The 144179-nt window shown below is 40.5% G+C and overlaps 2 protein-coding genes across 6 annotated transcripts in view; one reads left to right on the forward strand and one right to left on the reverse strand.

Annotated features, from left to right (window-relative positions):
* The first annotated feature begins 16319 nt into the window (after nucleotides 1–16319).
* Nucleotides 16320–118272, forward strand: RBM33 (RNA binding motif protein 33). 5 transcript variants are annotated; one of them, XM_027727783.2, is made up of 19 exons: nucleotides 16321–16546; nucleotides 27240–27318; nucleotides 32741–32789; nucleotides 34222–34298; nucleotides 36365–36665; nucleotides 37792–37902; nucleotides 44215–44386; nucleotides 51178–51386; nucleotides 53096–53399; nucleotides 58246–58304; nucleotides 74335–74494; nucleotides 75403–75734; nucleotides 76325–76573; nucleotides 77378–77662; nucleotides 85105–85743; nucleotides 99716–99919; nucleotides 101321–101509; nucleotides 111185–111273; nucleotides 111472–118272. In XM_027727783.2, exons 1-19 carry the CDS (start codon nucleotides 16519–16521, stop codon nucleotides 111518–111520), a joined length of 3585 nt encoding a protein of 1194 aa, XP_027583584.1. In that variant the 5' UTR covers nucleotides 16321–16518; the 3' UTR covers nucleotides 111521–118272. The 5 variants fall into 5 exon arrangements, with proteins under 5 accessions (XP_039236576.1, XP_027583584.1, XP_039236573.1 ...); XM_039380639.1 differs by having other exon boundaries at nucleotides 99719–99919; XM_027727784.2 differs by having other exon boundaries at nucleotides 53243–53399.
* Nucleotides 118273–143031: 24759 nt separating this feature from the next.
* Nucleotides 143032–144179, reverse strand: part of SHH (sonic hedgehog signaling molecule) — a 9993-nt gene continuing 8845 nt past the window's right edge. The window contains exon 3 of the mRNA XM_027749906.2: nucleotides 143032–143848. Coding sequence (XP_027605707.1) covers nucleotides 143142–143848 — 707 coding nt within the window. The 3' untranslated portion in view covers nucleotides 143032–143141. The remainder of the gene's footprint in view (nucleotides 143849–144179) is intronic.

Consider the following 144179-nt stretch of genomic DNA (forward strand, 5'->3'; position numbering starts at 1 on the left):
CAAGACCTAACTTTTCAAAATTTCCCAGGTTTGGAAGTGTTGTAAAAATAGAAAAGAAAAAGAAATGCCATCAATCGAGTAATATTTTAAAATTTTGTTTTGGTTTATTATTATTATTATTATTATTATTATCATCATTCCCTGCACTATTTGTAATAACCAAAAAAGTTTTAAATAGTCACAGAATGGCAAGAAGAAAAGCAGAAAAGCAGACACAAAAAGGAAAAGAAAAAATCCTTAACAGCTCATTTTATTTCCAACAAGGTAAAAAAAGATGAAGCGAGTATTAAAATTATCTTAAGAACTGCAAATAAATAGTAAGAATGATTAGCAAAACTAAATGCTGCTTCGTTTCAAGTCTGCAAGAGAAAATCTGCTTTTTTAAAAAAAAATTAAATATGATTTAAATTAATTCAACTTATTCATGAGTTAACCTCTTTACTTTGGTCTAACCTCTCCGCATCAGAGCGCCGGATGAAGGGGACATGGAGGGAAAAGAAGAGGGGGCTTCCTGGAGTGCTTTGTGCTGAGCCTATTTTGGGTTGCATAGCAGCTGGTGGGCAACTGTGGGCAGCATCTATAAGCTATAGCAACGCTTGGGGTGAAGGCTGGCAGCCGTGCCAGCCTTTGGAACAGTCCCGAAACCCAGAAACGCAAAGATATTATGAAGCTGTTTTACTTCCTTGTCTTGTGCTGAGCCTCCTGGGAGGCACAAGACAAAACCTGGCACTGACGTTCTTCTTGATCTCTATCAGCCAGAGCTTCCACACCCAGAAACATCCACCACATACACATTCAGAGAATTGGACCAATGGGTTTCAGAGCTCATTCTTTTCTTACAGTCAGAACGATAACAAACCCTACATGTACGTCAGCTCTTGGAATAACTGCTGGAATAAGACCAAACTGGTAGGCAGGATGTTTAGCCCAACAAAGCCTGGCTTTCAAACTTAGAAATGTTTGATAATAGCATTCCCTTAATTTGCTGCAGAAGATCCCTTTTGCTAAATTTAGGCACTAAACAGCACCGCTGACCCGTTCTCTTTGCAGGAGGCCTGGCATGGTGCAAAAGAACTTTCTGGAATCATTTGTTTGACACAACTCCACAGCTGCTGTGCAAACAAGGATTCACCACGAGCTGGTACTTGTGCAATCACTGACTAAAACATTTGCTCTTGAGCTGATTCATATTGTCAATGCAAATATAAAGGTGAGCAGGTTCTGGGAGGTACATCGCAAAGTCAGCACCATTGGTACCAGAGCAGATAGTGTTTCCCCATGACAGGTAGTGAATGTGCATTTCAGCATAGCTCCTGCTGGAAAGAGAGGAATGTGGCCATCAGTCTCTGGCTTCTGAATAACTAATCACAGAATGCTTTCAAGGAAAAAAAACCCCTAAAATATTAATCTTTTTTTTTTTAATGGTTGCCAAACCTGACGTAGCCAAAACATCGAGTAGTTTTCCCTGCAAATCTCTGCTTGAGCAGGCTCTTCCCAGATTAACAGGAAGGTCAGCAGCTCCCATCAGAGCAGCCTTTGCTCTGCAGCTGCAGCCTGACACCTGTCAGCTTAATCAGCTGGATTTGAAACCTTCCCCAAACCCACAGGCTCCGTCGGGAAGTAGGCATCCCAACCTGAGTTCAGGCTGGACTCATTTGGAGCCCAAGGTGGATCAATAAGTGTCCTTCCTTCCATTGGCATCTGGCACCTACACTGAAGAGACACAGCACTTGCTGGTATGTCACAGGTCTGCTCCAAGGGCTCTCTGCTACTGCCACCACCCTGGGAGGTGACACCAGGGGCCTAAACGAATCGAGAAACAGGGAGCCTCAGCAGCAGAGCCTCCTGCCTTGCCTGGCTGGAGCTCCAGCCAGGTAGCACCACAGTGGGGCTGGAATTGGAGTTACCGTGGTGAATCACCTGGCATGAAATGACCTCATTGGACACTTCCTCAGTGCAGGATTTCTGGATGATGCAGTAAAGCTGATTGTAATGCTAATTGTCTTACAGGATTGCAGTGCTGCGCTTATGTCAGACCCGAGCATCGCTGTTTGCAGGATCGGTGCCCTCCCCCTCAGGGAATTTGAATCCTATTTTAAGTCATCAGTAAAAATAAGGTTTCGCTAATTCCCAGTTGATTGTGTCACAGGAGTATTGCACACACATACACACATACACACACACAGAGCAGCGTCTGCTCCAGAGAGATCCAGTGCAAGGATTTGGGGCCTATGAGGAGGTTTGGGCAGCAGCTTGTGATGGGTTCAGCCTTAGTGGTTGCAGTCAACTCTCCTATAATTCTTATAAATGCTCTTGTAGTAAACATAGTCCCCTCACCCCATGGCAGAGGTGAATGCTACTTCCAAAACAACCTTAAATGCAACCCAAATGGTTGAATGTGGCTGGGCTGCCTGAGCTTCTGCAGTACTTTATGCAACAGGATGATGTGCTCGCTAAAGCCTTTTGATTGACACTGGAAGGTTGAAAACACAAAGAGGAAATGGAAATCTAATGTTAAGTATTGAGTGCTTCATTTTTTCCCCCCTGCTTCGAAAGTCAAACTGAAGACTTCATCTCACCCACCTCGGCTTCCCATCAAAGCCAAGTCATAGCTGTGATTCTGAAATCAGACCACATGAACAGTCACCAAGCAAACAGCCACGCAGCCAGTTATGCTCTTGTCCCCGGGATTGTCCAGGGTTGCAGACCAGGGACACCTGCTCCCCAAGACCCCAGCTGCCACCAGTCTCCCTGGACAGCAGGGCATGAAGTCATCAGGCTGTACAGCAGGTGCTGCGTAGTATAGTCTCCATTCGATCTTCATATGGACCTTTTCTTCCAGAGCCTCTCAATTCATTCACTTTTCTTGTTTAAGCAATGAGAAAATGATTGATTTTGTTGTTTTTCTCTAAGATATAAAACTCAAGCTTGTTCCATATTGTTAAACGAATTTTTAACTATCTTGCAGCTATTGAAAAGAATTTTCACAGTATTTTGCAGTTTGAAGTTGAAAAAGGTTCATGTCTTGAAATATTTTGTCTAAGCTTAGTTTCTTTGTCTAACTAAATCAGTAAACTTCTGCGTGACCCAAACATAATGATTACACTTTTAGATCAGTAAAAACTTCAAAGGAGCATGTTCATTGCAAACTACAAAACAGTCCTAGAATATTCACTGAAATACTCTGCATCAGGAAACATATACATATTCATTAGCAGTTTTTATTTATCTTCAAAACACTACAGTTCTGAAAAAACAAATCAAACCGAAGGCTAAAAGCCTTGTATTCAGTCTAGACTACTCAGGAAATCATTAGTATTACTGCAGTTGTACTGAGTAGACAGGGTTATTAATTAAGACATACTGGTTTGCTTTGGTGTGCTCTATCCTCAGCAGAAGGTCTGTCAAGTTATTGTGGTTTGTACAAAAGTTTTCTCTGCATCCCATTTCTCATGTTTTCTAAAATAAAAACAACTCAAGGTCTTCATGCTTTTAAATTTCTCAGGGCTCTATTCACTGAAAATGATGGCAAAAATCCTACCCACTACAGTTTAATAGACTCAATATAGAAATATATTTGTTACAATTTGAAAGTATCTTGCTGTTTCCTCAGTTGATAACCCTATAACTTATTTTATGGGCCTTTGACTCTGGGAACAACTGCCAGCAGTCTGTGTTCTGTGCAACAACAGTCTTCTGGAGATTTGTGTTTGATTCGCCACAGAAATGAAATCTAACCTCCTCAGAGAGGAACAATGACCCAATAGTCCTGTATAAGGCTGAGAATTAGGGGAGAGGAAATCAGTTTTGCAATAACATCAAATTTCTGTGATCTTGGACAACATCCTTGTGAAGGTCTACACCGCTCTGCCTGGAAAGCAGCATGACTGTGATGAATTGCTGTATCTGGAGCTTCATGTCACTGGTCTATGTCTGGGTCCTGAGCCAGCTCCAAATGAGTCCCTGCCAGTATCTTTACACTGATCTGCATTGTAACACAGAGAATATATCCATCTGTAGTCACAGACCTAAGAAGACTGAAAAATGAGCCTACTTTGATTCCTGTGACATTAGGCTTCTAGCAATAGCTGAGGAGTACATATTTCTCTATAGACCCCTACTCCTCCCATATCATTTTATTCTTAGTTTTAAAATGAGAATGATAGTGGTGACTGGTGAGGAGAGTCTGGTCACCCTGTTCTGGGGATAATGAGTTCAGTGAGCTGAACCACTCATCCCCAGGACCAGAAAGTAAACTCTGATGTCTTCTCTTTACTGATACAGGTGTATACATTCTCTTCATTTGAGGACTCATTTGCTTTTAAAATAATGATCCTGTGGTAAATGGTGTGAAGTGAGATTGTGCTGGCTGAATGGGAATGTGAACCTACCTGTGAATGTATCATAATCTGAACACGTCCTGACAGCATTGATGCCTAACAGAAAGAAATCTGTATTTTCCCTAAACAAAAACTGCAAAGAAATACAAGCAAATTTTATCCAGACTTCAACAAAAGGCAGTACACAAGGTGGTACTTCTGTTTCTTGAGCTAATTTTGCCAGTAGCTCCTCAGAGTAGAACTGCATACTGATCCTTAATCTTCTTCAAGCTCTGACCAAAGTGATGCTCTTATGAGGTGTTTGTTTTATTCTCTTGTTGAGATTGGGATCTGCCTTCTGGCTTTCATGAGTGTCCCTACCTCAAAAAACTCACAAAGTAAGCACACAAAGAGAGACAACCAATATATTTAAAACACAGTCATGAGGATCATAAAGGAACAGAGGGGCAACTATGAGAAGTGAAATGGCCACTTGTCACAGCATGCCAACTCCACAGAAGGCGAGTTGTACGTTTTATGTCCTGAAGTAGGCACAGCCATTTCAGCATCGCTTGAAGGTGTTCTGCTGAGATAAGCACAGGTCACAGCAACTCTTCTGCCCCTCACACACTCAACACACAGTCCTTGGCATGTCTAAGGCTGCAGACTGCATTGGCACAAACTTCTTCCTGCAACTCCTATTAAAATTTGTCTTTCTTAAAAAGTATTCCACATGGAAATTTCACAGATAATACTTTGTCTGAAAAAAAGGGCATCAAATGCCTTTTGGAGGTAGGTTTTTTTTCAGTCTTCCCTCAAAGTTAAGAAGCACATTTCAGTCTCAATGGCAAATTTCAAAGTGTTTAATTGATCTTATCTTTTCTCTGTCAAGTAGACACTGCTGGATTCAGCCCAAATCCCTGTGTCCAGCAAGGCCTGAATTATTGTCAACAATCTGACATGACTATCTACGGTTTGAGTTCTGATGTGCTTAGCCAGAGATCCGTCGTCTTTTTACGGTTTTTAAAGTTCCTTACCTTTTTTATTTTTCAACTCTCCTTACTCTGCAACTCCTGTAACTCCTTTTCCTTCATTTAGGTTCTCTGTAAGAGATTTCTCATGCCCTGTACTGGGAAGACATACACAAAACTGTTACACTTTCAGCTCCTCTGAGTTTGCTTCTCAGCCTGGAAGTTCCCTCTGTAATACAGGTCATGTATGAATGTGAAAGCTTGAGCCTAGATGGATGCTAGCAAATACTCCATGGAAAATCCTATGACTATTCCAATTAAGATGAGTAGTCTTCATACACCATCTAGCAGATGGAGTAAAACTTGACCTTTGGCTTTAGTGAAAGGCTCTTTGCAAACATTAGGGGCTTGTCTGTGCCAAGGTAATGTAAAACTCTTCTACTTCAGTGGATTTAGGGTCAAGCTGTAAAAGCAAAGACATAACTACACTGATATGGAGCCTGATACAGAGATTCCTACAGTGAGCAGCCTGTTGGTTTCTTCAGGACTCCTCTGGATGATATATTGGTGATAAAGATTCGCACACACACAGAAAAAGATCATTGCTTTGAAATAATGAAAGAATTTAAAATTCAGTTGTATACCGAATGAAGAGTATACAAGACACACATGGAAGACAGGAAGGAAATGGAAGCAGAGGAAAGTGTCGTGTCTTGAGGAAGGTCATGGAAAAGGTTGGTAGTAAGACTCAGGACAGAAAGTAGATGTTCTGGCTGGAGCTTTTGTAAAATGAAAAGACTACTTCTCACAGGGACCCCTCATCTTAGCATAATGCTGCAGTAACTGCTGAGGGGACCATGCAAACCCAAGCATCAGCCCATCACCTTTTCCAGAGCAGAAACTCTGAGAAATTTTGGTGGGTATCAAACAATTTCTTCCCCAGAACATAGCACGAACATAAGGCTGTGACAGGGGCAACATCATGGCATTGTATCAGCAACGCCTGACAACGTCCTTTGAAAAAATCCCTTGCATTAGATGGCACATTCCAATGCACACAACTTCAAAAGTAATAATAACAAAGGTGTAGATCACCCCTGACAGACTGGCCATTTCCATCAGAACTATTTTACCCACAGACAGTGTTTTCTCTTCAGTTTTTGTTTAAAGACTAAAGGACTTTTCCTTCATTATTTTCTCACAGTCTACAAGGTATTCTAAGCGCCACTGGAAGCTGAATATAATGTTAACAATATGTAATTTAATAAATTTATGCCCATATTGACACCAAAAGAAAACCTGAGACTGCACCACTGTACTGTGTGTTTTTATTATACTGTAAGTACAGTTTCAAACATAATAGGGTTTATTCATAGTATATTTACTCCACTGAAGTGAGCATAAATATGTAAATATCTAAGGTTTAGACTGGGAATTGCCTACTGCTGCTTTCAAGTCATGCAGCACTCTCTGCACTCTAAATGCAGGCTGACAGCAAAAACGGCAGAACTGTACTTCCAAGGAAAGTATTACAGAAGGATCAACCTTACATATCATTACCCTACCCCTGACTTCTAATACAGAATGACAGTGGACACACAGTTGTAGCTTTCACACTACTTTAATGGAACAACTACAGAGAGAGAGCGAGAGCACACACATTGCTGATTGGGGCAGCTCCCACTGGAGTGTCATTTGAAGGAAGAAAAATCCTTTTTTAAAAGATAGCATTCAGATGTATGAAGTAAAATAATTTCATGTTGAAATACATGTAAGTGAAGGGTGTTGAATTTGTTCCCTAGTTTTCAGGGAAGAAGAGGACAGCAGAAGTGCCTGTGAGCAGCACTCAGGTGAAATCTTTCCCTGAGTGCTATAAACACAAAGCAAAATAAAAACAAAGTATGTGGTGGGTAAGTTATTCTGCTGAAGCCAGTGGATGCAGCTCCACTGGCTTCTCTAGAGTATGAGGCAGCAGAGACCTGTTTGAACGACTTCAAAGCATGAGAGGCTACACCAAGGTAAGAGAACTCTGTATGGGGTACATTAGAGTGAGGGACTGTGCTTATAGCTTTCTCTGAGGCAGAAAGCTCAATCAGTTTTCAAAGTTGCAAATAAACAAGAAAAAAGACACAGCAGAATTACTCAGGAGGCAATTACCAAAGGGTAGTTGGAGCAAGAGGGAATAATCCCAGCTTGACATCTGGGATTTCAGGTCTAAGCAAATATCTGAGTAATCGTCTTTAGCTGTGTACACATTTTAATTCACACCTTTCCACTCACTTATTGCTTCCACACCAGAGAGTTTTTTAAAAAGTGAATCAATTGCCTATAAAAGGTGTCAGATTGTCAACAATGGAAATGAAATCCCCTGGTTCCTGAACAAACAGGCTCAAAGCAGCACAACAAACTTCCACTCACCACCGAGGCAATTTGCCTCTCGTGTAACCTGGAGGGTATCTCTCATTAGAATTGCTACTCAGTCCTGGCTTGAATTGCTCCAAGCTCTTCTAACACAATCTGATCCCTTCAGACTCTGCTTTACTGCCCCATTCAAGCATGAAGAATTCAAGCTGGAACAGGTGCAGAGCAGGATGATTAACAATCTGGGGAACAGGGGGTCTTTCACAAGCAGAGCTGCCAACGCTATCAATTTATGTGGTAGACAACTGCTTTGGGCAATAATCTACTGGATTTCCAGTATGTGGCAGCTTAGGTTCTTGGATGTCTGGAAATTCAGGAGAATTTCACAGAGCATACACAAAGCTACTTGAGGTGGAACGAGCAGCAAGTCTGATGTCTCCCTGGTCCCAGAAGGGGCACAGACTCAATTGGTGGTTGTCACTCCTGGACCTGCAAGGACAAAATGGTCCAAGGGGGACTTGGTTTACGTACCGTAGTAAAGGCTGACTGATTTATGGGCTTAGATGGGGATGGAAAGGAAAAACACTGGGAAGGAAGAAATGTCACTTATGCTAAAAGATAGTATCAGCACTAAGAACAAACAAGTATGGAAAGGCCAGGGATACAGTCATACTGTAAACTGGAAGATCTCAGATAATTATTAGTATAAGGATGTTGCACAACAGGCTTCCTCTAAGGGAGGTGGAGGCAACAGCCCAGCTACTTCTAAAAAAGGCTTGAACCTTTATGAAAGACTCTATTAAAAAGTGTCTGTAACATTAGGGACTAAATCTGCTAAATCCAAAGATCCTGTCCTGTTTTCAACCATGCAGTGGCCTTTATGTGCCTTTCTCATAAAAAACATATGCTCTTCTCTCCTTTCTCTGGAATTTCCTCTGTGTTTTTCTCCACTGAGCATTAGCTTTGTGTTTTCCAGTGTGTTTATCTTATTCTGAGTGCCAGTTCTTTGCATTAGCCTTAATTTCTTTATATGTTTTCTGCTTATATAGACAAAGGATAGAAAATTAGGCATAATTTAGCTTAGTTGACAACACGGTCATTAAAAGAACTGTCTTGAAATTATCTTCATCCCTCATTTTCTTTTATTGTGCAATCCCAATTTTTTCTAAACTTTACAACATAATCACAATTATAACCCTCTGAAATCAGAGGTGAATTAATCTCTTTCATGACCATGGCATCATGAAGTCACTGGAAAATCTCCTGCGAATCAAAGGCTAAATTTCCACTTCAGCTGAGAGCTGGTGCATTGTGAATAAAAACTACATAAATCCTATTAATTTCACCCAGTGAAGGCCACTGGTAACATTCTTCTCTATTACAACCTCCCTTATAAAAGTCTATCTGAATCTTTAATACTAAGCCACGAAGAAAAGACAACAGCCTAGAACTTAAAAAATAAGGTCTTTTCAATTAAAGATTTAAAAACAGGAGAAGGCATCTTACGTACCTTTTTCTTATCTTTCAGATAAAGACCTCTTGGGTAAGCTTGGTAAATCCTTATCTGCTAGATAAAGGGCCACTATGATGGGCCTTATCGCTTAATTAAATCCTGGTACTATGTACAATGAAGTCAATAATTTGTTATACAAGATAGCACTTCAGCCCCTGCTGCATTGGATAATGCATCTCTATCCTGTACCTGAGCCCTCTGGAATGGGTCATGTTCCATCACGTGCTCCTGGGCTGCCAGGAACTCATTACAGGAAAGGTGCCCAGATTAACGCGGATGGGCTGTGATAAATGAATCTGTTGGATCAACTAGATAAACTAAGGTCCCCAAATGAAACTGATTTGATATGTAAGGCCTAATTCTGTCATTCTTCCTGGTAAAGAACTTAGCTGAATGTGAAAATTTCATGGATTTTGGCCCAAATAAAATACTGATGCTGTCAATCACTGCAATGGAAAAACAATATAACCAAAGTTAATGTTAGAAGATGTTGTGAAAACTGCGGAACAAACGTAGCTACTGAAAAAACCTCACATGATAAGGTCTAAATCCTGACCATCCTTGTGTTCATTAAGGTTCACATCACTCATTGCATTTACATCCACACATATGGGGTGAAAAAAGAAACTGATCAATAACAGCTATAGCAACTATCACCACATATCATACTCGCAAGGTCTTCCTGAATGCTAAACCCAGTTCAAATGATTCTCTCTTCCACACAAATATATTTGCATAAAGCAGCCTAATACTTGCAATGCTTCATTTCACTAATTGGCTTATTGGTAATGTGCTAGAGTGATCTGTTCCTGAGTCTGTTTGGCAACAGCACTTCTGTGCATATAAACCCATCAAATGAGGTGCATTATATCTCTGAGTCTCTGAAAGACCCCATTACCGCCTAAACCCACTACCCGTTAGGCCTAACAAACAGAAATTGTTTGATCCTGTAATATGTGCTGAAATTCTATCAGCCAGGAGTCTTTTCCTGGTAAGTATGGAAAATTTTAGACTCAAGATCTGCTACTGGCACTAATCTTTCCCAATACTATCAAAATAGCAACTCTATGCTTGAGATTTATTTCCCTTCACTTTGATCAAGATTTGCCTCCCAAAGCTAAGAGCTGCCATTCAGTCCATCTAATGTAACTGAATGAAGGAGGTTCACACAATGAGCTTAGCTTAGGCATCTGAGCTTCAGACAACTAAAGGTAAGGATCATTTATCCTTCCCTTAGAAAGAATCCCCAAGGAGTGTCTGAGCACACAGCTGCAGCAGTGTGACAGGGCAGATGTTGTTCATGAAGGATGGGGCATCAAAATTCTTGGGTGCCCAGTAAGACAAAGGTCCAGATGAGGACGTTCATATTGAAGATGTTGAGTGCTCTGAACTGTGTTATCTTTACTTATTCGTGCCAATGATGTGCTCAGATCTACACTCTCAATGTTCAGTAGAGACAACTCCTAGCCACTGGGATAAACAGGAGTAACCATAAACTGACTCCAGATTATGCCAACCAAAATCCTCCCTATTATGACTATTCTGTAAATTTAGCATCTCCACACATTTACAGCGTTTGTTACTATCACATTCATGCTTTCATAAAGCTGAAGGCATCTGGCTTCCAGGAACCACTGGTATTAATGCCAGGCTAAATACACTCTAAATTGCTCGGGTTGTGTGCGGGAGTTCCTGGATTTCACAGCTGGGTACTTCTAGCAAATTGTACTCCTTTCTGTGCATGGTCCCAAAGGATTTCCCCATAAATGCATAGACCTAGTTCTTGCATGTCTGGCAAACTCTTCTTGTATGCTTGCCAAGTTTTAAAGGGCAAAGAATCAACAGCTGATAATTTATGCCAGGAACCTACAATGATCCAAACTCGCCCCTCGTGTAATTCTGGTAAAGTCAGCAGAGTTCCAGGGGAGAAGTTGTTGGCTTAGCAAAGTAAATTTTCACTGGCATTTGAGGAATACACAGTATCAATTAAAGCAGAGCTAATTATTGCTACTATTATTTGTATTGCAGTAGTTCCCAGAGGCTTTTAACAGGATTATAGCCTTCTGGCACGAGGAGTTCTCAGGAACATAAACTCTGATCTGGAAGTTTCGTATGATAACTAACATTTGGCACCTCTGCACAACGTCTCTATGTTCAGTGGGGCTCCACCAAGCACGGGGCTTTGCTCACAGGTATGGGCCACAAGAACCTGAGCCGCAGGAGTTCCTTGTGATGCTCTGAGGTTTGCCTAGAGTCATCACATGTCCTTCTGCTCTTTTACAGCCTGGCCTGTGTCCAGACCAAGCAAGCCCTTCCCAAAGCTCAGCATTTGGGCAAGGCCAACAATGCTGTACATTGGCTCCTTGTCAGGAAATCTTGGGAAACACTCCCAAGACTTATTTATTCTGATATGTTTATCATGGGCTACCACTTCCTTTACCTAAGAATGGGGGATCTTAGACATTTTCTACTGCATTGAGTCATTCTTCCAAGGAAGGACTGACATTTGTCAGCTTCACCCCAATTTCCCTGCTGTCCTGACACCAGATGGGCTTCCCGGTGAAACGAAGCAAAGCTTAGTCATTAAGACTTCCAGTATCCAGACTGAAAAAAAAATTAGAAATAAACCACTGTAATATATTTAACACTTGGTGTTTCTTGATTTCTTTTCTCTAGATCCCTAAAATATATTGCAAACACTGGGGTCCAGAGCAATACCCAGGCTTCTGAGTGCTGCTCTCAGTTCAGAAGCCAAAAAGTAAAGCCCAAACCTCCCTGCAGGCAGTTGGAGCTGGTAATAATTTTTATATTTTACACTACAAGAAGATATGTGTTCTGTTGAGATTTTGATCTTTGGTGATTGATCAGTTTTCTAGGGACTCCACACGTGACACATTAATAACACATTTGACATATTGCTTGTTCAGCCCGTTTCTCAGCTCACAGGCTCTCCTGTTCTCCACCCTTGCAGCTGTTTCAGGGTCACATTGCTCTGAAGAAACTACAGTCGAAATAAGATGCATCAAGTGGATTGCAGACAACAAGGGAGATAAGCTGCAGTAAGGGGATAAATATGTAACAAGAATGCAGAAGGAAACAGAAAGAAAAATTACAGTGATATCAAAATTTGGTACACATGAAACTGCTCACAGCTCTGAAACTACAGATAGTCCTGGGGCTGAAACACACTTAGAATGTTTTCTGTTCAAAGTTTATTACACCAGCGTTTTCCATATACTTTGTATTAATCCTCATACTGTTCTCTTTTCTTAAGTAAGAAATTTATTATTTTTAAGTCTTTTCCACTTCCTAATCTACTTCTGCCTTTCAAGGGAATTTGCTCAAAGAGAAAGCATCTTTCACCTGTGGCTATCTTTCAAGAGGTACTGCTGCCTCCTACAATTGCTGCCACTGCCAACAGGTCATAGATCAGGTCCTACATGACACCTACAAGAGAGTGAATTTGCTCTTCACCCCTCATTTGTACATTTTAAATCCAGAATCTCCTGTCAAGTGTGACAGAACATTTGTTGCATCACAGGATGTTGCTGAAATAACCCAAGAGTTGTTTATTGTCTGGTTTGGAGGAATTCATCCAAAGACAAGTTTAACTTTGAATGGAAAACAGTGTCTCGGAGTTGAGTGTCACTTTGAGAAGTTCAACCCTCAACTGGACCACTGCTCTGGGCCAGCCTCTCATGCTATGAAAATGCAGTCCGGGTTTGCCAGACTAGAAAGAAAGCTCACAAAGAGGTAACTATGGTTAAAAGAATAAGTTCGAAGCACATTTTCTCCAGGGAATTAGGAACAATTTGCTGTGATAACACTGTTCTTAATGCCCTCGTATTAATTTTAAGTGTTTAAAGGAATTAAACTCAAAAGGCTGCTGTACTGGATTCCTGACTGGTGATTTTTAACCATTTGAGTGTATGTGCAAAAATAAATAATGATTTAAATATAAAAAAACATAAAAAAATGATTGTGCCTGCTCCAAAAATAAGCTACTAAGTATTTTGAAAACAAAAAAAAAGTTAACATTCAAACCCAGTTTAAATAAAAGTGATAATGACTATTGCTGTGGAAACAGCTTAATGTACAGAAGTTAGGACACAACAGTTTTTACTGAAAGGCTTAAAAGAAGAAGTTTAGCACTATTCTTATCAGCTTAGAGAGGGAAATCTGAGGCAGGAGATGCAAAGCAACCTGCCCCAGTAATGCAGCAAGTACAGAACCAGAATTACTGGATCTGGAATTCTCTGTTGTTCACTTAATCGCCTTGCAAGACAATCTGTTGCACTCCCGACTGCAAATGGATTTGCTTTGGAAGACTCACAGGCAAATATATTATTTATGCAGAACTTTCAAAAGTATTTAATAAAGTGATGATGACTAGTTCACATAAAGTAATTTTAATTCATGGATTCCAGAGGCTGCAAGTATGTTAACTTATTAAAAAGGTACGAGCACACTTGCATTTTATAGCACAGGGTATGTAGTACTGAGAAAAATTTGGAGTTTTTTATATAGAATCCAGAGCAACTATAGCTTCTGGAATTTGAAAACTCATAGAAAGTCCTGAGCGAAGGTAAGCAGAGTCACCATACCTGTCTCTGCCATTATTGTTTAGGTCCCTGTTCCATAGCTACTGAAGTTCAGATATCTGGGAATGGTCACTTTTTTTGTACCAGAGCTGTGCAAAATGGTTGAAGTTTCTGTATATTAACAAAATAATAGTTAAGTATTCTGTTATTCCTCTTTAACATTGGATTGGTGTGTTAAGCAAATGGTAAATTGAGTTCTATTTGGAGTGTCAGTCATAGCAATCAAATTAGATATTAAAATGAGCAAAAATATAGAGTATAAAAGACCCATAAAATACAGTCTTCTATGTATCTGAATGTCACAAAAGCTGCTCATTGTGAATACTGCTTATGTTTAACACTTAATTTCCCAGCCTTAAACAGAAGGGACACAGAGAATTATGATGAGAGAGCTGTGAATTTTAACAGGCTGCAGCTGCAACTGACTGAGTCTCGCCCCTCACGCTTCTTCTCCATCCTGCCTTTAGAGGGTCCAGGAAACTCCGTCCTTTGCCAGGAAACCCTTTTGTATTGCAAACCAGCTTCACTAAAAAAGACCAATACCAAAGAGCAACTGAAAATCCTGGCCCTGTTGAAATCATCATAGGTTTCTACCACTGACAGTTCTAGTATTCACTCATCACTCCCACATCAGGCAATCAGAGCTGGTCTGAAGGACTACATATTAAATTATCAGCAAGCATCACCTACCAATGGTCTATTTCCTAAATTAAAGACAGAATTCGGCTGTGAGAGCGTAGGAATACATATAGAATAAACCTCTAGCTTCTGTAGTTGTGAAGGAAACCTGAAAAATGAGATCAAACGCAATATAGAGACAAGTCTGCAGGGAGCACAGAACAAAGTGACATGAGAACTTCCCTATTCTCATAGCGAGGGTTTAATCAGATAACGCCGATAATTTAAATACTAACATTGTTAATTATTTCCATGAGGACTTGTCCAACTGGGAAAGTTTTGCCGTTTACTTGAACTCAAGTAGTATAGTAGGCTCCATTAAACTGTTTTAGATCAGATCTGGTTTCTTCACAAGTAGTGGCATAATTTTATATTGTGCTTAACCTGGTCTGTGCAGAATGCCACAAGTCCTAATTTCCCCTTTTAAAACTAGGAGAGGGTAGGAAGGAAACTCAAAAGGAAGATTTTTTTGGTAATTGATTTTCTGTGGGATCAGTGATCCAAACTGATACACTTGGCAGGCATGCGATCACCGGATCCTTTGGAAAGGAGAGAGGAGCAAGGAGCCAAGCAGCCAGCCAGGAGGGAAGTGCTTACAGCGACAGCAGAGAAGGACGCACAGCCTGCAGTGAACTAGACTGAGCATGTTGTAACACTGAACCTGTACAGTGTGTGCTTGGGTGACGTTTGAGTGGAGAAGCAAGAACCACACAGTCTGAACTGGTTTAGTTCAGTTTATACATGTTACTCCCCTGCACACTCAAGCTTTAAAAGATGGGGGACCACAGATCTACGTAACTCTCCCCAAATTATCCCTTTCGTGGTGTATTTTAATCCCACTAACTTATGTTTTTTTTCTCACCCAACAGGCAGCTGAACTTGGGGGTTCATGCTGGACCCGCAACCTAATGAAGCCTCCATGCAGCCCAATGCATCCAGTTCTGGTTCTTCAGTTAAGGAATGACATTGAGGTGCTGGAACATGTCCAGAGAAGGACAACAAAGCTGGTGAAGGGTCTGGGGCACAAGTCCTGTGAGAAGCAGCTGAGGGTGTTTAGGCTGTAGAAAAGGAGGCTCGGGGTGACCTCTCTCTCCACAACTCCCTGACAGGAGGTTGTAGCCAAGTGCAGGGTGGTCTCTTCTCCCAGGTAACCAGTGATAGGACAAGAGGACAGAGTCTTAAGCTGGGCCTAGGGGAGGTTCAATTTGACAACAGGGGAACTTCTTCACAGAAAGTGTGATTAGACATTGGAATGGGCTGCCCAGGGAGGTGGTGGAGTCACCGACTCTGGAGGTATTTAAGCAAAGATTGGATGTGGCACTCAGTGCCCTGGTCTGGTTGACACAGTGGGGCTGAGTAAAGGTTTGAACTCGATGATCTCAGGGGTCTTTTCCAACCTAACTGATTCCGTGACACTGTGATCCTACGCGAGCCGGCCATTCCAGAGCCGGTCCGAGCAGGCGCCCACGTCGGCAAGACACAGCTGCAAACCCTCGTCAGGGACGTGTGGGAGCCCCTCCCTCCCATTCCCACTGGCCACTGTTTATCCAGAGCAGGTGAAGCTCCTGCTTGTCCCCCTCCTCACGGAGCAGGGACAGATGATTCCTCTCCATTCCCTCCCTCCCTCCCTCCCTTCCTTCCCTTCCCCATCCCAGCAGCCATTCCGACCTCACTTCGCCCCCGCCCCCTCGCACGCGCTCCCCCCGCCCCGCCCACCGGCGGCGCACGCGCGCCACCCTCCCGCCCCGCGCACGCGCGGAGGGACACGGGGTGGGCGGGAGTGACCAACCAGCGGCGCGCGCAGCCCGCCCGCCCCGCCCCCCGGGGGGGAGGGCCCCGGTCCGCCGCCGTCCCATGGTGCACCGCGGCGGCGACAGCGGCGGCCGCCATGTTGTGTTAGTTTGTTGTTCTCTGGCGGCGGGAGCGGGACCCGCCGGGAGTCGCGTCCGAGCCCTTCCCCGCGTCCTTCCCCGGCACCTCCCTCGGCGTCACCGGGACCCGCCGCTCCGGCGGGTGGCGCCGGGGCGCTGCCGCGACCCGCCGCCGGCGCCGCCGCCTGGCCGGGGCGCAGAGCCATGGCTGCCGCGCTGGGAGGAGGCGCAGGTGGGTGCGCGGGGGCCTCACCCGGAGCGCGGGGCCGGCCCGGGGCGGAGCGCGGTGTGGGAACCGGGGGGTCCTGCGGGGCCTGGGGTGGGCGCGGAGGAAGGGCAGCGGGGCCGGCGTGGTCAGGGTCGGCGGGGCGGGATCGGGGGCAGCGGGAGGCCCCACGGGCGCCGCTCCTGTCCCTGGGAGCCGGCGGCGTCCAGCGATGGGTGCTGGTGTGGCCCCTTGGCCGAGGCAGGGCCGAGGGGAGAGCGGCCTCGCCACTCACGGGGCCTCCGGGGGGATGGGTGTGTTGTACTTAATGGCGTTCGCAGAATCAGCGAGGCTGGGAAAGAGCTCTGAGATCAGCGAGTCCAGCCCGTGACCCAGCACCACCGTGGCACTAAGTGTTCAGCCTTTCCTTAAAACACCTTCGGGGACGGTGGGTATTCGTTCCCATAGTTTTTGCAGGTGCAGTATATGATGTGTTTAAGTAACATATCTGTAATCTGGGGGGTGGTTATAATTCATTTTAGAGACTGTCCAGAAGTAGAAGGGTCTCACTTTAAAAGTGTAAAATGAAGTCAGTTCTGGGCCTCAGGATTCTCAGGTGTTTCACTGTGCTTTTTCTTGACTAAGACCACCTCTACACATAGCATTTTAAATGACAGCTCAAAACCCTCTGTGGTTCTGACTGGTATATAAAGCAAACTCTAAAATGAAAATATTTGGTTGGGTGATTAAAAGAAAGATTTGCCAGGCTCATACTTGGGTATGCAAGAGAGATACAGTTAAAAGAACATGTCTGTTTCTGCTGCTTTGGGCCTTGCTTTCACTAGGAATAGCAGGTTGGAAAAAGGCTGAGTTGTCTGTTGACCCACTTGTCCTTGTCTGTACAAAAGTTTGTGGTGATTTAGTCTCCGTATATTCTCAGCGAGAAGAGTCCTGGCTCATCCCCTACTCACTCACCTCAGTGTCAGACCCTGCTCCGCGATTACTCTGATGGGTAACAAAGTACAGAATTACAATTGCAATTCCTGTGGTAACTGTTACAAAGAAATTCCCAAATTTAGGAGGACGTTTTGGGAGGAAGGCCTGGAAGGACAGCACCGATTGGTAAAACAGCAAATATTAAAATATCTTGATCCTTGTTTTAATAGTATTAAATATACTGCAATATTGAAGTTATCTGACAGAAATATTTGTGCTAATTTTTGTGGTTCAGGTCAGTTATATGCAATCTGAAAGCAGATTTTGCATGCCTGTTCTATGTCAGGAAATTTTTGTGGTATTGCGAGGACAACAATTTAAAGAAAATGTCACTTTTGGGGCATTTTGGTTCTTGTGTTTAAAACTGCTGCAAGTTGAATGAGCCTGGTTTAATGGGCAGAGGTGCAATGCAGCAACAGACAACCTTCAACAAAGTGGTAAAACTGCAATTTCAATATTTTTTTTTTTGGTTGTAGAGTTCCGTTTGTGTCTATTCTTGAGTTGGGATTCCTTTGTGCTAAGTGGGCACAAGCAGTTGTTTGTTCAGCGTTAACATTGGGCTCATCCATAAATGGTGGCCAATTAAATGTGATCCTTGCCCCATATAAACAGTGTTTGTTTAGTCTTGGTGGTCACTGTGCAGCACTTGCTAAATTAAAAAAACCCGGAGGTGTCCCACGCCTGTGTCCATGTGACTAGTCAGGGAAAATTCCTGGTTGAGGTTGTTAAATACACTTTTAAAACCCAATAAAAAGAGTCTAGAACCTACAGAAGTGGAACGTGCAACCCTTTTTGGAAAGGGACTACTATCTAAAGTCAGTGGTGGTAGTATGGGAAAGAAGCTCAGAACTAAGTCGTTCTTTGGCTTAAGTGGTTTTGTCATTTAAAGTTTTAACTGTAGAAATTAATGTTTGGGATTTGGTTTTAGAATTTTTTGTGGGAGAGAAACGCTTTAAAATACGGAGATAACAGCACCCTAGTGTTTTCTTAAAAAAAAAAAGGCTAATGATTGGCAAATTAGTACAGATTAGGTCTTGGAAAAATTGATTGGGATGGTAATTTGCTGACATTGCAGGGTAACAGTTTACAAAATGAGATAGTTTTGGCTTTAAGGGTGCAGATTAAAGATTAATATATCCTCTGTAAGGATATATTATAGGGCTGAAAAATGAAATGGGAAATGTCTGTGGCTGAACATTTAAATATATTTGATGGAAGGAAGGTGATTTGTCTGTTGGACAGTGTGTAGACTCATTCATTGGTCATTTATAGTCTTTTAAGCTCTTGGGAGATAATAATGAAATATTCATATGTACTTTTGTGACCAGGTGTATTGTTGCAGCAAAGCTTTCTGAGGATGAAGGTAAAGGCTCTTTTGGTGACACATTTCACAAACAAACTAGAAAGTTTACAAGTGATGGTCTGTGAGGTCTCTGGGAATAATTCACAGTTTCATATTATTTCACAAATTCTTTTGCTAAGCAGCCTGGTTCAGCCTCCGAATTCTGGAATGCCTGTATGTTGAAACATAGAAATTCAGGGTAGGTGTGTTGGTGATGAGGAACCTTGAGGGCTCATAGTTGCTCATTAGTTTACTGATAAGGGTAAGACAGTGGTTCCCAAACTTTGATTCAAACTTTCATATAAATCAGAATCAGAGCAAACATGTTGAATCTTACTTAAAGGGTGGGTACAAAGAAGAGAGAGGCTCTCTTTTGACAAGGAACCATATGGAGAAGGCAAAGGGCAATGGCTACAAGTTACACCAGGAGAGGCTTCATTTGATTTAAGGAAGACTTTTTTTCTGCAGTGAGAACAGTCAGTCACTGGGAAAATATCCTTGGAGACATGATGGAGTCTCCATTACTGGAGGTTTTCAAGATATGATTGGACAGGGTGCTAGATAATTTATCTCATTTGGGCTCCCTTTCTCATGGGAGACCAGATGGTCTTTGAAGGTCTCATCCAATCTAGACTATTCTGTGATTTATCGATCATATGTTTATAGTGTAATGTAACAACTGTTTTCTATAGATGCTGAAATTTTTTCTTGGTATTTACTGCAATCAGTTTACAGCTGGATTTTAATCTCATTTAGGGAGGGATGGTTGCAGAGTAAGCAACAAACCATCACCAAAACAAAGCAAGAAGCACCTCCTCATTGTCTGCCATACTGAACTAAGGGAAAACTATTACGAATTTTCTTATTTTCAGATTAGTTCATTTCTGATGAACTTCAGTGGCCTAGAAGACTTTTGGGTGTAGATGTCCTTGGGGTGTGAATCATGGCACAGGCTGGGGTGGAGGAGGAGCTGAAGAGGGCCCCATCCACGTGTCTGCCTTCCTGCTGGAAGTCCTGTAGCAAGAGTAACAGAATGGGTGTTCCTCTAACCTCGAGCCTGTTACATTATTCCTCCAGCTTGAACTTAAGCTGTCATCAGTTTGATTTCATTTGAACGTAGTTGATGGCTGCTGTTGTGCTGTTAGCAATGTAATGGCTTTAAAAACCTCTTGTGAAGCCGTTGATAAAAATAGGAGAAAAGCTTATGCTGCTAGCACAGCATGCACCTTTCTCAGTGTTGTGGGCCACTGTCCAATTCAAAATCTCCAGTGTGACAAATTCAGTTGAACTTGTTGTGCTTCAGGCTATTCATCAGCAGCAGACAGAGACTGGAAATAGATTCTGCATTTGTGCCTGGATGAAAGTGGGTGGAGTGCTGCCTGTGTTTTGGTCTCTGTGGTTATTGCATCCTACTTTATTAGATGGACTGGTGCAGCTGGTCACAATATTTAAGAGTTATATTGGAACATGCACACATTAAAACTCCTCTAAGTGCTAAAGGCCTTTATGTAGAGTTTGCAGTTCATGAAGTACAAAGATGCTCATGGACTGTTGTACCAAGAACTAGTGCCATGGTATTACACTTAGTATTGTACTAAGAACTAGTGCCAAGAAACATTACTACTTCAGTGAGCTTGTGGCAGGGAGATTTCCTTTAAACACAGCAATTTTTAATCTCTTTATGCTTTTCTGGCAAGCTTTCACTGAAAGTCATATTCTTCTGAATGTTCTACCTTTTCAGGTCATCTGAATTAAACATAGCCTTAGTATCAGTTGTTTTTGCAAGAACCAAACCAGGCTTTATTGCATCAAATACTAAACCTCAGATTTTAGGTCACATAGAATTTGTTGTCCAGAATAATTTAAGATGGTGACTTGATCAAAAAACCTCCAGGTAAGTAGTAATTGGTCCTGTGTTAAGTTCTGCTGTAATGCAGCCTCAGTTTTAACTGTTGATGGCTGTGAAGGATGCTGGAGAGTTTCTGGGGAGTTGCAGTTTCTCATCAGTGTCCCAACCATTTGGGAACCAAGTTCATGTGGATTTCATTTTAAACTCTTGACCTTCCTTCACTGTTCAGTGTTTGTGAAACAAGAACTATGGTACTTTTGTTTTTCCAAGGAAAATGTTTTCTAGTTCAAGCAAACTTTGGAAGTAAGTTTTGGGGTTTCTTTTGTAGCTTGAATTCCAGGCAGCATATTATAATTAGTTCTGTTCTTGCTTATTGCTAGTGACTTGCTTTGTATCATGACAAACTCCCAAAAAAAGGTTGGTTTTGGGAAGGTAAAAAGAACTTCTTTCCTGTAGAAGTTAGTTTTTCTGCTTTATTTCTTAGAGGAAGTTAAGTTCTGTCTATAGGAGTAATTTGAAAAAAAACATGAAATACAGTAATTGAGGAACATGTTAGGCAATTGTTAGGTTGTTATAAATATTTAGTCACTAAATACTTAAGACTTCTATGAGTAATTGTTTACCAGTGTGAAGGCTACGTGATGTCTGTTCCTGACAGATAAACTAAACTGTTTGTGAATGAGGCGTATTTGTGTATAATGTGGTACTAAGACCAAATGTGATTTTTGTGATGGTCTTGATTTTCTGTAGTAAGTGGGACTGGATTCATAGTGGGCTTCATGCCCTGTTAGGTTGCCTGAGGAAGATCTGTGTCTGTAACACAGGTTGGCAGTGTGACTGTACTGCCAACACCAGTTGCATGAAAACTTTTGGTGACAAATTGTGACAGCATCAGGAAAAACCACAGGTCAGCAGGAACTGAACCTGAATCCGTGATGTTATTCTGTTGCATCACGTAGCAAGAGATACTAACATTCAGTTTGCTGTGGGGCAGTTTTTACATCGTGTGCTCAGGTGCTGAAAATAGAAGTTTTTGCAGCACTTATGTGTTGCGTAACCTTTTGCAATGAAATATAAAGAAAAATATTTGGTAGAAATAAACTATTACGTAAAGATAATCTGGTAAACTGTTTTTAATCCAGAGACTTGTGTTGGAATGCTGTCAAGTTGTCATGTTTGGTGTTTTAAGGGGATAGAGCAAGATGGACTTGTTCTGATCAGCATTATTTGAAAGACAGAGAAGTGCTTTTTCATGTGGTAAATGACTTTTTCCCTCTAGTTTTCTGTTTTGTTTTGTTTTAATTTTAACTAGCTCCCTTACCTGTCATAGAATCATATCGTGGGGTTTATTTTTATTTTGCCCTAAAGGAAAATAAGACTTAGTTACTTCATTAAAAGACCTGTTGGGCAAAGAGTAAGTAATTCTTTTTTATCCATTTAACTGTAGGATCATTGTGACATCTTCATCTTGTTTTGGATAAGGAGAAATCTTCAATGCTTTTTCAATGCCTAAAACTTATTGCATGTTTTATGTTCATGATAGTGTAATATTGAAATGAACCAAAACACAAAATTTGGAACTGCTAAGGTTTGAAGCAGAATGTGGTTGGTGTTCTGGGAAGCTTTCAGGTGGATTTCAGTGAAGACCAACAATGCAGTCATCAAATGTTTTCCCTCGTCTAGAAGTCTCGGTCATCTCATTGCAGTAAAATACTCCAATCTTAGCAACAGTTGCTATGTGGGACTACCTTTTTAGGCTATGTTAGTAACATTTTATGATGTTAAGAGCTCTGCAGTGTTCCTGCTGATTCACCTCCTACGCTTGTGAGACTGACTGTGTAGCTTAAGACTTCTATCTTACAAAGAAAAATTAGTGAAGGCTTTATTGAAAGGGTGTCCACAGAGTTAGAAACTGCCATCAGCATAGCCAAAGAGGAAATGAGGCTTGTATTTGGTGGATTTCTAGAGTGGATGATCTGTTCTTATTGAACAGGAAAAAAAGATACAAGTTCTAAGCATATATCATAAGCTGTGTAGAACAACTTGCAGCATTGCTGGTGCTACGCCAGGGTAAGTATAAAGAAAATAGGAACCTTTAATTTGGGGCCCAAGTGTGTTTGGCTGTCTTTGTACTTATTCTGGTTCACAGCTGGTCAGAGCCTTGCAAGGCAGGCTGGTCTAACAAAACAGCTTTAGTCCGTCTCTGCAGCATCCAGAAGCTTCTGTACCACTTTGATCATGGTGCTTTTCTTAGAACTGCAGTTGGAAGAGCCAAGTGGTGGATTATTTGGGGTTTTTTTCCTCTATAACTGGCCTGTTCTCCGTGCTTATTCAATTAATGCTTTTCTGGTATTTGATAGGTTGTGTTTGGTTGTTTTTTTTGTTGGTTTGGGTTTGTTTGTTTGTTTTAACTTTCTAGTTCTGCGTTAGAGAGGGGCTTCATGTGTTTAGTGATCACCTGTCAGGATCTTCCAGTTGGTACCCAGCTGATGCACAAGCATCATCTTGGTGAGCTTTGCCAGGAGAGCCAGAATTGGAGGGAGGAGCTGTAGCCAGTGCCTCACGTGTCTTAGCAACAGTTGCTGTGTATGGTGCACTGAGACCACTGGAAGAAATAGAGAACCTCCTCCAACTCCTCCAATAGACATTTTTATGCTTTAAAAGCTTATGTTCATGGATTCACACCCTCAACTTTTTTTTCTTCTCATCTCCCACGCAGTAGTACTGAGAATTTTAATAAAAAATTAATCTTTGGCTGTTGCTCTCAGTGGTTTTGTGCCCTGCTGATGCTGAGTGTTCTTGTTTGTGTACATGTTTTACAGGCACTTAACCACCCTTGGCACAAACATTGACTTACAAGTTTCTCAAGGAGAAACATCTATAGATGTTATGCTGATTGTTGTTTACTGGTGTTTTTCAATGTTATTGCCTAGACAGGTAGAAATAAAATGAAAGTCTGTGTGGTTTCAGAAATGGAGAAAAAAAATGATGCCTCAGGATGTCTATTAGGTATCACATTGCACTGCAGCTGCAAGGTCTGTGTCCAGTGCAGTGCTTATTGTCTCACAAGGGATGAAGCTGGCAAGGAATGCTATTTGCAGATGTGTGACTGTTGTCACCTCCTTTTCTAAAGGAAAGCTACAACCTGCCTTGTGCTCCTTAATGTCGAAATGGCATAATTTGTAACACTCATTGTCAGTGTCAGCTGTCACAGAACAAATGAGCATAAAAAAGAAAAGCTGTCTCCTTCTGTCCCGAAGATCTTTATATCACGTGTGTTGAGACAGGGAGAGGAGATGAGAACAGGGAGGCAGTGAGGACACATGTGGAGCAGTTCTTGCAAGCTGCAGTCACCACACACAGATTGACCAGTCATTCTTGAGGGGTTTTTATGCATCCTGCTGGAGGGGACTTGTGAAAAGGGCTTTGCTGGATGTAATTCAGCTTTGAATTTTGGTAGAAGCTGTTCATAAATAAGGGATAGGATGTGAGAAATCGGGAGTGATTAGAAGAGCAGGAGGTTCATGATGTTGCCTGAGTGGTGGGGGTTCAGGTCCACATTAGAAATTTGCCAGGAACTTGGACCCTCTTTTGACATTGTTTCTTCACTAGCAGTAATAACAGGTTGAAAGACTTCTATGGCTGTGAATTAGATATCTGCCCTGCAAAACTACTATGAATTGTACTGAAAAGTGTTTCTTTTTGCTGTGGAGAGATTTTAACAGAAGAAGGGTGTGGTGTGTAACTTCATGTTGTCTAGATTTAAACCTGGCTGATGTGAAGGTCTGTTTGAAAGAATTGTGTAGCAAGAGCTGAGATTGGTTTATAGCACAGCTCCCTAGTTCTAACATGGTGCCTGGCATGAAAAAATATGTCTTACAAGTAAGCAGGCATAGCTTAAAAGAAAGTTAGTCTTCCTAATTTGTCATTGTCTTGAGCTGTGTTAATCAATATGTGGACACTTGTAATTTGGGGTGCTGCCAAATCAGGTGCATTACCTCAAAAAATAATCATTGGCAGTGATTACATCAAGTCAGTGGATTACAGCAATCCAGCTGTAAGAACAGTGACAGAACAGGATATTTGTGCCCTTAAAATGTCAATGCACTAGAACAGTCACTGCAGCATGGTTTTGAATGACCATAAGGACAGCAAGGTGACTTTTTTTTTTTTTTCCCCTCCTCTCTTTTTTTTTTCCCAGAGACCATAAAATTGGATAATTTAGCATTCAAGAGAAAGATGGGAAATGCTGGTGTATTTGTCTGGCTCTCCCCTGTGGGTGAAATAGGAATTGGAATAGAAAGAGGTTGTAATATGTGGATGTTTAAGCAGACAAATGTAAAACAATTGATTCAATTGTGTTAACCCAGGTAAATTAGTTTAAATATAGAAAAGGAGTTAAAACCTAAACTTACCTGTCAATAGTAAAGGGGAGAACTTGATCAAGAGGAATTATTTCTTCCCTAGTTGGTTTCAAAGCAGAAGAGTTGCCACACTTGACTCATGTTACATGATAATGTACTGAGCAGTCTTACTTCCATAGCTATTTTTGATTGAAATTTCTGGTTTGAAAGTTCTTCATTTAGTGATGTTGCAAGATCTGAATTTTCTCTTTTTAATGTTCTACCTCCTTTCAAACTTCTGTATTTTGATAATATGAAGTGAAAAGTGAATAGGTTTATCATTGCATGTGGGGAATATTCACTAAAGGATACTGAGTTGAGTTTAAAGAGCTGAAGACAGATTTGGTTTTGAAGGTTTATTTAAGAAGCCAAACAAACACAGAAAACCCAGTCGAATGAAACAGTTGTTCCTTGGCATTGTACTTGGTCAGAGTTGAATGCAGAGTCAGGAGGATGAATGGCATCTTAGTGATCACCAGTTCAGACTGTCAGACTGCAGGGACAGGATTGCTCAACCTCTGTATTTTGCAGACTACTAAACTGCAGCAGCTTTCCCCCTGTGTTGAGCAAAACTTCTGTGTGCCTGTTTGTTTGAGTGTGTGAAAAGAGAGTGAATCCAGGTGTGCATTCCCTGTCAGGCTGTAGCCAGAGGGTGGGAGAGTGAGGGTTCAGTATTTCTGAGGGTATGTGCTTCCAGTTCACAGATGACAAGACATGATGTCTGTACAGAGCAGATGACCTTTGCATTTCCTCTGCAGATAAATGGAAGCTTTAATATTTTTAAGTAGCAAAATATTAATTTGTGAACTAAGCTATGGAAGATGATTTGGTAGGCTAAATTAAGGGTACTTGTTGAGAGAAATATGGAGTGCCATTTTTTTCTGGGAAGGCAGGTGCCTGCTTAGGTACACAGTGTAACCTACTTCAGTGACTTGTAGTGGTTTTACTGCCCCAGTTGAGATAATTGATTACACCTGACTGCCCTCTTCTGTTTTGGGCTGCTGGTACTGACCTACCTTGTGCTGACCTGAGGTTTACTCCCTTTGCAAGTTCAGTGTAGTGGATGAGCTTGTGGCCCACAAGGCAAGCGGAGATTTCATAGACACTGTTTCCTTCACCTCCATTGCATCTCAGTTATGTGCATTTCTGGGAAACTCCTGTCTATGGAATGACCTTCATTGGCAAAATTTTCCAGTGGTTTGTCTCATACTCTATCTTTTCCTTGGGTAATCTTCACCTCAAGAGTGAGAAGAGGGAAAGCTCTGTAGTATATTGTTTTTTTTATTCTTGAAACATGGGGATGTTGGTTGACAGTGGCTGAACATGAGCCAGGAGTGTGCCCAGGTGGCCAAGAAGGCCAGTGGCATCCTGGCTTGTGTGTGTAGCCAGCAGGACGAGGGCCATCGTCATCCCCCTGTACTCGGCACTGGTGAGGCCACATCTCAAGTCCTGTGTTCAGTTTTGGGCCCCTCATGGGAAGAAAGACATTAAAGTGCTGGAACAAATCCAGAGAAGGGCAGTGGAGCTGGTGAATGGTCTGGAGCACAAATCCTGTGAGGAGCATCTGAGTGAACAAGGGGTGTTTGGTCTGGAGAAAAGGAGGCTCAGGGGAGACCCTCTTGCTCTCTACAACTCCCTGAAAGGAGGTTTTAGCCAGGTGGTCAGTCCTTTCTCCCAGTTAACAAGGGACAGGACAAGGAAATGGCCTCAAGTTGTGCCAGGGAATGTTTGGATTAGGTATTAGGAAAAAAAAAATTCACAAAGGTTTGTAAATCTTTGGAACAGGCTGCCCATGAAAGTGGTGGATTCACCATCCCTGGAAGGGTTCGGATAACATGTAGATGTGACACTTGAGGATGTGATTTAATGGTGAACATGGTGGTGGTGCTGGGTTGACAGTTGGACTTGGTGATCTGAAAGGTCTTTTGCAACCTTAACGATTCTGTGATTCTGTGTTGGGTATTTGTCTGCTTTTACTTCATGTTAACTTGGAAGGTAGAAAAAGGTATTTTTGCATCTTCTGAACAACACACACCCCCCCACACCCACCCATAAAATCCCATCTGTGTGGTTGCTTTGGAAACCTCTCATTTCAGTAAGAATTATTTAACGTGATCACCTTCTTTACAGATGATGACTTTGATCAGTTTGATAAGCCTGGTGCAGAAAGGTCTTGGAGAAGAAGAGCAGGAGATGACGACTGGGACAGGTAGGTAGAATGTTTTCATGTTCAGTTTCTGTGTGCTGAATTGCATTGCTCTGTTTTCCCATTCTGGCATTTTGTGTTCTAACATTTCGAGCAGTGCACATTCAGATACTAATGAAGATGTTGGTTGTTTTGCATGTGTCAGCCGATGCTGGATCCTGCCAAACATGTACTTGCCTTGAGGAATGTAGAGCACTGTGAATAGATACCATTTAAAATTGGATAAATACAAAGTATTTGTGGTGTGCAATTTTGCAATTAATGTCTTGGTTTTCCTTTTAAATATGTAGTAGATCCTGGTGGTTTAAATAGAATTTGCTAGTACTTGAATTTGCTCAACTTAATTTTTAAATTTTTTTTAATTAGATGTTTAAATCCTTAACCTCAGAGTCCTACTTTCAGTTTTACATTGGAGAAGAGTACTAGAGCTTAGGTACAGGTTTGTTAAACAATGTGGCTTGTAAAGATTTAGAAGTGTGTGTGCACTTGCTTTTTTTGGTGGGAGAATAAGTGTGGGGTTTTAAGTGAAAGGAATCTGGCTGGGAAAGGAATCAAGCTGCTGGCTAGACTGGTCTATTCTTTCTGGGGGAACTTTTCACTTATTTGTGTTATTTTTCTATGTTGCCTTTTTAGTAATAAATTTGTTCAGACTTTGCCAGTGGTTTTCAGTGTAAAAGGCAAAAAAGAACAACCCATTCCAAATAGATTGTTATCTGCTGTAATAATCACTCAAACGATTGTAGTAAACAAGTTTTACTCTAAGTAGTTTTCCACTCAGCTGAGCCCTTGGAGTGAATCAGCTGCTCTACAATTATTGTCATTCCAGAGGGATTAGTTTCCTCTTCCATGCTTTTCTGCTGGGTTAAGTGGGTAGTTTTCATTGCTCCAGGAGGCAAGTGTGTGACGAAGGAATTTGGACAGTAGCTCCAGTTTACAGAGTGTTCTGCTGTTTGCTGGTGGGGAGTCTCTGCTCTCTGTCAAGCCAGTACAGCTGTTAGGGGGTTGGATGGTGAACTGCACCATGGAGCTGCTCTGGTTTGAGAATGGAATTAAAATAACTTGTTCAGGCTGGGTCACTGTACTGTGCTGCCTCCCAGTCCCAGGTCTGGGTATTCAGAAACCCTAAAATAAGTATTGAAAGCAAAATGTTTTGTATTAGAATGTTTTTTGAACTTTTTGCCTTTGCCGACTTTGTGGTGTGAATAGGTGGACTCTTTAGATGCTGACTGGTCACATTTGGGTTTAGCTGTCCTACTCATCACTGCAGAAAATTTGGATGAGTCAAGCAACCATTGCATCAGAAGTTATTCCCAGTGGTAAATTTCCTGCAGCAAAGCTGTTTTTAATAGGACTTGACAGAGGTTTTAGAGTATTTTCCCTAAGCTGAGACTCTGAAGCACACAAGGATTCAGTTTTAGGAAAAAGTTTTACTTTATGTATTTATTATTACCTGCATACAACTTAAGATAAATATCAAAAATGCGGTTCTGCAGCTTACTGAAATTGTAAGAGAAGTGGTTCCAGGTGCAGAGCAGAAGATTCCAGAGCTTCAAAATTTCGGAATTTTTTTTGTTACAACTATATCTAGTAGAATATTATTTGCATGTGTTGGAATATTGTTTTTAAAATATTATTATTCTTTTCAGATTGCCAAGCTGTATTTGGAAGTTTTAAGTTCTGTGAGTGTCTTGGCAATTACAAATGCTGTACGTAGATATGTTGTTGCCTAATGTAATTGCTTAAAGTTTTAACCTACTGGCCTAATTCAGTACAGGACAGTTTATTGAAGATGGAAAAAAGGCTGAATGAATGCAGTAGTCTTGGGGTGTTTTAATCCTTCATGCTTTGTTTTGCAACCTAAGTATTGTTTTGGGGGGAGCTGGAGTTCTGCTGTTAGTCACACATCGTGATCAACCATCAGCTCTTACTTTGTTGTTACTTGACTGAGTCACATCCCCCAGTTATTTAAATAATTTTGAATTTTCAGATATCTGTCCTTTCTCAAACACTGGAGGTGATAACTGATAGTTGGAAGGCCCCAGTAATTTGGGATACAAATGTAACATTGCTCTTGGAGAATTTTTCCCATTACATTTTTTCACAAGTTCTTTTCCTGAAACATTTATATCCTTGCTGCTGCTCATGTTTAATGAGGCATGTTCATGAAATTGGAGGCCAGAGAGTGTGGCAATGAACTTGCCATATACAGTATGGAAAAAGTCCTGTCAGAGATGGACTGGTGAGGAAAACAGCTCTAACCCTATGGAAACAGAAGTTTTTACTGTAGTTTAAACATGTTTCAACATGTCTGTGTATTTTCTGCAGTGTCACTGTGTCCCTCTCCCAGACACCCCCTGTGAAGCTATTGTCTCCCACACAAGGTGTCCTGGGAAGGTGTCCTGAAGTTTCTCATTGGTCCTTTGTTTACCCCTTCCTATTGGCTGTTGACCCCTTACCTGATGGTTTCTTTTGTGTGACCCTGAACTTGCGATTGGCCCCCGTTGACCTTCCTAAAAGCCTTATAAACCCCAACCCCACAATAAACTTCCTCTTTCGTCCATCCCTCCCAGGTGGTCTGTGTGTGCTCCTTGCGGGGTCACCGGGCCAGGTGCAGGGGTGGGGGGAAGGGCATTCACCTCGCAGGTAATGGGGCTGGAAGCATAAGGCCTGGAGGTCTCCCCCATCTCCCCAGTCCGCCGTAAGAGAGAGCCACTCTGACGTCTTTATCACAGGGTGTTCATTTGTATATGTATTTCTTTAGGTAACCCAAAGCTTGGGTTTGGAAAAAAACCTGCATTTCTGGTGCTTTCCTTCGAGATGACAGGAATGAGTTAGTAGTTGCCTTTTGCTTCTTCTGACCCTTCTGAGGTTGCTCATTTCTCTATGCTGGCAGAAAACTTTTCACTGGTTGTTGTCTGTCTTTTTTATTATTATTGTCCTTATTTGGTGAGCTGAATTTATTCAGTGACGGGAATGTTAGGTATTGGAAGTTGAGGCAATGTAAGGAAATGGGTCTGTTTCTTGTGAAACCAGTGGACTCTTATATTACCTTAACCCAAAATTTCCTAGTACTGTGGTTTGGAAACTTTTGTGTCTTGCTGATAGTGAGGCTGAAGTGACTGTGAAACTGTCACAGATGTGTACTTTTATTCCAGGTCAGATTATTTTATGTGGCTTAGTGTGGTAGCAAATTGCAACCATTCATTTTTGTCTGTGTTTGTCAGCTAGTCTGAGATCTTTTAGTATCTTTGTTTTGCCTGCTTTGTGTTTCTTAGTTTGTTTTGTTTTTTTTAATGGTGGGATTTAGTACTTCTGGTCCTCTTTCTGAGAGAGAACTTCAGATATGGCTGTTTTAGAAACCTTGAGATAGTACAGCTTTACCGTGCAGGCTTTTCACTGTTACTTTGTTTATTCAAAAAGTTATGGTCATTTTTCTTCTTTTAATTCATTAACGAAACTACTGAATAACATTGAATATTTTTAGAGGTTTTGGACGGCATCCTGTAAAGACTTTTGTTTCTGATATAAGCTTCATTTATATGCTAGTGCCAATTTTTTTGACTGCTAAGCAATAAGGCAAAGCTTCAAAAATCTAGAATATGTTTGCAGTTATTTCTGTTCATCAAATGTTAATCTTTTTCTAAAAAATCACATCGAGGATTTTTCCAGTAACATGTTTAATATCCCTAACTATGTTTAGAAAACTAATTTCATCTTTTACTTTCTTTTCTGTTCCTTTTCTTAATCTGAATGTCTTGTTTTTTGTCTTCGAGTGCTGCTGTAACACTCTTGCCATCCTTTGGAATTTCTCTAGTGCAGTTTTATTAAAAGCTGTCAGTGGTGGACCATAGTGCTGGGAAATATTTTCAAACCCTTTGGTGCATTTGTCAGGTTACTGGCAGTTGAAGAGATTAGTGATTTTTTAGAGACAAAATTGAAGTAGGAAATGCTTCTTGCAACCATTTCTGTTAGGTAGAGTTTCCTGTCTCTGAAATAAAGGGCTTAAATTCTAGTCAGTTTGCTCTTTGGAACGTGTCATATGTCTTATGTCCCAATTTTTGTTTAATATTACAAGTGAGCACAAAACAATTGCTATTTGTTAATGTTCAGTCATTCCTGGAAATATTTGAGATCAGTAACCACGGATAAATTCTGTGTACTGATAATAATGTCCTATTTAGGGCTGATTTGGTGTATCATCTGTTCTTTCCTAGCCCACAAGATTTTTATTCCCCCTTTCCACCCCCATGTTATCTGTACAATAATCAGCTCTGAAAGAGACCTCCATCTGCAAAAGCAACTCTTAGCAGTTATTTATGTCTTGGAAGTGCCTCCCCATTTTCAAGTATTTACCATATAGGCCTAAGAAACTCTTATAGAAATTCCTGTTCTGTTCCTATAGCACATTCTCACTTTGGAGAATTTTGTTCTTATGTAGTATCTAAGGCATAGTGGTTTTGTTGGTTTGGTTTGGGGTTTTTGTTTTTTAAGGTATACAGGTAGAAATAGTGTCTAATAGCAGCTCATATTTCAATGCACTGGCATCTCATTTAAGTATTGACATGCATATTCTACTACATACATTTGTCAATAACAACTGTTTATTATAGAACAGGGGAATCTGTTTATTCCTGCCACTAGATAATTTTTTCACTGAAGGAAGAAGAATGAGATTAATCAGTTGTTCTGAAGTTCAGCTAATCTGGAGGGTAGTTCTTTGTGTTGAATCTTATTTATGGGACAGTTGCTACGTGATGGCAGAAGTTTTGTAAGCCAGGTATTTATGTGCTTCCTGAATTCTTGGGCATGAGTATAAAAGTGGTGAAACATGCATTTGATTTTGTCACCCTGTAGGTGTCTGTTTGACCTTACCCTCAGCTTGACAAGGAGGCAGTAAAGTATTTAGGGAAAATCTAGGCCTAAGCCTGACCTTTAGGGAAGATCCAGGCTCCCAAGCCAGCTGGCCTCCCAGCCTTCTTGCTCAGGTCTGTCTTGGGCCACATGGTGACCTGTAGACTGAGTTTTGCCCACTCTCACTTGCTTCCTCCCTGGGGAACTGGAAATTAGCAGTTTGGACAAAATGGCCCTGAAATGTAGGATCTAGAATAATGGGGACCTGGCTGTCTGGGTTTTATCTGGCTGTGCCTGCATTTTGGCTGGGTTATTGTGCTCTGTTTGGTTGTGGAGATATGGAAGGGAGAGCATGTGGAAATGAAATGACTGTGCAACAGCAGAGGTAATATGTATGGTCTGTTGTTTCACTGAAAGTAGGTATCTGTTTTTCTTGAATGCTTTGCTAAAAGGAAGGGTTTGTGCAGGCTTTGTAGCAGTTCTCCTCAAGTCAGTTTTTTAAGGCATGTACCCTGTAAGGTGTTTGTTTCTGTTTTCTAAGGTTCAGCTTCTTAAATTTTGTACTGTTTTCCAGTGAACTTGATGATGACTTGCTTGGAGAGGACTTGCTAACTGGAAAGAAGGTAAGAAATGTGCTTTAAAGTGACCTCATGTATTTTACGGTCACCTCCCCAAAGCCTGACAGCCACAGATACCTGAGCTTTGCCCTATTGCCAGAGCTCTCTGCACCCAGGGTTGTTTCCTTTTGTGAAAAACCTCCAGGTGAGGCTTTTTAAAATGCAACTTTTAGAAAAACTACTCTTTTCTGAGATAGTATTTCTTCTCATAACACACAGTCCAAACAGGAGATGGTTCTCAAAATGAATTTCCCTGTAGCTCATATTGATTTAACAATTAAAAAAAAAAAAAAAAGGAAAAAAACACCAAAAAAAACCCCAACCCCCCCAAAAAACAAACAAAAAACCCAAAAAACAATGAGGCCTCCTGAGTGCTGATTAACATGCTGGAGAATTTAATGCAAGTGCCGATTTCCTGGCTATTAAAAATTACTTGTCAAAATACCAGCAGTATTTACCAGAGAGTAAATAAAAAAGGAATCAGTGATGTCTGTTAAAGATTACACTCAGTGTGCACAATCTGCTGTTGGGTTGTCTGATGAGTAGGTGGAGGATTTTCCCTTTTACAGTGAGGGGAAAAACATGGGAGCAGCTGAACTGGATAACACAAACAAGTTCTCACCATGTCTGCTATAGACTCGTCATGCTGATAACCATTTCCAATGCTGAACTCTGTGAAAAGAACTAAATGTATGTTTGGGTTTGCCAGATATCTGCAGGAGAAGACAGGATTCCTGTTTGGAAAATCAAATCTTTTCGGTTTGCAATGTTACAGGGCAGTATCTGTGGGTATGGACACATATGGTGGGGTAAAAATACATTTCTCAGAAAGTTTTCCCTGAACTATTTATGCTAAACTTCCTTCTACTTAATCTCATCCCAATACTTCTAGATAAATCTACCTTTGTATAACCTTTCTGCCTCTTACTTAAGGGGTTGGAAATGTTGGTTAGCAAATCTGCAGATATCTCTTCTGAGTGGGTAATAATTAAAAAAAAATAAATGAAACAACTTTATATCCTTTTCTCCAGTCTGTATCTTTGCTCTCTAGAATTTAAAAGTAACTTCATGTATTTTCTTGACTTGCCTAATGCATCAATGTCACAAGGCCATGAACTAGAGCTTTTTTCCTTCCTGGTCTTAAGCGAGTTGTCATCTTTGGCTGTATTTGAGAACGGAGCAGTGAAAAATGTGGACAGATAGGCAAATTTGAGTTCTGTAAATTTCCATTAGACTACCAAAGATGTATTTTAAAATTTGTTGTCTTGTGGTTTTTTTTCTTATCAAATTAGGTCATTTCCTTGAAGGTATGGTCTTAGTCTGAGATGTGTTTTTCATAAAAAAATACATAGTATTCAGAAATTTCAGTAGTTTCAGTATCTAGTTAGTTAAAAGTTTATATCTTTTATATTTATGATTGACTTTTTCTGAAACCTAGAATCAATCAGACTTGTCGGATGAGGAGCTGAATGACGATCTTCTGCAAAGTGACAACGAAGAGGAACAAGAATTTCGGTATTTCTTTCCTGAATCTTGTTTTGGATAACTCAAAGCTACTAATGGTTACTACTACTGATTACTGATAACTACTAAACTAAAGTTATTGTTACATGCTTAAAATGGTTTTGGTTTTTACTTAGCCAGTTACTTGGTGATGTATATCTAATGTACTCAGTAGCATTATTTGCATATCAATGACATTATTTTTGGTTATTTCAATCTCAGAAATTTCACTCAAATCTATAAAAAGCTTATGAGAAGAAATGGTGTCATCTCCCATGCATATAGAATTCATTATAAACACTTACAGAGCTTTGCTCTTTGCAGCCTCAGTATTGTTGTGAGCTTCCTTCTCCTGTGAAGTCCTTTTCTGCTGTCTTTCTTTTAAAAATATCTTGCCTTCTAAGACCCTGAGGAGGGGAATTGCACACTTGGCGAGGCTTGATTTGTGGCTTAATTGTTTGTGTACAATTACACAGCAGAAAATTTGTAAGAGTTTATAGGCTGGAGCAGGTACTTCCAGGGGAGTTCACTGAGGATCCTGCCCTGTGAATACTCTGTGGTGATACAGCTCCACAGCTGAGTTATGGGCATCACAACTCAAAATGAGTGTCTTGTCATTTTTACTTTTCGAGCTGGACTGATGCAGGGGGGAAGATGCTTGTGATGCCAAAGTGATGCAATACCACTGCTGCTTTTAATGGCCTGTGTGTTTTTCCAGCTTTTTCTTTACTTGTTGCATGCTGTGCAGGTCATGCCATCTGAAGGGGTATGAATGTATATATAACATGCATTGATATATTGATATCTCAGAGATCTCCTGTGTTTAGCCTTAAGTAGTATAAGGAGTCCTGTCATTGTATTGGACTGATGGTGGTGTGATAAAATGCTCCAACCATCCAGCTGTCCATTGGCTGCTGTTTTCCTTCCTGCAGTAGTGAGGGTTGGACTATTCCCTTTAAAAGAGGGAATCCCTGTTGGTCCTTGCTGTCACTTCACTGTGTATCCTCCCTGAGACCCCTGGGCAGCAGGAGTGGCTATGTAACCACATGAGTGATAAGAAAGTATCTGAAGTGTGATAGTATTGCTCAGAGGAAGCAGGTTTCTGTAGACAAGTTTTGCATTTTTAGCAGTTTTATTGGCAGAGAGTGAGAGCCTTTCCCTTTTCCTTCTATTTCCATTCAACCTCATCCTTCTGTAGTTGGGAGGATAATGATAATCCTGCATAATGTCTTCATTTTTGTGTTAAATCTTCCCTGTCTTATAGATGCAAATAGCTCAGAGCTGCCTGGATCTTTTTCTCCCAAATGTAGGAAAATGGTGAATAGTAGGACTGTTACTTAAAAAAAAATAAAAATATCTTTATTTTCATTATACCCTGAGCCCTGAAATCAAGAAGAGCTTCCCCCCTCTGCTTTTCTAACTTGTTTGCAGTTGGTTAGTTGCTTTTTTATGTGTTGATGGCACTAGCTGTTGTAAACAGTAAATTCTGAGCTTTGCTTTGCCTGCAGATTATAAATGTGTCAGTTTTTGTTTTGATTGTTTTTTTTCAGTGTCTGTGCCAGTGCTGTTACTAAGTTAAGAATGTCTCAGGCATTTAAATTACATTTATTGACTATGTATTTTATATTAAGTAGAACATTAAATCTGTCATAAAAATGTAACTTTGAATTCAAGATAATCAAGAATGAACAACATGAATACATTTAGTAAAAAATATTTTACTAGAATATTCTGAAAGATTGGGAAAACAGATGCAGTTATAGCAATTTTGTGTATTTTTTGTTAGTCTTGGAATTAAAATTGAATCCAGTCTGCTTTGGTGACAAAGCAGGACTTTTGCCAGTTTGACCTGCTAAACCATCTGGTTCGTTTGATTCCCCTGGTCAAATAGCCTGCAGCTGGTGATAAGCTGCAGTGCAGTATGCATTGTGAGAACATGGCATGCAGTCAAAAAGTGTATGGGGTATAATTCTGTCCACCAACTTAGAGAACTTATGTTTGTTGGCTTTGTTTTGCTAAATCTTTGCGGGTAGTTGACTGTTACACTCTAACCTCTGAATCCCCTCCCCATCCCACAGCTCTCCAGGTGTCACGGTGAGCCTCAATGCCACATCTGGCATGCTGGCATCATATGAAATCTCTGAGTCCATCAATGATCCATCACTAGAACATGAGTCTGAGTATGACCAAGGGGAAGATGAAATTGGTTATGACAAATCTGAAGCACCTGAAGAATATGCTTCAGAGTATGCAGAGGAAGGACATTATGAAGGCAATGATCCTGAACTGACAGAAGACCAAATAGAATATGGGGAAGAGCCTGGAGAAGAAGATGAAGTTCTAGACCTTGAAATCAATGAACCCCTCGATGAATTTCCAGTGAGTTTCTTTCTATTGTATCTTCAAAGATAACATTGCTTTGCGTGCATAGGGTTTTAGACTGATTTAAAATCTGTTTGCCTCCCTAGGGAGGAGGGGAAATTAGACCTATTATCACTGTCTGCCAGTTTCTTTATCTAGGCTGTGACAAAGTTTGTGTTGACAGCTTGTTTGGCGGTAGGTAATGCTCCTTTGTCATGCGGGAAGGCAGTTGAGAATCATGACCTTGAGGATTGTATCCTTAAGGAAGAAAACAGCTTTGTGTGGTGGAGATACACTGCCAATTGTTAGAAGTACTTAATGCAAAAGCTTTTATCCAGGCTTTAGACAAGATCTGATAAAGTCCTTCGAAGGTGAAAAGATTATTGACCTGCTAAAGACATCTTTAAGGTGCTAATATCCCAAAGTGATTGATGTCCTGCTCGTTCATCCTTTTTGTAACTGAGAACTGTCTAAACCTGAATAAAGAGATTGGAGGTTAGTTCAGAAAATGTCACCTGCATAATTCAATATAATTTAGGCAGCGTATTAGAGAACATGCACTGGCTTTAATTGCTAGTGAAGTGATTTAATCTTAATTAAAACTGTATGTGATCAGTGAGGTGTTTTAAAATACAAGCAAACTTACTTAGGAAAGCTTTTGCTCTTGTTTTATGTTCATAATTTTTCGGAGTTGAACCTGCTCATATGTAGGTGCTTTCAGAGTGTTTTAAGAATGTTTATATTCTTATGGGGTAAAATCTGATGTTAATGTATATGTGCATAGGTGCATGTTTTCTTTGGTAAGAAAGGACTGCAGTGTTTGCTTCATGAATTTGTAAATGGGGGATGTAGATGTATGGAAGAAGTTGGAGCAAACAGTATTAGATGGTATCTTTATTATAACAATGGTATCTGAGTGAAAACTGCTTTAGTTTTGATGATATTGAAATTATGGTCTAGTTAAAAGCCCTGCTAATTATACTGTATATATGTCATATCACTTATAATTGACAGTTCTGATGGAGACAATACTTTTCTTCAAGTCTGGAAGTCGTAACAATGTAGCCAGACCCCACCTCTCCATGGGTTTGCAATTCTGTACAGTTTGCCTGTGTCTTTTCACCTTCATGTGTTATTGCTTTAGGATGAAGATTACATGCAATCATATAATGAGCAAGCAATGGAAGAACAAGGAGAATATACAGCTGATGAGGAGCTGGAAGAATCCCAGACAATGGCAAATGAATCAGAAGAGGTATGTTGTCAATTTAATGGAAACTTAACTAGTTCTTTTAGAGATTGATTTCATAGAATTGTACCTATTACAGAGTAAGAACTGATGCACTTTGCCAGTGTTGAATTATTGGTCGTATTACTCTTTGTATAAGATGAATTGTAATAGCATCGATATTGTCAGATACATCAGATGCCCTCTCTCCCTTGGGATGAAAACCATAAGGAATAGGCCAAAATGTGCATATTTAGTCTTGGCTTCAACATTAGTAACTTCAGAGGCCTGTTCAGGTAGAATGACAGTAATACTGCATGCTGTGTGTTAAATCTCTAATAGCTGTGATGCCTCACTTTCCAGGTGGATCATTTGTGCCACTGGGAGTGTAAATACAGTTCTTGGGTATCCCCTTTTGAGGAGGAGTGTGAGCATGGAAAGTTCAGTATTTTAGAAGGGCAAGGGTTAGATTGTTGTTTCAAAAGGAGTTTTGTTGGGACTGCAGTTCCTGTGATGTTTATTTTACTTCTTTGCTTAGGAGAAAGAATGAGTTCCTTCGTTTGCAAGGAGAAAGCTTATGCCAAAGACTGCCACATATACAGTCACTGATTATAGCCCAGAACAGAGGTATCATACCTGTTTTTAATTTGCAGCAAGTTTTTGATGGGGGATTTTTTTTCTTTCCCCAGCAGGAATCTGCTTTAATATTACTTTTATTCCAGTTCTTAATTAAATAGGGTTGAATGGATTACCTGCTGAGAAGTGTAGTCAGAGTGTGTTTCCTCTTTGGAGCTTTAACTCATCAGGAAATTAATTCCTCAAAGACACAGCAGTGTTACTCTATGAAGTTCTTACAAGTGGGTGTGCTGTGATGGTCTAGTTGTATCAAACCTATTTTGGTAAAACAACATTCCTTGGTAGGCAGAGATCTGCACTGAAAGGGGCCACCTGCATTGTTCAGTCCTCCACTGTTGCAAGCATGACATCTTCTACCAAATAAACCTTAATGTAGTTATTTGCTACTTCACTAGTATTAAATCTACTCTTTGAAAGAATTGTGTAATGTCTAAACACGTTTTGTTCATTCACTGGATTATATACACTTTCTTTTTGGCATTTTGGAAGTGGTGTGATGCATTTGGGCTTTCTGCAGCTGCAGTCTGAGATGATGGACACAATGCACATCATGTAAAATTAAATACATAGCTGAGATTCACTGTCAAACTCATGACCTTAAAAAAGTACAGCTTCATTTTTAGAGTACAAACTAATGAGAATTCTGTAATAATGATGTTGTCTAAATTCATCCAATTCAGAATTAAATTCCTTTCATTCAAAAGGTACCATTAATGAAAGTTTTTATTGTTTTTCTTAATAGAGCTTTTACAGAATTTGTTCGTCGTATAATTTGAACATTTTGGCCACATCTTTATTTGCTTACTCTACATTCTGGCATTATTCTAATGGTTTGCAGATTGCCACAGGTTTTTCTTCCCAAAATAGTAGCATATTTTGTTCTGTTCTTATTTAATATGTAGCTTATTTACATTTGGCAGCAGGCTCATAACTGTACTCTCTAAATGAGAATACCACTAAGAGAGAGAACCTTTGTAGAGTATCCAGTTCTTTTTATTGCAAGGTTAGATGCCACCTCCAGCTCTGAAGAGTGTTCTTTATTTGAGTGTTATATAACAGTACTCTCCCTTAAATCTCAACATTTGTTACTTGTAAACAAGGCTGAAGTTGGCATTCTCCTGTAGAAAAATGCAACACAAGAATGGAGCTGTAATGGATGCAAAGAAATAGCATTATTATCTCCTGATTGAAATTTGGCATGTGAACAACTGAGAGAGAGCTGACAGAAAAGAGTGTTTGGTGTTGTATTTTATGCAGTTCCCACATTAAAACCAAATAAAACCTCTTATTAGATTGCATGAAGAAATTCTGTAAACCAAGAGAAAAGCTGACTGGATGAGGAGTTGGAAAATAATGGGAGGAAACAAGTGAATATGGGAAGTTAGACACCTGTTAGGAGTGGCACTCAAGGTGGGAGGTGTGAGGAAAAGGCAGGGTAAAGCTTGTGCTTGAAACAGTGCTTAGAACCTTGGATTTTAAAGAAATAACACTCTCTGTGGAGCTTCCTTGAAAAATGTAGCAGTGGTTCAGAAAATATTTTTGTGTTCCTAAGGTACAAAGCAAAACCACTCAATACCCAGAAATTTCAACAGCAAATAGGTGTGGTAGAACAGTCACATGAGGCATCATGTCCTAAATATTTTTAGAGGAAAAATATCACTAATTACTTCTGTGAAATGTGAATGTGAAAATGAAATAAAAATAAACCCTCCTGAAATTAGAATTCGTGATTTCTTTGTTTTATATCAGAACTAATCTGTGAAGTGTATGATAGGGGATTTGTCATTGCATAAATTTAAACCGTGTCTTGGGTTATACTAAGAAATGCAGAGGACTTTAATCAAGAAAACAGTTCATGAAAATGTCCTACATACTGCTTTTCTTTTGATAGAATACAGGCTTGGGGAAAAAAAGGCCAATGCATCTGTCTGAATTGTTCCATCTGTGTGTAGCCAAAACTTCTGCATTTTAGTACTTTTGTTCAAGTTCGAAGGCACTACTTGTCAACCTGGAGGAAAGTGATGAAGAGTGCAAATCAAAGCAGCCAATTTTAAAACATATTTAAAGGCACTTAGGTTTATTATTTTAGTCCCATTTTTCATCTGTGGAGTTGAGATGCCCTTGGAATAGGTGTAACATCTCCTTATCTGCCCTCTTATCTCTTGATCCTCCCCTAGGACTGAGCAATTGTTACTGCTTCAATGTTAGCCTCTAGTAGATGCCTCCACGGCCTATTTTCTGGCTACTTAATAAATCTTTGTTTCACCTTTGTAAAGTTTCTGGTTTAGCCTCTACAACATCTTATCAGTCTCTGCCACAAAGCTGTCCAGAACACTTGATAATCACGTGTTTGGGGGGATCATACTGAGCGGTGTTTTTTCCTACTTTCCTTGGGCTGCGTTTGCTACCACTGCTGCAGGTGCCTGGTGAGCTGTCTGGGCAGGAGCACTCACTCTTTCTCAGTAGTGGTTCATAGCCCAGCGTGAGGAGTTCTGGTCAGTGACTGGGATTTATGGCATAATTATTTAATGAGGATGGCAGGAACCTCTGACCTTGTGGTAGAAGAAAGGTCGTTCTTTTTCTTTGTAAGGGTCAGCAAAGCTCTTTGCTGGCTTTGTGCAAGGTGTCAAAATGGGAAATGTAAAGCTCCCTTTGAGGAGAGCTGCCAGAAGCCTTGGCTGGCAAGTCCAGTCAAGTGACCTGAAGTGGCCATTCAGGAGCTGTGTATGTACATGCAGAGATATTCATGATTAGCAAGTGTTAAAAGCAATCCTGTAAGTACTAGTACGTCTTAATTCTGTGTCTGCAGTTGTGTCTTTTTGAAACATAGAATCCCTTTATATACTATAGTGTTGGCAAAAGTGCTCATCTTGTTTGGCTGGAAATTGGAAAAGCTCATCTAGAAGTCTTGCATGCTCCAACTGTTGGACAAATTGCAGGGGAAGAGTGTGTGCTCCTACACAGCTCAGCTAACCTTTCCTGGAGCTGTATGGAGAGAACATATGGTTGGCTGTCAGACATGTTTGTGTCTCCATTGCAACTAATACAAATCCCTCAATAACACGTGTAATCAGACTTGGACATGGGTCAGTTAGCATCCTCCAGCACTGCCTTTCCTTGGTGCCTTCTTTTTCATCCACTCCTTTGATTTTTATTTTTCTTTTTTTTGTCTTTGATATTTAATGCTTGTAGGGCTGTTGTTTGTTAATAGCATGACGTTATGCTGATGAATAAAGGGAGTCAGACCCAGAAGGTTGCAGAATTGGTATAAGTGGCTAGAAACAGAATAGTGCTAGTCTAGAAAAATTTGAGAAATGTTTTTTATTGTTGTATAGGTAAGTAGTTGTCTTGTAGTCTCTTACAACTTGTATTCTTTTCTTTTTAGAATGGATTTTTTTTCCCCCAGAATAAGTAGTTGTCAAAAGGCAACAGTTTCCACAGGTATTTTCTGTAGCATTTCATTAAAACATAGCAGAACTTTTCAGGATAACACGGACTGCATAATCCTGATTCTTTCTAATCAGACTTTCTAGTCCTGATGCTGAAGTCTGAGCTACACATAGAGCCTTGCACAAGTAAGTTTTGCACTCACAGATGAGATTACGTGACTGAGACCAGCCTTTGGTTAATAAAAACTGTAATTCCAATAGAGCTTTTAATGGGCATGGACATAGAGAGTGGATATCTGGGGCTTATGCTTTAAAGTAAAACAGGAGGCTCAGTGTAGTGAGATCAATGTCTTGCAAAAGAGGTGCTCCAGTTCTGACTTCCAAATCCTGGTCCTGAAGGGAAAGTTTCTAAAAACAAGCATTGATACAGTAAAATTATGGGGTTTGTGATACTTAAAACCATAGATTTAATAGACATATTGCTACTCCTTTCTCTTCTGAGAGTCCCTCTTTTGAAAGTAAAATGCTAAGCCTGTCTTTCCCTCTTGTTTGTTTTTATTAAACCACCTTAGCATCTCTTTCCTTGCTAACATCCCTCCTCTGTTCCAGGAGTCTCAACGGCCTGTCCTCCAGAGGTGTTTTGATTATACATGGATATGTTAATCAGACCAATTGTACTCAATTTGGGTTTGCTTTTGAGGTTTATATCTCTTTCACTCTTGAAGTTTTGGGGCTTTTTGTCTGCTATTCTGTCTGGTTTTAGCTTTTTTTTTTTTTTTTTTTTTTTTTTTTTTTTTAATAAAATTGTTACATAAAAACAAATACATTTGTGAAGTATAAGGCTTTGGCTGCTTCCTTAGCTATATCTTAAAGCATTTTTGTGAGGTCAGAAAGTGTAGTGCTTGGATGTTTACCAGGAATGGTTAAAAAACATTTTGAGATGAGGGGATGATTAAATGAAAATAACTTGGGATCAGGAGTCCATTAAAGCCCAGGATTTAAGTACACAGATCATTTATTCACCAGACCAGAGTTATAGTAGCTTTGAGCTGGAGTTCATAAGGTGTACTGTCTTTTAAAGCAGAAAGTGTCTTGCCAGATCATCTGTTTCTGGTCTTGCTTCCCATGTTTTTTTTTTTTTTTTTGTTATGGATGAAGTTGGGCTGCTGGGTAAGGAAATTTGCAGTATCTTACACAACTAATTCCATTAATTCTTTTTCTTGATTTGTGAGTTGATATGTGTCTACCTGACTGTCACACTTGCTGTGCTTTTTTCATATAAATTTTGGCACTGATCTGGTTAATTTGAAGTTTAAACCATTTTTGCATGTTAGATTTCACTCATTTAGTAATTGGTCCTCAAGCAGCATAAAAGTTATAATGTATTTGGAGTCTTTGCATAGAGCCTACACATGCATTTTAATTCTAAGAAATGAGTAAATGGGCTTGTACAAGAAATAACCAAATACACAGTAACAGAAAAATTTTATGGAAAATCATGCTGTATTAGAACACTTCTAATTTTCAACTGCTGACATCAAATATAACTTGTGTAACATTCTGAAACATTATTTTCATCAGGCCAGCACAGGGCAATGAAATGGATTTTTTTTTCCTATTAATTTGAAGGAGAGGGATCTCTTTTCATTTGGGACATTATCTAAATAAATGTTCTCTGTTATAGAGAAAACGGGAAAGGGAGTAGCATTCCAGAATACAAATTTAGTATTTTCAAATTTTATTCAGTACTGTTCTCCATTCTCTTCATCAATTGCTGAATTAAAAGTAGGAAATATTCAAGGAATAGAAAAAGTAAGGACAAGCACAGTTATGCATACCTAGAGGAATGAGATTGAGATACATGGTTATCTGGTTTTTGTTGGTGTTTGTTAGGTTTTTTTAACAACAAGCTACTGATGTTTGTTAAAAAAATGAAGAAAAAAAAAGACCCTATTGGTACTTGAAACTGGCAGTATCCCAGGTTTGTATCTTAGTGAATTCAGTGCTAAAATGTGAAGAAGTAGCTGCTAATCAGTTGGAGGTTCTAACTGGAATTTCAATATTCCCTGAAATATTGCAGCAAAATGTGTTTTCTAAATAGATTTTACTTTATAATGTATTCTGTAGTTCATATATTTCTATTTAAAAAAAAATTCACCAAGCTCTTAAATGTTCACTGAATTATGCATGAGCACAAAGTGTAATGCCAGCAAAATTTGTTCAAAGGGGCCTTTAAATAAAGATTTGCCTTTTGACGCTGATCACGAGAAAATAGATTTTTCATGTTGCGTGTCCTCTGTATTTTGTGATTTAGGCAGCGATTGGATCTCTGGAACTTCAAGAAGAAACAAAAGAAGAATCTGATGAAGAGGAGGATGATGATGAAGAGTCCGGACGGTTACGTTTCAAAACGGAACGGAAAGAAGGAACAATAATTAGGCTCTCAGATGTGACAAGAGAAAGGAGAAACATTCCAGAAACTTTGGGTGAGGTTTTGTGGCAATGGACTGGTTTACAGAGCTGTAACGAATGAAAGTAAAAGACAGGCTTGCGAAAACTTTTCTAAAAGAGTTTAATGGCAAAAGGTAGAACAGTCACCTTCTGACTTAGACTGGCTTATATCCAAATTGTCCAAAGCCATATGTCGTGTCTTGTAGTGCGTGTGGTGTCTGTCTCCTTAGGAATAATGTTTAAACATATCATGTTTTGAAAATCATTGTTATATTTGTTCACTGGGACTTCTGTGGTGTCTTGAAAAGCTTTCCTGTCTTCAAGCAGCAGCTCTCTGATCTGTGCTTCACTGTGTATTGTGCTGGAATACATTTTAAGGAATTTCTTTGGGTGATTTTCAGCTGATAAAACAAATCTTACTTGTGTTCTGTTGTGAAATACCTACATGTTTGCTGTTTTCCCCCAGGAATATAAGCATGCTCTGAACCTGTTGTGTTCCTGCTCTTGGATTGGCCTAGAGAAAATGTAACTTGTTGGGGAGTGTGTTAGAAAACACGGAAACCCTTTTTTTCTGGATTCAGCTCTTCTAACGTGAAACAATCTGGATCTCTTTAAGCCCCTTAATCCTTTAGGCAGTGTCTAAAAGGGTATAATTTCTTCCTATTTGAGTAACAAAACATGAGTGTGTTTGTTTCTAGGAACACTACTTAATGTTTCTAATGAATTTGCCAGTGCTACTTCAAATCAGTAGATTTGGAGCTTTCTTGCAGTTGCTCTGTTTTAGTCTGTAGCTAAAATCACTTTGGTTTATGGCTTTGAGAGTTAACTAAAGATCTCTCATGTGCCCTGGATATTCAGGTATATAGTACTGGTGTTGTGCCCACCCTATTGGGGATAACCTCCTCATGTTGGACTTAGAGTGATGGCAATAATAATAAATAAGTAAAATTAAAATTAAGGTATTAGGAAGATGGGCAGAAATTAAGTTTTGCTTCCAGAAAGATGTACCATTCTCATAGTTTTGCTACTGAACCAAAATATCAATTCAAACTATGGAAAAAAAGCCCTGATCTTTTGAAGAGAATCAAGATACACAAGAGAGGTGAACTGGTAATGAAGGCAAATTGTCGGGTACTGTTGCCTAATTGTCAGATACAACTGGGAGAAGATGTGTGTTATGATACTTTCAAGTCTTGGCAGACTGTAGGGATGGATTCTTCACCCAGAATCCTTTAAGAGGGTGCCATGCAGACTGAACTTAGAAGCTGGGTGCTTTTGCTTTCTTTACAGATGAGTCAGTGTCTTTGCACAGCAGGGCATTTTGGAATTGCATTCCCAGAGCAGATACTAGAGTACTAGAACTCATCCTGATGAAATTTTCCTCTTACCTTAAAAACTTTACTTTGCAAAGGATGCTAGTTCTAAGCATTTTTCTCGTGAATTGTATAACCTACTAATTCTTTAATCTGAATGCAAGGGATTTGGGCTTTTACTATGCTTGCAAAAATTGAGAAGCCTTAATTCTGTAAAGAGGTGTTGTGGCTAAGAGGACTTGTTCATGAGCAGTAAGGAGGCTGAACTAGACTTTCACAGTGGTATTCTGTGTCATGCTGTGAGAGATGTCAGTGCTTGATTTTGAATCAAAGGTATTTCTCTCTGTTGTTCATATTTAGCAAATAGCTGCTTTTACTTGCAATGTCAGGCAAAGCATGTATTAGGGCCTTTATTCAGCATTGTTTTAACAATCAGGAATTGATTCTGATTAGAGTAAGACTGAAGGGAACTCTGTAGAGGCACAGAGTGATCTATTCGGGCAAGGGGTATTTTAGCTGAGGTAAGTTCCAAATGTGTTTACAACCATAAGACCGTGTGTTTACGTACCACATACAGACTACATCTTGTTTGTACAAAAGGTGTTGATGGCTTTACAAAACAGAGTATTGTAAAAGCAAGAGCGCTCTAGAATAACTAAATTTCTGCACATAATTGCAAGGTAAATGACAATTGCATGGGCATTTGTGTATCTGTGGATTTATTCTTCAGTTTAATCTAAAAATACCAGCCAGTGAGGAGAAAACAGTCAAGCTCCACTAAAGGTTAAAAGAAGAGTGGTTTGAATTAGACTTATTTTTAAATGTAATTTTAAGTGATTTGGGGTGTAGCTCTGAGATATAAGGAAGAGATGAAGCAAAGGTGGATGATTCTCTAAAGAGGTTTTTCTGAAACTAGTATTTGGCAAAAATACAATCTTGCTGTTGTGAAATGGTTTCTATTCATACTAGCTTTTCTTATTAATTTGTTGTTAAAGAGACCAGATGATTGACCATGTGGTAGAAAGTTAAACCACAAAAGATTCTTGTTTGCATATAAGTATCTACTTCCTTTTGAGATTATAGAGCAAATTTTTACAGATGCTGTAGTTTAAAAATGAAATTTTATTGCAGACCTACATCTCCTTACTCTAAAATATGAACATAGTTCAGAAAACACTTAAAGAGGAATTAACATTTCAGTTGAAGTTACAAACGTAATTTCCATCCTGTCACATTTTGGTGACCTTTTGTGACAGCTTGTCTCTATTGGAGGAGTGCATTCTTACTTACTGATTAAAGATGTCATTTGAAACCATTTTATTACCAGCGATAGTGAAATTAATCTTGACACTTAGAGACACCAGAAAAATAATTGCTGATTCACTGCATTAACTGTCTGTGTGAGAACTGTACAGTCAAGATGAGACTAAGTGTGTGCCAGTAAAACAGATGTAAAAATATAAAGTGTTCTCATGAATGTAGCTGAGATCTTTCCTAAACATTTCTTTGTCCAAGCTAATGTAAATAGTGGTTTTGTAAAGTCCAAAGGAGGGGTACTGTAGGACAACTATGCAGTTGATTTCTAGTGATACCAAGTTTGTCATCTTTGATAAGAAATATGTAACTTCTTTCAGTGCATGTAGTTGAAGTCTTCCCAGAGTGGAAATTGCCATTATTCTCTGGATTTAGTTACCTGTTAAGGAATGTAAAGAGAAAAAATGGCTTTGGTATCACCGAACTAAAGTATCCCCTCTGTATCTAATTTAAGAAAAAATCAAACCAAACCCTTACAGTTATTCAGAACCATTTGCAAAGTGCTAACAAAGGTTAATTGGACGTGGCAGTACTTTTTGTTATGCCCTGCTTAGTTGGCTTATGTTCACTCTGATGACTAGTGGCTGAGATTTCAGGCATGACTAGGAAATTAAACTGAGTGGTTTCACTCTTGTCCTGTGGCAGAAGCACAGTGTAGGCAATTTGGAGATCTGGGTGATAAGGAGAAAAAAGTTACAACATGCTGCATATATATGTAAATGAATATATATATTTATAGCTGTTCGAGAATGTGATTAGTGTTGAAAATCTCTGCCTTACCCAGGATAATACAGATTCTGGGATTTTCAGATCTGGGTTTGCAGTGCTGTTGTGCTCAGGGAGCAGTGGGAGGCAGAAGTAACTGCAGAGATGTGTGCTCAGGGTTGGTGCAGGCAGGAGCCAGAGCTACCCCAGCCTGTACATGCTGTGCAGGGAGCCTGGCACCATCCAGCTGGGCCCAGGGTGCTTTTGCCACATTTTACACAAGGTTTTAGCCAGGGAGAAGCCCTTTAGGGAAAGCCAATCTCTTCTTCCTCTGCTCATCACTTCATTTCTAGTTAGCAGTGTGATCTTGCTCTCAGGGAAGACAGGGACTCTTTTCTTTTCTTCCTCTGTGCAAAACCATCTTCCATGTTATCTCCTCTCCTTGATCTCTGTATTTGTGGCACAGTGTTCTCAAATACAACATGCAGCCCAGCTAATAATTGAACTGACTATATTTTGCTGTGTGGTGATTGTATATCTATATACAGCACTTGAGGTGTTCATGGCATGACTGTTGACTTTTGTGGTTCTGAACCTGCACTTTTGTGTCTAAGTGAAATTATAGGGCACTGCTGCCTTAATGGCATGCTATGAGGGAAGTATGTTTGATGTTGATGTAATCTCTTTTTTTAAAAAATCAGATGGTTATATTGTACTTCTGTGGTCATAGATGTGGTATGAATGCAATGATGTTTGCTGCAGTAAATTCCTGAGGGTTTTTATTTGGGTTGGGATGTTTTTTCCAAGGTTGGTGTTACACACATGTTCACTTTCTTGACTGAAAAACTGAACACATGGACCCTGCCTTTAAGGACATGGCCTTTAAACTTTGAGAAATTTTGTGTAAAGTGAGGAGGAAAACGATTTATTCATTTTAAAGAGAGTGAAAAGCACATCAAAGACCTTTGCATGGATACCGTCATCCCTTCCCTAAGGTTAATCAGCACAGTGCTCTGAAGTAATTTTGTTTAGAACAACCAATTCTTTCTTCTGAAGTTGTTTGTATTCAGTGTTCTTCAATACGTGCTCAAGAGGCTGAGAGACTTGGCCATAATGTTGCCTTTTAGGAAGTGTAGCTCTATTCCCAGGTTCATTAAAAACTGCTTTCCTCACATGTGACTTCTATATAATAGGAAGTTGCTTCTTATCATCTGTCATGACTGTCAGTGGTAGGTACTTGTGGAAGTGACTGAACTTTGTTTTCCGGACTACAGCCTTGCTGAGTTCAGGGTTCTAGTATGGAAGATGGCAGAGAAATTGTCCTACCTGTCCTATTCCTGGGGAAAAAACCCGACTGTCCAACTAGCAGCACATCCAGTATGCTCTGCAGAATTTAAAGGGAGGAGTGTTACTCCTTTGCAACATCGTGACACTATTTCCTCCCCTACCTATGTGGGAACTAGTGATCCATCTTTCTGGCAGACCGAGTCAAAGCCCGCATTTGCTCTTTCATGCTTGTAGACCTCTGAAGAAACAGAACTTGCTGCAGGTGTGGAGAGAAAGGAGGCTTGAAATTAGAGCTGTGTTTTTCCCACCAAACTGGCTTTTTTATCCCTGACAGCCAAAGATGGCTAAGGTGGTTGTCTTAGTTGCATCTGATGCTTTTGATTGCTTTAGACAAGAGTACATTTGTTTTAATTTTCGTCAGAAATCCATAGTGTGCACATATAATACCATACTAAGATTTGAGGGACTGTGGTTCCTTGCCTCTTTCTGAAGCATGTTGTGAGATGTTTCTGATAAAGCCTGATTGTCTTGGGCTCTGCTGATGTCTCCAGGCATGTGCCTTGAGGGCAGAGGTAGTGTTTCATAAGAGAATCTGCTAAGGCTTTATGCCATTTAATTGTGGTGTCAGAGAGGAGAGGAAAGGACAAAGAGAAACTTGTGTCATCACCAACACGCAAAAATGAAATAGGAAACTCTATGGCAGATCCTGAGCTTTTAGAAGTCTGTTGTGTTTGCTGTGTTCTTACAGGCCATCAGCAAGTTCTGAACTTTTCCTTTAAAAAGCCACTGCTTTGTGGAGGTGCTGAATACTTCTGAAAACTGGGACATGCAAATTTACAGTCTTTGCAGCTCAGTCATGCAGGTAGTTTTTGTAGCCAAGTAAGAACAACGGCCGCAGTGGGAATGCACAGCGCTCACCCTTCTCTGCCCTTCTGTCAATCCTCAACTTCAAAGACTAATGGAGATTACTTATGAAGATGTTTAAGAGGGTGGTTTAAGTAGCTTTGGCTTTTAGACTCGCAGGAAACTGTAAGAGTTTTCTAATTGCCTTAGCTATATGTTCTTGGTGTATATCTAGTGGAGATGCAGCACTAATGTCTCAGCTGCCACATACAAATTATTTTTATTCTGATACTCAAATATTGCAACCATTATGTGTAGTAGTGCCAAGTATATATTATATTAATTCAAAATATGTTTTTATTTGTCAGGAGTTTGTTTCTTTTAGAGTAGTTTAATTTTGTCTTGTTAGAGGGAGAAGTCAATATCAGAGGTAACAGGGGATCTGACTGGCAAATGGCAAAAGACTCAACTGCATGTTTGAGGTAAAGTTTATTATCCTGTTTAGGTGATTCAAGCCTGGTGAGAGGCACTTCTCATACTGCCATGGTGTGTTTCCTGAAGTCTGTCGTAGACTTTCTCTGCATTTTCAAGTAATTTCATTACCTGGGTCTGTTACTGAATACTTTTTCTCTTAATATTCTGTCAGCGTTGTCCAAGATTTCAAGGAAATTTGTCAGTTTTTGTTGAGTACCCTCTCTTCTCTGGTGTTTACCTGTGATGTGAGTTGGGTGGGTGTTATCAGCAGCCACGTGTTTGTCTTGAGCTGAGTACAGATTTTAATTTGTGCTCACTTGTGAAGTACAGCTGGGTCTTAAACCACATACAATAAAATAAATAGTAATTACTTACATACTGGAAACTCACTTCAGCCATCAGAAAGTGCTTCTTTGGAACAGGCCAATGTGCAGAAGAGTTTGGTGGATAAAATCTGTTTATATGTAAGACTCAACAGATCCTTTACGGTAAAGTTTACTGGAGGTTTCATTGTCCTACCTGACATTTTGGCAGATAAGTGAGATGTTTAAGGCAATAAAACTTTGAGAGAAGCCACAGCCACCTCTTACAGCAGAAGGCAAACTTCAATACCATCTTAAAAAACAAAACAACCAAACCTCTTTGTTCATGTTTGTTTCATTTATCTGCTGCTTTTTGCCTGTGCAAAAGACACTAATTAATATCTGTGCTTTTTCCTTTTAGAGATGTCTTTAATGAAATGTTAACATGCCACCTAAAGGAGATCAAAGTGCCTGCAAATTTTATCCTAGTGCAGGGATTCTTCTATAGTTCTAGCAATGTTCTTTTCATTGTATTTTCCTTCTTTTCAGTGCAAAGCTAAAATATTTTTCCCCTTTGTCTCTTAACAGAGCTTTCTGCAGAAGCCCAAGCAGCATTACGTGAGTTTGAAGAGAGGGAAAGGCAGCTTAAACAGGGACGATACGGCTCCAGGAGAGGAGGGCGAAGAGGAGGCTCCATTATGTGCCACGGAATGGGAGAACAAAGGAGAGACAATAATGATAGGGGAAGAATGAAGGATCACAGGCCTGCACTGCTGCCAAACCAGCCATCAGCAATGGTACCTTTTAATCCTTAGTGTTCTTTGAACGTTCAGGAAGTTATGGAGAAATGCATTCTAGACCGTGAATTTTTGCAAAGGTGGAATATGTGTTCCAGTGTAGACCTTTTGCTCTCTGTTAGGCAGGATGGCTTTGTGTAACTTGATGATTGTGAAGTATGTGCTTCCAAATGTAAAGTGCATTTTGACTCGTATGACACAGTCAGACTTAACCTGCTGATTTGCCTGAGAGCGGAGGAGTAACTTAATTCCTCTGAGAAGTCCTCTACCTGTGACATGGAAACATGTTCTGTAATAGTAATGTAGTTTAAAAAAGATTATTCTGTAAAATATTTCTTGGTTTTTGTGCAAGAAGTGTTTTTGGTGACACTTCTTAAAAAAAAAAATAAATCTATTTGCCTGTCAGCCATGGAGGTAAATAAAACCCTAGGAAGATAATCATTACTTCCCTAGTAGATAAATTATTATTTGGGGTTTCAGATGAAGTTAAACTTTGTTGCTGCTTTTCTTCCCCTGTGCGTTGTGTCACAATCTAAAAGACTTTTTCCATCCAAAAAAACCCCAACTCCAGCAAATGTGGGATCAAGAGGTAGCCCACACTTATTTTTGTTCACTTGCATAAAATGTACTGGTAACTGAGATTGTAGAACAAGGCCTGTATATGTCTTTGCAGGACAAGGTCGTCTGTATTAAACAGAGGTGATTTTTTCCAGCAGCAGTAACTAAGTGCTGGTCACTGGCAGGAGTCGGTGTTATCTCAGCGGTTGAGAGCCCTGCAGTAGAATGTTTCATGCTTTTAAAACAGTGAAGGTTGAATAATTTACTTTTCTGGTTTGCTGCAGTCTTTGCTAGCTATTTTGATTTTAAATGTTGTAAACATTTTTGTGCTTGTCACAGTATCTTCTTGTGTATACTATGTAGCTGTTTTGCTTTTTATGTATATGGCTGCTAAAAAAAATGTGTGACATCTTTGTTGCTAAAAGGTTGCCTCTTTGGGACTCTTCTTCACTACCCTTTGGAAGTTACTGGATAGTACTAATATCTGGTGTCAGTGAGTTCAGAGGCAGAAGAATGTCTCTGAAAAGAAACATATTTTTTTTTATTAGAACTGATTTTGGCCATTTGTTTATGAGTGTTGAGCAGCAAGAGACTTCCTTCCGTGCTAGGAAAGGTACCTTTGAAAGGTATCTTTAAAGTAGTTTTATCTTCAAGCAGTATGGATAGGTTTGCTGCACTGATAACTGAAGAATCTAGCTTAATTTGTATTTTGACTTTTTTTGCTAGTGCTAGGTCTGTTGTCTCATGCTCTTCTGTATGTGAGACAAAAGTTAGTGGATTTGTTCTGATACCTGGACTCAGATTTCCAGTGATCTTCACATGTACCTTATTGCAGTTGATGACAGTTTCCAGTAACATGCAGAATGCTACCATATGAAACTAGGCAGTTTCACTGATAAAAATAAGTGAGTCTGTCTGCATGCCCTCTGTGCTTCCTTGCTCTCTGCTCTCCTTCACATGAATGTCTTCGATTGCTCCTTTGCTTTCCCGTGCTGATAGTTCTAAACAGTTCCAGTTAATAAAGGGAAAGAAATTTTTCTGTTCATAATTGGCCTTAATTGCTCTCCAAAGGTGTCTTGGTTTTGTGCTCATTTATGTCAGGATATTTTAACTTTAAAGCCTGGTGACTTTGTTCTTTTGTCTGACTTTAGACTCATTCACAGAGGTTAATTCCAACACACCAGCAACCTGTTATGAGTCTGTTCCAGCAGCAACAACAGCAACAACAACAACAGCAACAGCAGCAGCAACAACAGCAGCAGCAGCAGCAACAGTTACAATCTCTGCTTCCTTTACAGCATCAGCATCATTCTTCTCCTCCTCCAGGGCTACATATGCCCCCTCCGATAGAAACGCCTCGAATCATGATGACTCCACCTCCAGTGACACCTCAGCAACCGAAGAACATACACATAAATCCACATTTCAAGGGGACAGTAGTGACGCCTGTACAAGGTGAGCTTTCTGAGCACCTTTCCAGTCATGCAAGAATGACTCATCTTATTCTTTGCCAGAGATGCAACAGTTTGTTTGTTTATCACTGCATGGAAATGTGCTTCAGGCTGCTGTTGTTTTCTTTAAGCTGGAAACAAATGTTTTGCCTGAAGTAAGACATAATGTTGTTGGACTGTCATCAACTAAAATAGCAAAGCCTTTTCAGCTGTTATGTTTGTTGCTCTAACGTAAAGCCTGTCAAGAGCAGTAAAAATGGAAGCTGGAAAGAGAATGTGCTTTTTAAAAATAATAGATGTCAGTTCTCAAAACTAGGTAAGTACTGCAGTTTGTAATTTCCCACTTCATTCCAGCTTCAGCCAAGCATTCACAGAATGACCACCCACCTGTTTCAGTGAGAGGGTACTGAGGCACTACTTGCACTGTAATTGCTCTGTGAAAGGTACCAGTCTGCTGTCCTTCCTTGACAAGATACATTCCTCAGTTCTCCTTTCAGGGCCAGATTGGTAATTATTTGATTCACAGCCTGCAAGTACATTTTTTTCTGTAAGTTAACACAAACACTCTGTGGGCTACACTTCTTAGGGTAGCTTTCAGCAAAGCTGGTAACGTTACTTCTTATTTAGGAAGTGTTTAATCCCTAAGAGGATAAAAAATGACTCCTGCATAGCTCTGATTTGTGATTTTGTTGGGATTAGATAAAGTAATCTAATGTATACATATTAGATATATACATATTTATACATATTTACCATTAGGTTTTCTGTATTTTTGCTCCTTCAAATCAGCAGAACTCCAAGCCAGTGCTATCTTTGCTTCGTTTATTTAACCAATGAAAAGTAGGAACTTGGCAGGGTAGGATATTGCCAGTATATGGGGATCTATTAGGCTTCTCACAGATGGCTGTGTAGTAGCTGTGTTGTAGAGCTTATTTTGCTTTTCCCTGTGGTGCTTTCCACAAAATTATGCATCAAGACAGATTATCTGGAATCACTCCAAAAGATCCTTTGCTCTTGGATTTATGCCTTCTGTGCATTTTCCTGACGTTCCCAAAGTAGAAGTTACTGTTTTGTGAGAAGCAAAAATTGCTTTTAGGCTATTCTTCTCTCTCCCTGTGAAACAGTCAACAAATCTTCTGTATCTAGCTGAGCAAGTGTCCTCCTAATGGTGGGAATGGCTGTTGAGGACTTGTGCTTTTGACTAATGTCAAAAGTATACCTGTGTATTTTCTTTCTTTTATCTGAGATTTTTTTTACATTACTGGGCAGCTTCAGGCGTGTCTCAGCCTTCCCACTATGTCTGTGGTACTGTGGCTGTTGCAGGTCTCTTGCTTTATCTTGAACATAGTCTCTTTTTCAGTCTTCACTTGCAGATCCTCGTTTCACTGTAGAAATTTAATCTTCTTGATTAGAGAGCGTGTATTGGAAGCTGAGTCTTCTGCAGTGACTGAGAGTAGTGGTCATCTTAGTCTCTTAGTCTGCAGCAGTACAGTTATACATTTGTATACATTTGCACACCTAAGGAAAATGTGTTTGAAATTAGGAGCCTTCTACAGGTAGATGAGGATAATTCTGAAATCTTCAATGTTATTTGCATATTAAAATGAACTTTTAAGCAGTCACTGCAGGCAAATGGTAGATAGAAATTCCAGTGTAGAGAATGCCACTCTAAACTTCCTCTTAAAAAGTGTTCCTCCATTTAATCCATCTGCTTGAAGCTCCAGTAGGCAGAGACTGATGGTTGACAACATAAGGATGTGTCTCACTTACAGCATCATTTATTTCAGGGTAACAGGAACTATGAAAGATCAGATTGACTTCATGTTCCTGATGATGGCCTACCTGTTCTTGACTGAACATATTTCCAGATACATGAAGGTTTTTACACATTGGAGGATACAGTCAGATAGGTGCAAAGTTTATTGGGATTCTGTTTTTGAGAACATTATGCCTGGAAGCTAAAAATGCCATGTCTGGAAGTGCATGATATGCACATTTAGGTTCTGGTAATTTTAATGGTGTGCTGTCATGTTTTAGTGTAGACTGGCATTTTTTCCTCTCTAATTTTATGGCAGGATTAAGCTAACATACTTCTAATTGTCAGCTCCAGGGACATTTTTCCCAGCTGCAGATCATAGAAATACACTTTTTCAACATCTTTTTGGTTTGAGTTAGTCTTGAAGCACGTCGAGTATATCAGTATTTTCTAAAATAGACTCAAACCTCCTGTAAATTGTTATGAAATTTTCATGTGAATAAAATACCATATATAACAGCTCTAGTAGACAGCTGCTTCAGCCTGAAAGGAAGTAGAAGCACTCTTGAAGAATCCTATCATTGGCTTATTCCTTTGATGTTTCAAAGGCATATCTCTTACTGTGGCCACCATCTCCCTGCCCAGCCTTGAATCTTGGTTCAAAAAAATAGTTACTTTCAAGTCAGTTTTGTTTCAAATGAATTTGTACTATTTTTAGTCTTTGAAGCTTCATAAATGATTAAGGACTCAGTCTATCAAGTCCCTAAAACATGAGCTTCTGCGAATACCTTCTGCAGGTACTGTGCAGTTAGTGCTCAGTTGTGCCTCCTGTGGCATTTGAATCCCATGTCTTTTAGTTGCTTGCTTGTCATATAACGAGTTTTCCCTTTTCTTTGTGTCCTATCCTGTAAGCTACTTTTGAGTTGTAAGTAGCAACTTTTGCTGAATGCATCTCCAGATTTCAGTATGATCAATTTACTAATGCTGGAGGGCTGTACATAGGTGGACTGTGAAATACTGATCCAGCCTGTGATAACAGCTACTGTGTTTTTTCCCCTTAAATGTTTATACCACAAGTATCTATTTCAAGGATGCTGTGGCACTGCCAAAATTGAGCAGTTTATGGCAGCTCAGCGTGCTGTTTACCTTTTGAAAACTGTTTGGTGTCTTGGGAAAAATCACATTATAAATCACATTATAATTCTCCTAAGTAATCAATATGGGAAGTGCTTCTTCATCATTTCAGGTATAGCATTGGAAGCTATAGCACATATACAGCAAGAGCCAAATTAATCTTCTTAAAATAGTGTCTTACAACATGCTGTGTATTATTTTTGAAACATACTTTTCAGACCTATGGAATATTTGACATCAAGAAAATGAGGGCTTATTTGAGGCTTCTTTGCTGCTGAAGCAAGTGTCCAAGGATTGAAAGGGCACAGAGTTTGAACTACTATCTTTCATGAGTAATAAATTAATTTGTTTAAAATATATAAATATATCTCTCTATATATGCTACTGCCAGAGGCAGGATACTGAAATAGGCTCAAGTGCTCTGTTCAGTTGACATTTCTCTACATTTCCCACTGTATGCTATTTTTCTCAGTGCCTCCCTGACCTGTAATACCTGAACTGTTTTAGGACTAGGTCTGTCAGGTGCAACCTGTCAGTATTTTCCAGGTGGCCATGGCTGTTTGATATGGACAGATGTTCATTAGAAGTCAAGATGAAACCGTTCAACTCATTTTCTCGTGTAACGTGATATGAAGCTTGCACGCAGTCCTCCCCTGCTGAAAGATGGCTGCAATTAGTTTACCCCATCACTCTCTGACCCAGCAAACCACAAGTACTTAGCAAAAGTGGATAGAAGCCAGACATGAACATGAACTAAAAACAGCCTCTACTGCATTAGTTCTTGTGCCTCAATTCCCAAGGAAAAATGGACTTTTGAGGCATATTAGCAAACTCCTGTGTTGAGAAATGCACCCAACTTCTCACTCAAATTAGCTGCATTTCTTAGCATCTTTCTTGCTCTGAAGTGTAACACAGTAGCTGTCTACAAGTCAGTGTTTCACTGTGGAAAACGTTTTCCTGTCACTTTCAGAAGTGCTAAAAACAAATTGAAGAAAGAACAACTGTACTGAAAGTTTTTAGTAAATGAGCAAACACATTCGGTGCTGTCTGAAGTGCTTTATTTAACTTTTCTAGGCCTTTTGTTTAACATGGGAACATTGGTGTTTTTAACCACTTAGACAACTCAGAGAGGAAATAAAAAGTGCACTGGAAAATGGGAAATCTGTCATTGTACTGAGGATTCAAATACAGATCGGTCCCCAGGGTGATTCAGCTGTAGCTCTTTTTGTGTTGTGAATGTTTTGGGACATACTTTTTTGTGACTGGTGTTTGAAATGCAGTTGTATGGGCAAGTCGTCCATGCTAATCCTCCTGAAATACTAGTTTTGGAGTTATTTTTCAGGAAAGGGTCTCCTAATTCTTCTCTTTGTTGAATAACAGTCTTTCATCTGAGATCTCCAGTTCTGTGATCACTTACATACAAGCACTGTGGTGGCAAGGCCAGGTTAAATAGTTTTTGTGTGCTGTTAGTTGCAGCTGCCTGCCTCATTGTAACCCTCAGGAGCAGTGATTTATACCAGTTAGTGTCTCATGTCCATGCTTCTTGTGGTAGCTTTGTGGTGAGACTGGGAGATACATAGGAAATATTTGTTGAGTGGCATGAAGTAGAGAAGGCAAATGAATCGTGTATCCTTCTACTTGAAACATGGAATTCTCTGTCAGCTTTGTCTAAGAGATGTCTTTGGCTGAAAAAACAATTCTAGTTTTTCTTTCTGCAACAAGGAGCAATTTAATTCTGGAAAATGCAGAACTAAATTATGTAAATTAACTAGGAGAATCCTAATTGCCCTGTTGCACGTTGCAGGGGAGGGAATGGCTGCTTAAAGTTAATTGTAGGAGCTGTGACATGTGAGGGTAAAAGTAGCAGATTTTAATCATGTCTTTTTATTGCAACTGCTTTTGGAAATAACAACAACTGTTAGGTAAAACAAATGGTGTTAAAAGGTGCTTCTTGTTTCAGTGCCCTTGCTGCCAGTTCCTGCCCAACCAAGACCCGCTGTAGGACCCCAGAGATTTCCTGTGAGTAGCAGCTGTTTCTTACTCTCTGATATGGATAAGCATACATTTGCAAGGAAATATTAATATAGCAAATAAAAGCTGTTCTAGTGAAATATAATTTTAAGGATTTGTAAATATTGACAATACACTCTGTAGTTGAAAATGTTTGTTAAAAGCTTAAGGTCAATGGATTTTTGAGAGTAGAATTAATTCTGTTTAACAGTAAAATTGTTGAACCAGTCTCTCCAGAGGGAGAGGCACGAATGCATCTTGTCTTAAGGAATATGGGCTTCATTTTATTACTTGACTCTTTCTGTATGAATAGAATCCTTATTTTATTTGATATAATAAAAGGCTATTTGAAATAATCCCTAAGCTTAAAAAGCAGTAATATATATTTATTGTAAAACTCAGCAATCATTTTTATCATTACTTCAGGCATATCAATGCCCTCACTTTTTAAATAAAAAATGGAACTGGCATTGCTTGACCTTGCTTTCTCTTACATTTCTAACTTGGAAAACGAACAAGACACTTAGCTGCTTCACTAGGCTAATTTCACTTCATATTTTTTCTAGCTCTGTGAATGGAAAGAGTCCATGCTTCTAGAACTTTTCTCATAATTTCGGTTTTGTTATCCCAGATTTCGAGTTGAAATGGTTTGAAAAGTATCAAAATAAGCAAAAGAAAACCTAGGTTGCAATATTGCCTTAAATATTTTCAAACAAAGACCTGTATACTATGCTTCCCAAATACATAAAACACATAAAAATTATCCTGTGTTGATGAGTGCAGTGTTGAAGGAGGAAAGTAGATGTCTGAACATCTGTGTAGTATCACACAGTAAATTACTGGACAGAGATCAGATGTGTTTGAAAGAAGCAGATTTCAGAAACCTGCTGTGACTTTTGATTGCCCTGTGGCAGACCTGGTTGGTTTTGGTGCAGAATACTTTTCATACAGGACATGTAGCTGAGGAATTGTGATGAACATATTTTGTACAGAAACTGAGTTTTTGAACTGCCATTTTTCTTCTGTGAAGTCTTAAAAGGTTAAGCAGTAAAACGGCAGTTTCATTAAGTCAATTCCTGTTATATTTTATCTTCAATAAAATATTTCTGGAGCTATTTTTCTGTTAAAGGTATTGTGGTTTTCAGAGGAAATTTTCTTCACCAGCCTTTAGTATTATGTAGAGACCTTATTTACATTTTAAAAGCAATTTTAATTGTTTTTTTATGAAAACAAGTGTCTTGCATTTGTTTTTCTTTGACACTAAGTTGATTTGCCAATAAACACAATTTGAGATGCAAAAGCAATTGGAGGATAAGGAATATCTGCAAAGGCATTGTAACTGGTATCTTTGAAGTGTGTTTACATCAGTGTAGAAAAATTGGAAATTAATTTTTTTTAAAATTGACTGTGAAATTAGATTTTAATTCTGTTCACTTTTGGTTTCATAAGTTAAGAAGTACTGCAGACCTAGGTAATCTGTATGCAACAGTTTTTAGAAGGAAATAAAATAAATGAAATATTTTTTGGAAGGACTCTTGCTCCTTTAGCCTGCAGGAAAAACTTCACTGCTTGCTGCCTTTTTATTTACATAAGCAGTGCACCAGAAAAGAGTCACTGTAATTAATTTTTCATGAGGGGGAGGAGGAGGGCTGTCTAACCTGAGAGGATCCAGCAGTGTCATTTGATGGTTGCCCTGACTGGTTTGGGTTTTTTCTGCTTCAGCTGGTAACATGCTGTATGACCCTGAGAAAGTTACTTCATCTTTCCATGACTCACTGAGTTACAAAGTGGGTATAAAATGGACTTCCCTTATGAAGTACTTTATAAATTTTGCATAGGTTATCAGTCATATTAGGATTAGGAATTAAGTGTCACTGTGTACATATCTCATGTTTGTTTTATTAAATGTAGTATGTTAGCTCTTGAGCTGAAGTCAAATTTACTTTCTGACTAAGGTTTTATCTTGCAGAACTACCTTTTTTGCTCTGTTACATGTCAGACGCCTTTGTGCCATTAGAATTCACTTGTTTATGTATAAACGTTCACTTACAGCAATACAGCAATGGTTAGACAACTTTGACAAGCCATTTGAAAAAGATCAAAGACTTGTTCCAAACTATAGTTCATTCATCCTTTTCTTCACTGTATAAAGAATCTCTGGATATGTAATGACTTGAATTTGCTCTTGTTTTTAGGATTGCATAATCAAAGGATAATAGTCAGCTGATTTTTCTGATGACTTTGTTTCTAAAAACCTGTGTGGTTAGAATTAAATATTTGCAGTCTGCTTTCCACTTTAACTTTAAACTGGATGGTTTCTTTTGATTGGATGTGGCAGAGGTGGAAACATGGGAAGTAATGAAGTTCTGGCAAGGAAAAGACCAGGAGTGGCTAGTGCCATAACTGAAGGAAAAATTTGCCTCTGAGTTCTCTTCTTACCTAGGAGAGAAACCTCTTAGCATAGAGAGCCTGTGTGTGCTCCCAGCATGGGAAGAGCTTCAATCAGAGCTAATCAATTGCCAGTCATAAATCTATTGGAAAACAGGTGTTACTAATTTAGGGCTGATGGAATGACTTGTAACCATGTAATGGTTAATTCTTACAACCCTCTGCAGAAGGATGTAATTGAAGGGTTGAACAAAGTTGTAATGAGCATGTTAACATATGGTGTGAGTTCTAAATTATGGGAAATAATGTAGTACTACATCAGGGTAGTGTTGATCAAGATTGAACCTTCTTAGAGTGGGAACTGATTAAATTCCCTTAACCTTGAATCTCAATTTTAATATTTCAGTGTAGAGTTCATTGTTCAATTATGCCTTTCTTAAAACTTAACCCATGAAATGTTTAGAGAGGAAGTGCTAGAAAAGATGCAAGGAAATTAATCTCTGTTCCCTGCTTAGAGTTATTTTAACATTTACACTAATCTTGAAGAAAGCAATGAAGTTATCTGTCTCTTACTCTATAAGAATTCAAAGTGACTTAGTGTGAATGATATTTCAGAGCTATATGCTGCTGATAAGGACTGAATGAATGATAGATCAGAGGTGTGTCACAGCTGAGAGATGTGGTGGACTTGTGGTAACTGGGAGTTAAAGACGTGAATTCTGCTTGTCTGAATTGCACAGTACTCTTCGGGTGGCTGTTGTTCATAGTAATCCAGTCTTCAAGCGTAGTTTGAATTAACCTGGAATTGTGCAAGTGCCAACTGCCTTTTTTCTTTAAACTGTTTAAAGAACAGACCTCTTTGGCAGAGTCCTCCTGAAGGTCTTGCTTTTGTCATCTGCCTTTGCTTTAAAGTGGTTAAAATGCCTTCTCCTAAGTTCTCAGCATCACAGTTGGTATTTCACAAATAACAGTCTAGTTTGGGAAATGATCCATTTAGAGTAAGGTGACAGAAGACTTTATTCACAGGCTAGTTGTATGTGTCTTCTGAACTTTTCATGTGTTGTCTGACCAATTTATTAATTCCCGTGGATGCCCTGGTGCAGATATGGAGCCTGTAGGTTTTTTGTCACACAAGAGTGACCACTGTGGTTCCTGTCCTCCATTCGGTGTTTATTGTGTGGGCTAGTTTCTCTTTCCACTCCTGTACTCTGTGAAGAAAATGGGGTAGAACAAGGGAAGAAGAAATTAAATAGAAAATGGAAGAGGTATTTCTAAATGTTTTATATGAAGGCTGCTGTTAACTGATTATTATAGAGGTCAGATCATTATAGAGTATGAAACTAGGAGCTATGCTGATGGTCCAGATCACACCAGCACATTCTGGTCTGAAATACTTCAGTGTTTGCCTGAAGAAAAGTTTGTAGAGGCTTTTGGCTTCAAACACCATTTATTTAACTTAATTAACACAATAATATTATGTAGCACATGCATACAATTTTTTTAAGGACATATAAAAGTGGAAGAAGTGTTGTCATGCCCACTTTGGGATAGAGTGTGGCAGAGGAGAGATGTCAGCATTCTTCAGCCAGAAATTGTGAGGTATCCCTACCATCCAAAATTGGGGTTGGACTGAGGAATTTGGAGAGATGAGAAAGTTGGGGATAACCTACTTCACCCTGTTAAAGGCAGAAAAGAGGAATTCCTCATGTCTGAGGCCATTTCCCCTCTCTCTGTGACCCAGATTCTCCTCTGAAACTGCTGCAGAGGGAGCAGAGCCTGTCAATGCAGCTGTATGCCTTTTGCCAGGAAAATTTTCAGGAAGTTGGAATATATTCTGATTTAGGCACTGTCCTTAACCTGTCACCCTGGGTGTGGTGTGAGCCGGGCAGATGTCCATCCCACAGACACATTTTATTAACTTTGGTCAACTTGAGTTTCAGAACTGGAGTCAGGAATGGTCTGAAGTGGCACAAAGCACAAGATGAAGTGACATGAGTGTCTAGTGACTAATTTGTGTGGCTTTTCTCTTTTAAGAGGACACCTTAGTGCACGGGGTTGGTGTCTTTCACATAACTGTTGGATTCAAGTATGAAAATACTGAATTGTATTGCATGATTTATGTTTTATTCAATATTTTTATGACTTTATTACAGTGACTTGTCCTCAGGCCCTTGTGAATATCCTACATCACATGTCTTTTTGGTTCCCAGTGTTGTTTTGATATGATTTGATTTTGGAACTTAGCACTCCTGTTTTAAAATAATCTTTAATCTCAAAGAATGCATGATTTTTTTTTTCCCCTTAAAAACCTTAGTAAACTTTTTTTATATTCTCATTGAAATGCTTCCACTTGATCTCCAGGACATGAGCTGGTGTCTTAAATGGTTACTGTGAAAGGCAGTTGATTAGTTTTGATTTATTTTTTTCACCATTTCTGGAAACTATTTTGAATTCTGAGCTTTTGAGTGTTGTTTGTGATTCAGACACTGTTTTTAAGTACTTTATGATTTAAGCTGTCAGAGGTTTTTAAACAAGTGACCAGTCATTGCTCAAAACAGATGTTGCTGTCCTTCATGGCCACTTGCTTGAAATTTTTCTTCTGAAAAAGGAATATATTACTATTTTACAAATTAATTCTAAAAAGTGCATTAGAAAACAGTTTACTTATTTTTCCTAGGTGGTCCTTGGACTGACATGGATCAGCCCACACCACCGTTTTAGCAACCTTGGGTTGGTTTAATGAGATTACCGTGGATCTGTGACTGTGGCTGTGCCACCTCTTGCAGGATATAGAGGCAGAAATTTGCAGTACTTTTGAAAACAAAACTCCTTGCAATAGTGTTTGCGGTTTGTTGTGGGAAATGCAAATAGGGAGTAAATTTTTTTCTTGTTTCAAATTCAACCATAAGTGAATTTGAAACATGTGAAGGTTTTCTATCAACTGTTGTTAAGATGGTAGCTCATATTCTGCAATACTCACAGTAAGGACAAATTCTAAACAGTCCTGTATCTGAGCACAAAGAGTCATTTTAGAGTGATACTTAGTAACTCGTACGTTTGCAACAGTACACATGTAGGAGACGAACTGGTAATGGAAATAAAAATTGCTACTTGTGAAATGATTCTCTTACTTCCTCACAATTATTCTGCTTTAGCTATGGCTTCACTATAATGAGTAACAGTAAATGGAATTTTCACTCTATCGCTGTGTAGCAGTGGCAGATCACAGGTAGTGTAGAAAGCATTTTGTTTTCATTTACAGGATACATGGTATCAGGTGGTGTTGATTGACATTTCTTGGATACTGCTTTATACAGCATTTCATGCAAATCATGTTTGAATGAGACTGCTGCATCAAATTACATTTCTTTCAGATTATAGCCCTTGCAGGTGTGAGACTGAGCTTGTTCAGCAGCCAGCTAAAAGCTTGCGTTTTTAACAGGTACTGTTTTCACAACTTGACTGCAAAGCCCTATAATTACAGCACTTAAGATAGTGAAGGAATGATGGGCACTTTCTCTTATCAGATCTATAAGTAGTAGCAAGCAGATGCAGCATGAGATCCCTCCAGCTGTCAAGTATTGTCAGGCTGACATAGAGGGAATGCAGTTTAAAATGCAGGTGACATAATACCCAACATCCTCCATTTGCTAGTGGGCTTCTGATTAATCACGATTACCATACATTATCATACCATCAAATTTAATCATATCAATGAATTCCCATCTGCAGGAGGAGCAGCAGCAGCTAAACATGATGGTAACAGCTATTAAATAAGAGAGAAATAGATGGTTTCTAAATGCAGTAACCCTTTAACTTGTCATGCTCGCTCCAGTGTGCACATGCTCTGTAGATATTAAAATTGAGCAGAAGACTTGTGCTTTTATATTTTTTAGTTGTTGTCACTTACCTTTCAGCTAAGTGATTGCTGTTTAGCGCTGCCAAGTTAAAAACAGAGTTGTAGATTTTTTTTTTCCTCTCTATTGATGATGCTGGATTTTCTTCAAGCTCTTTAGTACCTGCTAAATACAGAATCACAGAGTGGCTGAGGTTGATTAGGACCTCTGAAAGTCACCTGATCCAGCCCCCTGCTCAAGCAGGGCCACATAGAACCATTTAGCCAGACCCACGTCAGGATGGCTTTTGAGTATCTCCAAGGATGGAGACTCCACAAGCTGGCAACCTGTGCCAGTGCTCAAGAGTGAAAAAGATTTTATTTATATAGATAAAAATTGTACACTGTTTTTTTGTTGTATTTGTATGAATGAAATTTGAAGTTTTTAAAGAATTGTAAGCAAAGCACAAATTTTCATCGAGGCAAAGAGCAAAAGGTATCATGCATATGCTATTTTGCCATTAATTAGGCACTGTTAAAGTACTTTGAAGAAATCAAGACTTGTAAAGAAATCCAATTAAAATACAAAATTGCCTTCTGAGTACAATGCACTAAGAGTAATTTAGTGCTTAAACACTGAATAGAGAACTGAAATATATCTACTATAATATTAGGGAGTCGTAGATGATAGTATAGTTGTCTTTAGCTGTTTCACTGAGCTGAGAAAATGTCCTTTTAAAAAGGAATATAGTACATTTGTGTCATCACAATGCAAATAAAGTAAATCTATAAACTGGTATTTGTTCACCTTCTGCACCTTCATTTTTTGCCAATTCTTTAGGATGTGAAAGGAAAAAAGCTAAATTCATTATAGAACAGTAAGTCACTACTGTTTACAATAAAATAAACTAATTTAGAGGAATGTTCTGGGTTGTGACTGTAGGATTCTTTTCCCAAGAAGGAAAAAATGTTCAGGCCTTCTTACAGAACACGTAAGTAGTACCTGCAAGCACACAGGGAGCTCTGAGTATGTAAAATTTTCACATCAACGTATTTGTAAGGTCAGAGATGTGTAGAACACCTGAAAAATGAACTTTCCTTACACAATTAAAAATTGTGAATCAGGTAATTTGGATACTAAATAATCAGGTCTGAAATGTCCTTTGCTAATACAGGTGAAAGTCCAGGTTAGCAGCAATTCTAATTTTTGTTCTTCTATAAAGCTGGCTGCTTCTTGACTTTTTTTGTAGCAACCTGAGCATCTTCTGTTGAAAGGAGAAGCATCATCCCCAAGTCACATTAAGGTTCTCAATTGTTTTTAAATTAAGTATAACTGCACCTTCAAGCTTGGAGTATAATGTAGAAATCTTGAATTTAATATTCATGATCCAGTTTAGTTGTAACCACAAAGTTGTTTCTAATTGTCAGTGACTTGCAGGTCACCAAGATACACAAGGTCAATAAACACTGTGGTAATATTTCCATGGAGAAGTCTCTAAGTGCAATGGAAATATATGAATTTTGTTAAATTTTATCTCATTAGTTCTGAGAGCAGAGGAGGCCCAAAGGTTTTGGATCCCTAATTTTTTACACATCCCTAAAACTGTTATTTTTCAGGAAAAAAAAAAAAACGCAGAAGGATTTTGTCTTTAAATAAAACAATTATGAAATTCTCATCTTTCAAGGGAGGGGTCATCATTCTTAATGGCACTAGTGTCCCTTACACTCTGACTCCAATTCCTATTTGTATTGTCCTTAATCTTAAAAAGTTGGAGGGCACCAAACAAAAATGATCACACAGTCTTCTACACCCCACTCCTGAAGAGGAGGATTCCGTGCCTTTCTCTCCTTGCTTGTACTGGTTTTCCATGTTTTCTGAATTCTGCTTTGAGACCTTAAACAGTGAAAATGAGGCATTGGTGATTTCTCTTACAGATGATCTGGACTTGTGCCTAAACCTCCCAACACTCTTTCTTGTCTAGGGGAGTTGTGTAATATCAAAGAGAAGTTTGTCCAAGTTGGGTGGTACATTTTAATATTAAAAATTACGTTCAACTCTCTCAGACTCAGTCTGCCTGTAATGCCAGGGTCTGTGCAGTTCACATACTCAAACCAGCACTTGGCTATCTCCATGCATTTTCCCCTCAGGAAATGTATTCCAGAAGCTTTGAAAAGACTCACATATGGGTAACATAACAATTGTTGTCTTAGCTTTCATGGCCAATATGAACTTTAATTTTTGTCCTTGTTTGGCATGAGTTTAAGGCATGAATTTTTATATCAAGTGATCTTATACTAAATTCATTGGGAGAACCATGGTGCTTGCTAGGTTTCTGTTCCCCTTGATGGACTTATGTGATTGTCATAGACATCAGAGGAACACTACTGAGTTATTTAAACTGTATTTGAAGAAATATCAAAATAAATTTTATAATAAAAAATTCTATGAGTGATTCTCTTTCTGTATGCTGTGCACAGTAAGCGAAAATACTGTGAAACTTAAACATGAGGATCCACACTTTGTGGAATATATAGATATATATTTCTACTTGAAAATTTTTGAACCATATCCAAGATATAGGAGCAGGGTTTCCTACATAAGAGGATGAAAAGTCAGTTCCTTGCATCAGAAGGTAGGCATTTTAGGAAAGCTTTTCAAAAAGTCTAGTAGCTGCTGAAATAAGAGGATTAACATCTTGTGACAGATGGCTATAGTTTTAATTGTCATAGGTTATAGTGGTCATTATTCTTTGCATTTAAACCATATAAGAAGAATTAACAGAGTGGCCCTGCTTAACTGTCAATGGGGTTCTCCTGGCTCTTTGCATTTTAAGTGAGATTAATAAATGAAAACATGTTGTAGAGGCAGGGTGTATTTTATTGAAAGATTCATGAAGTTTCAATGACATTGTTAAGGTATTTAATTAGTCTCATGAAAAAAAGTAGTGACCCTTTTAGAGAAGCTGATAAGTCATATAATAGCTGTTAGATCCTCTTTATTCCTTGCTTTATAAGATTAACTTTGTGCTAAGCAATTTATGCTAAGTTTTCCCTTTTATTGGTAACCAAAGTTATCTGTGCTTCATGAATAGATTATTGGAGATAACATCATGTAATTAACAAGAGATGCAGAAAAGTAAAAGTACAATTTGTGTAAGAATTGTATGAGAGAAAATGTTAATTTCTTAACTAGGAGGGATATTTAAAGGGATAAAAGGAAGGCAAAATAGTGCAGTTCTTTGGAAGGATTAAAGTAACCTTATCTCGTGTTCTTTCAGAAGGTGGGATTGCCTGAGTGTGTGAAAGTCATGTTCAATGAGCTATTCACACCTCTAATGAATTGTAGACACAAGTTTGCATTGCCTTTTTTTTTTTCCCCAAAAGTGATTGATAAGGTGTAAGTTGTGCATTAGCTATATTGAATAATGGAAATTAGTAAAAGAGGAAATTGCACAACATGCGGTCGTTCAGAATTGTATAAAAATGTCAGTCTGAGGTGCTGTAAATTATGGGATGTGTAGGAGGAAGAGTTGGTATGCTTTTTTCCTTTTTAAGGGTAAACTTCACAAAATTAAATATTTAGACAAAATAGCTGTCAGTAGCACTTCAGTGTGCTGTTACCTTCTCCTCTGAAGTATTTCTAAAATGTCTGTGATTGTGGTCTCTTTGGAAATCCACACGGAAGTCTTATTTCCAATGTAATTTCCTTCTAGACCTCAATTCTTGTATTATTACATACCACCTTTTTTAAAAATTTTAAAGTAAAATTGCATGAGGATGAATTAAATTACAGAGTTCAGAGCACTCCTTTAAAACAGAAAAAGGTACAGACCAAAAATTACTTTCTTGGGTAGTTTAAGAAAAATCTCGATGATCAGTACCTTGCTTTCAGTGTTTACGCATTCACACGTTTTGGTTTTCAGAGGAGAAAAGAAGGAATGGTCAGACTATGTCCCTTTGCAGCCCACAGAGCCTTGCTGAGAGGCTGTTCCAGAGCCCTCCAGCTTTCCAGAATGGCAGTTTCTCTCTCAGGTCTCTGAACTCCTCGTTACCATTACTGTCTGCAGGTGGTGGTTCAGAAGTGCTGCTGTGCTGGTGGTGGTTTGGGAAGGGGCATGTGTAGGTTGGGGTACATTCGCTTCAGATGTACCAAGAGAAACATCTGCTGTTTCCTGGTTCTGTGTTCTTTGTGCAACTAGCTTTAAATCTAGCTAAAAATTCCATTTGAGGAGCCTTTCCTTGCACTTTGGTGCATTTCTAAGTAATCAATGTGATAATGATGCTAAATAATCACTCTTAATAATATGTATTATCCAGTAAGGATGAGAAGGAGAGGACACTCCTCCGAAAAGTTACCATATGTGCTCTGCTGGGTCTTTCTCATATGGACAGTTGGCAACTCAGCTGTTGCAACCATTTCTGTATGAATGTGAACCAGCCTTGTGGGATCTCACTGGAAAGGCACATAAATATTTTGTCATTTCCCCCAGTGTCAGAGTGGGCCCCAATGTTGGACTGAAATGTAGAACCCTGTAGCCTCGGCTGGTCATACAAATTTGCAGTTTTCTTTTTTTAGGTTGAAACCTGTTTACTTTAAAAATAGGTATTTTCACCACTGTGAGATTTACTGAGTAGGGAAGTTTGCTAAAAGATTTAATGATGGTGAAGTAATAGTTAAAATGATTTTTTTGTAGAGAGTCTTAGCTGATATGTGTACTGAATAGTTGGGTGTAATTTGAAACTGTCCGGATAGCAAAACCATGAAAAATGGGAGCAACTACTGTGCATATAAAGATTTATTATGCAACTATGTTACAGTATGCTTATTTTATCAAAAATAGACCATTATGAAACCTGGCTTTTGCACCTGCTCTTCATTAATTTTTGAAGTTAAGTAGCTTTGTATGGTCTTTTCTACCAAATACCAGAGGGCGCTTGGGGGTTATTAGCAACAAATTCTTGCTGAATGTAGAGTTTAACACTAATGGCAAAATAATCCACTCCTAAAATTGTAGTTTAACTACTGTTAAGCAAAAAACCAAAACAAAACCACCCAAAAAAACAAGCACACCCTCAAAAGCTTTAAGTAATGGAGAACTGTTACATTACTTTGTACTGGTTTTAGGACAATTCGAATTTGGCATAAGTAAAAGTTCAAATTGTAATATTATTATATTTCTATTAAATTGAAAAAAACTGTAATGGCATTTCAGAAAAATAGACAAACATCACTCAGAAAAGTACTTATCCTGGTTCACATATTTCATTTGTGTCTGGAAGCAGTAGCTCTAGTTGAATGTTAGAATTTTAGTTTCACATGGAGTTTGTGAAATGAATCAATCACACAATCGAATTCCTGTTGGAATTATCCTGAAAGCTTTTTCAGAAGAAAAATCTCAGCAGTGTAAAATCTGAAAATACAACCTTCTGCCTGCCCACGTTACTGTCGTTTAGGGCAGAATTTTATTTCACTATTTAGGGCAGAATTTTATTTCACTCTTTAGGTATAGTAGAAGCAAAGCTTGTTTAGGAAAAAAGTGGAGGCCAGTCTTTTTTATGGCTGTAAGAAGGAAGAGAATCAAACTAATTTATTTTTCTTTTTTTTAGAAGCAAATATTGGTAATTCGTTTTTCAGCAAATAACAAATGTCTTTGCAATTAATTTCGCATGATTGGCCTTTGGTTGTCAACCAAGAAATGTGATCAGTCATATTTTAGTAGTTCTTCAAAATGTCATATACATGAAGTTAGAAACTGCTCAACAATCAAATAAGTAGGTATTTGTTAGCAATACTCAGTGTCTGTGTATCTTGCAGCTTTCCTGTGGTGTGATTTATGTCAGCCATACTTCTGGAGTTCTGCCAGTTTTGAAACTTGTAGGTTTCAAAAACCTCAACACTGTGTGTAAACTAAGTGCCCTGAAGGGGAAGGGTCGTGGTTTTGGCATTAATGGATCCTGACAGTGAGGGACTTACTAATCTTACTTTAAAAAAAAAAAGTAAGTGGAAAAACCCCCCAGAATTCTTAACTGCTAGGGGTGGAAAAAAGGCAAGTAGGAAGAGTTCCAAGCTTTGGATATTTTCTTCTTGCTCTTTGTTGGACTGTTTTGGAGTTATTTTGGCCCAAACTTACGTTGTGGGATGTACTTGTATGAAATACACAGCTAATAAAACTAGAGAGAAAAAAAATTCTCAGTGTATCTTAGTGAGCATTTGTTGGGATTTTTTGACACCACCTTTTGGATAATCTGTTACTTTGTTTTAAAATCACTGAAAGTATTTAGAGGACAGTAAATGTTTGCTTCTTAAGCTGAATGAACACCTCTGACACTGAAGATCACAGTGAGCCTGAAACTACCATTGCTTGTATTTTTAACAGTAAAATATCTTGCTGGTTTCTGGGTTGTGTAACTTTTTGTAACATTATTTTTTTAAAAATGTGAGCTTTCTTAGATCTAAAATAACCTTGTATTACTCAGTTCTAAAACTTACCCAAATCTTATTTCATAAAGGTTTAAAGTTTCCTTATAATTGGAAATATAAAGCTGCTCTCAGTGTGTGTAATACTAACAGACTTCTATGGCCTAAATCAAGATCCTGTGCTAGTTGCTGGCCTCATTTTGAATCCTTTTAGTTGAAATTTTCCAAATACTTTTATTCCAAAATTGAAACTGTGGAAAAATATTGTTATGCCCAAATGAGTTAATTTAGAAATGTTTTATTATTGCTCAGTTTTCAAGGAAGAAAATTGAGTTTGGCTGCACCGAGGATGTTTCAGTATGTAAGAGCTGTGTGAAATTCAACAGGACTTTCCATGCATTTGCAATTCAGGGCTGCCTTGGCAGGAGGTAGATCTGATTTTAATAACAAGGTTGGCAGGAGAGGGAAAGCTGGTACAAAGAATTGTTTATTTAAAGTACAAGTAGAGGATCTTTTTCAGCCTATTCTCACTGGCTTCTGTCTCCCTGCTAGGAAAAAGAGGGGAAATGGCCTGGAGTGAGAGTACAGGAAGGAAGTCAGGGTCTGGGTGGGGCAAATAGGAGCTCCTGACCAGCTGCCACAGCACAAGACCACCAAATTTGGAAGCTGGGAGTCCATGCTGGGATTAGCAGACAGAGTGAAAGACGTGATGGGGATGAGAGAAGGCATCTGAAGCAAGCAGGATCAGGAGAACAAAATGGCAGATTGGGCGAAGAATTAATATTGGGGAAGATGCTTGAGAGTGGGTTACAAATGTGGTCATAGAAGCTGAGATCCCTGCTTGTTTTGTAGCCTAAGCCTGTTACCTTTGAGCCTCACACTAAAACTGAAGTTTGACAGTGAGGGGAGAGATTGGACCGGGGCAGAATACATTGAGTTTGGAAGAAGCAGGTAGAGGAGACTGTGATTACTGCAGAGCCATTTGGTGCTTGGAACCAAGCCCAGCCAGATCATTGCTGCTGCCAGTGCTTCAGCTCGGGTGGCAGATATGCGATACTTAGGATTTATTAGCCTGGGTTTCAGTAGGTTTCCACATAATTTGTTTTTCACTGCCTATTTTAAAAATGACTAAGGTATATGTAGGCACGTATTTTGTCTGGGGAAAAATGTGAAGAATCTGAGAGCTTCCAAGTGAAGCACCCTGAAAATAAGAAAAAGCAGGTTGTGCGTCAAGACCGTGTTCTCTCCCTGGCTGCAACATGTGCATGTGGTTACGTGCTGTAAATAAGATGCAAGATAAAAACCATCTTGTGTGAAACTGCCCTGATGAACCGGGTTCTCCCATGCTACTGTTGCAATGACCTTGTGCATTATCCAGTGATAAACTAATAACTAAATAGCTGAATACCACTTGGTTTGCTGGGTGCCTCCCTCGAGGATGTGCAACATGGGGAAGGGCTGTAAGAGCAGTACTTGGAGAAATAGCCTTTTATCATCAAGGCTTCTGAGGTGAGGGAATGCATTTGATCTTTGTTTGAAAGTACCTCTGGCAGTTCCTATGTGTGGTGGTGCTAGAGGTGTGTTTTTGGGAGCAAAGGGTCAGGATCCTCAAGGTTTGTGTTCAGTTGCTCTTTTGGCAGGCAGCCAGTGCTGTCCTGCTCAACACAGGGGAAGGGCAATGCAGTTGAACATCCTTGTTCAGCTAAACCTGAACAGATTTTTATGGGACAAATAAATGTCAGGTTTTTCATCCCAGATAGCTCCGTCTTCCTCCAACTGCTGCTGTTTGCAGACAGCCTGTGAAGTTCAAAGGCGTTAGTGAGTTCCAAGGTGGCAAGAATATTGTGTGTTGTAACTACTCACTTGCGGAAGTGCAGCAGCTCCTCCTACAAACTGTGTGTATGTTATGAGGACTGTCATGCTTGAGTGTAATATAATGTCTTTGCACTAAATGAAATACCCACAGTGACACTGACAAGGGGATATAGGCCCTTTAATCTCTAGGAATGATAAAGTATTTACAGTTGATGGCTGTATAATGACATAAAATAAGTAGTCGCAGTCTTGCTTCCAAATAAGTATCTCACATAGCCCCATTTAGGTGGTTTCAGGAAGGCCACAGATTTAATAACACCTCTGATCCTCAGTGCCTCCCATCTAGATATTTGGGCCTGGCCAATCCCAGTTGTATTGTGCTGGCAGAAGGGTGTGAAGCAGCTTTGTCTTGTGCTACTTAGTGAATAGACTTCAGTTTCCAGGTCAAATACCCATTTTTGCAGTGTAAGAAATTCTTTTCCTAAAATGTCAGTGTTTGTGCAGTACAAATAGGATAGAGGAAGACTGACTTGGTGAGGGCAGCTCAACAGATAAACAGATAAACCACAGCAACTTAGTTGTTTGACCCTTTGCTGATGACCATACTTCAGTCTGTCAGGGAGCTTTTGGTCTGAAATCTGTTTTGAAAAGCTTGTCTCCAGCAATGGCAAATTTTAAGCTTCAAGGTGAGCGTCACATATAGACAGAACAGATACCACCACTGATTCCAGAGTCCTTATAAAGAGGAAAACAAGAATGTTCGTGGATTATTTTCATGACTTACTTGATTTACTCACATAATAAGGAAGTGCTTAAGAATGAAGCAGTTTATTCTGTATATCAGGGGTTGCCAATGTGTTTGATATAAAAGTAAAAAATGATTGTGTGGATTACTCAATAAATGTGTCTTCTTCAAAGTTCTGCTTTTGGATTAACATCCTTCTTCCTGCAGTATGCAAAGGTTCACTTTACATTAAAAGAAAAGGGGGGAGGGGAGGAGAAAAAAACCCTATATCTTACTGGAGGAAATAAAATTTTGTCCTCTTTCTTATAATGCTTCAGATGCTAAGCTGTCAATAGACAGAAATGTTACACTCTTACTCCCTTTAGAAAGATGATTTCTTTAATTTTCTGAATGCCATAAATTGTCCTCTCCCCCCCTTTTTTTTATAAGTAAAGCTGCTTCACTTTCTGTAGGTTACATTGTACTAAACTGACGATGAAGAATGGTACGGTTTAAGAAGATAAATGTCAGGAATGTCTTCTAAAGTAGACACTCAGATTTTTTTGGATTAATGGGAAAGAAGGTCAATAATTGCATGGATTTCAATAAGCTTGAGAAGAAATGGTATTCCTGTGGTGCTAGTGATTATTAAAACATTGTGAATTTGTTTCAAGATACTGTACTCAAGTTTAATATATCTTCCATTTTGAAGGAATGACTCAGCAAGGGCTGTGAATTTGTGCAGGTAATAGGAGATAATTCATAAAGCAATTGTATTTTTAAGAGGAAAAAAGTTATAGTAGACAGTACATAAATTTCTGGATGGTAGTCTTAATTTTAATTCTGCCTTATTAAATAGGGCCCTCCAGACTTCCAGCAGCATACACCCGGACCAGTTCCTACTAATTTCTCCCAAGCCCCAAGGCTGCCAATCCAGGACCAGTGGAGAGGGCCACCACCACCACCACCACCACTCCCTCCTCCACCTCCTCAGGATAGAGATCCTTTCTTCATAGCAGGTAAGCGTTTTCATTCCCATTAAGAAACAAAATCCCCAAATCCAGTTTTTGTAAAGTGACTCTGCAGTGGGAGTATATATCCCACACCATCAAGAGTTTGGAAGAACCTGAAGGCTGGAAGATCCTATTTGATGTAGCCAGACTGGTACATGCCAAAAGTTCTGGTTGTCTGGTATCTTTTAACTTTTTTTAATATAGTTGTATGTTCTCATCTGTAACTGCCATGACTGGATATTTATACAGATATGAAAAAATAATATCTAAGTGATTATTGCATTAAAAATGTTGCACTTTCTTATATCTCAGGTAACAAGTACTCTCTATACACTTGAGTTTACACTAGTAACTCTTTTTAAGCTGCCTGGACTGTGTTGTGCAGTGTAAGAAATTTGTCAAGGTTAGCTAGAATGATACAACCCAGAAAACAAAATAGTTAAGTGCATGTTTATACCATATATATGTTTTGTGTATATATTTAATGTATATGTTTACAGACATATAATGTATACGTTTACAGTGTATATGTATACAGACATTTTACACACATACAACATGTAAAAAATTGCTAAATATCTGGTCAGCCCATGGTATCAATGTTTCATGAGTTCTTGTGTGGTTTAAACTATAATCCTTCATTGATTTTATTATAGTAGAATTTCAAAAAGGTATTGCTGATTCCAGCAAAGTACCAGTTGTGCTTGTCTTGCAAGGATCAATTCCTTTTATACACAACTGGCAGGAGCAAGAGAAACATAACCTTGAGGGTAGCTCTTAAAATGAAAACATCCCATACAGTTTTGCATTCTGCGAATTTTAGGTTACTTTTACAAAACTGTAAAATAGAGCTCTATGTTTCCAAAATGTGTCACGGGGAGGTTGTAATTTAATCACTTATCTGATTCCCGCAGATCCAAGGTTCCCGGGTCATCCCTTGTTTGAGCAGCGGAGCCCCCCACCGCCACCCCCTCCGCCGCTCCTGAACAGCGCCCACCCGGTCCCTGCACAGAGCCCGATGCCGTTCAGCCAGCCCGGGCCGGCCTTCAGCCAGCAGGGACAGCAGCCCGTGTATCCCAGGGAGCGGCCCGTGCGGCCCAACATGCAGCCCCAGGGGCCGGTGGGGATCCTCCACTTCAACCAGCCGGGCTCGGCCAACCCGCGGCCCTTCATCCCCCCGCGGCAGCAGTTCCTGCAGGCGCCGGGACAGCCCTTCCTCTCCCCGCACACGCAGCCCAGCATGCAGGTACGGGCTCAGAGGAGTCACGGAACCAAATCGAGGGACTCGGGCGTGCAGGCGGGAGGTGGATGGACCTGTGGCGCTGTTGTTGCCATGCGTGGAAGGCGGTGGATCTGCTCCGCGCTGCCGCATCCCGAGATCCCGTATCCCGAGATCCCGGCCCGGGCAGCGCGGGGCGGCAGCGCCCTCTGCCGGCACCGCCCTCTGCCTGCGGGGAGCGGGGAAATGTTTTGTGCGGGACCTTTCATGGTGTCCGCGTTCTGAACGCGGGGAAACCCTCAAGTCGGCTGATGCTGGGGGAGGAGGGAATAATAAACCTCCAGACAAACAAAAAACCAGTTTAAAAGTCATTAGAAAAGGGCGCAGAGGGCGGGAGCCCTTGCATTTGTCTGTTTCCACTTCAACTGTTGGCTTACAGAGGTTTAAGTGTAGAACAGCCTTGCACTGCTTCTGCTAGTCTGCTTTTCACTCTATAATTTTGGTTTAACCTGGTTCATAGCTGCCTACAGATGTTTTAAGGATTTGTGAGGCTGGAGCTACTTTTCTTCAGGAGTTTATTACCTTGAAACTAAAATAATCTTTTTCTTCATATGAAGGGTCCCATGCATCCTCCATTACAGCCTCAGCCACAACCTCAGCCTCAGCAGCACCATCACCAGCAGCAACAGCAACACCATCACCAGCAGCAGCAGCAGCAACACCATCACCATCTCCAAGGGCCTCCACAGCCCTTGATGCCCATGAACCAGCCCCAGTTCAGGCCTCACATACAGGCCACGCAGCAGCAGCCAAATAACAACAGGATGCAGTGTCAGCCACGACAGGGTCCAATGAAGCCAAGGCATGTAAGTACCATGTACACCAGTGTTGCCTTGCATAGTTCTGCATGAGTAGCAGGCATTTAAGCACAAGTTTCAGAACTCACTACTGTGGTTTTTCAGTCACATTTATTCCCTTTCCTTCTTTCATAATTTCTTGCTTATTTTCTGTCTTGGTCATTTTATAATCTACTTTGAAAAATACAACATGTATCTTCCCCTTTTTCTTTTCTCCTCCAGTCTTTAGTGTTCTTCTTCACCTGGGTCCAGTACGAGATGTTACAGTTACCCAAGAAGTAGCAATATAGGGCTTTTGAAGGATAGGTTTGCTTAATAAGACTTTACAACTGCTGGTAGCCTGTGACTGTGTGCGAGCCCAGTTCTCTGACACTGTCTTTCAAGTTGAAGGCCTCTCTGTACTACTGCTAATCAGCTTTCTGGTTCAGATAGTGCCACTCATGTCTTGTGACTTTGCTCTTGTACAGCATATTCTGTTGCTTGGTAGGTTGGGGTAGCCCAACAGTGTAGCAGTGCTCAAGACAATGTGACTATAGTTCAGAATAATTGCTTTGATTAGGAAAGTAAGTCACATAGTGAAACCAATTTCTGAGAATGGTGTTTAAAAAGTGAGGTTAAGTTTTGCTTTTAATTAAAAAAAGGTTATTAAAATGTTCTCATTTCTATAATTTCTCTTCTAACATTAAAAATATTGTGCCTCTTCAAACAGTTTGTTTCCCTAAACTTTACTAAATCAGGAGAATGTGAAACTAAAAACACTTTAGCCTGGTTTGTAGTGGAAGTCTGCAATTTCTTTTCCTTCCTGCTTTTCAGAGTACACCATCACAGAACATTGTGAAGCGTTCAAATCAGCAGCTACAGTCAAGTGCTCCAAGGAACAGTAACTTGCGCGAGTTGCCGATAGCACCGTCCCACGCGATGGAGATGAGCAACAACAGGCGAAACTCCACCCCAGCTGCTCAGGTCAAACCCATCACCAGCACCGTGTCTGCCAACAAGTCTGTTGGTGGTGGAAACTCCCAGGGAAGGCCTGAAGTGAAAGCTAAAGCAATCACACCAGTGGGCCAAGCAAAGTCAGAGGGAAAATCTGAACCAGAGGTAAGGGATTTTGTTGTTGTTGTTAAACAAAAGAACAGAACCCAAACAATCAAGAAACAAAGCTCCCACCTTTTAAAAACTTTTCTAGTCTGACTTATGAATTGTAAGCACACTTAATGTGTTGTTCAGCAAATAATTTTTGGTGCCACTAGAGGCCTCCCTTCTGAATTGCACTTTTCTCCTTTAGTGCAATAGCAGAAACAGTCTCCATTGACAAAAAATATCTGGAAGGTTGGCAAGGCTGTGGTGAATCTGTTTTACAGGAGGAGGAGTCATTTCTACTATGAAAAGGCAGAGTTTGAGTAAAGGTCATCAGTGATACAAGCCTCTGAAATACTTGTTTTGTCCATTTTTATCTTACAGAATTAGGATTTTTTTTCAGATGATCATATTCTAAATCAGAAAGCCTCTTCTCTTTCATTTTTTTATGATGCTGTATGACTCAAAAGGGAAAAAAAAAAAGGGGTATTTGGAGGACTGTCTTCCTCATGCTGTTTTCCTTTAGGCTGTTCAGTCTCCACTAGGGCCTTGGGCATCCACGCAGGAGCTTCTTGCTCTTGAAGAAGAAAATCTCTCTTTTATGAAACCTTGTCGTGTAGGAAAAATAGGAGATGCTTTAAAGCTTTCCATTTTGGAAGAAAATGATGCCGTTTGCTCTGCTAGTGCTCTGCTAGTATTCTGCCCAGTAAAAAAAAAGAGACACCAGCATTTTCAGCTCCACTGGATTATGTAGTATGAACAGATGACCATTTCCCTGGAAACTAGAGAAGACTCTCCATGGGCACTGTTAGTTTGAGAGAGTGGGTAGGATTGCACTGATGGTGCTTTTAATCTCAATCATGATGGCTAAATGCACCCTGTGTACTTTATCAGCTTATTCTGTGAAGAACTGTAAATCTTCATAGCTGTAGTTAACCATGAATCTTGTCTCATGGACCAGGTTTTTCTTCAACAACTGTTGAAAGCTTTAATTGTGGTAATACTGTCTTCCTTCTAAGCTGCTCATGATTACCTTTTCATCTTGTTCTTGTATTAGGGATGGTCGTAACTAGTTTCTACAAATGAGGCACAAAAGAAACCCATAGCTAGCAGCGTTTGACCTCCTGTGCACTTGCTTTTCAATGGAAGTAAAAAGAAAAATAATCCTTTTTTCAGCTTTTAATTGTCACCTTTTTTGGAAAAAGTATTTAATCTCCTTCTCCTCGCTTCGGTCTCTTGGAATAATCTTAGTCACAGAAAATGTGCCTCAGAGAAGCCTCTGTCTTTAGGTCATTAGTAAGTTAAGTCTTGAAGCAAATCAACTACAGGCCTCCCCATCTAAAACATCCTGAAATTATTCTATAGTGTAGTCATATGAAAATTAAGGCATTAGTTCTGAAATATCTCTGGCAATGTTAAGAAAAATGTATGAATATTTTTTAATTCCTCTTAATCAAGTGAATTAAAAAAACCCCAACCAAACAAAAAACCCAGAGCAGTCGTCTTGTTTTCTCCGTATTATGTTTTAGACATATTCTAACAACCTTGTAGTTATCAAACCAACTAATCTTACTTATGTGAATTCTTTGGGTATTACAAATCAAGCTTTCTTTTTGTTTCTGTGTCAAAACTATCTTTGAAAAAGAGTCGTCTTGTAAAAAAAAGAAGTCTCCTAGTGTTTCCTATTATTAGCCGTAGAAGTACATACTTGGCAAGAATTAGGAGAGTGTGGGAATGTGTGCACACACAGAATCCTTCTCCTTCCAAAGCAGACCTGGAATAGAGCTTTATGCTGCAAAAGGTGTAATAGCATTTGTCTGTTTTCAACTGTGCCACTGCAGTGGTCTTGTTCACTGATGGTGCTTAATTGTCACTCCTGCAGACAGGATTGGTGCACTAATAGTGATCATTTCCAAGCATTTAACCATATTCTTCCCTGATGTTGTATTGTAGGTTATTACATTTCTCTCCTTAGCCAGATTGTAATGTTTTCCAGTCTTTTTTGTGTGTTTTTCTTTACCTAACTTCACCCTGTTCTTTTGCTTTCTATGAAGATGAGAAAGAGTTAAGTTCTGTCATCTTTTCTAGCTGTATTGCTCATAACTGAATTGGGCAGGTTATTTTGCAAGTGTCTTCAACTGGAAAATTATTAATATTTTCCTTGCATCTTTCTTCCCAAAGAATCAGTGGCTATATTTGAGTGCCCTATCATTCATGAAGCACAAAAAAAGAAATAACAATATTGACTATTAGAGGTTTTGCTCACCTTAAATATAGATATTTGAAAGGTTTCCAATGCAAGTGACTAGAAGATTAAAAACTGTATTTCTGCTTTACTAAGGGAACACTTGTGGTCCTGTGAGGCTGCAAAATACTGACCTTAAATGCCTGTTTAGAATAGCTCTTGATGATGTGGGCCTAATTGTGCTCATGCTGAGGTCAGCTTAGGATAAGAGGAATGAAGGCAGTATTAAGCATTTTTGAGTTTAAAAAAGAAGAACAGAGAAAGGAGATTTTATAATGGTGCCTCCTATATTGTGCTTAGAAGATTCTTATCATAGTTTTTTGTCCAGTTGGAAGTTGACAAGAGAGCAGTGTGTTTCTTCAAGTAACTTGTAACCTTGTTCTTCACTCTCTTGTCCAAGAGGTACAGCACCTGTGTTTTGTAGTGTGTTTCATACCTTTCTCAGGTTCATGAGCTGATTTTATCAGCATTGTGAAATGTGTGATGTGTACATGGAGGTGCTCTTTATTTAGGATATTTTGTGGGTTTGAACACAAGCAGCCAGATGATGCAATTTCACAGAATCACAGAATATGCCAAGTTGGAAGGGACCCACAAGGATCATGAAGTCCAGCTCCTGGTCCTGCACAGGACCATCCCCAAGAGTCACACCATGTGCCTGAGAGTATTGTCCAAACACTTGTAGGCTGTGTCAGCCTTGCTGCTGTGACCACTGCCCTGGGGAGCCTGTTCCAGTGCCCAACCACCTTCTGGGGGAAGAACCTGTTCCTAATATCCAACCTAAACCTCCCCTGGCACAGCTCCAGGCCATTCCCTCGGGTCCTGTCCCTGTTCCCCACAGAACAGAGATCAGTGCCCTCCCCTCCTCTTCCCCTCAAGAGGAAGTTGTAAAATGTGGTGAGGTCTCCCCTCAGCCTCCTCTTCTCCAGCTGAACAGACCAAGTGCCCTCAGCCGCTCCTCACACGGCTTCCCCTCAAGGCCCTTCACCATCCTCGTTGCCCTCCTTTGTGTGCTTTGGATTTGGCTGTACCATTTACAAAGACTTGGCATGAATTTTTTGACAAAATTGTTCTAGCCTCTTAATGTTTTTATTATTGCAACTGAAAAAAATAAAGGCAAACCTGCTGAATAGATTTGTGTTTATGCCACAGATCAAACCATTTTGACTCTGTTCTTGCACCCATTCTACTGAGGGACATAAGTGAGCCTCGTTGCCCAGTTCTTTTTTTTTGTTCCTTGATAGCAAACCAGAACACTTACAGTGTCTGGTTCTTATGACTCAGCATTCAATTCTATTAACTGGTAATAAATCCTTCAGATCTCTGAAAAGGTTTGGTTTTTTTCTTTGTTTTTTTTTTTTTTTTTATTCACTACATGGAAAGCAAGCTACTGATACTAGGACTTAAATTTCAGTAGAAAGTTTAATCCCTTGTTTTACAACATGTCTTTGCTGCCTTTTCTTCGGTTAGCAGTGCCTTTCTAGGTTCCCCTGGAGAAGGATGTAGAACTCCTGCTTCTCTTATAGTACTCTTCAGCTAGATTCAGAAAAGCAGCCTGCAACATTTTCTTTTGGTACTTTCCATCAAAGCTGCCTTAGACCTTAAGGCAGAAGAAAACCTACAGCTAAGGCTCAGTCTTCCCTTCAGACCTCAGTGAAATTGTGTTCAAGAGCTGTTCAAAGATAGATGAGAATTTCCACTTAGAAAAACAGAAAAGCAAACCCACCCCAGATGAAACTAAAATTCTCAAAACCTGGCAGAAAAAAACCCACCTTCACAAAACCGAGGGAACTGATTTGCATCTCTGGCCTTTTGTAGTCTGCAGCCTCCTGTAAAAGGAGGAACTATATACAATGTACTATTTCTTCATATTATGGAGCTTTCTACACAAAACATGGGAAGCATTAATAGTTTGTCCAAGAAAACAGGTATTCTATTTTTTTTTTTGCTTCTTCACCTACAGATAATGTTGCTTCCAAATGCAGGATGTGAAAATTATAACAGTTTGAACTTTGAAGGATGTCTGCTTTTCCCAGTTGATTCTGTAGGCAGAATCCTTGCTTCCCTTACCTTTTTCTTTTTTTTCTTGGTAGTGCTATTGTTTGTTGGACAAATCTGTACTGGGCTTATTAAACTAGTGGGATGAAAATCATTGTCAATAGGCATTCCCTTTTGTTTTCATCTCTTGACCCAATATGCTCTCTTGCCTGTTCTGTATGCTGAAGCTCCTTACTACATGCTATAGGTCATTTATATATACTATAGATCATGTGTATACCCCCACTCTAGTATAATGTATATAAGGTGCAGTTAAAGCTGAGCAGGAGGGGATTTAAGTGTCCCTGTTTTCATCCAGGTGAGGAGTCTGCTGCCCTTCTCAGTCTGTACTGTTGGGTCATTGTACAACTAATTCAAATTAAACCTGACTTCTAATGCAAATATTGTGTTAGTCATCACAGGGCCTTTATGTTGTTTGATCTTCCTCTAGCTGCAAGGGTATTTTATTGAGAAATTAACAGTAGTAATAACTTGCTTGTGAAGGTGAAGGATTTAGGTCTACCTATAGCCTGTTAACAGACTGATCTGCAGTTGTCATATAACCTCGGGCTCTCAGCCCTTGATTTTCAACCTTACCCTTTAAGAAGTTCTTGACTTCATAGGATCATTATTAATGTCCTGAGTTGAGTTCCTGAAAAGAAGATTTTGGTTTATATTTGAGATCAAGTTGCCTGAATATTCTACTAAGCATTCTTCTAACTTCATATGTGTTAGTAATACAGTTTGTCAGTTGTCTTTTATGTTTAATATTGATGTAGTTGAAGTCAATATATCTTCCAAGGACTGTTGCAGGGACATATTAGTCAGAGTCCCTCAGGATGTTCATTCCTTGACTGCTGGCAAGACTCATTTAAGTATGTTGCAAAGTGCACATCTCTGTGCTGCTGTGTAACCTTTGAGTTAGTGTTTTGAATTTACCACATCATAATCTGCATCTCCCAAGGCCTTCAGAACTTGTTAGGTGATCAAATGAGCAAGCAAATCCCTGATAATAAAGGGCAGCTGGTAGAAGCACTGGTCTCATGCAGACTTGGGCTGGTGTTGACAACCTCAGTTGAACAAGAGGGAAAAAAAAATGCACTGCTACCTCCAAAGGTAAACCTGGAACTGGCTCATGACATCCATCAAGCTTGTTTAGATAAATTGTAGGATATTCTGATCTAAAACAAAGCAAGTGAATAAACTAGTTCATTAAGTGGAATGGGTTTTCTGTTCTGACAGTTTCAATAACTGTGATATTTAGTGTCTCTGAAAATGACTGCAAACTTTATTAGTTGCATCAGGATCTGCATAACAGCACATCCTCCTCCTAGCCAGAGCTTATCTGTGTTTTGTCATCCTATGCAAACCATTTTTAAGGGTCTTAACATTTCACTGTATTTCATAAGGGTCATATTCCTTTTTTTTTTTTACTACAATCAGCATTTTCAGTTGTCAGTATAAGATGAAATATTTGTGTTTCCTCCTGTAGAGGTATGTTCCTCTTACCATCTGTCAACACAGACCTCTAATCTAGTTGTCACTGTGATTAGACATTAATCACCACTATTATAGTCCAAAAAGTATAAAGATCGATCAGAACTTAGTGTATATAGAGCATTCTCGTGCAAAGGACTGTGTTAGACCTCATCCCTGGACTACAGCCCATATTCAGAAATTAAATACAAATTTTATAAGTCCAGTTTTGTTGGAGTCTTATTTAACCATTTTTTAGGCTTTTGGTTAGACTTCTAATTAGACTTCTAATGTGAGACATGGAGCTGTTTTTTCAGTAACTGTGGGAATAATCCTTATCAAAACCTGCCCAGGGAAGAAGCAGTTACAGCTGAAGGGAACACATGTTCAGGATTTGTGCATCTGGATTCTGTAAGTGCAGATATGAGTCTGCCGGGCTTCTGTATCTGCGTAGATCCCTGGCTTGGGGAGGATTCTGGGGTGCACCACGATTAAAAGCACTCTAAATATTAAAAAAAAAAACAAAACACCAAAAAACCAACATTTGTGTTGACGACAGTTTGCACCCAGTTCCTACAATATACATAAAGGTTCATCATGGACTCACAGGTTTTGAGAAATATTTCAGCATTCTTCCTGCGTTCATTTGCCAACATGCAAAGTATCGTTACTAATAGAGCCTGTTTTTGTTAGTGGTGATTAATATATCTTGAGTAGAATATTGTGCTCATTACCATTTGTAAGCATTCCGTGCAAGTCTAACTTCATATTTCAAATGGTTGAAAAGAAAAAGAAGTAATATAATGAAAAAACATGCTTCCTAATTTTGAAAAATGCATGTGATATTATTGCAAGAGCCATTTGATGTCTTTTCCAGGATGATGAGAATCTGCATTTCCTTGACTCTTGTCCATTTTTATACAGCTTTTCATAGGAACTCGTTCTGCCAGAGTTGAAGAATCTTTAGAAAGGTTATTTGATGGTGTGTAGTACTTTCAGAGGGGCCCAGGGCTGGAATATTAAAGGCATTCTCTATGTACCATTAATATTCCAACACTGCATTTGGCAACATTTTGATTCTGAAGAGAGTGCATGAGTTCAAGGTCAGAGAGATTGACTTGTGCTGTTCATTATAACCAATTATTGTGTGACAAATGAGTTTGAGATCAGGCTGAAAATTCTGTGAGAAAAATCAATAGTTCTAATCAGGGCCTTTCAGGTCATTTACCACCCTACCTTTTGTTACTTTGTCAGAAAAGAGCAAGATAAAACCTGTGTGACAGTGGGTTGCCTCTGTATTGTTACCTTCTATTTGAAACATATTTTGATATCTTGAATTATATTAATAGTTTAATTGGTTTTGGAAACTTTTAAATTAGTTCCAATTTGTCAAACTTTTTTGCATTATTTTTTTTTTTTTTAGTATTCTGATCAGATTTGTCAAGTGGTATTAAAGCTTTTCTGTCTAGGAAGTAGTATATCTAAGTTCTAAACCAGATTTGAGCTGTTTGTCTGTAATGAATAGCAAATAAACCTTAGCAGCACATGCACTCCACTAATAGCCTTGCTTTGGTATCAGGGATAATTTAAAAAGCTCTTCAGAGTTACAGCTTTACAACATCTGAAACAACAATTTAATGTTGTTTTGACCAAGCTGAGTATTCTGTTTAGAATTTTATAAATTCATTTGCATTTTCCTTTGTAGTATCCAGACGAAGATGAAGAAACTAGGTTGTATCGTTTGAAGATAGAAGAGCAGAAGCGTCTAAGAGAAGAAATTCTGAAGCAGAAGGAGCTGAGACGGCAGCAGCAGGCTGGTGCCAGGAAGAGAGAACTGCTGGAAAGACTTGCACAGCAGCAGCAGCAGCAGCCTTCCACACAGCAGTCCTACATGCAGCACGAGGATGACTCCTCCGAGTTCCCCACCAACGGCAGCCCCTACATACCCCACTCCGGCTTGCACACCAGGCACAACGTGAAAAACAGACTCCTTGTTAGAAAGCAAGACACGGTAGTTCCAAATATCCAACCCAAACCCACAGAGTTCCTCCAGAGTGGAGTGGGGGATGTGCAGTATCAAGGACAGCAGATGAAGCCAGTGAAGCAGCTGAGGCAGACTAGGACAGTTCCTCCGAGTCAGCCTCAGGCGCCGCAGAAAGTGTTACAGACAAAACCTGCTGCAGCGTCGCTGCCCACGCCACAGACGGCTCGAGTGGCTTCGGTACCAGCCAGGCCCCAGGAGCAGAAACCGGGTGTGAAAAGGACTGTCATGCAGCGGACAAACAGTGGTAGTGATGGGCCTCATGTCGGCAGCAAAGTCAGGGTGATTAAGTTGTCAGGAGGGGTAAGTTTCCAAGGCTCATCTCATATGTGTGTCTTGTCATGGTTTGTTTTTGTGTGTTTGATTCTGTGTAATCCCAAAATAAAAAATGGGCCTAAGGTGATGGGGGAAGTAACAGGTTTAGCATACCTAATAGTCCTTATATTATATTTTCAGAACTGTAATTTATTAGCAGTTATTAAAAAATTAATGTTTCCTGTAACACTTTACTGCCAGGCAGTTACCACTGAAATCACAGTGAAATAATTGAAATAATACTCCTTTCTATTAAGTTGTAATTTGAGTCTGAAAGACTGCTCAACTGTGCTCCTTTTGCTTAAGGTTGATAGGTCAGTCTGATAATTGCTCAGAGAAAAAGGATTTGGGTGGCTGTATTTAATTAAAGTTTGGTTAAAAAGCTAGGACCTGCTTATTTGGTAGGTGAAGCCACCTAAATTAGTTGTGTGCAGATGTTGGTGTTAGGGTGGTTTCTGTACTCAAGGGAGGATTGTTTTTACTTTCTTGGGAAGGGTGTTGTGAAACCAATTTAATCAGTATGTTGGAGGGGGATGTTTTCTGTTACAGGTTGGGTTTAAAATGTTACCATTTCACTTCTGCATCTAAATGAGATTTCCTTATCTTTTGATGAGGGGTCTATTATCTGCAGTGTGTCCCTGGAGCACTGGTGTTGTGGAAGACTCACAATGCTGGTCTTGAGGGCAGTGTGCGTATTTAAGATCTGGGGTTTTGGTTAGAAAGTCTTGACTGAATTTCTTCTGTCTTAATGAAAAGAGAAATTAATTTGTTAGGGCTCTAAATAAACTGTGTTGAGGGGACATAGTGAGATCATATTATCAGTGTGTGAGGTCTGTCCTCAGGTTTATGCTGAGGAGAAAAGCAGGATCTGATATAGCACATGGGAGGGTTTTTTTTCTGGAAGAATGCTTCTTACATTATTCAGAGCATTAATTAGGCAAACTTGCATAACTGTAATCTGTAATGAAGCAAGCAGTGTGTTAACAGGGACTGAACAAGGCCTTGGAGGCTAAGGCTTTACATTTAGAAACAGAGAGGAAGTTGAAATGCTGAAGTCTTAACTAATTTTTGTAAATGTTTCTCTACAGCTCATAAAACTTAAATGTGCTTAAAATGGTGAATTGCGTAATGACTATGAGGTCTTTCAAAATATTAACATACAGGGCCTTATTGGCTACAGAGACATCCCGCACCTCAGGTTGTTGTCAGCTCTAATTCCTCAGAGGTGGTAACTTAAGTACAGAGGAATAAAGTGTGAGAAGCTGAAAGAAATTGATTCTGTTGAGCTAAAAATATTTATATATAAGTATGTCTGCAGAAATCCCAGTGGCCTGCAAGAGGTATGACAGGTTTGTGTGTCATGAATAATTGAATAAAGCAGTCATGCACGATTTCTTTTATTATGTGGTGAAACAAAACAATGCCAGTCACAACTGTATACAGCTCTTCATAACAAATGGTTATCAGTCTCCACAGCAGCATTCACAATGAAATAGTTATTATCACAGTGCTCTGTTTTAGAAGACCATAAATGTTTCAGATAAGTCTTACAGTAAGCAATAGCAATTAGCTTCATTAAATGTATGTGTAACCCCTCTGTGCACAGAGGCAGATTTTCTCTGTCCTTCTTAACTTTCAGTACTGAGGTTTTAGCAAGGTGAACCAGGTTCTTTACATGTAGCCTTTGTTACTGTTTTCATATTGCCATGGACATTTTAAGTTTCCTTAACTGTGTGAGAATAAGAGCAAGCATTGCAATTAGCTGTTAACACTGATCAAGATAGTTGATTAATTTTTAATCAGTTAGTGACAAGCCGAATCTGTGACTTTGACTACACAAGGAAAAAAAAATAAATTGAGCAGCAGAGCAGCCAATCTTCTTATCCATTTTTGACAGGATTTAAAAGAATAGTTACAAGCTACTTGGACTCTGAATACTATCATGATCACAGATCATAGTTAGTTACCACTGCTAATGTTTAGTCCTGCCACACGCTTTTATTTATTTTCACAGCTTTTTCCTGAGCCCTATATATAAAGCAAAAGCCAAATCTCATTTTTCTGAGCCATTCTCCTTAGCATGTGTTAGTGCTTCCTCCAATTCCCTGCCTTTGGCCAAAGGGATGCCTGGTGTGTCTTACCTGTGTGCACTGGCTCGATCCTGCAGCTAAGCAGCCCTGCCCTTGCTCTTCATCTAATCTCTTTCTTCTTTCTTGAGCTCTTTTGTGCAGAGATGTTTTGAATACCCTTGTACGAGTGAGATGACTCATGAGTAGGCACGATGCAGGGTCCCTTTTGAATTTCATTGGATTCATTTTGGTAGAGACTTGGCAAGTCCCGTCTCTTCCATCCTGCCAGCCATGGACAGCACCATAGGAGAGCTCTCAGTTGAGGAAGCTGATCTAATGCAGACCTGTACTAACTCTGTCTAGACCAAATTGGCCTAAACTAGAAGCTGGTAGCAGGGACTGTTATTAATTTAGTAGGACCATCTGTAGAACCAGGATTAAATGGTTTTGTGTTGCTGGTGATGTTTTTTGTTTAACAGTTAAGGAGTGTGCCGTATTGGTGAGATCTGTGGTGTACAAATACTGTCAGAAGAGAATGGTTTCTTTCTTGAGAACAGTGTCCTTACCAGGCTGAGTTTCTGTCTATTTGTGTTGCTGGGCACAGCAGTACTACAGAGATCTCTGACCTTCAGGTAGAAATATCCCTCAGTCCCTAGAAGGTAAAATGGCCTTTCATCTGTTTCCACAATATTCTCTTGTGAGAGGATTTTACTTTTGGAATTGTAAGAGTTACTAATTAAATTCCAAGAATATTATAACTTGTCTGGTTTACCTGATACATAAGATGCCTTAATTTATAGCTTCTTATACTTTAGGAAAAAGAGTAGAAAATTATTCAGCATTTCTTGTATGTCAGACTAAGTCTGTGTATCACAGTGACACATTTGGTACTGTCAGTAATGATTTTGTCTGTTGATGCTTTTTTTTTCTTTGTTTAAACAAATCCTACCCTTCACCTTCCTCCCAATACTGATTTGCCCATCCCTTTCTAATACTCATATAATTTGTGCAGGAATGGCAGTACAATGAATAGTTTTTCATTTTAATTACTCTTTTAAGTGTTATGTTCCTGGAAAGTGAAGCAGTGTTTAGCATATGAACTTTGATTCTTTTGGGTTTTGGGGGGGTTTTTTGGGTCAGTTTTCTTTTTCCCCATGGAGACCCAAATATCTTTTGATAGATCCAGTGTGCTTTGTTTTGTGTGGCATTTCCTCAGAGGTTTCCTTTTCAGATATAGGAGTCCAGTGTATTTACTGAGTATTGATACTGGTATATTTTACTAGTAAAACATCTGAGATTCGCTTGGCTTGCTGAGGAGCTTGAGGTCAGTCCTAAAGAATCACAGAAACTATTAGGTTGGGAAAGACCTCTGAGATCAGTGAGTCCAACCTGTGACCCAACACCACCATGTCAACCAGACCATGGCACTGAGTGCCACGTCCAGTCTTTTCTTAAAACACTTCCAGGGACGGTGACTCCATCACCTCCCTGGGCAGCACTTTCCAATGTCTAATCACCCTTTCTGTAAAGAAATTTCTCCTAATAGCCAACCTGAACCTCCCTTGGCACAGCCTAACACTGTGTCCTCTTGTCCTATCACTGGATAGGCAGTGTCCTGTCACTGCCTGGGAGAAGAGACCGACCCCCAGCTGGCTACAACCTCCTTTTGGGTTGTTATGGAGAATGATGAGGTCTTCCCTGAGCCTCCTCTTCTCCAGGCTAAACACCTCCAGCTCCTGCTGTTCATCATGGGACTTGCACTTCAGACCCTTCACCAGCCTCTCTGCCCTTTTCTGGACCTGCTCCAGCACCTCAATGTCCTTCTTGAAGTGAGGGGCCCAGAACTGGACACAGTACTTGAGGTGTGGCCTCCCCAGGGCTGAGTACAAGAGGAGAATCACTTCCCTGGTCCTACTGACCACACCATTTCTGATACAGGCACTTGTAGGGTACATGTAAGAATAAGGTCAGTGAGATTGTAGAGTGTAGAAAAGAAACACCCCAATCATTTCAAAATGTCATCATAAAATTATAGAAAATAAGGGTGAAAAGACTAGAAATAATGTATTGTCTTGAAGGGGGGATGAACTGTAGTATTCCTGACAGATTTGTCCAACCTTTTTCTGAGATCTCGTTATTGTAGATTTCTTAGGCCTTCTATTCCAGTATCAAACCTGTACATTTAAGAGAATTTTCTTAGTGACCAAACTACATTTTCTTGCTATTATTTTGAATCTGTGACTACTTGTATTATGCTTGAAGAGAGATGGGAAAGAATTTATATCTCTTTGTGTCTGTCTCTCTTTTTCAAGATCTCTTAACTGTTTCTGGGCACTGATATCCTTCACTCTCTCTTGATGAGTCATGTTTTCTAACACCTTGACTGTTTGTGGTGGTCTTTGGGCTCTCTGTGATCAGTCTGTTGGTAAATAGTTCTAGTACCAAATGCAATTGAATTCTTTAAGCCCATGTATTCGGAGTGGTTTTAGTCCTGGAAGAACAGGTTTGTACCAACTGCAACCTTAGATATCTTAAGATCATATGAAATATGTGCTGAGCATTACTTCCGTTGGAGATTCTATAGGAAATTATAGTATCTTAAAATCTCTATATCATTTGGTCATCTTATGTTGTTGTTGGATGATTTCTCTCTAGCCAGAAAACAAGCTGCCATGCTCAGAGAGATGTGTGTCCCAAAGGCCTGAAAATGCTGGTTTTTACGCTGCACCAAGAACACACCAGTCTTTGTGGAAGGCTCCACAATGAATTTTTTTCATAAATACATATATAGATATAAATACATAAAAAACTTGATGTTCCCTGTTGCATTAGAGGCAGTATCTTATTTGTCATCCTGATTTCCTGAAAAACTGAAATGCTTCATACAAAAAGCTTGAAAAAAGGGTTGGCAAGTTCTTTTGTTTGAAAAACCTGTCACAAAAATGTCGGATTGCAAAAATGAAATGGAAGATGGACAACTTTGTTCATATTTCAAGTAACTGAGAAGTGTGAGATGAATGTGGAGTTCTAAGTATGGAAAAAGAGATGATTCTTGTTTGATAATGTAACCTTGTCAATCAAGTTTGCTTGATGTTTGTACTTGTTTCTACTTGCGTGTGTATGTTCAAATTTAATTAAAAATATTTGACTTGAAAGCTCTATAGCGCCTTTCATCTAAATATGTCAGGAATTGCAAACACCAAGAATTTTGGCATTTACGTGAAAAGTTCTTGAGGGAGCCCTTTACCGAGCCCTGGATACAGGAACTCTTGCTCTATATGGTCCATAATTTTTTAAGAAGTGGGAGAGTGGCATTGCAGTTTATTTGCATCCCACTGTTTGAAGGAAGCACTATTTGAAGTGGAATAAGGGAGCTGCGGAAGCCGTGGTGTCTGAATTCCCAGGTACCATGTCAAAATGGGCAAGACCTTTGAAGCAGCACTAATGTAAATGCTGTTGAAAAAGGACTCTGCCTGCCACAACCTGCAAGACTTCACTGTGGAAAATACTTCACAAATGGACATTAATTTCTTAATTGTAAGAAAATCTTGGAGCAAGTCCAGAGGAGGCCATGAAGTTGATAAGGGGGCTGGAGCACCTACCCTGTGAAGACAGACTGAGAAAGTTGGCAGTTCAGCCTGGAGAGGAGAAGAGACTGGGGAGACCTTAGAGCACCTTCCAGTACCTAAAGGGGGCTGCAGGAGAGCTGGTGAGGGACTTTGGACAAGGGCATGGAGTGATAGGACAAAGGGAAATGGCTTAAAACTGAAGAAGGGTGGATTTATATTAGATATTAGAAAGAAAGTCTTTCCTGGGGGAGTGGTAAGGCAGGTTATCCAGAGAAGCTTTGGATGCCTCATGCCTGGAAGTATTTGAGGCCAGGTTGGACAGGGCTTGGAGCAACCTGCTCTAGTGGAACGTGTCCGTGCCCATGGCAGGGGGGTCAGTATTCTGGTTATGAAAAATGTGTAGTATTTTCACAGAAAAATCTCTTTTTTTGAAAACAAGCAATAAACCCTGTCCTCCCAGACCTCCAGTGAGGATGGTCACTGTAGAGACAGATTATTTCATGGCTTGGGGGTTAGGAGGTAGGCTGTGCTGAACTGTTTGGGGCATATTTGGTTACTGGAAAAGTGAAATACAAGGGCACATGTGGACACACTTAGCAACTAGAGGAACTTAAGGTGACAACCAAACTAGACGCAGGTAATACTTTTTATGGATTTCTAATAAAATCCTCAGAAAGATGAAGAGATACTTACCTAAATTGAATTTAACTTTGCTGTGGATAATTTGGATCTAACGTGCAATAAAGTATTGCCTTTGTAAATTGCAGAACGGGTTTCTCCCTTTCCTCAGGAGACTTTTAAATTGTACGTTGAAGAAGAGTGCTGCTTCCTTCTGAACACCCCGAAAGCGCAGCGTTTGATGTTGCTTGTTAAGTCTCAAAGGAGAATTTTTCTGCCATCATAAATGTTATAGTGCAAAATTCATATTGATACAGTGTTGGTGTTGCAGAGTATCTTGTAGCCCAGTTTCCTTCTAAAGACAGCTGTGACACCACTAAACTGCATTACAAAGAGAAAGAGCCAGTTTTCATGTAAAAATACAGTCTCTTGGGAGGTAAGCTTGCAGATTTGTACAGTTTAATATTTTGAGAAGCTACAAGTCCCCTTGTTAAAAGGTATTTTGGGTTGGACCACTTGGAATAGACCTTTAGTACAGAGGTTTGGCTCTGAGTCAGGAGACACTCGACACCGTGTTTGGGGAAGGAGGTAATGGGAGTTGTCTCTGTCAAGACTACACCGGGATCTTAGAGCAGCACACAAGAGGGATTTGCCTTGCCATTAGTTTTAAGCTTCAAGGAACATGAACCAGAAAGACCAGACATGGCATGAGAAGGGAAGCTGTAGTTGCACTGGTTTCTGACATCCAGTACTGGCTTTCTATGCCACAGCTGATGTCCAGCTGGGAAGTGCTCCTTCAGGAGCTTTGGCCCGTCAGAAGTTTTGAATTGCTGATTTTTTCCAACAGGAGCTTTTTCTCTTGGTGATTCTCTGTGTCCAGACTTTGCTAAAATTCCCTGTACAAAAAATATTCCAGACTGGCAACCAAAAAGCGAACCTTAGGAAAGTTTACTCTAAACATTGTTTATCTATATTACGTATTTTGTGAAGAGCATGTAAAAATGAAGGTATTGTCAGAGAGTATTGTACATATATATTGTAGAACCTTGACTTCGCTGTAGCTTTGACACAATTTTTTTTTTTTTGTAATGAGCTGGTGGGTGGTTGTACTGAAAAACACACAGTCATGATTCAACACTGATCAACTCTGTTTCTGTCACTCCTGGTGAAACTTCAGGCAGTGTGGGTGTGACTGGGATTCTCTTTGGCCAATCCTTTTCCCTGCCTTAGTTCTCCTCTCAGGCAGATGAGGAGACACTTCAGTTAAGAACTGTGTTAGTACATAGGATTAAATGGAATTAGCTGCTTTTTCTACAAAACATTTTCTTCTTGCTGTTCTGACTCTTCATACCCCATTAGGCACAAAAGATACTCATCATATCATGGCTCACTGAAGCAGCGTAGCACAGGAAGGGAACTGTCTCTGCATTTTATTTATTTATTGCATAGTCTGGTTGCTCTTGTTTGAATTAAGTTTGCCCCATGCAAACATTTTAGGCTGGGAACAATAACCCATAATTTGCTGACCAGCACTAGAAGTGTCTTTTTTTCTGGTGTGAGCTGGAAATGCTTTGGTTCTTTTATCACTTTTGTAGTCTGATGTAGCTTATTTCTGTGTGTACTTTGAGTCAAAACTAGACCATTAGTATATCTTAAACCAGTTGTTAATGGTGAGTTGTCTGCTGATAGTGTGTTGTACCCTGGTGAGAGAGCAGCTTTCTTAAGTATTGCTATTCTTGAACTTGAGTAAAAAAAAAAAAAAAAAAAAAAAAAAGACTTTTAAAGGTCTTAGAAGGCCTGTAAAAAAAAAGGTCTCCAGGTGTTTCTCATTGGCACTTGACAGATTGAAAACAGATCGTCAACTGTTCAGAAACAGTGCTTGGTCATGTCACTGGGTTGTGGGATATTTGGCAAGTGATTAGGCTTCCTATTCCCAGGTCCCCAGTCTGTCAACCAGGTGTATGAAAGCGGTAAAGCATTTAGAGCACCAGTCACAGAGAAATAGCTCATTATTAGGGGTTTGCCTTTAATACACATTTCTGATAATTGTAGTGAGAAAATATATATATTAGATGAAAGTCAGTCTTGTTCTACATAGTTTTACTGTTTCTTTCTCTTGGTTACATGGGAATCACAGCTGTCTGTGTGGATGTCTGTCTTTTTTAATACAGTCAGTCACAGTATCAGTAAAATACAAGTTTACATATGAAAACCTATGTAGCTGATGAACAGTCATTCCTCTAGTCCTTAAAGTGAAGATGAATTTAATAGCCTAAAGGATGCTTCACTTCCCCAGCTTACTGTGATACTGTAAAGGCACTAATTTCTAGAAATATTGACTTAAACTGGTAACAGATATGGGGTTTCTCCTTTCTTACAAGAAATCAATTATGGCACATTTTTGGACTGAGATTTCCCTGCAAGATTTAGGTCTTCATCGTGCTACAGAGAATTTGATTTATAATGCATCTAAGAAAAGATGACAACATTTTGCTTCTGTGTGTTATTTTCACACAAATCAACCAGAGTTTATTCCCTTTAAGTGCCTTATCCAGCATGCGCATCCCTTTACTACTGGATGATTTTGAATTAGCCTTACAAAGATTACATGGATAGACACAGCATTGTCGTGGTTAATAGAAACCTGTGCAGTGAGGTCTATGGGCTGCAAGATCACTAACAGTGCCAATGACAGTGAAGTATGGCCTTATCGAAAGGGGAATTCATAAGAGGCTGCCCTGGGACACTGCACCACTGTCCTTCTGTGTATCCTGACAATGTTATCTGTCCTCTCAGTACGGAGTATCAAATGTCTGTCACGAGTACAGAAATTAATTTAATGTCACCTGAAGACATGCAATTAATCTTTTAGAGGTTTTCATAATACCTTTACAGAAAGAGTTGCCAGTTTGGCGGATTTGGATTTTGGGGTTTAGCAGAAGATAAGGAAAATTAATTTTTCATCAGGGTTAATACAAGCTAGCAGGGCCACAAAGGCTGAGAAAAATGGTTTGGGAATTTGTCAAGTGTTGTCACTGTAGAATAATGCTGCTTAACGTCTGATAGGTGTAATCAAGAGTTGAGATTTCTATAGAGGAGGATTAATCAATTTGCTCACTACAGAATGCAAGTTGGTGATACCATTCCTTCATGGGGTTTAAGAATGAAAATAAGATTTGATCTGTCAAATTGCAAGCAGCTCTGACAGTATCAATAGGCATTTTTATCAGTACATTTTAAAGCATTTGTTATAAATAAATTTGTCCTGCTAATGTTGGTGGCAAATAAACTTCATCTTCATCATAAAACTGTCATAATGATTGTGATAGAGTGGAGGGCTTCAGCTTGCTAAATTTAAGCAGTCCCTCATAAAATTCTGCTTATAGAATTTGTGATCTCATATTTGACACAATTCTACGTTTCTCAAAACACAACATAGATATGTATAGTGAGAGACTGTTGAAAAACAGCCTCAGGGAATCAATTCTAAAATTCTTGGCCGTTGAATGGCATAGTTTTTTCTTTTTTTAGTCCAATTTCAGAAGGTCAGACTGTGCAAACTTTTACACAGTAGAAGTTTGAAAAACATTCACATGTAGATCAACTCCACCTGCCTCCATCTTTTGAGGTTTTTCTATTTACACACAGTATTTGAAATTAACTTGTTTTGGCACTGCTAACAATCTCGCTGTATACGTTTTACACTTTCCCATGAACAGAACTCCTGCAACTTAAAAAAAAGGCATTTTCATTCCTCCAGAATTAACTAAATAATGGTGAAGTTTCATTCAGGAAAACTCTTTCCTGGCTATATAGTAAATGATCCCTGTGGGTCCCTTCCAACTTGGCATATTCTATGAAGGCAGACCTTTTGTAAAACGTGGAAATTTAGAGCTTGAAGGTCAGAATGATTTATAATATAGAAAGTAAGGAGTAGACAATAAAAAAAAATTCTTCCTTTATTGGTTTGTAGACAAAGAATGGAAATTCACTTTTATGCAGAAGACTTCAGAGGAAATTTGAACTATAAAATCAGAGCTTGTATCCATCAGTCTCAGGTATCTGTGATGGACTATGGTATTCTACCTGGTTTCAGCACTTTGTGCATCAGATTATATGAGACAGGCCATGATGATGAATAGATGCATCTCTGAAAAATTTAGTGCTGCCCTGTACATTACAAAATACTAAAGGAAAGAAATCAGATAAAAATATATTTTGACATGAAGAGGCTTAAAATTTTAATACCTCCTTCTGTTGCTGTATATTTAAATGTGGGGAGGGTAGTGCTATAAGCTCATGAAAAATTAACAATACAGAAATTATCTTTAGGAAAAGCAAAAGTTGATTTCAGATGAGCTAGAGCTGAGACATTTTAAGTAGAAAAGTTGCTAGCAATTTAGCTTCTGTGATTTAGGTGTCGTTTGGGGCAGGTGCTGCAGTACAGCTGCAGTGGACTTACCTGCTTGCCTGTAGCTTTGCTATGTTGGTGCCAGCTCACTGTGTAGCTCATGAGTGAACATCAGGAGTCAGCATATGTAGAGTCATCGTTACAATTGTATGTCCTTTCCTCCAAAATGTTAATGTTCCGTGAGCATGTGACCTGTCAGTAATGCTCTGAGGTTTTGTAGCTTTAAGTCCAGATGTTAAAAGCTCTTTGCAGGTGTTTTGCTTGACTTGGTTTGTCATTGATGTGTCTGAAGAAGCCACTGGTTGTCTTGCATCAAAGATTAAAGGATGATGGTGGTGGTGAGTCTGATTTGCCACTACATGGTATTGCAGAGGTTGCTCATTTTGGCTCAGTGCTTGTCCTTGTACTGTCACATCTTTAACCAGTGAAAAAAGAATTGCTGCTAAAATACATCTTCTGAGGCTGTGTCATTTTACTAATTAGGCACATGTCACCTGGCAGTCACATTTGATTTTTATTTTCTTAAGAAAACCACCAAGTTTTGCCTTCTGTTGAGGCCAGGCTGCCTGCAACAGAAAATAATGTCTTGCTGATTTGGAGGGAGCTCTATTAGTCCTTGAGCACCGAGTGGCTCTCTTGAGAAGCAGTGCTGCAGTTTCATCTCTGTTTCCCATCTTTAAGTCATCTCAAAACCAGTAAATATTCAGAGCAGTAGTATAAAGAAAGGGGTTGATCCAGTTGCCTTTCCTTCCTTCTTGTTGCAGGAACAAACGGATCTTGTTCCATTCCTTTTCTTTATTGTTTTGTGTAAGTTTTTCTTATTTCTGAAATACATTAATTCATTAAAAAGCTTGGAGATCTCTCTACCTTTTCAGGCTTTTGCAGGAGCATCGTGTCAGCAGTGAAGCCCAGAGGTGGCATTTGGGACTCCAGCAGGGAACAAACCCCATCAGATTTTTCATCAGTGCGAACCAGTTATGTGCTGATACCTTTGACTCTGTTACACAGTTCTGTGTTTTAGTTTTATTTGGTGATAATTGAGCTTGGTAGTTAAATATTGGGTGGTTGTTGGCCGTCCTAGACTTTTATGTGAAATGATTGTTTGCTTTTGAAGTTTCAGTAATGAGCATGTTCAGTGTGTTTTGTACCTGAGGGCTTTGCTCTCAGATGCTCTTCCAATGTGCCGGGATCACTTTTTGGTTTGGAAAGAAATGGTTGCAAATATTTATGGTTTTCACAGCAGGCATTTAGCAGAGATTAGATTTTTATCTCCCAGCTATATTGTTTAAATTCCTCCTAGAATTTTTTATTCCTTTTAGTTTCATTATTTTGCAGCTGCTGTAGAGTTGAATAAAAGAAATTATCTGATCAGGGCATAGAGCTTATGGTGATGCTGATATTGAAACTAACACTAAAATGAGGAGGATTTAATGCTGGTTTCCTGGTAAGGTTTTGTGTATATGTTTGGATTTTTCAAGAGGGCTCTTGCTTTTATGTTTTTGAATAGTAATTGAAGAGAAACTCAGAAGGGAAAGCTTTATAATTTCTCACTAGTCGCTGCTCTCCAAGGTTTGTATACAAAATGTTCTGTGAAGACATGGAGCCAGAAAAACAGAGAAAAACACTCTGTATTTCATTAGAGGTGGGAAAGACGTGCAGATTTCTATGGCTTTCTCACTTTGGACACTATGGACAAAAGCCAGGACAAGGTTCAAGATTTGCCCTATGACAGACTCTGCTTTTGAAGTGTAGATGGTGCAAGAGGCTGTGAGGCTCATTTGTCTGGGATTTATGTAGTTGAATTCTTGAGATGTTGTAACCTTCATGTACTTTTTAATACAGAGGCCTTGATTTAGGGGTGTGAATTGTGAAGTAGTGAACTTGAAAACGTGAGACTGTGCTATGTACCACCTGTCCCAGATTATTTCTTACGAAATGATAGTGAAGGGACTTAGTAACTAGTCCCTTTTAGTGTTTCTTTTGCTTTTACTTAGAGCTGAGAGGTAAAGATTTGTATTGTCAATGAAGGTAATCTTGTTATTAGGCTATAAATCTGTTCCTTCTGCACCCCTGTATTTTGTCTCCTTATCCACAAGAAATGTGCCAGTATGAAATCCTCTGGTTTGTGACGTGTGTTACAGATGCAAAGTAGATTTGGCTTGTGAATAGTTAAGGAAGGGGGAAAAAACCCTGCGTAAGTAAAGATGCTTTCATAATATTTTACTTTTTTCACTAGATATGCCTTTTATTTGAGAACTTTTGCAGGGTTAGCAGGAGTTGGTTTGGGACTTAGGCAAAGCCTTCACCCTGCAGATAAAATGTTCACTAGTATTTGAGTTCTAAAGTTGGAGTCCAGTCAAGGTATAGATGCTGCTGTTGAAACCATGCAATAGTATGATGCACTTTATAGATGCAAAAGTACCTGATGTTTTGTCAGGCTCTGCTGTCTCTTGCTCCATGAAGTGTTTTTCAGTGATTGATCTGATCTGGACAGCCAGACACAAATTCAAGAATCACCTGTTTGTAAAAGAAACTGAACTGTTTGGGTAGAGGCAGTGGAAGGGAATAATTTCAGTGCTTTCAGCTTTTGCTGTTGCTGTGCTTGATTGCACTGAGAGATGTAACAAAGAGCTACATTGGATGAGAGAAGCACTGAGATGGTGTTTCATGGTGCTTGTGATTATAAATATAATAAGAACTTTATGAGACAAATTAAAAAAAAACCAAAACAACCCTTGAGGAACTGTTCCTAGTGCAGTGTTTGAGGAAGGAGACTGCTTACAAAGCTGCTGGTATAGAAGTTGGCAGAATGAGTATGCACTTCAAAATAAATACCAGTTTTTAACTGAAGAGAGGTTGGAGTTTTAAAGACGAGCAGAGTATTTGCCTGATTCTTCCAGCCTTCACAGTTCTTTGCTCCTTCTTCTGCAATGTGTATGTCTCTTTAAAAAAAAAAAAAGTAATAAATAACACATGTAACCCTGGGAGGAAGAATGATTTAGAAAGAAAAATGAAAACATCTTGCCATTTTGAATATGAAAATACATTATTGAACATTGTAATTATAATAAAGTCCAAACAAAGTAAACTGTTCTTCAGATACCATGGATTTATTTTAGGGTGAAGTGCAATTTCCAGGCTGAGCCCTTGCACGTGCCTGCCGTGGCCACCGGTTTGCTTTAGCAGGCAAAGCCCTGGATACTCTCTGAGTGAGCTGGAGGTGGCAGGAGGCTGCTCAGGGTGAGGGTGTGCAGTGCCTGGACACTGAGCCGCTGTTGTGTTGTTGATTTCAGCAGGGGGGAGAGGATGCTGGCTTTTTTCACCCAGAGGGCCAGACCCAGCGGCCTCAACAACCCCCGGAGCCAAAACAGCAGCCAGTGCGGAAGGTCACTTTGACAAAGGGAATGCAGCAGCACCAACAGCAGCAGCAGGCACAGATCCATTCACCAGCTCCTCAAGGAGTCAAAAACATCCAGGGAATCCATCAACCTAAAAAGGTGATTTTTAGATGCCTATTGCTGTGGAAGTTTCACTGTGTAGCTGTGTTGCTCTATTAATAACTAGCATTCTGTTTGTCAATTGGTAGTGCAGGGCTGCATGACCCAGGAGATGCATAATTGCATATAAAGCTTTTAATCTGGAGAGACTTGTTTGTACCCAGCACAGACTGGCGATGCCTGCAGGTTTCTTCATCTGCTGACGTTCTGGCCAGCACAGCACTCCCTGGGGAAATACATGTGTCCCAAGATAGCTACAGTAGGAGGTGGTATGCAACATACTTTCTGGCTTTAAAACCAAGAGGTTTTTTGAAGTTGTGTTTAAGCTTTTATTCTGGCTGTTTCTTGCACATGTAGGGAGCACACAGCAACTATTTCAGGATGCTCTTTGCTGAATCCCCGAAGCTGGTGTCACTCAAAATAGTTGGTGATCTCGTAACTTGATGTTTTGCACTGATTGTGCACTGGGAGGAGGCAGGGAAGGGTCAGGGCGGCAGCGCCGTGTGCCTTCTCTGCATTTGCAAGCTGGCACATGCCTTGAACATAGCTGGTATTTTGGCCTTTAGTTCTTGGTTTTGAACCGTTGGCCATAATCTTCCTGCTTCATGTAAGGATAAAGTTTCCTTGCTGATGCAGAAGAATGTGAAAAGTTGTTACCCTTCATAGGCTTTCCAAGTGGGAAACTGTGTTGTGTTGACTCAAGGTTAAATGTTAACTCTGTGTAATGTTTGTTACTCTTGTTTCGTTGTTATTTTTCCTCTCTACAACTGTTCAATATTTAATTTGCAAGAATTAAATCCGTACATTTCCTGCTCCAGAGTATGCTGTGGTGCCAGATCCTACAGGATTTGGGGGAGGGGAGCTCTGAAAAAAGTTGTTTTATTTAGCCATTTCTCCATTCTTAGAACAGACCAAGAGTTAGTAGCAGTACAGACTGGAGGTGCTTGAAGCAGTTTGCTGATCTTGTGAGTACATTAAATTTACCTGTGGGTTGAGAAGAGAAAAAGGAGAGGGATCAACTTGTTTTTGTTGTCCAGACTCAAAATATGTGAGCTGAACACATGCTGCTAGATATGATTGAAAACTAGGTTATATGCTTTTTTCCGAGATCTTCCACTGCTTAGTTGATCAGTCTGAGCTAGATCTGAGGCTTTTAGCCTGAATGCAATATATATAACTCAATATATTTGCTGCCCTTCTAAAAGAGGTTTGTATAAGCAGTGGATGAATATGTTAATAAGTGGCCTTTCAAATCCGCGAACAGCAACAAACTGCTTAAAATCAGTGTGTACTTTAATCAAGTCTTTAAGTAAATCGCCAACTTTTGTATCATCTGTCAAATGCAGTAAGCAGAATCACTAGGTAAGTAAATCAAAATACTGTTACTTTTGTTGTTGGCAGGTCATTATGCACGGCAGAGGCAGAGGAGTAGCAGGCCAGATGGGCCGAGGACGCTTGATGCCAAATAAACAGAACCTGCGAGTGGTGGAGTGCAAACCTCAGCCCTGTATTGTGTCAGTTGAAGGGCTTTCTTCATCAACTACTGATGTCCAACTGAAAAACCTGCTGATGTCAGTGGGACCCATTCAGGTAGGTCAACCTCGGTTTATCATTTTTGTGCCAAAAGGCTTTCATTCCGGAAAGCTCAATTAATTCCCTGACACTAAATACAATGCGTGTTTATTGGTAATTTATGTTTGAAGGCACCCCCACCCACCCACGCTACACCTGGTAGCAAAGACAGGCACGTGATGATATTGCGGCACGGGAGACACGGGAGGATTTTGCTAACCATCACATTCCTGCTGCAAAATTCTCCTTCATTTTGGAGTTCCTGTGCTATCTGACATTTTCTTAAACAATACAAACCTGTCTGTTCTGTGAGGTTTTTAAAGCCAGATGACCATATCAAAGCAAATGTATTTTTGGTTGCTATTTGTGTTTTTATTGTTGGCTTGCACATACTCTCTGTTTTGACATTTACCTTTTCCTGTCATCGCAGTCCTGGGGTACAAGCACTTAATGACCACTACCCAGTGGACATTTTAGACTGTGTAGCACCATATGCTTTTTCAGAGGAAAACGCAGTCTTCTTTGGAGCATTTTATTCATCCTTCATTATTTTAGAAGTTTCTCTTTAGTAGGGGCCTGTGAGCAAGGTTATGACACACACACACTGGTGTATCTGCTGTGCAGCTTCTGTTCGTAAACTGCCTCCTGGAACTGATGTGCCAGTTAAATGACTTATGGAAAGCAGGAGGTTTTCAAAGTAGTGAAGGGCTTAGGAGGCCCTGTCTGATTTATTGTTACTACATTTGAAAATATCAGTCAATGAATAATGAAACACACAGATGAGAATTTTTTTTTCCCCAGTTTTGAGTGCTTCTTTTGACAGGATCAACATTTTTCAGACAAATACAATGCATGGATTGGAGCCTGTTCTGTGAGACTTCGCTATTAGAGGAATCATCTCTCTGTTTCAAAACACACTGCTCTCCTACAGATGAACACTCTGCCTGACTTCTTCCCAATTTAGTAAACAGAATAATGCTGAATTATTTACATCGTCAATTCAGAGAGGTTTAATTTGTTTGGGAAAGCAAAACTACTCTCACAAAATACTTTGTGCCTTCGTGTTCTGTAGTACTCTAGGAAATTACTCATACAGTTCCAAAGCACATTTATTCGGTGTTTACTTGCTAAATCTTGCATGAGAATATTAGAAGGAGATTAATAGAATCCCTGCAAGGAAATACTCGGAGTAGAGAGAAGTTATTGAGAACGTCCTAAAAAATTTATTCAGGACTTGCTGTTTCATAGCAGACTCCAAACTCTGGTCTCTCAATTCAATGTTACAGACCACTTTAGAAAGGTGTATTTATAGGAGAAAAAACTATAACTGATTTTCTAGTGGGATTTGATGCATACCTGTGCCCTACAGAACTTGCATTCTTGCACCATCATCAACTGTAACTTTGGAAATTATACTTTGTAAATTATCATCTATTTTCACCTTATCAGAGATCTGGAAGTAGTACTTGAAAGAGAAGCTTGAATTTAGCTAATGATGCAGAATGGTTTTATGCTAAATCTGCAGTTGAATTTCAAATGTGATGTGTAGAAGGCTAGAAATTTCCTGTCATGTTCGAGACTGAATGATGTTTCACAAGTGTGGATGGTGAGATATGCAGGGGAGAAGTGATCCTTTTGTAGGAAGAATATGAGACTGGTTCTACCATATGGGTTTTGGTTTTTTATGATGCCGTGAGAAGTGGCACCACAAAAGTGTTAATGCAGTGAATGAGGAAGAGGCAGCAGCAGCTTTTGGTGACTTGGAGGACAAGAACAGAAAACAGAATGATTGAAAACCTGCATTGTTGCTGTTCACAGCAACCATTTTTCCATAGATGGTGCTAGATTTTCAAAGAGGTCAACATCCTGAAGTGCATGAGTGGATTTTCTTGTGGCTGTAAGTTAATGTTCTAAGTAGTGTTTGTGCTCAGTGCTGTACAAAATCCCCTGCAACTGGGAATGGTCGGGAGGCTCTGACAGCAAAGGGATACTCTGCTTGGTTATTTCCTCGTTCTTCCTTCAAAATGCGTTTCATGTAAGTGACTTTGCAACGAGGAGTGCAGGAGTGAGCTGCTGGAGAGAGCCCAGTAGTGAGTGGAAGGGCAGGTCGTGGCCATGACCAGAGAAAAGAGATCTTGGGTAGTGCAGAGCTCTGATCTTCTGAGGTAAAGTGTTGCAGCTTGATGAACTGAAATAGGAGGGATTTGGGGAGATGGCTGTTGTGCAAAAACAGCAAGGTGAAATTCTAGCTGCTTTTTTAGAAATTAGGCAAGGTGCCCAGGTTTTTAGCTGGTGTTCTGATGGAGCTGAAGAAATAGTAAGAGGAGGGAATGGTGAGTCAGTTGTGTCTGACTCAGTCTTTAAGGTGTAGAATATCCTATGTTTAGCTGTTGACTATATTCAGCAAAATTTTACTTGATCAACTGAGCTTTTGAGAGAATTTTTCATTTTACTTGTCTTTGGGGGAAATGTGCTTATTTTATGCAGTTGTAAAGGAAATTTAAATCTGAATCAGAACTTAAGGAGTTGTTTTCATGCCTGCATAGTATCTTGAAATGACACACGTCAACTGTCCAATACCCAAATCCCTGGTTAAAGGTAAAGATTCACAAACTGTAGGTCATACACTTCTAATGTTTAAACAAGCATCTTGCTTGAAAGCGACATCCAAACACAGCTCAGAAATCCAAATATCCCATGTATCAATTTCTGCTGCAGTCAAGACATAACCATGGGAATGCCTGCACTGAGGCATAGCTCCCAAAGAAGGGGAAGAAATACTTCCCAAGTATCTCTCTGCTCTTTGACAAGAAGAATAGATCATGAGCTCTTGTCCCACCTGGTAGAGGACCTCTACTTAATCTTCACCTTCCATGCTGGGGCATCTCTAGAGTAATTGATCCCACACCAACTCCTGTTTCCAACTATCCAGATATTTGTTAGTGTGTTTATCCTGCATGTGTTTTCTTGGTAAGTGAATCCTTGCTGGCATAACAGAAAGTTTTAACTTTTTCCACAAATAAGTCTATAATTTATCAATGAAGTGAATGAGGAGGAAGAGATTGCTTTTCTGTGTTTTTGTTCTCAGCTTTTTCATGTCAGTATCATTCTCAATGTACAAGTACCTTGTACAAACCTTGGGAAGGGAAGTTAAAAACTTCCCTTGATTTACAATGTTCAGTGCTCCAAGCTTTGCCATCAGCTTGCATTGAGGTGGTGGTTCTGTCAGGGTTTGGGTGTAGCATATGAGAAGATGGAGGAGGCTTAGACTTGAAGTTGGAAATTCACCATTCTTCTCTTCCATACTCTAGAAATGGAGAAAATTATCTTTTCCCACATATAACCTTTGAAATACCCTCTACTGCCTAATCACTGAAGACTCTAATTCTTATCCCTGCTTCACTAAACCTGCTTTGATATTAATATAGGAGAAAAAAATACCACTAAGATTCTCAAGACACTGAATAAAAGAAAATCTTTGGGATTCCAGGAACCTCTCTTTCATCATAGCTCCATTTTACAGCTCCAACATGATGAAATTAGCAGAACAAGTGCCTCCTTTCAGCATACAGTTTGCTGTCAGACTCTTTTTTGAGAGGGTAAGCTTTCAGAAACAAATAATGTATCTGCAGTAAAACTTGAGTACTGAATCTAAAATAATTACATGTTATAAATAAAATTATGTATTCCAAAGTGGTGGAAAGTACAGGAGATTTCTGAGCACATCACCAAAATGGAGTCTCCTGAGGGCAGTACTGGAGCAGTGACATTCAGTACATATCCATCCAGAACCATTTGATAAAGCAGATTACTAATAAGTTGCAAAGGTCATGAAAAACAGTGTTGTATTTTTTTTTTTTTTGTGGTCTTGAATCTGGGTTTAACGTTTATACTGTCTAAAGAAGCTCGTGTTCAACTAGTTATTGCCACCTTCAGATGAATTGGCTTTTTTCAGGATGGTGGCAGGTAGACTGGACCATTTGCTAGGTCTCCAGGTAATTTGAGTACTGAGGGATGGTTCCGTGCAGGTGTTTCATCATCATCTTTAATCATGTTTTCATACATCAAATGGTTGCAAACATAAAACATCAGTGCAAAATCTCAGTATTGCTTTGTGAAGACAAGGTAATAAATTCTGATGCTGAAAAAAAAAAAGAGGAAAAAACTCTGTATACAAAACATTATATATCAGAGGTGATGAGAATGTTGTAATTGTTGCTGTACTCGTCATAGTTTACAAACATGGGTTTTCTTCTGGTTACTTAGCCATTTGTGATCTCAGAAAGGAAAAACAAGTGCAATGCTGATGCACTTTGCTCTGCTTTCTTAGGGTGACAGTGCTACCTAGTGCTCAGCTGGGGTAAGGGCAGCTCTCTGCACTGACACTGCATTCCAAATTGCTGGATTTGTTTTCAGCTTAAAGAGGTATCGGTGGAAATGGCAAGCACACGTGGATGCACAGACCCAGAACACGAGGGCTCCTGCAGATCAGCAGGGGGGTTCTCCATGAGGCACAGCACACAAGGTGCACAGGCTGGCGTCGTGACCAGTGTGGTCTTTCTGCCTGAGAAAACATTTTCAGCTGTTGCAGAAGCTGTGGGAGAAGACATGGGCAGTCCTGCTCCAGCCTTGGGGCTGGGGGAACAGGAGAGCAGCTCCAACAAGAGCATGTCCAGTTCAGCCTTGCTGTAGGGCAGTATGGGAGCTACAGATGTCGTTCTCCTCATCTCCTCTTGCACACAGAGATGGAAAGCTGAGCACTTTTAAGGACAGATAGTAGGAAGTCAAAAGTTGTGGAAAAGCAGGAAGGAGGGACAGAAGATGGAAGAGATCAGTTGCATCAGCTGAGGATGAAATGGATACATTCTGTCTCAGCCTCTGGTAGTGACTGGGAAGTGTCGCTGCCAGGAAAGATGCTTCAGGTGTCAGGAGACTGCAAGGATAATAAAAATGTATCTGCATCTATAAATGAGAGGGAAGAATAAATAGAATCCGATCATTCTGCTTAGGAGGATCACACACTGGAGATGATGTTGGTTAGGAAAGTTAACACTTTTTTTGGATAGTTGCTATTTAGCAGCTTCATATGGACTGCACTCCTAATGCCAAACTCACTTTGGTACTTATGGCTGTCCCGCTGTTTGTCTCAAGGTGCTGGGTTTTGCAGTGAAGCTTTATTAATGTGCTGCCAAAATCATACCAGCTATTTCAATATTGTACAAGTGTGGATTTAATTACAGAGTGTGTAAAGGAGAAATTTCAGTGCAGTGTAGATCTGCAGGCCTAAAGAAATCCCTGCAGAGGGTCCCTTTATGATATTCATACTTCAGTCACTGGTAATAGTTCAGTTGCAGAAAAAGCCAGAGCTACTGATTATTTTTTAAGTTGTTGAATTAATTAGTATGTTCTAAAACAGTTTACAGGCAAACTCTCAATCACAGGTATGAGTGATTATGAAATACTGGTTTTTGCTGCATTTTCCATTCAACCCAAGATCTGCATCTTCCTATGGTGGTTTCTAAGGAAGCAGAAAAAGGAGACAGTCAAGATTGGCATGAGCTCTGTGCTGCCTAAATCCCTTCCATATAAGATACTCTTCTTCATCCCAAACTAGTTTTTTATTTTTAATGCTGGGAATATGTCAGAATCTAATCTCTGTTCTCCAGAGTCAAATGGAAACCTGCCCAGAATATCTCTGATCTCAGGTTGCTATCAGGAAGTGCTTGCACAGTAGATCTGTACATCCAAATCTGTAAAGTAACCAGTCATTTGAAATCCCTTGGAAGTTATTGTATGTATTGTCAATCCTTTACAGTTGAGTGGATCCAGGAAGGGGTTTTCATCCTCTGGTGAACATCTGAGTAGGTCAACTTAAAGAGAAGATGTGAATGAAGTTGTTTTCTCAGAACTGTGACATTTGGGAGGAGTGTGATATTTCAGTTTAGGAATTCATGATAGAAGGAGATTCTAGTGGAGCACAATGTGGCAACAAGGAAGTCTCCTGTGGAGGAAAAGTGAGTGTCTTCCCATTAAAGGAGAAGTCAAGTGATAATTGGTAGAACCCGCTGGTATCCAGAGGCTGCCTGGCTGGTTGTTCCCTACCTCCCCTGACTGGCCTTTCAAAATCTTTAGGTCACAGAATAATACCCAACTCAGATCATATACCCAAACAAACATAAAGTGATTCTGCATCATTTTTGCTGCCATAGTTTGAGTACAGTGAAGGCTGAGAATTTGTATTAAAACAACTTAAATTAAAATTTTTCAGACAGTTTCCAAATGCAGAAATAGCGTTTGTGTACTCTTAGTTTATCCTTTGTTTTGCAGTCTTTAACTCTGGTCTTAAGTATAGGCATGTGTAACTACAGCAGTTGAGAAGATGCTGATGCTAGAAGTTACTGCCTTACCCTGGGCTGAGTAGGGGGTAATGTTTGGGCAGTTCAGTGAAGCATCAGATAGGTTATTTTTTGGTTTCCATAGTTGTCTGTATTGACCAGTGAAACTAAATCTGATAAAGATATTTTTCAGAGACTTATCCAAGAATGGATGCCTCGTTGCCAAAGCATTTGAATATTAAAATGCATTTAGTGTTTTGCCTTTCTTTTTTTTTTTTTGCTTTGGAAAATAAGGCAGTAATACAGTGTAAGAACATAGTTCCCCAAACTAGTCAGTCAATGAACTTATTAATTCATAAGAAAGTATAAATAAGTTATCTATAATAATATTTAGACACTTTGCCTAATTTTGTTAATGAGTCTATACTGTACCAGAATGTCTTCCTCTAGTCAAATTTTTATATGCTAATTACTGAGAAGCTTTTCAATAATTTATTATCATGATTGTATAAAGTGCTTTTGTGCATCTTAAGAATATTAATGCAATAATAGCTCAGTTCTTGTGGGAAGAGTCACCAAACACAGCTTCGCTTTCTTCAGTCGATCACAACAGGGCTCTGGAGCATAAAAGCTTTGGGAAAATCTGCTGTGGTGGTTGAGGGAGACCTGATGCTGTGGTGAGGATTAGTTGGCAGCAGGAGGGCTGGAGGTGGTTCTGGAGAGGGGAGAGAAACAGGTGACAGCAGAACATGCAGGGTGCAGCTGGAAAGATAAGTCCATGGGTTCTTTTGCATCTCTTCTTGTCCAGCTGTTCACTGAAATATTCATCCTTTCAGTGATTCAAACAGGTTTTTCTCATATTAAAAGTGTCAACTTCTTTTTAACTGCAATTCAGAGATACTTTTTTTTTTGTCAACTCTTACAGGTCTGTTGTTTCCAAATCTTATTTAAAGGCTTTTCTAGCCAGAAAAGTGGTGTCGGGAAGATGTGTGTTAGGTACAGTTCTTTAAACCATAAAAAAGTGAGATCAGTAAGGGAGGAGAACACAAACTTCAGCACCTCTGTCACCCACTCCAGCAGATAATCTCCAAGAGAAATGAGCTTTATCCAGGGTCTTTCACTGGTGCTTCCTGCAACCTGACTGTATTCTTGCTGGTAAAATGTACTTAACTGTGTCAAGAGCTTTCTGATTAAAAAAAAAAATGTTATCTACCAAGTGGTATTTTTTAAAGCTAAATCCCATTTCTACCATCTCAGAAACTGAGAAGTTGCAGTGACTTAGCTAAACCTTTTCATCATAGCAGCTTTCCAAAAACTATACTATGCAAATTAACCTGCTGATGCTTTTTAGATTTGCTGAATCCTTTAACTTTTACTCAGCTTTCACTTTGAAATCACAGGAGTGATGGAAATATTAAACATCTGTGATTTTCCTGCAGAGAGGGAAGTTCCCTGTCAATTACAAGAAGGTGCAAGGTAGCTACGCCAAAATTAATTACTTCAGAATCACAGATAGGTAAGTTATAGAAAGTGGCTAAGCTGAATTGTCAGGGTTAGATACAAAGAAATATGACTTATCAGGTACCATGGCTCTTGTTAATTAAGTATCTTACCAAGAGAGTCTTACCTGTTCAAAAAAGATAGAAATAGGCAATTTTAATAGCAAATTTCATCTAGGCATTTGACATCTTGCTTAAAATGCTGCATTAGATTGAATGAACAGGGAACACATTAGTTGGATTAAAAATTCTTTCACTGAGAGGTCTTAAAGTATGTCACCCTTAAAATGTGTCAACAAGTGGGGTTGTATGTTGTTTCCCAATCAATAATTGTTTGTCTGAAGATCTGTGGTACTTTTTTAGCAATCTAGATGATGATGATACAGAATTTTTGCAGGTAAAGTTCAAAACCCTGGAGACTGACCATCAGTGCTGGAATCATCCAAATTGGGGGATGCTGCTGAGTTCCAGGCGAGATGCAGGAGCAGAGAATTAGGTTCATACCTAACCATCAAGAGGTTATGATATAGAAAAGTTTCAAGGTGCCTGTATACATGCATTTATGTGTGTGTCCATATATAAATTTATATAAAGCTCAGCATAAAACTGTATTGACTTTATGTAGAAGCTCACGCACAGAAAAGTCGAATGTTAGTAGTTCTTTATTCTGCATCCAAAGCCGTAAGAACAACTGAAAGCTGAATCAGAACAATTGTCTTTAATGGGCCACAGCATAGGCCATTAAACATCCAAAATGTTCTGTGGCATACTGGAATCACTGGCATGGAACTTTGAAATTACTATTGAAGCCTTCAGCTGTGTTTTAACCAAGTTACTGTGAAATCTCTGTGGCCTGTGTTCACAGGCAGTGGGATTTGAGGATCACAGTTTTTCCATCCTGAGTATTCTGTGATGCTGGATATTTGCTGGATGTTCTCATTGGTTGTTGGGTGTGTACCCACTTAATGTGTTAAGCTTCATCTTCTCGAATTTCTGAAATGTCTTTTTGAAAATTACTCTAACTAAAGTGCTAACTCAAAGCATCAACTTTAATCTTAGTAAGTGTGATAACTTCTTATTATCAAGGCTACAGGACTGCTCTCTGGAATCATCTTGGCCCAGAGTTCCTGCTGCAGCAGGGAGCAGGGACATGAGTTCTCCCCAGCCCTTGCTGAGGTGTGCTGTAGTTTTGGAGACATCAGTACTACATATGGGGTTTTGTCATAGAGCATTGTGAAATGCTGCTCTCATAGCATGAGAAGCACATATCAGATGGACTTGCCTGGGTAGATGTGTGTTCCATGATTTCCCTCTACTAGGAGGACTTTGAAGTGGTGACCTAATCCATTTGATTGGGGTTTTGTGGTGGTGTCTGTCAAAAGCTGTCCACTTATTTTGTTAAAACAGTGTGAGGATAATGCAGTCGAGATCAAAACCTGCCACTTTTTCCTGTTTCTGCCCTGTTTAATGCATGGAAAGCCCTGATCCTTTAGCGTACATCAGGTAAATGACTCCAGGTGCTTGTGTGGGAAGTTGAGCTCTGACCAGTTAACATTTCTGACTTGGTGGGAGTTTGGCTCTGGGGTTTGGTTCATCTGTATAGATTGAATGAAGAGCTGTCACCTTTGCATAATGAGTGATAGATTGGGTTTTCCAGTTGGTACAGTTCCTTAATGCACCAGCTCAAAGACTTTCAACTGGGGTTCCGACTGCAGTCTCAGAAGTCTCTTTCCATTCTGCGGGCACCAATAAAAGAATTGAAATATGTTTCTGAAAAAAAGAAATATGGCAAAATTTCAGTTGGTTTGGTGCAAAATAAATGGTTATCTTATTATCTTTTTGGGGTTTTGTCTCTGCAGAGTTTACAGATGCTTCCTCAACAACGGAAAGCCATAGCAAAATTTAAGGAACCAGCACATGCTTTAGCATTTCAACAGAAATTCCACAGGTAAATAATTAAGCACTGCTGCCGCCTCAGTTCCTTCCCTCCCTTCAAAAGATAAAATCAGTCTCCTCTGCTCAATGTTTCATTAATCCAATCAAGCATCTATTTATTAGTGACCTTCAGAGAAACCTCCTTGCCTGTTCTCCACTCCCAGAATCGGTTTGAGTACTGTGTTTTTAACTTTCTTTAACCTTTTAACAGGCACATGATAGATCTGTCCCACATAAATGTGGCACTGATTGTTGAGTGATGTCTGCTGAGAGAAGCCCCGGCACCCACTGAGCTGTTCTGTGGAGCTACATGAGACACAGTGGCAAAACCATCGGGTTGTGAAACCTTTCAACTTAGTCTTTGGTTGCTCTGCTGAACTACAGAAAGCACGGAGATGTCCTCCAGAAGAGATGGGTTTGAGAGGATCTGCAAAGGTGGAATTTCTGTTCGGTTTCATCACATTCTGTTGTAACCACATGGAGTTAGAGATTAATTTTTTTTTTCAAAATGCTTTCAATGCATGTAGACACTGTTCTTCAAGATCCTACTGTGTGACCACAGTGACTTGAGAGAGAACGTTTACAGCGAAAGATTAAAAAACTTTCTTCATAGCAAAGAATATTTGATAATGGTTGCTCTTATCTTCACTGCAAGGTATTTGAATGAAAACTCGTTTTTCTAAACAAAACACATTAGTTGCATTGTATATCTGAGAGCACAGAAGGTATTCCTGCATAGATTTGAATGTGGTCTGTTTCACTGAATAGCAGTTTGCCGAGAAGCTTTGGAGGTGACACTGGAAAATTGTAGTTTCGATCTTTGTAAATAAGTCTGTCTTTGCATTTTTCTATTCCAACATAGACTTCCATCTTCTCTTTCCAAATCCAGTTATTCCATAAAACCCTGTGTAGGAATTACACTGCTGTATTTTCCCTCGGTTTTTAAAAACAGGGATCTTCACCCTTCAGCAGCATCGTGGGGCAGTGAACTCCAGGTTGTAATTAGGTTGTTTCAAATAACAAGGAAAAAGAAGTATTTGGTGGGTCACTCCAAAAATGTTATGCAGGAGGAGTGGTGCATTCCTGATAGTTCTTTTGGGCTAGTGTGTCATGGTTGCCTTATGCTTTATTTTGATTAGTTTTTTTCTTTGAGATTTATTTTGTGATTGATGCTGAACCATAAGAAACCCATAACTGAAAGGACTTGTTTTGATGTGTTGTTCCCGATACATATAGGACTATAAGGACATTGTAAATATCTGATGAACATGTCAGATCCCAAAAATTCTTTGCAAACATTAAGAAGATTTTATTTTACTCAAAATGAAATTCATAATATTTCCTTTTGGTTAGAACCATCTAGATGGTGTTGCCAAAGGAACAATTTTTTCAGTTACTTCTGAATAAACTTATTAAAATGTCATCTTTATATTGGATTCCAGTTTTTATGAACATTTCCTTAGTTTTTAGACCACGAGCTTTTGCTTCATGCTTTATTTTAAGAATACTCTTAAACACTCCACCTACTATTTGAAGGGGGGGCACTTACAGAAACCTTGTAGGTTTGTTACCTGAGGGACCGCAGAAGAGCACTATTGGTATGTAATGAAAGAGCTATGAATGGGGTCCAAAATAGGTGTGCCAAGTGGAAAAGTTTGAGCTAAGCAAATTTATAGTACCGTAGATTTTAATTTTTTTAGAATTTTTTTTTGAGTTAGTGGTAACGAAATCACAAATGCCTGATTGGCTTTCTTACACTTTTGGTCCAGATTTTCAATTAAGTATAAGTTACCAAAAATAATGATTGAATAAGTATTGTCGAAAGTCTTCTAGGTGAACCTGCTCTCTGTTCGTTGTAATAACATGGTACTTTGGAAATACTGTGCTGGGGAAAACGATTGAGAGAATACCCTAAGTCCATTTACAACTTAATAACGAGACACAGTAATATGATGGGAATTTTTTCATGAAAGTGAGCTTTACACCCACCTGCATCGTTCCCCGTTTATGCATAATGCTTAATAACAGCCAACACAGCTACTATACATAAAGTGCTATTAGTGCTTCAGGGTAGACACAAGCCCAGGACAGAGCATGAGCTGCAGGCAGGAAGTGCCCGGTGGGACCCGATCCCGAAGATCTGCAAGCCCCAAGCTGTTTAACTCCTCACACCATCAGCTCTAGGACCCTACACTGCCTCCCCAGGTTATGTAATTTTTATTCTTAAGAAGTAAATGCTTTTCTTTAAAACAAGTCATTAAGCTGTTAGGGAACAGCTTCTCTGCAATGAGAAGAGTGGGAAGACATCTCGAAGTGGAGTGATAGTGGTGCGTGCCTGGAAATCTGGGTTAGATGCCAATGTCAGACAGGCCAGCAGCTGAGTTCAGCAGTAGGAACATCTGCAGTTGATCAGCTGTCCTGTCAGAAGCAAATGTTATTGGGGTTAGAGGGTTTCTTGGAGCCTAAGAATATGGGTTTGATTCAAAAGTCAAAGAAGTTTGGAGAAACGCTCCTGCTTTGGGTTTTGAATCCATCCCAAAGAGGTTGAGGTTCAGCCAACTTAAGTTTTAAAAATTTTTATTCAGTGGGGTTTTATATTTTTTTTAATTCTTTTTTTGAGACAAATGTGTGGCTTTGGAATAAAGACATGAAATGGCCTCAGATCTATTTAAATGTAGGAGTGACGTAAGCAATGCCTGTTTAATGACTAGATGCATCCTCTTTAACAGCAGTTGCAGTAGATTACTCCTTGTGCATAGGCAGGGTATGGGTGGATTGCTGGGGTTTAATTTAGCTGCTTACTGCAGTACCTGGATATTTACTGTATGTAAACATACTATATGTATGTATGTCTATATTTGTTCTATTATACACATACATACATACTCACACCTTCTGCTGTCACCGTGTCTCTCTAAAATCTTAAAAAACTCAGTAGCAAAAGTAGCAATTAGGTGAGTCATTTGTTAAAATGTTTGTGTTCTCTTAGTTCTCAAATCCTAAGTTAAAACTGGATCTCTTGGCATTGATCAGTTTGGATGATACAGCTCTTTTAGATCCATTTGTTGTCTCCTCCCAAAAAAACCCCAAAAGAAGTAGAGGTAAAGCTAGACAGAAGTGTTCTTGCCATGTTCTCTTCCAGCACATAGATAAATCTGAGCATCTTAAGTTAACTTTCTTGGAAGATCTGTTGCAACCATTATCTTGTTCTTTCTTTATCATGAACTCACAATATGATGCAAAATGGAAAGAAAAATAGGCATTTAATGTAGTATGTAAATATTGACCTTTTAAAATTAAAATGTTACTCAAAGTGCTTACAGTCAACCACATCTTAGCTATTTGTTAGCTATTTGTTAGTTTTTTTGTGTTGTCTTATCCAAGTTTAATGGATACAGTTCCATAAATGTTGATGTGTTTTTGTGTATATCTTCAAATTTTTATAAAGATGATAGTAAGTCAATACATATATCCTGATCTGTGTATTATTTGTTCAGTTTTTATTAGCATAATTTTATAATTATTTTAATAGGCAACTCCAATAGGTGGTTATATGAAGCCAGTTTGGTTTTTTCCCCAAATTATTTTGTTTCCATCTTGTAGCACTGGAAAATTCACTTCATAACTAATCATATTTTGCCTTGACTGAAAGACTGGATTACCCATATGATCTGTGGTATATTAGTAGAATGTTCTACTTCTGTTTTATTAAAAAAAAACCCTAAGACAACTCTGTCCTTTAACTTTTGAGGGGAAATACAGTGCACTGTCAGACCAAGGCCTGGGGTTTGTAGGTTTGTTCCATTGTGCTGTACAGGTACAAATTAGGTCTGTCGTGTAATGTTGTTCTCAAAAGTTTGGGATATTTTGGTTTTGCACGTAATTCTGGTTGGTCATGTAGCACGTTCATCTCAGTATTGGCAACTGGTGAGGCACATGTGCTGTGTGATGGAAGGATGTGCAGTGTTGGAAACGCTCGGGGTCGATGGTGCTGGGCAGGAAGAGGAGGAGGAGGAGGGCAGGTCTGTAGCATCTTCATAGCCAGGGAAGCTGCCACGCAAATGTTCATCTCTGAGCAGTGGCAGAGAATAAATTTAGGCAGGGATACTGGTCTCAGCCCACATGTATCTCCAGGATGACTTTGGGATAGAAGGGTAAATATGAGCACCCACTCTGTGTGATATCTTCAGATGCCTAGTTTATTCCCCTAGTTTAAATCTGGATTCACTTCGAATTTCCAAATTTCTGTAAGAAAGTCCTTCTAGCCATTAAATGCCAAGCAGACTGAGCCTTTTAAGTTTTCCATGTTAGGTTTCCACTGGAAGGATATAGATAAGAATTAAAGGTTATTTCAGAATAACCTTGGGGGGTGGTATCTTCAAGTTTTTTCTTACCATTAGCTACTTGGTATAAGAAAAAACCTTTTACTTGGTGCTGAATTTTTTTATCTTTTTTTACAATATGGTACCCTTTGTCTGTTTATCTTGAAATTATGCAATTTTCCTGGAAGCTGCTGTAGGCACTTCCTGTCACTACACACAGTAACTGCATGTCTGTATGTGTGTGGGGGTGTGTTGCCCTTGTAGCTGGGGCAAGAGGGTGGGTGGGAGACTGAGGGGTTTCTTTTTTTGATTTTTTTTTTGTTTGGTTTGGTTTGGGTTTTTTTTTGTCTTGTCTACTTGAGAGATACCCTAGATTTGTTCTCTGGCATAGTATTGTGTTGTGCTTGTCCTTCCTGTAGTACTGTGTCTGTGATACTCGAGTCATGATACTCGAAAATAGAAATCTGGCTTCACCTGTTTGCTGTCAAAAACACATTTTTGTTCAGAGACACACAAAACCTTTCTTTTTAAGTGCATTTTTTTTGTGCTTTTATTTTTTTTTTTTTAGCAGCATGTTCAATGAGACATTAAATGTAAAGGAAACAAATCCTGAACGGATTGCAGAAAGTTAGCTATATTATAAAGGTCATTTAGGGTAACATAGGGCTTTTGTTTCAATGTTACCTTAAATCATGCCTTATCCTCTAATTAATTCATAAACATAATACTTGAAAGTATTTTACCTTCAATTAGTATCAAATCCTAAGGATTTTCTGTAAGGTTTTTTTGTAACCTGGTTTTTAATCGTGGAGATGACTTATTATCCACATGAGCACAGGGTCTCGTGTACAAAAACAGATTCATATTGGATCCCTGCGTATGCCAACTTCTGGTATAATATGGTTGGGAAGGATCATTTTGGTCTTTATAATGCTGCTTTTGGCAGGGTTGGGGTTTTTAATTAAAAAAAAAAAGAAAACAAAACTCTCCATTTTCTACTTCTCTGCATATGTTGGTGGAAAGTGTGTTCCTTTTTGCACTAAATAAAACCTCAAGGGGAAAGTTAATTGCATGGGGTCTTTTAGGGGCCTGTGTTGCTCTCTCCTTTCTTGGTTGGATGCACTGATTTTTCTAACTAACTGGAAATGGGCTTTATACAAACACTTTTTCAACAGGTTACATGGCTTTTATTAATGTAACAGCACTTGGGTTAAGTGATTTTTACCATCTAAATTTTAAACAATATTACAGATTACAAACATTTTTGTAAAAGAATCTATGTACAGTTACATGTAGCTGTATTGCACTGTGTGTAGTCACTTGGAAGATCAATTTCAAACACTGCTGTATTAATGTTATGTTTGTTCAGGATTTTCTTTGTGTGCATCTAATGGTTTTTAATATGCACTGTATTTTTTTCCTAGTGTCCCTCGGGCTGAGTTTGGAAGCCCTTAGAGTTTTACTTCTTTTTCTAGAATAACAAACCATTTGTTTGCAGGTTTTCTTTTTCAGATGATGAAGCGTCTTTCAACAGTTTAACTTCTAATGAACAGAGATTTTCACTTACAGCAAAGACAAGATGCTAACACTCATTTATTCACAGCTGATCTTCTGTACCATTGCATACAATTTTATTGATAAAAGTTCTCTTGGAATAAGTCAACTTTCTTTTTTCCTGTGGTACCCTTTGCCTCTACCCTATGCTTTACTTCATTTCCATCTCATTTGCCCTCATTTTTCCATTCCCTCAAGGATATTTGTATCCTTGTTCTGTTCCTGCTCTTTTCACTCTGTTCATCTCTCTGGATGTTTTCCTGTCCAAGTGCGTTGCATTCGATCTTTCGCTCTCTTTTCTATTCTTTCAGTGCTTTTAGTGTTCCTGAAGCCTAGATCTCCTACCCTGAAAGCCCATCATTCTGTACTTTCCTTTCCAGACTTTGGTGTATGAAGTTGAGGTTGCTTTTGTACAGGTATCACATCTTAGGAGATGCTGCCCATCCCAAAGCCTTGGAGAAGCATCACTTAACAGTTTTGCTTTGCAGTTTTACCCGTGTTGGAGAATTTAAACATGTCGTTTACATGCTTTAGCATTTGTGACAAGCCAGGGTAACAGGATTAACAACTCTTTCATCCTTTTCACTTTTCCAGGAGTTCTGTTCTTGAATTCAGTGATAGTAATAGCACTTTTTCTTATTGCCACGTAGAAATACGAACACTGTCGACACGATTCTACCTCCTATTACTATTACTGAATGTGATCCTTCCTAACCTGTAAAGTCTTAAGCAGTGTGTATATATTTGGGTGTTTTGAGAATCATTTCAAATGTACTGCTCTAATCTGGATTGCAGAGCTTGTTTATTGGCAGTTCAGGATATAAGTTCAGCAGCCCGACTCTATCATACTGACTCCACTGGGAGTGCGTCTGCCTCATGTTTTCTACGGCATCATCTGCACAAGGTGTTGACTGCTAATTTCTTGAGTGTAATACTGAACTTTAACAAATCCTCCACTTGCATAAGAGATCTTTCTGTCGTACCTATTTCAATGAATGTAAAAATGGAAACACAAAGATGATCTCGTGTACAAGCTTTTTTTTTTTTTACATGTAATTCCATGTTTAAAATGTGAACATGTAAATATGTTTATTGTACCTAAAATATGTCAATAAAACTTGATTTTTATAAGTTCATACGTTGTCGCTTGGTGTACAGCTTGAACTTAAAACTTCTAGAAAATGGCTTTATATACCAGATTATTTTACCATTTTTATTATGGTAGCATCTCTCAGCCTCTACTTTTACATCAGCATCATAGCATGGGGTTCTTCCACAGCTGTGCAAAGGATGGATGGTAAAAGGGACTTGTGCTTGTGTGCCTAGTTCAAAGGGTCTGGAGCCTAAGAAGGATCTTGTAACATACATATAGGAGAAAAGCTTGTCAGTGTAAAAGGTTTTCTTGTGCTTTTTAGCCATACTGACATGTGTAGTAAAAGATCTCTACTTTCAAATATTGCCTATCTTAATTTATAACCTAAAGAGAGGCCCTTGGCAAGCTCAATTTGGTCACCATCAATTATTTTCTGAACACATTATATCAACATAAATGGAGGCTAATTCCACTGGGCTATTGTGTCTCAAGAAAAGAGGTCAGAATCAACTGTCTTGCACTTGGTAGGGGTTTTAAGTAGTTTTCTAAAATTATTCACAAAGTTGAGTGTAAAAAACCCCACTGTCGTCCTGGTGTCACTGGAAGTGGCACCTGTGATCCAGCATACATGTTTCCAGGGAAGCATTACTAACATGGCACATCATTACTGGGAATAGATGTCAAGAGAACCTGATTACCTGGGGACAGAGTATTGATACCCCAAGGTGTTTTTTTCTGCTTTTGCCCTAGTAGAGGACATGTAGTTACAAGCAACACAGTAAACTTAGAAGGCTCATCAAGGTAAAAACAATGCCTCTGATGCAGTGATTTAAATAGTGAGCCATGTAGGGATAACCATCTTTGTTTACAAAGTTCCAACTTGGTTTTCAACTTGTGATTTTGTTTTGAATTAACAATAGGAGCACACTGTAAATATCCGTCTGACTGCAGCATGGCCTCTTTCACATCTCCTCTAGATAAGGCTCCAACCAAAGCAAACTTCAATACAACCCCTCAACCCCCAAACGTGATGAGTTCTATCTCCTTGTTTCTTTGTGCTTTCTTTCCCTGCCTCTGTTGATCTGTAGTCTTGGGGCAGGAGTTTGTGTTTTAGTGAAGTTGATGCACTACAGAGCATCGACCCAGCAGTCCACTCTTGCCATAAACTGAATGGGTTGACCATTGCACAGCACGGGTGAAAAACAAGCTCCCTTTTTGAGAGTGCAGGCAAGGGTTGGGCATACAAGTCTGTTGTCTTTAGAAGTTAAAGTGTCCTGCTGATGAACTTGTCATTTTGGAAGGTTGCAGGATTCCTGCAGGGATGCGCTTTGAGAACTGGAAGGCGGACAACTGCAAAGAGATGGAGGAAATCAATGGGGCTAAAAACTACTTATTGAAGGGATGGAAAGAGAGTGACCAAGGGAGGTACAAATAAACCTTTAAAATCAAATATTGAGATGCCTAGTGGAGTGCTTCAAAAATTGGTCTTCCTTGGCCTTAATTAATTTGTAATGATTTGGGCAGGAAGAGTTGGCTGTGATGGGAGACAGATGAGGGAGGGCTCAGAAAAGAAGTAGGGTTGGAGTATCTTAGAGGAATTGAGAATAACAGAGATGAGATTAAATTTAATCTTGCAAAGTGCAAGAGCATGCACTCTGGTATTAATAAATAAGGATTTTTGTTGTAAGAGTCACTGGGAAAAGAGGGAGAGCAGTGAATTAGTTTCAGATACCTGATCTGCAGATGTCAAGAGAACATCATTACCTGGGGACAGAGTATTGATCTAAGAGAAAAAGGACAACTGCCTTTTCTGGCTGGATGCATGAGGCCCTTCCAGAATTGAGTTATTAGCATGTGTATGTGCAGTATGAAGATTTAGTGCTGAACTTCAAATTAGCGACCCAATCAACCACCTCTCTACAGCCCTAAGAGGAAACACCCTGTGAATATTTATTTTGCAAAGGTTTTTCAATGGTTCAGCTATCGAAGATTTTCTCTGCTTTTGCTCTACACATTCAGCCTTTCAAAGACCAGGGCTTAAGCTACAGAAAACATCCTTAGCTAGGTCAATGAGAATTGACTGGTCACACGGTGCCACTGCTCCTTGGTTTCAGATGTCAATTCTGGTAACTGCTGAATATACATTAAATATTTTCACCCATCCATGCTGCTCTGGAAAGATCCCAGGGGAAGGTGTGCCTTCAACTAGTGAAAAATTAAAGATGCTGACCAGTAAAATCGTTCCATGGAGGTGTGGTCAGCATTGTGGATGCTTTGGAGAGGACTTCGGAGTTAAGCATTTCTATTTCTTCTGGCTCTAGTCCAGTATTCCACTGATTGTTACCTAATTAACAACCTTTTCATTAAATTACTGCTGAGAGGATTCTACTTCCATAAGAAGGATTTTAAGACAGCACGAGGATGGACTGAATAGCCCCACAGCCTTTTCCAATCCTGTTTTCCTGGGTCTTAAACAAATTAGGCTGTGTCTTCTGAAACTGTGGTATTCCTGTACAGCATTACACAGTCTTTACTGGCAAAAGCCAGTAAAAACAGAGGGAGGGGGTTTGGGAGGCTTTTTTCTTCATTTATCTGTGCAGTGAGTCAGGTGCCTTCCACAGTCTTAGTTAATGTGGATCCCACACTGCAGGACTTGAGAAGTGGGGAAATAGCTAAAAGCTTCAAAGAAAAAAAGTGGAAGCCACCTGTTTCATTTGTTTTGATAAGGCTCAAAAGGTATTCAGGGGGTTGGGGTGCCTGGGTGCTCTTATAGCCCTCATTGCAGAGGAGAGCAGGGGTCTTCAAGCTGATTTTTCCAATATCCATCACAGGAATTTGGGGAACTTTCTCAAATATGCAGTGTCTGTTTAGTGCTGCACAGAACTAAATGGTCCTGAGTCAGGTACTCATGAGCATAGGCTGCTCTGGATAATATTTATGTTAGTAGTGGTGGCTGGCATTGAGTATTTTGCATGCAAGCAAAATCCAGCTCACTGGCAGGGTCTGATTGTTAAAAAATTATAATATCTCCCTGAAATGTAACACTTTAAGAGAACTTGATAGTAAATCAAATTACAAATAACACTCTGAACCCTCATCATCTGAATCCTTCCTGCTTTGTGCTTAGGTAGGTCTTCAGTAAAACAGAAGTGCTTCTGTGAATTTGCTCCAGGATGGATTTAAGATTTCTCTGCAGATATTCAGTGGCCCTGATACCAATCTGTTCCTTGTCACTTCCTATCATTTGCTTTTTAAAAATTATTATTGTTATCATTATTAGCCTTATTATTGAAACTGGGGCTTCTGCAAACAGTAGCTGGATGCAAGGTCTGAGTCACAGGGAAATAACTGGGTACAGTTTGAGAACCCCAGCGTTGTAAGTATGTCCTTTTCTATTTCTAGCCTGGGTTTTTGTGTGGCAAAACCAGTCCTGCAAGCCAAACCTCAATTAACTGAATGAAGAGATAGTTTCTTTATATATTCTCTGTCTTAAATACGGCCACAAACAGGCCTCTCTGCAAGGTGACACCCACAGCTCCTACTGCTATGAACCTTTCCGATTGTTTAGAGGTGCTGGCTTATTGGAAAGGGCTTGTGTTCGTTCACTACGGTGAGGAAAATTCACGGATCACATCATAACAGGGAAGATGTGGTTGTTCCCAGGTCGTCCCTGTGCTACTGTTAATCAGCCATATCCAGAGGGAGGATGCATGTTGCCTTTAATGGGGGCGAGGAGCAGGAGGAATGTAATCATCCCTCATCAGCGAGACCCTCAATCACTGCACTTCAAACAGCTGGGGGTACATAACCTCATCTTCATTTGAAAATTTTAGTACCTTTTCTCTTAGCTACCTCCATTTTATGCCTTTTTTTTCCCCTCATAAATTTTTATGATTTTTTTTTAAGGGAGAATTTATTGGCGAAATGGCAGAGACCGTGTGAAATGTGGAAGAGCTAAAAGGCTATCACTGTGGTAAATGAGGCTAATGGTTCTTTACCACCAGCTGTTTAGAGTTCAGTGATTGAGTCTAACTGACAAGAAATAATTACCCCCTCTCAGAGAGGTGAAATGGGCCCTCACGCTGTGAATGCTGCTGATGAAGGGGCTGTCCCGGGAGAAGGCAGGATCCTTTCCAACAGTTTCTGTGCATACATCTTGGATCCTTAAACCTCTCCCAGCATCTTGCACTAAGGTTTTCTTAGTGCAATGTTTTCTTAGGGTGGTGTCCTTCAGTGACTCAGCAAATCCCTCCTGCCCTTCTGGTCCCAGGGAGGTTCAAAACCTTGAGACAACATCTTGCAGGGATGAGCCCAGAGCCAAAATAGTCCCATTATTGATTAAAACTGGTGACTGTCTCCTAGCCCATTTTATTTCAAAGCAAGAGCCCTCATGCTTCTTATTGCAAAGATGTGCATTAGGATCTAAAAGCACCTGTTTTGTTCTTCTTTTCTAATCAATTGCAGGGAACAAATATGATGAGTGCATTTGTTCACAGGACAGAGAGGGGGAATACCTTGACTTAGACGGGGGAAGGAAAGGACTTGCAGTGCTCCAGTTGGAAACCTGCATCCTCTCAGATTGTGCTGGAGCCAAATCCCATTTAAAACAAAAACCCAAACAAACAAACAAAAAACCAAGTCAAACCCTAAATATTTGGAATATGCAAGAAACATGAGATGAAACACAGAAATAAGCATGAAGGTAATGGCTTGAATGCCACTACATTTCTCTGGCTTTATTTGTTGTGTTACGGCATTGATGAGGATACAAATACTTTGGATACTTTGAAAATTATGTCTCTAATGACTAAATTAATTATTATTATGCAAGAGCCCATCTGAGGTCGTGCTGTGTACTGCCCAAGTGAAACCAGGTACCATCTCAGGTCAGGTCAGGAGGGTGGGAGGAGTCTCTGGCCACAGCTTAACCACACTGTGACTGTCATTACATCACTCATCTGGTTTTTTTAGAAGATGATGACCATGGTCATCTCCAGATGGCTGCCATGAGCCACCGTGGTGCACACAGAGCTTGGTGGAGCCTCAGCAGTGAAGGAACAGCTCAGGGAGGCTCTGCTTCAGTCTCTGTTTCATTGCTCCTCTTTTGAGTGGCTGTTTCTGATGAGGCTTTTTAGATGCATTTTTAGATGAGAATTTTACCCATGAAATGTCTGAGGTCCTGTGGGTTGTAACAGGCCAGTCAGTGCACATGCAGTCACCAGTTTGGCCTCCTCCTGCTATGAGGTGCTGTCCCTTCTTGGCTTCTTCCCCCTCAGTTTGGCCTCAGAAGGAGACAGGGTGTGCACCAGTGACAAGGTAGCACGTGAGAGATTGCCAAGCCTCAGCATCCTCACTTTTCCCCTCTTCTCATGGCAGTTAAATGAAGCAGGTGATTTACTGATCACAGAAATACTTGTTTTATCAAAATAGTATAAATAAATACCACCAAAAAAACCTAAAAAAACCCCAAAGGAGCCCAAAAATCCCACAGGCAAAACTAGCCAACCCATCACATGTGGAGACCCAACCACGACCCAACCCCTCTGTCCTCTCATCCGCCATCAATGCCTCGCAAGCACAGGCTCCTGGTCACCAGTGTGGCCCAGCAGCTCTCCCAGCTTCACCTATTTGCTAAAACATAAACACTGAGGACAGGACTTTCCCTCTGTGAACCCATGTTGACTGTGCCTGATGATTGAATCATCCTTTGAATACCTTTCAATAGCACTCAGTATAATCGTCTCCGTATTTTTTCCAGGAACTGTGGTTGGACTAACAGGTCTGTTGTTCCCTGGGTCTTCCCTCACACCCTCTTTGTAGATTGGGGTAGCACTGGGCATCTCCCATCAGCAGGGACCTCTCCAGACTTCCAGGACCTTTGGTAGATGATCAAGAGGGGTCCTGGCATAACATCTACTCACTCCTTCAGAGTTCCAGGATAAATCCCATCCGGCCCCACGGACTTGTGAGCATTCAGTTGGTACAGCTGGTCCTTTACAATGGAGGAGACAAATCAGGCCCAGGATCTCCAGCCATGGGGGGTTGGCTCAGGTGAAGGTGATGCTCACCCCAGGGATCAGAAGAGACCCAAGGGAAGGTGAGGAGGAACCTTCAATGCTGAAAAATGGACTGGGTGACCAAATGTTCTGGTGCAGACAACCAGAAAGGAGTGAGGTTTTTCTCCCTCCTGGAAAAAAGGGAGTAGATCAGGGTTTATTCCCCTTCAGGCTTTTTCCTTTGTACCTGGCTGCTTCTATTCTTTCCAAAAACCTCTTTGTAAAGCAGAGGAAGGGGTTGGGGTGACAGGAGCCCCCAGAACACAGCCCAAGTCAGGGTCTGGGCCATGGGAGGGAGACTCAGCTGATGGGGACACATGAGTCCTGTTATTACCATTCTTCAGCGTGTCCTTAAGTCCCTATCTCCAGGAGCCATGCCATCAACACTCACCTCCTTACAGGCTCCTGTCCATGGGGTCAAGGTATTGAAGGTAAGCATTTTTGGAACATCAGAAACTTCAAAGCAAATGAAAAAATGCTGACACTATTATAGTAATTCTACTCAAATCTCCTGGATTTTGTTTTAAAGTGCAGAGTGGGCAAAAGAATGGATGGGAACCTTCTCCATGAAGGTGGTGTTTATTTACAAAATATGTGGGGTTGCTTCCTAAGTGAAGGTGTGAAGTTACCCATGACAAGATGCATGAAAACCAAGCTTCACAAAAGTCCTCAGATTTTTTTAGGTTGCCTTATGTTAGTGAGTGTATCTTAAGGGAGGATGTGCCAGGGTGAGAGACAGAGTGAACGACTGCTGCCAGCTCTGTGATTTTTGGCCCTGGTTGCAAGGACTCATGCCGGGCAAGAAGGTACAAAGGCTTTTCTTCTTCCTCAGCCTCATAAACTCAAGTAAGTCTGGTGTACGTCCTTCAACCACACCTTTGCTCATCCCCAGGCCAGCAATCCGTGATGCAATTCCCACAGGCACGGGGAGAAATTCTTCCCCCAGGACAGCACCACCCAATCCCCTCCCAAACCCTCTGCCCAAAGTGTGCTGCCTGTTCTAGCACAGCCATTGGCATGAGGGAGCCCTGTCCCACCTGGGAAGGGGACCCTACACCCGGGAAAGAACCTGTGCCCATCTCTAATCCTTTTTGTGTGTCAGAGATCCATTTTTAGTGCTTACCTTCCCCTTCCTCCTCCTGTCTCCACAGTAAGATTTCCCCATGGAGGGACATGGCACCGCATGGGGTAATGGAGTGGGCAGAAATGATACTGGGCCACTGGGAGGGCTGATGCTGAACAACACGTTGGTCATGCCAGAGTTTTGTCTCCTCATGCCAAGCCCAGAAGTGCCAGGAGAGGTGTCTGGTGTGCTGAGAGGGGGCTGGGGGCTGGCAGCGGGCAAGAAGAGCAAGATCATGTTTCCCACAGGAATATGGTCCTTGTGCCACGATTAGAAACACCCCATGGAAACACAAAAAAACCCCAAAAACCAAAGAATCCCTTGTTGCCGTTTCACATCAGAATTATTTATGCCAAATGCCCTAGAATATTCTCAGAGAACCAGTTTTAACATGTGATTTTGGAAAGGGCGTGAAAAAAACCTGCGTCAGACTGAGCCACAAATGTAACCAGACTGAAACCCATTTACAGGAAATAATTACCAGTGTTTTGGGCAGGGTTTTTTTTCTTTTTTTCCCCCTGGCATCCCCAGCAGTCTTTAGACAGAAGCATGATGAACAGGCAAAGAAGCAAGCAGCTCTGGAAACGCAGCCTGTTGCAGTCTGGACTGGCAGGGAGGATGCTCCTTGCGTTGGGCTGTTCGTGAGGGGTGGCGAGCTTGAGATGCTCATCCAAAGTAACCCTGGAGGAAAAGATTCAACTTGTCAAAAAACTGAGTAAAGAAGAAAGTATTTCTCTGGGGAATGTGAGCTTGGGTACCCCATTCATGCCACCCCACGATGGCAGAGAAGCTCAACCCCCCTCAGCACCAGGGCATCCAGACTCAGCCTCGTTCCCCCGTGCTGCCCTTGCTGCCCACTGCAGGTGTTTGGCCCACTCTACCACCATTGCTGTGGTTGAGGAAGTCATGACAAAATTTGTCTGTCCTCAGTCCTTTTACTGGGTTTTAGACTCAGCTGAGAAGTTTCCCCACGCTCTGGTGTCATCCTTGCTAATGGAAGCAAGAACTTTGCTGGAGGATTCAGTGGAAACATGGTCCAGGTCACAGCCTTCCTCCAGGCAGTAAACCAAAGTATCATAGAATGGTTTAGGTTGGAAAAGACCCCTGAGATCACTGAGTCCAGCTGCTAACCCAGCCCTGCCAAGCCCACCACTAAACCATGTCCCCAAGTGCCACATCTACACTTCTTTTAAACACTTCCAGGGATGGTGAGTCCACTGCTTCCATGAGCAGCCTGTTTCAGTGCTTCACAATCCTTTCTGTGAAGAAGTATTTCCCTAAAATCCAATCTAAACCTCCCCTGGTGCAACTTGAGGCCGTTTCCCCTTGTCCTATCAGTTGTTCTTTGGGAGAAGAGACCAACTCCCGTCTGGCTACAACCTCTTTTCAGGGAGTTGTAGAGAGCAGTAAGGTCTCCCCTGAGCTTCCTTTTCTCCAGACTCAAGAGATCAGGTAGAAAACAATGGTTTAACCCTATTTTGTTGCTCACTCACAGTGTTTGAGGGATGCCAGAGCCTGGCCGACGTGAGGCACTTTTTTGTCTGCTGGTGGATGGCAAGAAAAACCATAACACACCACAAGCTCAGTCCACTGAGGCCATTTCTTATCCGTATTTGGCAGAACCAAAAATCCCCAGGCCGTTGTGATGTGTGATACTTCTTTAGGTCCAGTGTTGGCAGTTGGTGCTGACTGAAATCCTGACTGTCAGCCTAACTTGGAAAAGGGCATTTGGATGGTAGTGGGAAAGAGGTGTAATGCCTGCAGTGTGATCTCCAGCCATGCTGACTGCTTTTTAAATGAGCTTCATTATACATATAATTAAAGGAAGAGAGCTCAATGCTATTTAGCCATGTTTTAGGGGTATTAATTTAAAGACTAAGGGCACCTGGAGATTAAATGAATTAACTCACAACCGAATCAGGTTAATTGTCATTTTCTTTACCTGGAATGAAGCTGAAAGAGGAAGTTTTTAATTCAATAATAACTGTGGATATATTAAAGAAGAGCAGCTTCTTGAACAGAGGAAAACTCACGGTGAGAAATAGTGAATTGGGAACCAAAGCAGACAATGGAAAAGCTGGGTGACAGTGTGGGCTCTGGGACTGGGGAGCACAGAGTGAGCATACCCAGTGGACCAAAACTGGCCCCTACATTGGACACTACCCTGTGCACCCTTCTGTGGTGGGGTGATGCTCCTGGTCAGGAGCAGAGCTGGCCTGTGCCCACACTGCCCACACTGCATAACTTCACTTCCTACCCACATCACATCAGCCTTTTCACTGCAGCCACCAAAAATAACATCAGCCACAAGTGAGAGCTCCCAGTCACCTCACCTGGACATCCCATCCACCTGGACATCCCATCCAGGCATCCTGTTGAGAGCTGTGGTTCTGCACACCTGTTCCTGCAGCTGAGCCTAGAGCTCTTTCCTGCCCTCTGAGTTTGACAGGCCTGATTTACTGGAGCTTGAATCAGAATGGGTATCTTCAGTGTGGCCTGTCCATCTACCCATCTCCTGACTGCTGCTCTGATACATATAGGTTAGGCTTGTCAGTCCTGGAAATCTCTTCTGACGTATAAGTGCAAGCTAAACACTGCTTTAAATAACAAGTAATTAGCTATAGAGACACTTGTGGAACCTGGTGAAATTCCTGGAGACATGATGTATTGCTGAGTGATTATTTTTCCATGGCTGATATGACTGAGCAGTGTTAATGTACATAAAGGATGAGCAATTTTTCAGCAGAGGATTTGTCTCCAAGCCTCCAGCTTTCAGAGTACACAAACCCCTGGATTTCTTCCTACATCTCTGTCATCATCAGACTCACCTGAATTCTAAGGTAAAAGTTCAGATTTGAACCCCCTTTCTTCCTATGCACATGTGCTGCTTCCTAAAGCTTTTTTGATTGAAACAATCAGTGCTTGAGGAAATCCATTTGTCTCCTCCTCCTTTCTTCACAGTGAGCCCTTCACAGGCCCTCATTGCCAAGGCTTCAGCTTGCACATCAGCTTTGCTGCTTTCCATCTTCTCAGGCTTAGGTAGCATATACTAATATCACATCATTACAAACACTTCTTAGATCAATTGTTCTGTCTAAAAATAAAATAAAATCGCTGACTTTATCAAAGAACAATTCTACATGAACCAACCCAATCAATCGGGTACCATATATATCCCATTTTCTGTTTGGCTCTCTATCTTTGATCCTTCTTTCATCTAAAACCTGTTTTGTTTTCTTGTGCGATGCCAGGGTCAAGATATGTGCCTTGAGCTTGCTCAGGCCCCTGCCACAAATTAGTCTCTGCCTTCACAGTTGCCCAGTCACTCACTTACCAGCACAGCTTATTTGATGAATCTCTTTAACATCATCCCTTCTGGATGCATCATCTCAAATGGTGACTCCTGTCTGCTCTTGGATGGAGAACAGGAAGGCTTCTTGTTTAAGGGCATAAAAGGACAAGAATTTCTGTGATGGATCCAGGCATTTTCCATAAATACCCATGTGACATTTTTCTCTTCCTCCCATGTTCAGTATCAGCATTCTGCTGCAGACCACAGCAAGGTGTTTTTCAAGCTGCACTTGTTCTCTTTGATTCCTTCCTCTCTATAGAGTGAATGAAGTTATCCTTGCATGGCTTCCACTTTACCTAAATATTTCATTAACCTTTTGGTTTTTCCTATGCAAAGTCGAGCTACAAAACCTGGTTTATGGCAATTTTCCTTATAAACCTTCCAAAAGGTTGGTTTCTTTGCTGCTCAGAGGCTTGCCAGCTTCTCCCCAGGAGTGTGGTTTGCCTGCAGTGATGTGCCCGGTTCTGCTTTGTGCAAGGGTGCCTGAAGAGGACTAGAAATGCATTTTCAACACTTCATGCGTATCACAAAATTGACTAAACCACAGACATAGCCCAGGAAGGTACAGGGAGAAGAGCCCTTAATCTCAGCACCTTCAAAGGGCTTCACAATGCTTTCAGGCAACTTGTCATTTCAGTTAGCACTAGGCTGGCAAACACTTCTTTATCTTTCTGGGCACAAAATATGTTTGGCAGCTTCTGCAGCCCCACCAGGGCCAGGGAGCCTTGTGCTGTTACAATATTTTGACTCACTCCCCTCTGGTATGAGGGCAATCTGGAGCTTGGCTCCATTTGGAATCCCTGAAGGAGATCCTGGGGAGGTGGGAGCAGAAGGGACCCCAACACACACTCCCAGCCCCAATGTTTGTCCCTCCTCTTCCTCCGACATTTCTGAATCCACTCTTGGGTGCCAGGGCAGGAAAAACACATCACCACAGGTAGTTATGAGAAGTCTGCAGGAGTGTATTGCACTGCACTTCTTTCTCCAGGTTGCTTCTCCAGCAGTCTCTGTGTCTGCACTCCACCATCGCTTCCGGTCCCAACGAATTCAATGGGACATTTTCTGAGGAACAGATTGTCAAACCTACTTTCCTTAGGAAAACTTCCCTTCAGGCAGCAGTGAACTTTTCATAAAATATTCAACACAGTCATGTTTCGCCTTCCTCAAACGAGTGCCCATGGAGCAGCAGGGTGACACACTCTCTTGTGGACAGGCTGAGCTGGGTGGGCTGGTCTCCACCTGGCTGGGTTATACTTTTCTGTAGCTTCCAGCATCAAAGAATTTAAATGTTCCGCTTTTGAATTGTCTCCTGATGCCGATTTCAACTGTGCAAACTTCACCATGACATAAATACAAGATCATTTTAAACGCAAGTTTTATTTGAATTTCCTTTTGTTTTGTTTTGGGGTTTTTTTAACATTACAGGTTCACCTTCTTAACATTTTTGCTGCAAAAAGTGGAGGCTGGAAGCTAACTTGAAAAAAAACCTAATACAATCTGAAATACACATGCAAACACATGCTAACAGAGTCAAATTTAAAAATGCCTCTAACTATTAGGATATTCAAAACAAACAAAAAAAGGTTTAGTAAAAATACTCTAAAACATCCAACTATTATGTGCTGTTGTTATCTGAGTTCTGTCATAAAGACAATATTTCAGCAGATTTAGACAGATGAGATTTCTAAAGGGGATTTCTAATTTCTATTTGTTTTTAATTTGGGGTTTGGATCACAGCAGCAGCAACAATTTGTTTTGTATTTACGGCTGCACATGTTTAAAATGGTAAATCTGCACTGACCTATTAGACCACAAAAGTGAAACTAGCTTCTGTACTCTCATTCCTTAGCTGGAAAAAAACCCCCACAGCATGCATGTATAAAATAAATTAAATTTTTACAGCTTTCAGGGTTGGGAACCAAAGGCTATGCAAGTATTTTGGATTATCCCAGTCCTGGCTTTAAAAATAAGGAAATGGTTCTTTACCAGAAAGTGATTATTTCAAGACAAAATGCATTTTTCTGGCCGATGCCTTTCATTAAAATGGTATCATTTAATCCAAAATGAAAAGGGAATTTTTAAGGAGCTTAATAAACTGTGCACATTTCTTTGTGAATGAAACAGACTGGAATACAGAGAGATGCTGGTTTGGTTTGATACCAATAAAGATACTTCAGTCTCAGAGATACTTCAGGGTTAGCACCAGATCATCCAGTGTGAGCCCCCTGCTCTTTCTTACCCACCTGTTTTTATTGGCTTTGCTGCTCACGACAAATAGAAGTGTTTTCCTTCAGTCCTTAAGCCTTAAAAGCAAACACAGATTGAGTCATATTTGACTTAACACAGAAATGTGGATGGGACCTGTTGCTTGGCTCCCCGGTCGCAGCTCTGAAGAAGGGCTTACCCAAGCAGAGCAGAGCCTGGGCTGGGTCTCTCTCCTAGCTGGACTCATTATTTGGTGACAAATTTGTCTTCTCTGGCTAATTTCTAGGCCCTGGACAAACATGTGCATCATTTTACTCATTCAAGTTGCTTCATACCCCAGGATGGAGGAGGACAGATTCCTAAGATGCTCCTGAGAGGCAGCAGGTGAAACCATAGGTTGAAAATAAAAGCCCCACACTCAGGTCCAACCTGGACTCTTTGGGGGTGGACAGAAGTGGTCATTAGGAAAACAGCCCAGTTTTACACCATGGACCCCCCAGAGAGACAGGAGGGTCCACAGAACCCCTCACAGGGCCAGAGGGTCAGGCCGAGACAGCAAGTCAGGCAACACCCATTGCAAAACTTCTCATTTCCCTGTGAAGTCCTTCTGAAACGTATCTTAGGAATGTCCCAAACAGTACTTGCTGGGAAGGCGCTGACAAATCCAGGGATAAAAAAAAAGGGAGCTTTATTGCAAGAGGGTGATGAAAGTGGCACTGACCACAACAAGGGAGCACATTTCATTACAGTGGCTGCAGCACAGCCTCCGTGAAAATTACAGGGGATGCTAAATCAGCCCTGGAAATGATTCAAACAGCAATTTGCTCTCGGCATGACCATCGTGGAGAGGGAAAGAGACCAAGATGGAAGCAATGCTCTTGTCTTTCATCCTGCAACTGCCAAACCTCTGGGTCTTTAATGGATGTAGAGATAGGGCAGGAAAGAATCACAGGTCAGAGATTAACTTCTTTGAAACGTGCAAAATTAAGCACCTGGGGGGGGGCTTTTTCTGGTAGGAATAGGGTCCTGTTTTTCACCCAGCTCTGGTTCAGAGATTGACACATCTGACCTGTGGAAAACATATGGTTTTTTAACTATCTGCATTCAGAGTCCCAGCAGAGCTCAGCATCTCCTTTGTGCCGAACCCAACCTCCTGTGCCAAAGGAATCAATGATTTTTTCTGCCTTCCCCAACCCTGAAATATCCCTTGGGAATATTAGAACAGAGCACACAACCATCTCACTGCTGACAGAGCTTCTCCCCCATTGCCCCTGAATGATGACATCCCATTTCTAACCCCCTTTGCTATTGATTTGTATGGTAAACTGACATAATTTGGCTGATAAACAATTTTCCTTTCCGCCACCGCTGATGAATAGTAACATCCTCTCTCTATGCTCTTTTTTTAAAAAAGCTTAATAGTTTGGGAGGGAAAAGATGACCTTGTAGAGGTGAAAAACTCTCTCCTGTCATCCATTCTGGTTGAACCTGGGGATGGGTATGGCTTAGCCCCTCAGCAAAACTCCACACGCCCTACACAACTGGTAATAATTTTGTGATCAGTCTGTGACTGTTCCAAAAAGTAGGAACAAATGAGTTAAATCACAAATCTAGTGCACTTCCTATCCTGTCTATTCCCGAAGAACAGCACATCAGCAGTGCCAGAAGACACATGGATGATAAGTTACTAATAAATTCATTGTGTTGCTGATCTTTAACAGGCTAATAAAAATACTCTTCTTTTAACAGTGAGAATCTTGCATGGAAAAAAAAAGGTAGAGTTTGAGAAAATATTCTATACTTGAATTGTAGGAATGGTTATTGTAACGGTCATAAATTGCTATAATTTTGCTTTAATCAGATATTGATTGCATTTGTACCATGGCACCATCTGAGTTCTGTGAGGGCGGCTGCCGAGCTGCACAGTTAACAGGAAATCACTAGAGGTCACTTTGATTCCACCTAACACAACAAATCCTAAAAGGTCTGGGGGTTTGTTTCTGCCCTTTTTTTTCTTTTTTTTTCGTGAGACACTTCTTAAAAGCAAACTCATTTTGCACATGTGTACAGGACTTGTATGTAGAAGCTCCTCGGGCTGAATTTTATCCTGGTGTAAAGAGTGAAACTCTGAATAAGTTTATGAAGCTGTGTCTATATTCATCAAGAGGAAATCTGGCCTTGAGTTTCCTTTTTAATATGAAACATCTTCCACTGGATTTGATATTCCTGATAACAGATGTCATTATTTAACTCTCAATAAATAGTTCTGTCCTGTCAAGGTCCCTTTGAACAGGAAACGAATAGCTTCGATGTATAAATCTGCAAGAAGATATTCTAGTTTTGCTCATTATTCAGTTATAAAGGAGAAATAACATTTAGGTGTGTTTCATTCCTAGCTTTAGTTGATAACCAAAGTACAGACATTTCCTTGCTAATAAAAAAAAAAACCTGAAAGGGAACACCTTGTGATCAGGCAAAACACTTTCTTGATGCAGAGAGCAACTCCAAGAGGACTCCAAACATGACCTTTTATTACATTTGTAAAGTGACAATTTGCTTCCTTGGGAACCTGTAGCATGAAATCTGACTTTAATTTTGGAAATCTGGGCTCACTTGGGCTCTACCCTGCCAGCTCTTCTTGTCATGAGGTCACAAATACCTGAGTTCCAGGTGAGGAACGCGCAGCACAGCTCTCTCTGGAGTGGCATCAGTGCAGTCCAGATGCCTTGGTGTTCAGTCCCTGACAGGGCAGGGGCTGCACAGAGACATCTCCCCTGCCCTGATGAATGGCAGCATCCTGCCCATTGCTGAGTGCAGTTGGTTTAATCCTGTTTTGGGAAAAGCAAAACCCCCTTACGTGTCCGGGATCTTGGTGGTGCTTTGATCCTTCTTGCTGTACATACACCAGGTTTTGCTGCAAACTGGTGCAGCGTCTGCCAGTGCCCACCAGTGAGGTCCCACAGAGCTACGGCTTTTCTTCTGCATCTGATATTGTTCAACACTTGCTGGAAGGCACCAGGACACCTGATGTATCTGCATGACCCCGTGCACTGGTGGGTACCAGCTGCACCCCTCCTGCAGTGGCACCACCAGCTCAGTGCCAAGCTGCTCAGCACTGACAAAAGCAGGACACCAGAGCTGAATTGAAATTAAAATGTTTCAGAAAAGCTTGTCCCATGTCCTGTGCTCAGTGCAGGGGATGCTGTACTTGTGCTTGGGAGCCAAGGAGCCAAGCCTCCCCCAGAGGTACAAAACAGCCCTGAGTGTCACAGCCTTGGTTGCACAGACCAGGGCAGTCACTTCCCATAAATGAGCTCTTTCACATCCACACGCCACTGAATAAAGGCCTGAGTGACTCCCCAGTGCCTCCATGAGTAACTCAGGAGCAGTGGGTGGGAGAGCTGTAGGCTGTTCTTCTGTGTCTGATGCCCAGGACAGCTCCTGGCATCAGCACTGAGTCACTCAGGCTGAGCACCAGAGCATAGACCCAGCTGTGTCATGCCCACACCCAGGTGCTGGTGACTTCTTCTGTCCTTTCCACGACTTGCCTAAAACCTGGGCTTTGGAAGGTGGGATGTCCCCAAGATTCCAAAAAGTCCCAGGCAAGAAGTCCATGCTGGGTGGCTCTCAGGGCAATCCTCCATCCATGCCCTCTCTCCTGGGGGAGTAGACAGTCTTGATGTCCTGCCTCACTCCTAGAAACACATCACTTCTTTCCTTTGACAGTACACAGATTAAGGGAAATTTCTTTCCAGGGGCAGCTCTCCACAGGCTCCATGGTGCTCCCTCAGCCCTCCACAGCTTTTTATCCCCCCAGCACTGTGTGTCCCACTCCAGATCACATTAAGCAACGTGATGAGCACCTCTCCCGTGAGCATCTATCTTCTCCTTTCCTTTCCCCGGGGGAAAATGGAGTGGGAATAGTTTTAATTAACTACACTGTACGTGCACAGTGTTTATACCAACACAGGCAAGGCTGAACAAGTGTGCCTTGCTCTTGGAAAGAGAGGCACTGAGGTTTGTGGCCTCTCTGAAGTCCTGAGCTAATCCTGCAGTGGAGAACCATCTCCAGAGAAAGCTCTGGCCTTGGACTGCACTGGGCTTACCCCAGTATGGATGCAGAGAGGAGAGTGAACATGTCTAGGCCCAGGGCTTGGTCACTCTGCAGAGCGAAGGGAAGTCTATGTGCACCTCACACCAGGACCACTGGATGAGTCAAGGATGCCCCAAATATAATCTGGAACCTCATGGTGAGCCCCTGCGAAAAACAAAGGGCTGAAGTGACATTTTGGGCAGGATTCAGCTGTAAAGTTAGGACACCTACAGTCAGACGTATTTGCAGGTGTCTCAGTTCTCTCATTAGTCCATAGAGATCTTGTCCATCCAGTCTCCTCCAGCCAGCCAGCAGACACATACCATGGAGGTACATGGAGACACAATCAGAAGCCAAAATAGTTTCTTAGCCTTGAGCTGACTAAAGCCTTGTGGATCCTCCTCATGACTTAAGTGTGCAGTGCAGAGTTTGACCATGCAAAAGCCAGCTGTCATCTTTTTCAAGAGTATTTAAAATGGGCTTTAAAATCCCATAATAAACATATTTATTTTAGATGTAAATATGGTTGATACTGGCAGTTGTGAGAGATTTAAAAATTAAACACATTTTTTAACCAATATATAAATAAAAGGGCTTTCAAACAGTCTGACAAGCAAAGGTTCTGGGTCATCCTTTGGTTTCAGCATGTGCACACAGAGGAGATCCCTCAGTGACGAACAGGGAGTAGATGATACATCAATCACTGTGTTTCTCATCATGTAGACCCATAGACCAGAGAAAATTATCCTTTGAGATGTTTTTCTTCAACTCTCTGATGAAGGCAGGGAGACAAAAGCTACTTGCTCAAAATCAGAAGAAACCCCATCAAAGGGGCAAGAATCAAAACTGGTTCACTCAAAGCCTAGCATCCTTCTGGCAACTTGTTTGTCTGTAATGAGGGATTTTTTTCACTGTTTTCTCCATCCTACAGCTATTTATAGTTTCACTTCACAACCAGCGGTTAATATTTTCAAAGTAAACAAGCATGTGGTCTCCCACACAGAAGATGTGACCGATTCTCCTGTGCTGCCTAAGAGGTGTTGCCTATGATATTCAGTATCTTTCTGCAAGGATCAGCGGGAAGCCATTGGCAGAAGGGAGAGGGCAGGAAGGAACCTTGAGAAGAAGGTTTTGCTGAGGCTACCACACTCTGCAAGGCTGTGAGTGAGTTTGCAAGGCATCTTCTCCTGAAGATGCACCATGATGGAATTTCATGCGTTTATTTATTTTTCTACTAAATCTAACCCTCCCTGATCCTTATTCCTGAATACGTGGGTTAAACCTTATTGCTCTCTAGATCAAAGACTGGTATTTCGTGCCTTCTCCTGCACTGTTGTGCAGTGACAAAGTTCCTGGTGACTTAAGTGGGAGCGAGGCTGTGTCCTGGGAGACAAAACTTAATTGAGTGTAATACCACAGGGCACATAAAGTAGGACAACACAGCCTGACCTCATTTTGCCCATACATAACCCTACTGACATCAGTGGGAGCTGCACATATGCAGTCAGGAGATGACATTTGCCCACTCTTGGCTTCTCTAGGAAATTCTTACTTGCCCGATAAATTCTATTATTTAATGGCACAATATGAGAGCGATGGACACACCAGGTAAAGCTGAGCAAACACAGCTGACCTCCCCTGCCTGTTTGAAGTTGTGGAAAGACTTCAGTTGCCGCTGGTGGGTGTTGGATTGAGCCCACAGTACACAGTGATTTCCTCATAATTTTTTCCCCGTGAACGCAACCGGGTTGGTTTGTTGTTATTTGTGGGGTCACACATTCATTATTTGCAAATATTTGAATGGCAGCTGGACTTTCTGATGCCTGTGAACCCCACAGCTTCCACTGGTGATAGCACAAAATGGTTATTCATACAAATACTGTGCCAGAACAGACTTGTTTGATACTGTACATTTATTATGCTCCTATTTCTAGAAAAACTTGCTGAGTAGAAAGGGCATCATTTGGCAAAGCCAACAAAGCTTACACCAAACCGATGACTATTCCAAGAGAATTGTTCATGAGCAATCCTGAGACTAATATTTATTAGCATTCATCACAGTCTAATTAAAACCACTGCTTACTGCTGTGGAAAACAGGACAGGGCTGACTTAGAGAGAAAGGTGAGCTGGGTGAGTGAGGTTTCAGCTCTCTGCTCAGTGAGAGCTGCAGGAGCAGAAGCAGAGCTCAGCAGAACTCCGAATGCCCCAGATTTTGAGCCTGGGATTTCTTAAAACTAATTTTGTTTTAACTCTTTGGTCTCCTTCCTCTCAGAATGAATACAAAGATAATATAAAGGAAGATTCTTGATAGATGGGGCGCACTGCTGTTATATTGAGGCAAACTGTTAGCTTATTTAACAATACCAGTTACTCAGAGGGTTGGAGCCCCTCTACACTTGCAGACATGTGAGACCTGATTGAGGATCTCCTCCAGCAGCTTGATCTAAGCAGTCCCCATATGGAGTGGAATTAGACCCGGGACCACCAGAGGTTGCTTACAGCCTAAACTGTTCAAAAAAGAAGCCCATGAAACACTTTAGTTCTCCAAATTAGCCAAAGCCTGAGCTGTATCCTGCCTGTAAATAAGCTTCCTCCACCCAGAGAAACCCTACAACAGGTCTGTGACATAGTGCCTGTCTGCTGTGATACCGAAAGGATTTTGCTCTAATTGCATACAGATGTATCATCCATTCCCTTGCACAGAACTCCATCAAAAGACGCAAAACTTGGAATGCTGTAGCATTCCCAAGTATATTTTCCCTCTGAGCACATCCTCTTTGCAAGGATACATCCTGGTGTCCCAGAGAGCTGGTCCAGGCAAGCCTTGCCCCAGTGGTGGGGTGAGGAAGGGGTCCCTGTGCTGTTCCTGGAGCTGAGCAAACTGGGCAGAGCTGCATGAAACACATGCTATCCTCACAGGATTCCTGCTCCTCTGACCATGCCCAAGCCCTCCTGCCCCTGGGCAGAAGCCAGATGTGAGTTTGGTGGCCAAGGGACACTCCTTGGTCACGCCACACAGAGCATCCCTTGTCACCTCTCCTCTCCGGTAATATGAATGGACATTTTGTTTACACCAAACTGAGCAAATCTAATATTTATTTCGCATTTAGGTCACAGGACATCAAAACAAATACTTTTACCCCAAACAGACTTCTTGGCCTTGTGGTTTCACTCCTGATTTGCAGAAGTATTTGTGCTAAGAGCTGGCTTGCTCTCACTTAAAAATGAAAAGGAAAAGAAGTTATTTAGGGTCCTGCACTCTGCTTTAAGGTAGCAGCACAACTCCCTCTGCACCCAGATCAGCTCTGGATGCCACTCTTGATTTTACTGGAACCAGGACAAGATCATTAAACTCATATTTCCTGGATTTGCTAGCTTCTTTTCAGCCCTGAAAACCAAAATTATTTAAATGCGTAAGCCTAAACACCCCAAATGCAAAGTATTAAAAATTATATTTAACAATCTTGGCACAAACAGTGGCTGCGAGGCTTATACTGCTCCCATCAAATCTGAGACAATCCCATTGCTTGTAAAGACGCATTTTTTAAAGATGATTTTTTCCCTTCCAGCCTGTTCAGTCCAAGGATCACATTAACTCTGTTCCTTTGAAAGCTCCAAAGTGTTCAGTACACGGAAAACTGACCTTTTTTTCAGTTAAGTTTGCATTGGTTTTAAGGCAGAAACTGCTGAAGAAAGAATTTCAAAAGCTTAAGAAAGCTAGTGGTCCCTTATGGCTTGCAGTAATGAGTAAAATAAAATGCTCCTACTGGTCTCCTTCCCCCTGTAATTGAAATAGATGCTGTACTGGGGCTGCAAAACTGCTGCCCAATTATCGCCCAACCGGGTGGATTTACATCACCTGCTCAGCCTTGGTGTGGTGTGAAATGCTTGGGAGGGCCAGTATAAACATATTTATAGCCTGGTAGGGTATGCTGAGCTCTTAATATAAGGATAATAATGTTATATATGTATACAAATGTGTGCATATATATATATAAAGATACAGACAAGCAAACTTTCACATGTGAGAGCACAAAGAGCTGCTGCCTGTGGCACGGAACAGCTCCCTGCCTGTGAAAGACCTGGTTTACCCCAGTGCTTGTGCTTGGATTTTAATTGCACTGTGGATGTGATCCTCTTTTGCTGGTGCATCCAATCTGCCCCTTGGTGTGTTTACCTGGTGTCTGAGCACCGGAGCATTCCTTGACAGACCAGACAGGTAAACACCAACCTGTCCCTATATCATTAGGGTCACTTCTCACGTTGGCTTGGGTGGGGGAGGCAGTTTGTGCCCCACAAACCCCTTTCAAATGAGCTGGCTTTGCAGAGCCAAGCAGTATTTCACAGGTAAACTACAGACTGTCTACGTGGCTCTAGGTAGGAGAAGAGGGAGGTTGTGACCATCATGTGAAGCGACACAGACAATTCCTCACATGTTTGAAGAGTCCCATGCCAAATCCCCCCTCCCTGTCTCAATGTCATCAGGGTAAAATCACAGAGCTGAGAGTGTGCAGTAGGAATGCTGTCACATATCAGACATTTCAGGAAGTCTCTGTAATTTCTTTAATTATTCAGACAACAGAGCACAAGGATAATAGCTTCAAGTACATTCTTATACATTATTTTAACAGTAATAGATATGTATTTAGTCATAAACTACTCTGTAGCCACCACTATGTGTACATTTTATACAAACTATTGCCATACTCAGACCCTGAAAATGGACAGTGACATCTCCTAGACGTTTTGCACAACGTTTTGACAGTACATCCTTCATACGAGAGCTGTAGCTACAGTTTGGGTTGGCCCATCTAAGGAAGCACTTCTCACGCACACCATGGAGGGGTGATCCAGATGAGAGGCGCCGGAGGAAGAGATGGAATACGCAGATGGTGAGAGGAAGGCAGAAAGGCTCTTGGAATATGTGCAGTGGAGAGCATGGCACAGCACTTCTCTGCTTGACCAAACAGGTTGATCCTAGTATAAGACAGCATCTTAGCTTCTCTCCCACCACAAAGCTCTGAGCTCATCTTGGCCTTTTGGTGAAGATTAAATGAAGCAATGTCTGATATGATCCCTACCAGACACATACCCTACACTGACACAAGCATGGGTTCTGTTCTGATGGCTCATTCACATCTCAGTTACAACTTAGACTGAAGCCCCCAAGCCAATGGCTTTAAGTTTGATCGCTGACATCCCTAAACACCTCCACTGCGCGACCTCTGGAGAAGGCACATTCCAACGCGGTCATTTTTCCGAGTGTAAAGGCCTTAAAAAATGTCATCTGCCACTCAGAGACAGGGACAAGAGAGCTCAGATGCCCAGGCACTGCCATACATGCAAAGACCCGGCTCTTAGAGCAGGGACTCATTTGTTCCACAATCACATTCTCACATGCCCCAAACCAGCCGCATTGTCAGCCCTCAACGCACCAGCAGACCCCAAAGACATGGAGGTGGGAGAGTCCGAGCTGGGGTGGGCAGCAGGTCCCCAGCACCCACCAGGCAGTCCACAGTCCCCCACGATGCCCCACATCAGGAGGGCATTAGGGTGGCTTGGTTCCTGTCCTGGTGCTGCAGCACGCTGGTGGTCACACCGAAGTCTCATCACCCCAGCCATGTCCGAGCTGTGGAGGTTGGAAGTGGTCCTGGACTAGAGGTTGACGGGAAGGAGAGACCACATCCATCTGTTAGGGCTTGACACAGCAGTGCTCGTGCACGGGGCTCAGCCACCAGCTCCTGACAGCACTCCAGAAGCTCCTAGGATTTCAGCATGGAAGAGCATGGTCTACACCCTCTGGAGATGGTCACAGGTAGGGACATTCCGGGAGGCCCTGGAGCTGCTGTACATCCCAACAGGGAAGATGGTTGTGTCTCTAGAGCAAAAGGCTGCCCGATGGATGAACATCCTAGACCGGTGAATAATTGAAACCAAAGGAAAGGTGAGAAGACATTCAAGGAAAGCTCCCTTCCAGCACGATCCTGTTGCAGACGCTCACACACATGCACACACAGTGTTTTGCAAAATTTTTAAAGGGTTCCTGGAAACCCCCCCATGGAGGAGCACGTGGTGCAGCAGAACCTCACTGATCAGCACCTGCAAGGATGATCCCCTCAGCGGGGGTTGGGGCTGGGACCAGGCAGGGGATGCAGTGCTGGCCACACCACTCAACTCCTAAAACACATCTCCAGTGCGTTCACACATCGGTGGCTTGGGACAGACTCCTGTGTTACGGCTAAGGAATGTCTCTCAGAATAAATGAACAAATCTTTATCCTTTCTTTGTTTTGCGAAAATGGTGTTTTGCTCTGCTCTCGGCGGCCCCAAGCCCTGTGTTGTTACTCAAAGTGGCCAGTGAAATCTGGTGGCCGTCTCCTTCTTCCAGCGTCTGCCACATGAATCCCTGCTAACTCACCAAAGTCAGTGTCTCTCCCTCAGATTTCCATCTTCTGGCACCCAAATTAAAGCCAATTAAAATCCCGGTGCGGCCACAAGATGAAGGCAGTTGCCTGCTTTTACATTTGCACACTTCAAAGGGAAAACTTGATTTAATATCCTCAGAAATCAATTTTAAGAGCTGTCTGCAGTGTCCAGACCAGGCCAGGAAGCGGACACGGAGCCGGGGCTGGAGCTGGAAGAGGGGAGCATTGCCTGAGTGCGGATGGGGAGCCAGGGCTCCGGCAAAGGGAAACCGCGTCTCCCGGTCGCTCGTGCAAATAAGTGAGGTTCTACTGTCACTACAAGAGATTCCAGGTTATGCTCAAATGTGATGGATTCTGTTCGATAATTAAAGTACCAAAATTAAATGTCATAAGTAACATATCTAAATATAATAACGGGCACTCCTTTAGGCATCACGTTTCCTAAACCAATAAGCAAAAAGGAAAAAAAAAAAAAGATGGGATGCACCAGGAACTCTTAGTTATTATATACTAACCAGACTGTGCATGGCACATTTTATTTCTATAAAACTATTAAAACTATTACAAAATATTCAAAAATACATTTTAGTAAATTTACAGCAGTTATTTCTCAATTTATTAATGCAAAACATCCTTTTCTCCCCTCTGTACAAACTACCATCTCCATCGTCACAGAATTGCCGCCATGTGCGTTTTTTAAAAAATATTATTTTCTAATAAACTTTTTTTTGAAGTTAAAAATAACAAAGTTTCTTACGGTTTTTGCAAATAAAAAGTTTGTGTAACAGTCTTGACTTCCATGGACGTGGCCGAATGGTGTTTTTACAAAGCAAAACATGGAAAACAATACAGGAAATGGTGTTACATTTGAAACTATTTAAATTAAAATAATATATTCTCATATTTTACACTATTTCAAAAAACGAAATGTGATTCAGTTAAGTATTGATCTCTCAAAAAAATCTAATTTACAATTCTGTGTATAAAAATATAATTTACGGACCCCCATGAAGTTTGTCTTTTTTGTGTGTGTCTGTTTGTTTGCTTGTTTTTTAGACTTGCTGAAACGACGGAGCAATGTAATGGAGAGATGGGAAAGTACAGAATTTTGCTTTCTGAAAGTCAGGACACACGTGACATGTAGAAAAATAGACTCTGCGCAGTTTTGCTTGGCCTCACAAAATAATTTTTTCCCGTGTGAGTACAGTTCACATGATAATAAATTATCAAAGAAACTATTTAAGGCTCTTGAAGGTCCGGTTCATATCATTTAAAACATCTATTCAAAATACCAAAGAAATAAATATCCAGGAGAGGAGGAAAAAAAAAAAAACAACAACCAACAAACAAAACAAAAGAACAAATAAAAATATATATATATTTATAAACTAAACAGAACAGAACTTCCCGGGGTCTTTGCTTCCCTTAAAGTCTACTTTGGACTGTCCTACTTAATTATTATTATTTTATTATTATTATTATTTTTAAGTCTTAATCCGTGCTCTCTTTTAAAAATAGGGGTTTTTTTCTTTTTTTTTTTCTTTTGGGTTTTTAGTCTCCTTTCTCTCTCTCTCTGTCTCTGTCTCTCTCTCTCTCCCTCTGTGTCTCTGTCTCTCCCTCGGAGGCCGGCAGGTGGCCCGGGGCGGCGCGGGATGCTCTCAGCTGGACGACACCACCATGCCCAGCGGGTGCAGAGAGTCACTATCCAGCACCCAGCTGCCGATGCGGTAGAGGAGCCGAGAGTACCAGTGGATGCCGGGGGCCGTGGGGTCACCCATCGGGGACCCCCCTCCGGAGGGGCAGAGGGTGGCCAGCATCCCCTGGAGCAGGCGGAAGGGGGCGAAGGCCCAGTGTGCCCAGCTGTGCTCCTCCACGACGGCGTAGCAGGAGGCCAGCACGCGGTTGATGAGGATGGTGCCCTGGGCGGTGAGCGGGGCGTAGGCCCCCGACGCCTCCTCCCGCAGCGACACGCTGTGCACGGCCGCGGGCAGGAGCTGCCGCCCGCCCTCGCCCAGCACGAAGACCCGCTGGCCCGGCCGCACGCGGCTGGCGAAGAGCGCCCGGCTGCTGGGGGTCCCCGCCTGCGACTGGTTGTGTTGGGGGGCCACGAAGAGGAGGTGGGCGGCCGTCAGCAGCAGCCGGGCTCGGGGCTGCCGTGTCTCGATGACGTAGAAGAGCTTGTGGGAGCCATCCTCCCGGTCGAGGAAGGTGAGGAAGTCGCTGTAGAGCAGGCGGCCTTCAGTGTCGGCCACCAGCACCCTGTCTCCGGGTCTCAGGTCCTTCACCAGCTTGGTACCGCCTTGCTCCAGGTGCACCGTGGCCGAGCCAGGGAAGCAGCCCCCAGATTTGGCTGCCACCGAGTTTTCTGTGCAAGGAGAGAGGCACAGCAGGGTTAGAGGAGGCAGAAACTCAGCTGGAGCATGGGTGTATGAGGGGACACGCCGCTTCCCCAGCCACCCTGACCCACCCAAGAAGAATAGGTGCAGAACACAGCCAGACTTCTCTCTGAAATTCCTCCATCCTCATCTATGAACATGCCCCATTTGCTCTCAGCGGGTCAAGTGAGAATCCCCTTCCTGACAGATTTGAGCCAGTGCATTTCCCTCTGGGTTAGGAGTTAGTTTCTTCATTAAGGAAATGGGCCAAAATATTTCCAGCAAGAAAACTCTTCCAGAACAAATTTCTTCTGGAAGAAC

Source organism: Pipra filicauda, unplaced genomic scaffold (assembly GCF_003945595.2).
Source record: "Pipra filicauda isolate LSUMZ 115617 unplaced genomic scaffold, ASM394559v2 scaffold1_size10287979_pilon, whole genome shotgun sequence".
Classification (NCBI taxonomy): domain Eukaryota; kingdom Metazoa; phylum Chordata; class Aves; order Passeriformes; family Pipridae; genus Pipra; species Pipra filicauda.

Bases quoted from the DNA above. Each gene is read 5' to 3' on its own strand.
- RBM33 (XM_027727783.2), top strand. From the start codon at position 16,519: ATGGCTGCCGCGCTGGGAGGAGGCGCAG. The intron at 32,790-34,221 runs GTAAGAAATGTG...TCTGAAACCTAG, and splicing joins ACTTGCTAACTGGAAAGAAG to AATCAATCAGACTTGTCGGA. The intron at 76,574-77,377 runs GTAAGTACCATG...CCTGCTTTTCAG, and splicing joins GTCCAATGAAGCCAAGGCAT to AGTACACCATCACAGAACAT.